General features: G+C 35.9%; 3 protein-coding genes and 1 long non-coding RNA gene across 6 annotated transcripts; 1 reads left to right on the top strand and 3 right to left on the bottom strand.

The window, feature by feature from the left end:
- Positions 1-17,120: 17,120 nt before the first annotated feature.
- On the bottom strand, positions 17,121-17,924 carry LOC123526626 (uncharacterized). The gene has a single exon (XM_045305871.2). The coding sequence runs from the start codon at positions 17,922-17,924 to the stop codon at positions 17,121-17,123; it is 804 nt and encodes a 267-aa protein (XP_045161806.2).
- A 20,805-nt stretch (positions 17,925-38,729) lies between these two features.
- Positions 38,730-85,424, bottom strand: LOC123526430 (cytochrome P450 4F2-like). Of its 3 annotated transcripts, XR_008366978.1 has the most exons (14): positions 85,353-85,424; positions 71,926-72,093; positions 62,496-62,643; positions 61,427-61,608; positions 60,728-60,852; positions 60,043-60,105; positions 58,682-58,812; positions 57,268-57,444; positions 53,845-53,974; positions 52,613-52,743; positions 51,961-52,111; positions 42,714-42,792; positions 41,847-41,912; positions 39,636-39,698 (listed from the first exon to the last, which is right to left on the bottom strand). XR_008366978.1 is itself a non-coding variant. In XM_045305565.2 (13 exons), the coding sequence occupies exons 2-13, from the start codon at positions 72,091-72,093 to the stop codon at positions 39,587-39,589; spliced, it is 1,584 nt and encodes a 527-aa protein (XP_045161500.2). In that variant the 5' UTR covers positions 85,353-85,424; the 3' UTR covers positions 38,730-39,586. The 3 variants fall into 3 exon arrangements, 2 of the variants coding, with proteins under 2 accessions (XP_045161500.2, XP_053378943.1); XM_045305565.2 differs by lacking the exon at positions 42,714-42,792 and having other exon boundaries at positions 38,730-39,698; XM_053522968.1 differs by lacking the exon at positions 42,714-42,792 and having other exon boundaries at positions 38,730-39,698; positions 57,268-57,412; positions 58,686-58,812.
- Positions 85,425-89,847: 4,423 nt separating this feature from the next.
- Positions 89,848-98,685, top strand: LOC123528049 (uncharacterized). Its single transcript, XM_045307792.2, has 5 exons — positions 89,848-90,883; positions 94,575-94,735; positions 95,232-95,455; positions 96,033-96,282; positions 97,439-98,685. Exons 1-5 carry the CDS (start codon positions 90,609-90,611, stop codon positions 98,125-98,127), a joined length of 1,599 nt encoding a protein of 532 aa, XP_045163727.2. The 5' UTR covers positions 89,848-90,608; the 3' UTR covers positions 98,128-98,685.
- An 18,663-nt stretch (positions 98,686-117,348) lies between these two features.
- LOC123527347 (uncharacterized) lies at positions 117,349-119,989 on the bottom strand. Its single transcript, XR_006681710.2, has 3 exons — positions 119,905-119,989; positions 118,202-118,449; positions 117,349-117,732 (listed from the first exon to the last, which is right to left on the bottom strand). It is a non-coding gene; the product is annotated as an uncharacterized LOC123527347 (long non-coding RNA).
- Between the last annotated feature and the right edge of the window lie 24,190 nt (positions 119,990-144,179).

Raw genomic sequence — 144,179 nt, 5'->3', positions numbered from 1 at the left:
TGTATCAAATATCATAGGTACCCAGGCTTGATCTTGAATTATCTGCCCTTGAAAGTAGATTTTTTCAGTATTTTCCGACTTTCAAGGGCAGATAATTCATGACCAATGCTGGAATCCTATGGTTTGTTTTATTTCATATTTCTGTTTTTGATTTGATTCTCTGTCAGTAAAAACGTTTAAAGAAGAAATTCCTTCTATAAGAAAATTTTTGCCCCATGTCAATATATAGACTGTTGCAAATGTCCTTGACTATAAACATGACAAAATAATACCGCAAAGTCCTAGTCTTTCCCATTGATCGAGTTTCTTTAAACTTTGTATACTGCCTGCAAATGGAGTCTGAAACAGAAATAAAATTTATAATACACAGTTCTCTTGCCTTGATCTTGAATTATCTGTCCTTGAAAATTGGATTTTAGTATTTTCTGATTTTCAAGGGCAGATAATTTAAGATCAAACCTCTGTACCTATGATTTTTAATTCATATTTCCGGTTTAAACTTGATTCTCAGTCAGTACACAAAGTTTAAAGAAATTCTGCCCGTAGGAAAATGTTTGCCTATATACATATAGGCAACTGTCCCAGTTACCATTAAACGAATTAATTTGCATCAGTAAAATATATTCTTAGTATACTCTTGACATTTCAAATTGCTTGAAAGTATATAGCTAAAAATACTTAAAATTGAATCTTGTACAGTCATACTGCAAATATTTCAGTTCTAAATTCATTGTTATTATAATGGAAGTTGTGATGTGTCGATATAAGCGTTTATCATTACCCTGTATTTATATTTCAATGTTGCGTAGTAAAGAGATAAAATGAATAAATATATTGCTAGCGTTTAGCTATTACATGTATTTCGATAGATTTTTGAAGTAATCCGATTGATGATAAATTTTCACACTGCGGTTATATTTTTCAGGTGTACTATGAAATAGATGACAAAATACCCATTCTGGAAGAAGACATAAAAAGAGGGGCGGAGTTTCAACAAGCCATACACAAGTTCCTTCATAACAACGAACATAAAGAATTGCGCCAAATGCTAAAATTTGCTATTATTCTTGATAACGAAGATTATCAAAATGACGAGTCAGAAGTTACAGGGAACATGTTATCATCTGAAATGCCATCATTTTACTTTGAACATGTCAAGTTATTTGTCAGTAGGGAGGCATCAAATCTGAGAAGTGTGTTCATCGAAAACGCAGCTCATTGACTCTATTGGTCATCGCGGTTGATTTAGTGGATTAGGAGGGGTTGGGGGTCCTACATACGAAGGAAGCTCGAGTTTACATTTGAAAATCTTCTATCATATCTTATAGAGCACATGAGAAGAAATGGTAGAGATATTTCAGATGTTGACTATTAGTACATTATAGTGAGCAAACTGGATCATAAAAACATTAAACTTCAACAACAATAATGTATGGATAAATTGCAGGTGTTGAATCGAGCTTGATTTTTAAAAGCGCTTGGACTTACTTGATTTTTTTTTCAAGAGGAAAATAAGCACTTATCATTTACCCGAAGGTGAAACCTATCTGTCAACCAAGGAGATAAGATACGGACGGCTATTATTTCTTATCGAATTATTTTAGTTAATTTATTTTAATTGTCACTCTCTGGTCTGAAAACATACACGCATGCGTATTACTCATACTTATTTCTAATTTTCATGCCATACCACCGCTCATTGTCAGAAACCTGCACTTACATATTCAAACTGTTGATGTCTTTCTTTATATATGAGCCGTGCCATGAGAAAACCAACATAGTGGGTTTGCGACCAGCATGGATCCAGACCAGCCTGCGCATCCGCGCAGTCTGGTCAGGATCCATGCTGTTCGCTTTTAAAGCCTACTACAATTAGAGAAACCATTAGCGAACAGCATGGATCCTGACCAGACTGCGCGGATGCGCAGGCTGGTCTGGATCCATGCTGGTCGCAAACCCACTATGTTGGTTTTCTCATGGCACGGCTCATATGTGCATTGTTTATTTTCTGTTTTATATCAAAAAGAAGTATTGACAGTTTTAATGTTATTTACATGCGATAGTCAAATCTTGCCTATTTGTGTGCAAATTTTTACATATTTGTCAACGTTGCTTTATATTGCTGCTGATAATGTTGCTGTTAATCAATAAATTGAAACGAAAGCAGTTATCTGTATACATCCGTATATATCTTGTATTAACAGATATCAAGCTACCAAGTACTTGAACAGATAAGTTTCAAGCATCTGAGGGTCAATGTACTTGTATTAAAATCAAATGATCAAGATTGTATAATGATCATGATGGTACGGAACAAGTAATGTTTTTCATCATGTTTGATACATGGAGGGACTCGGAATTACCAAACTGAGGGACTTCATTTGATTTGTTATTTCTGGGTCATATGATTGTTCATGCAAACATCGGTTTTTCTCCAAACATTACTTCTGGCACAATATTGCATCTACGTAGAGCAACCGATCTTCCTCATAACTCACCTGTTACGTAAGATAAATGGTCCAGTTCTGGAAATATTCGTTTTCAAAATCAAGCATATACCCAGTTAAGAACATACAAAGTAGAACTTAAAAGTCACGGATTTAATATGGTGTTTCTGTGATATAGGCACAGTATCAACGAAAAAACGAAGATAATTTTTCGGTATAACTGTTTATGTGACTCAGGTGTAGCCTGGATTTGCAGAGATGTATAGTAACTGTTGAAAAGTTTTCAAGCATTGTTACAATAATGTTATCTGTATATATATTATGCATGACATGATACCAATTTGGCAATCATTCAACATTTTCGTGATCATTGGATTTCAGTTTTACACAAATCATTTGATAAATCATGCAGCTAACAGAAATCCAATCTTTGTGAAATATGGATAGACAAAGAGAAACATATATAGCTAGTTTTCATATTGTACAGTAAGTACGTCATTTGAATCAGCATTTCAAAAACTATTATGTTACATTAAATAAAATCTTTGAATTCAATCATACACTTATTTTATTGAAATCTTAAAAAAAAAAAACTCTCAATGTAAACATACGTATATTTTTGTTTTCCTACTACTTACAATTTAGCTCAGAGTTAAAAGGTACTGTTTTTGTTCAATAGTAGTAATGTTGGCACAGTTTCGCAGCTTGCCTGGTACCCTGGGGCTGTCACGTGACCTTTGAAATTACAATGGGCGGGTTTCGTACGACTGCACATGAACAATGGATTGGGTATCGTATGACTGCACAGGATCAATGGAGTGGGTATCGCATGACTGCACAGGAACAATGGGGTGGGTATCGTATGACTGCACAGGAACAATAGGGTGGGTATCGTTTGACGGCACATGAACAATTGGGTGGGTATCGTATGACTGCGCAAGAATAATGGGATGGGTATCGTTGAATGCACATGAACAATAGGGTGGTTATCGTATGTCTGCACAAGAACAATGGGGTGGGTATTGCATGACTGCACAGAAACAATGAGGTGGGTATCGTATGACTGCACATGAACAATGGTGTGGATATTGTATGACTGCATAGGAACAATGGGGTGGGTATAATATGACTGCACAGGAACAATGCAGTGGGTATCGTATGACTGCATAGGAACAATGAGGTGGATATCGTATGACTGCATAGGAACAATGGGGTGGGTATCGTATGACTGCATAGGAACAATGGGGTGGGTATCGTATGACTGCACAGGGACAATAGGGTGGGTATCGTTTGACGGTAGATGAACAATGGGATGGGTATCGTATGACTGCGCATGAATAATGGGGTGGGTATCGTATGATTGCACATGAAAAATGGGATGGGTATCGTATGACTGTACATGAACAATGGGTTGGGTATCATATGACTGCATAGGAACAATAGGGTGGGTATCGTTTGACGGCACATGAACAATGGGGTGGGTATCGTATGACTGCACAGAAACAATGAGGTGGGTATCGTATGACTGCACATGAACAATGGTGTGGGTATTGTATGACTGCATAGGAACAATGGGGTGGGTATCGTATGACTGCACAAGAACAATGGAGTGTGTATCGTATGACTGCATAGGAACAATGAGGTGGGTATCGTATGACTGCATAGGAACAATGGGGTGGGTATCCTATGACTACATAGGAACAATGGGGTTGGTATAATATTACTACACATGAACAATGGGGTGGGTATAATATGACTGCTCAGGAACATTAGGGTGGGTCTCATATGACTGCACAGAAACAATATGGTAGATATCGTATGACTGCACATGAACAATGGGGTGGGTATCATATGTCTGCACAGGAAAAGTAGGGTAGGTATCGTATGGCTGCACAGGAACAATGGAAGGTAGGTAAAGGTCGGCCGCACTCTAGCGGAGAAAAATGGAAGAGAGATAAGTCAGCCGACTAGGCCTGGACACGTTTACTGAGATCCAACCAGGCGGAAAATGTTCCATGACGTCACGACCGCACCCAACATTCCAGACTCTAGTCGATTATTATTCTCTTATTGTCTATCGGTTTATCTTTACAAAAATACCCATATACATTCTATTGTATTGCAGCCTTTCATTCAACGGTTTTTTATTATCTTTCACATATATTATTTCACCCAGAGCCAATTGGCATTTTTCGTTTGTTCTATAGGAATACGTTAGCCAGGTATGTACCTGTAGCTCGCACATTCGCAAATAAATTCAAATTGTTGTGTTTTAACTCAGGATTACAATGATTTAACCATGTTTGAAATTTTATTTTGCTATCAACAATACCCTATCGCGTGTAGCAGGTATCCATTTCAACACTTAAATTTTAATATAGCCACGCGCCTAGTGTCCTATTATAACTAATCCTTTATTATTATAACAATAACAGTATCGAAGGAATTTATAACAATGCATCATATCAATACTATTGTGCTATTTTTTAACCTGTCAAATGTGCACACATTACACGCTCTCTGCATTCGATCCCAACTTCGGTGCTATGCGCATGTTTTACGGAAAGAAATTTTGGTTAAGTGTCCAAATTTCTTTATTAGTATTGAAAAGGGAAACATGTACTCATCGTTTGTATCTGTGGCCCAGTGGTTACAGCATATGACTCAAATGCTTGAAATCGCTGGTTCGAGCCTTTTAAGGAGAACATTTTTATTTTTCATTCTTAATTGTTTATATGATTTATATGACTCCCGATGACAGCAGTACCGACACCGCGAGCGAAACTGAATGATGAATTTAGCTAGTTGTAATTTATATGTATGAAATTTATAATGTAGTGAAATGAACTGTGAATAAAAATAACATTAACATATATTTAAAATGAAAAATTGAAAAAAAAAAAAAAAAAAAAAAAAAAAAACGAGATAAAAACGTATTAAAAAGATACTTGTGAAAATACAATGAAGGGAACATTGCATAAAAATGTACATGTACAAAGTGTTTCTTGAAATTTGTGAGAAAAAAACTGAGACTCTGAACGGTTTCGATTTTAAGATCTCCAGGTTTCAAGCACTGAGCTATCGTGACTTGCGTACATGCGTATGCACGCTTTACATATAAACCATTTTAATTCCTGGATACTTTCCGTATACTATACGGAATGTACCGAAAATCAACCGAAGATTAAAATATTCTGTGCACCGCCCATGTAATCAATATGCATTTGACAGTTCAATAAAATATTTTAATACCGGTAAAGAACGGAAGGTGAAATCACTCATCACTTTTCCCATGGAGGGAAATGAGATGATGAGAAGGTAAATGAGTAGGAAAATTTAGTAAATGAGGAGGTAAATGAGTAAATGAGTAGGTAAAATGAGTGAATTAGGAAGTAAAATCAGTAGGGAGGGACAACGAGGCGATGAGGAGGTAAAATGAGGAAATGAGGAGAAATAGTGAGGCTGTTAGGAAGGAAAGACGAGGAGGGAAAACTCATTAGTTTAACACACGCTTTATTTATCCTTTATCTATACACAGATTTAGCCACAAATGTCTAGTACGTTATGATCGATGTACATGTCTTTTAGTTCTTCCTGTCGATGAAAGCTACACCCGGATCAGTTTTTATTCGTTCTAGTTGATGTATGGCCCAATTCTCTACTATTTGAACTTGGCTCAATGCCGCTTTCCCTCCCGCCTGATTGTTTGAAATCAATTTCGGGATTTTAGGAGGCTCGTACATTCTAAGCACCTTTTCAAATAAGAACTTGTGCTTTCTTGTGGCGTAGTTATTCGCTTTTATAATCCTCCATCAATTCCAAATCGGATGCCATCGCTTTTATCATCTTATACTCCAGCTGATTCATCCACAGCACAAAGTTAGTGAAACATTTCGCTAGAGATTTTCTGTACTCGTCCTTCATGTCACGAAATACCCGTGTCTTTGCCTCCTCCTCTGTCAATCTTTCGGTTTTTATGGCTTTATGAACATTTTGTTCGTATATAGGCTGTAAGCGGTTGAAGGTGAGATCTATAAACGTACCCCAAGGGTTCTCGTCATCATCATCATCATCCGAAGTGTCCTTTTCTTCTTCCTCCTCCCCAGTCTCCTCGTACTCGCTGTCTGATTATTCCAGCTTCTGTCTTTTGCTGGTAGGATTTTCGTCCGAGCTCATATCTTTCGAAGTTTCAGCATCATGCATCATCTTTTCGTGTCGTATCCTATTGTACAGTCTACCGAACGTTGACAAGTTGCTATGAAGTATTCACACGAAGAAATGTATGGTGCTTAACTTATGAGCGTATACTTTCGCGCGACGACGAATGAGTTATTAGACGTGTATGGTCGCTTATAACCTCCATTTGACGCCTGTGACATACTCCTCGCGGCGGCGGCGGCTGCGGCGGTAATAAATGTTCGATAATTTTCACCCAATATTAACGGCCTTCTCCTGCTAGGAACACCTATTTTTCCGTAGATAGCTTCCTTTTCAAATTTGACCTCTTTCGTCTCTTTTGCTGCATGTGTCGCAATTCAAGATCGGCTAACGTTCTTCTTGGCTTGTTTTGTCGTTCAAGCATATTTTTGGCTATAGCCGTGATCTGTTCCGCAGGCATAAGCTTCCTGATATACAATTCGGTTGCCTGTTTACCGCGCGACTGAGCCGTCTTCTGTGTCTTCTTTTTCTGTAATTTTAATAGATCCCTTTTACTTAGTAGGTCTGAACACAAACGCGTTCAAATAAGAACTGATACAATCGAGTAGAGCTATATTTCTTCTATAATTATTTTTGCACAGCTACCGACGAATATCTCCTTTGTGCCTCCTCATATACATTTTCTAATCTCACATTTATAAGAAAAACAGAAAATTAAATATCCTAAAACACTGTTCACCTCTCTTTTATCATAATTGAAAAAAAAAAATGATTCAATATATATTTAGTACAATTACTGTGTATTTCTCCTTTCAAATTCAAGTACTCTGTGAAGATTAACATCAAAGGTCAAGTAATGAAGAGACATTTCTCCATTGTGATGCAATCGGTTTTGGGTGTTAAACAAAGGTTGGAAGAAACACGGCAATAAACTCAAAACAAAATAAACAAAAAAAGTTTGGTATCTGATCTTCAATCTAAAAATTTATAGAAACTTGAAAAGGAGATAATCCTTTAAACTTGAATATAATATTTTTCTATAATCACCTTAAAAGTTTACCGGTAGTAATGATACGCTGCATTGTTACAAATTCTTTTTTTTATATATATATTTATATATATAATTTTTTTACAATAACAAGCAAATTCGATGAATTGCTATCCCCCGCCGAAAAGGTTTGTTGTGAGGAATGGCACAAAAATATATCCGGCAAAAAGTTAAGGATGTTACTAAGAAGCAAATAATTTCATTAGTCAAAATCATTTTAACAGAAAATGAATGCTTTTTTTTGGCGGGGGGTGGGGTGGAGTGGGGTGTTGGGGCAGCGGGAGTGACCTGGTGAGGGTACAAAACTTCACATGTTGATTATCAGTATCGATGAAAAATTAAAAATTAAAAAAATTGGGGAGAGGTGGGGTATGCACTATCGGGTGGTGGGCATGACTGGGTGGAGGTGTGAGGTGGGGGAACGGTACAACTTTGCATGTTGATAAATATTCATTAAGGGTTTGAAAAAAAATTATAAAAAGGATTTTTTTGGGGAGGGAGTGGGTGTGACCAAAGCAAGGTTGTGACCAGGTGTTGGTGCTCATCTTCACATGTTTATAATAAATGTTCATGGAAAAGAATGAAAGAAGTTTAATGAAATTCTACCGATTGGTTGGTTTGTAATGTACAAATCTGAGGGTTTTTAAACAATTATCTGACAATAACTCTAACGGAAATTGAATCTAAAACAAAACTAGACCGGCATCATCGCAGTATGTTGGTTCATATTTATTTCAAGTTTCATGAAATTCTACCAGCTAGTTACTTAGAAATGGCTGCGGACGGACATTTTTGGGCATTTTTCAGTAAATCAGAGGCAATAACTCTAAGGGAAATTGACCAATAAAAAAAAAAATTTACGGGCATCATCGCAGTATGTTGGTTCATGTTTATTTCAAGTTTCGTGAAATTCTACCAGCTAGTTACTGAGAAATGGCTGCGGACGGACGAACGGACGCATGGACACACGGACGCATTGACGAAAGGAATATGTGTTCAGTGTCTGATTTCTAATGAATTTCATGAACGAATATCAAGAAAGTATTCCTGTTCGGACTTGCAGGCCGCACCTATAAACGCTACTGTGAAATAGTATATTAATTAAGTAATAGTGACATGAGAGGTAAATAAAAGATTAAACAGTGGATTAATAATAGGGAGACTGTCTACTATTGCCACATACGCGAGTGTGGCCGACCTTGACCTACCTTCCATATTGCCCCATACGAGGGTGTGACCGACCTTGACCTACCTTCCATTGTTCCTGTGTAGGCATAGGATACCCACCCTATTGTTCCTGTGCAGTCATAGGATACCCATCCTATTGTTCCTGTGCAGTCATATGAAGCCCATCCTATTGTTCCTGTGCAGTCATATGATACCATATGATACCCACCCTATTGTTCCTGTGCAGTCATATGATACCCACTCACCCTTTTGTTCCTTTGCAGTCATATGATACACACCCTATTGTTCCTGTGCATATATACAATACCTACCAAAAAGGGGCAGATGAGAAAGGTTTAGTATCATATCAAAAATGAATTTAGTTACATCCATGTACTAAAGCGAATAATGAACTTTATGACTATGAAACTAACCGTCAATTATTGCATCCTTATAAAAATAATTAATATTCTAACTTTTCATTTTCAGTACTTTAGGAAGTTCCGCCATACTGGCCTAGTCAGTTCCTCTTTCGAATTCAGTCTTCGCTTAGTTTGCTTTTTTGAGCTCTTTAGTAGACGAATAGCCATATACGGAAGTTCTGCAAATTTCTATTGTAGCAGGTAGGTAGATGTAGAAGTTCTCTCTTTGTAGGTAGCTTGATACTAATTCATTGCCTTCTTCACTTTATAATAAGAATTGATATTCAACTTTTCATTTTCAGCAGTGTAGGAAGAACCGTCATATAGGCCAAGTCGGTTCCAAAGAGTCATCCTTTTTAGATGCAATCTCTGCTTATTTTGCTTTTCTGAGCTCTTTGGTAGCCGAACAGCCACCATTTTTATCCTATCGATTAACATCAACTTTGATGCAGGCTGACAAAACTAGTGCAGCTATCGGTAAAGTAAGTAGTGTTAATTTAACTACAAACAAAAGTCTCTTTGAAAAAGATACACGGTCGCATTAGTCAATGCACACTTTAAGCTACGAAACGTGCGTGCACTCTGAACTTTTGCATACGATCGGGTATTTATAAAGCAAAACAAAATGTAGTTTTTAAAGTAATATTTTCATGTATTTTAAGTAGACATATTTTACAGATCACATATTTTACATCATAATAATATTAATAATCATAATCCAGGAATTTTTGACAAAATAAATAGGACTAAAAAGGAGGGATTGAAAGGGGATCGGGTGACTATTCTTTGACATCGTCAAGGGATACGAATAGACAGAATGGAGACGAGTTGACTAGGGGACGATTTGACTGTGAATCGTTTACGGGATATCATTCCGTATCAGAGTGGCAGAGTCGAACACTGCCGCAGGGGATATAGATTAACGACGTTTTACAAGCTATTTCCACAGGAGCCTTGCAACGGTTTTACTGTTTAACAATACAGTTCAGAGCACCTGCATACCCCTTAAGAAAATATTATATATTCCATTCGGAAACTTTTTTTCATCCACAAATCATATTGTACAGTTTTAATCAGCTGTTAAATGGCCTTAACCCCAGATATATACAGAAAGAGGAAATCAATACCGGCCTGTGGCCGGAAAAAGTCAAACTCGAGACTTCAAAGGATCTTTCTCTAAATAGTTGAACTGCTAAATGAATATCATATATATTTTTCCAACGGCAGCTCACCATTGTTGAAATTAGACCGCCATTGTCGCTTACTCTCTAAAGAGGTGTGTCTGTCTACTACTGTGAACTAGGCCCGAGTTTTATTTTTTAATACATCAAAAAAAAATTTCAGGAAGCCGCCATATTGTTTATATACAAGAAGCGAGGCGACGTCATTTAGCATTACGGTCTATGTAGTAAAATACAGCAAGAAGATACAAGCCCGCATTAGTCAATGCACACTTTTAGCTACGAAACTTGCATGCACTCTGCACTTTTACATACGATCGGGTATTTACAGAGCAAAACGAAATGTAGATTTTTAAAGTAAGATTTTCATGTTTATTTTTATGTAGAACATATTTTACAGAACACATGTTTTACATCATAATTATATTTATCATAGAGCCGGAGAGGAAAGCACAAGACAGAGAAGAGTGGAAAGCTTTAGTCCTTGTCCTATATGCCTCCGGGCACAACAAGGACTAGGCAGGTAGGTATATTAATCATAATCTAGGAAACTTTGACAAAAGAAATAAGACTAAAAAGAAGGGGCAGAAAATTGGGGGACGAAATGACCATTTTTGAAATCGTTATGAGATACGAAATGACCAAACTTTGGACGAGTTGTCTAGTGGGCGAGTCGACTAGGGGACGAGTTGACTGTAAATCGTTTACGGGTGATCACTCCGTATCAGCAGGTTTATAGTCGAACTCAGCCGCAGTTGCACTACCGAGGGGATTCAGGTTTATGACGTATTAATACTAAGCTATTTCAACAGGACATTTGCAATGGATTATTTTATCTAACAATGCAGCTCAGAGCACCTGTACACCCCTCAAGAAAGTATTATCTACTCGATTCAAAAACCTGTGTAATGTTTTATCCACCAATCAAAATGTACAGTTTTTTGTTATATGACTTTCACCCCAGCTATAGTTCGACCGCATGTTTTGAGCTGTGACGGAATGATACACTTTTTCAATTGGGTTATATTGATATTCCGTCCATACCTGCAACTTCTATAAAGTAAGCTGATTTGTATGGTTTGTTTACCACGAACTTGATTATATCGCTGGCGCAATTGGTAGAGCTAATGATTACAAACCTTGAGGTGCGAGTTCTAGCCAAGATTACGACCGTATTTTTTTTCTCTAGTATAATATTTTATTTTATTTTAGTAAAGAATCTTTGAAGAAACCATTTTATATAATTTAATGATAAAGTTTGGCTTATTTGTTTTTCATAGTTTCTATATATTTTTATATATTTTGCAACTTTTATTGCAATTTCATTCATGACACATAATTTCAACTTCACTGGCTGTGTCTGTTAACGACCCTTCAGCTGTGTCAGTCTCAGGATGAGATGATGTATTAGAATCTGGTATGATCACCGGTGCTGGGAGATCGTCTGTAGCAATATCTAACTCCCAGTATTTCTAGTCAACTGGCAGTATATGGTCAATACACCTACACTGATCTGAAGATGAAACTGTTTGCAAACCCTCCGTAATAAGGTCTTTATTAAAACAAAAAATTGAAAAAAAGTAAACTTACCAAGGCTCGAACCTCGAAAAGCAAGTCAAAGCCGACGCTATATCCTTTGGGTCATGCATTCGTTTACATTCATCTCGATGACTTATACCGCTTTAGTATGTACATGTATTACATATATGTTCGTACCCTTTTTTGGCGAATCAACTGTTCTGCATAAACTAGTCACGGCTCAAAAAACGTGGTCGATCTATATTTTACAGGAAGTAAACAAATATCAACTTGAAAAATTTGTTTTTTAGAAAAATAAAAAAGCTGGAAAGCCGATACGTCCAAGACATAAATAAATCTTTGCATGGCACATGAGCATCGCCTATGGAAATTAAAAAAAGCTAATGACGTTAAAATAGATATTTTATAAATACGTCAGTCTTTTAAATATAATACTATATAATACTATTGACCAATATTATTATTAAGTTATGATACTATTGAAAGTATTGTACTCACTTCGTCTGCATCACCCTTCTCAGTACATAATTAATATTAAACTTGTTCTGTCTTACAGCTTAAACCGCTATCAAACTAACTGAATATACCAGAATATACAGGCGTGACTAATAGATAACATGTGTAGAGAGAGACGGACCCTACGTTACCTTAGTTACAAACATGTGTTATAAAAATTTAATGTTCCCAATGAATCATTTAATCATTATACTTTCGCTTTCCTGAATATTTCAAACTGTATGAATATTATAATTATTAAAAACAAATACACCAATTTGAAAATAACTAGACAACAGCCCACACTGTAAATGGAGAGAACACTGGACGCGTTCTGTATGATCTGTATTCAGTTTTGGAACACCGATGTTTAGTACAAGTGTTCTGTGTACGATTGGAACGCTTGATTTGAACGCCAGCATTCAATACTAGTTCGTCTTCCAAGAAAAGTCTAGACAAATTTTACTGTTTTGAGATTTACTGAACTAGGGGTAAGTTATTTTACCGATATATTGTTAATTGAAGTTTCAGTGAATGCATAAAAATGAAACAACTATATAAAAACAATGACAGGAAAGGAGAAGGTTCACTTTTGCACAAAAATGGCCTAAAAATCAAAAGTCTCTAAATTTAGTAAAGAACATGTTTTCTTTCATCAAATAGTATTGTATTATCAAACTGCACAAACTTTTTTACAATATATTCATTATAGAAGAAAATATCGGACATAACTGAAAATAATATTAACATTATGGGTATGGGAAACCTTCAGTTTTTAATCGAATTTTAAACATATCTGAAATTTTCGTTATGAGCACAGCTGTCGACCACAATCAAAAAATCCCCATAAATTCTGTGAAATAAGCTGGACCAATGCTTAAAATATTTTTGTGGTCCTTGAGTGTGCTCACGACTAAAAGCTTTCCCATAAGACCTAAATATGGTAAAAAATGCCCGTTTTCCCAAAATTCTGCGATTTCAGCAGATTCAATGACATGTTGTGAACAAAATAATAAATTTATTTATAAAAACTTAATTCCTTAAAGTAGATAAACATTCTGGTAGTTAACAATATATAGCCTTTTTTCCAAATTATAGCCAATTTGAAAATTTTCAAAATTGCATAGGCCATATAAGGCTAAAAGTGAACTTTGTCCTTTGATACGAATAGGGGCATTCATTGCATGTTCTAACCGAGAACGCCGGTGTTATGTCTAAAAATAGAATTTTTCAAGAAAGCGTCTATCAGTACCGTGAATACGTCAGCAACAAGCGTCTCAATGTTGGCGGAAACAGGAAACTGGAAGGAAAATCCGGAATAATTTGTTATAAAGTAATTTTTCTGCTATTTGCATACCTTCTTAGCTTGAATACTTTGTTCATAATTTATATTTAAGTTCCACCCGCTAGATCTAGTATAGTGTTTACTAGATAGATATGCCACGTAAATTCAAATAGGCAGCACTTATGTTGGTGTTGTTGTTTTTGTTGTAGTTTTCGTTTTATTGCAAATGATGAACTAAAGAAACATGAATTAATTGAACTTTTATTTTAGGTCACATCTTGAGTAGGTGCAATTGGCTGCTAATTCAAACAGTGAAACTGTCTGATAGCTCTAAATAAAGCATATTACGAGCAGGTAAACAGAAGCTGAAACAAAGTTTGATCGAATAAGAAGGGCATATGTCATTTCCAGACTCCTAAAGTGATCACTGAGGTTTGTTTGTTAAAGTTAGATGATATTTCTGTTCTGTTAAACAAACTAGTACGCCTGAATCATTGAACAATACTGTCATTAAGTGCTAGTATGATTTTCTGAACCTTTAGCTGGGACTTGAACCTGCTAGTGCCTGGCCTTTGGATGTTTGAGTTGAATTACTGCTTTTCATGAATAAGGTGTATGATATTTTACATCAGCAACGAGCTATTGGCCAGGAAAATGTATAACTACTTTTAGACATATCAAACAGGAAATAGTATTAAATCATAAGCTTTTTATACCTAATTTTAACATAAAGCATCATTGCGCATTTAACAGGTTTATACAACATTCAAATATCCATCTCTGTACCTATTTTAAAACAGCAAATAGTTGTATTAATGCTCCAGTGTTGAGAAATTTAAATGCTGTTTATGTAATGAAATCCATTTTTCTTTTGCCATGTTGTTAAAGGACAGGACTTTGAGGTCATGTTGGAGGTAAAAGAAAAACACTCCTCAAAAATCAGTGATATTTACCAGAACTGACAAAGCAGAGACAGCCTAAATAGTAGGAAATTGTACTGCCACTAGGTGCAATAGGGAGAGTCCAGTGTTATTTGCAGTTCAGTTATTTGCAACATTCTGTGTTTTCGATTTATATTTGAAGAACAGTATACAAATGAATGTTAAGAAAATCTTTTTTTTTCTGTGAGAAGTATAGAACAGTATTTAAATAAATGAGTTACATGGTTAAGGTATCGGGAGGATAATAAAATTGGCAGTCATTTCTTTCTTCTGAAATATCATTCTGGTTTGTATTTTGCTGAAATCAAATACATCAGCTCAAGATACATTTGTAATGAATAGTTTTCAGTAATGCTTATATCAATGAATGGCACCACTGGTCTCTTCTGAGCAGATTGATCGACATATTTCAAATAATATTAGGCACTACTGGGCTTTTCAAAATCGTATTTTTGGTACTGAGCAGGCACATATTTTACAAAATGGACTTACTGGTATTGAGAAAGTTGATTGACATTCTCAAAATGCTACTATTAATTGTAAGCAGACAGGTTGATATTTTCTAAATGCACTTGAAACTGAGCAAGCTTTTAACATTTTCCAAATGAAATTATATATATATATATATTATTGCATATTACAGTAATTCATAAATAAGCGTGTACTTTCTTATGTTCTGAGCTGTACGCAAGAATAAAATAGTAGTATATATATATTTTTTTATATTATTGTGTAAGTCTGTCAAGGTTATGTCTAGTCGAAATGTTGGTTTTATGCCACTGATGAAATAATTTTGTAACTAGTGATTCCAACCTTACCTGATTTATTTGCTTTGGTAAAGTCATAGTCATGTGCCAGTGTCCTTTTGTTCAAAAAATATTCTAAACTTTTCTTAAGTACCATTTTATCTTTGAAACTTGGATTATGACCATCGTCTATTTGCAGGAGAACAAAATTTTGTCAGTTTTTTTTTTCATTATGGTAATTTTTATACAGTTTCTAAAATTTCTAATAAAGGGAACAATTGTACAGGAAATTATGTTCAAAGCATGGTAGCTTGTTTGTCATGTATTATATTGATCCAAAGTGTTTGCTCCTTTTCACCAATTTGACGACAGGATGCTTTTTATAATACGCAGATTAAATAAATCATTATGGAGCAAAGCAGTAAAAACAGTAAGATAAATTTTATGTTGAACTCAAGCAGTTCGGCCATGCGCTTCCATAAAAACAATTACGATAGACGAACAGACTGTGTAACAATGAATATACCCAATGAATTTATTGATGATAAGATATTTTGCAGCAGATTAATATCTTCATACGTTTTAATGACAGTTTTTTTCAGGTATGTTTGAAATACAGCTAAAGAACACTATACATGTACATAAAACGCTCATGCTAGTAAAATAGTCAGATTAAATAATTGCACATGATGATGGTAGTTTATCTTCAGAATGTTTTTGAAATAAAGTTGTTTTTTTTCAGCAGTAAGTGTTATTATGTATAACAAATATCCCTTAGAAAAACATGTCTCTTATCCAGTGTTCAAACTGAATGCAGTATGTTCAACTAATGCTCAGATTCTTAACGTCCATATCTTTGAACATGTTCTAGGCGTTCAATATCTGTTGCATCGGAATTGAACACGTCCGGAGTTAAACAAAAGAACACCTGGGTGTTCACAGACTGTTCACTTACGGAACTGTAAGTGTTACCAATTGAACACTTAACATTAAAAAATAGAACATGTCTGGTGTTAAAAAAGAACACCTAGCTGTTCATAAGTTGTTCCACAACAGAACAGCTAGCTGTTCATCGGGCGTTATTTTTTTGAGCAGCTAGTGTTAAAAGTTTGAACACTAGTATTAGGATTTTGAACGCAAAGACGCGTTCAATATCTGTTGCAAGTTGGCGTTCAAATTAAGCGTGTTCAGTTCCTTAACACTTACATTTACAGTGCAATTCTTAAAACAATTTGGAATATTTTCGGAAGTGCAAAAAATATCATTTACAAGCCATTTTAGTCCATTTTGTTTGAATTTTGGAACGCTAGTGAATACATTGTATTTTGAAAATACAGTAAAAACTGCTATAACCGAACATTCTATTATGAAGTAAGGACATTATCGAACTAATGTTATTGCAGCTTAGAAGAACGAAAACTTGCATTTTCTCATAGACAAAGACGTTTTTTATGACGGCTTTAAAACGTCTATTAATAAAAAGACGTCTTTATTTTGTAGGTAAAAACTACATAAGAAGACGTCTTTTCTGGTCACAGACGTCGTGGCCATAAAACAACCAAATGAAGACGTCTTTTAGATGTCTTCTGTTTGCTAGATAACTGTTACCAACCAAGATGAAACAATTTCAAAAGAAGATGTCAAGACACTTGTCCTATATTCCCCTGCTTCACCTAAACATTGTCCACTTTTTAGTCATCTGACGTCATGGATGACCATGCACACTTTGACGGGTTTTCTATACACTGTACAAGATCCTCCGCGGTACGTTGGACAGATCTATACGCACCGTGAACGAACCCATAATGGACAGGATCTAGATGCTCCCCGGCAAAGAATAACCGCCCATCCGGTGCCTGGAGGTACTTCATGTTTTCATCAGTGAACCCGGTAGGCCAGTAGCTAAACGCTCCTCGTGTCAGTCGATCCGTGTTCCACCGGGAAACTTTGAACCCGGACAATTTTGGAATGGTAACGTTCGGGTATAGCGATTGCAAGATGTTCAGAACTTCTTGTATGACCATGTCATCGGTGGACCTATCAGCCCATGTTGCGTCATCTCCAAACAGAGAAAGATGTAAAATGTTTGATCCCGAGTAAAGCGTATTCTGGTTTCGCCAGCAGCTGAAATGTCCCCGAATTTTAGATGCGCGAAGAATGTACATTGTTTCGTCCCAGAAAGAGCGTGGAAATTGGAGGTATATATGAGTGAATCGGCAGAAACCAAACATATCTATAACTAATTGTTTTTTCGGTGGCAAAGGCGGGGAGAATTTTACTTCTCGTTGTTGTAAAACTCCTAAACTGAATGTAGCGACATCAAAATCAGCTTCAAGCATTCTTCCGTCATCAGTAAATACTCTGACCGAATCGTCTCCATGTTCAATCAATACTACCGTGTTATTAAACATAAGACGAGGATCTTTTTCAGGCATGAAACCTTCAAGTAAACCTTTTACTAAATCCGTAAAACCAGTCTCATGTTTTACTGCCATCATATCATTATTTCCAAAATGCTCAAGATCGCTCAAGATAAGATGTCGTGCACACGAAATAAGGTGTTGATCACTAAAGATAAGATGTGGTGCGCACGAAAGAAGATGTTGATCGCTCAAGATATTATGTTGATCGCTCAAGATAAGATGTTGATCGCTCAAGATAATATGCTGATCGCTCGAGATAAGATGTTGATCGCTCAAGTTAAGATGTCGTGCGCACGAGATAAGATGTTGATCGCTCAACATTACTTAATCCTAAAAAAATAATTGCATGTCTTAAACATACCACTGTAGAATAACTACATGCAGACAACAAAAAATCAGCAATTCATTTTGATTAACAAATCATTCAAGTATTGCACGAGAACGAAATTTCAACAAAACCAAAGCCATGTGTACATTTAACTATCTCGATTAATCGTCTTTAGTATGTCTGCGTTCAATGGTGCTTTTAATAATTTTCTTTTGTACAATATATTTTTTGAAGTTTTTTACTTGTAATAGCAAAAGGTTTGTTGCATTAATGTTATGTTTTCTTCAAATGAACGTGAATGTTCAATAATTCGATTAACAATAATAATAATAATAATTGTATTATCTTATAATCCAAATCTGGAACAAGTATTTTATTTCATGGACAGACTTTCCTTTTACCAGGTTTGCAATAGGTAGATTTTCATGAAATATGTCGCAAGGGTTTGAATTTTAAAGCCCGAATGTTTGTTGTCGTGTGATATTACAATGTGATGAAACAAGAAGTATAACCACATCGGTTGAATATTCTGGCAACTTTTCTGTTATATACATGCAGGTGTTGTTACATAATTATGTATTTTTCATTTTTGGTGAGCATCAAATAATCGGCGTGAAGTTGACAGTACAGCATTAGCAGCAGTCGGAGCAGTTAACTGTTGCTACTGCCAGCAGTTACAGCAGTTTATTGCGTGCCGCATTTAACTACCAGCAATTACAGCAATTCATCGTGTGTACTAACACCAGTTTACTGCTACCACTGCCATCAATTACAACAGTTAGTAATTAAAACTGTATTACTATTTAGAAAATGAGAATGACATAAGCTATTTATTTTGTTAGTGTCCTACATATAATACTGCCAGCAGTTAAATTGTATTACTAAAATCAGTTTTACAAGTTTCATACAGATGTGTAATAGGCCGTCAAACCTACCCTTCTCGTATATACATTTGTCCGTATCGTTTATAGATCACTGATTTATCTTCAAATTAACTTGTAAACCATGTCTCATGCGCGTTCAGTTGTTCCTGTAACATTTAATGTTATTGGATCGCGCACGTGCAACGTCCAATGATGTTCATTTTTTTACAGAATTACTCAATGTTTATTTCTTTTACAGACATTGCAGACTTGTTATGTTCTGTTGCTAAGTGTTACGTCCAATGATTTTACATCTGTGCTTCTTTCATGACAATGGGTCGGGAAAAGTGACGAGTAGGGATTTGAACACTCCCCGGCCCGTTACAGATGTTATTGCCAGCAGGTAAATGATGTTTCTACGACAAGCGTCGTCATTTCTATGTGTATGTCACTGCCAGCAGTTACATATTGTCACTTACTGCAGTTTCAGCTGTTTTCTATGGGATATTTACAGCTGGTGAAATGCGAATTTTTAAGTTTTTTTATATTTCCTATAAACGTTATATGATATTGAGTTCAAAGATAGTTCTACGATTACTTTCACCAGCTTCCTGTATATGTTACTACAGGTAGTTAAATGATGTTTCTAAGGGCATGATATCATTTCCGCACCTGTAGCGTCTGAGGGCCCTTTCACGCTTCCGTAGAATCAACATTTAGCATACGAAATTAATTTTAGAATTATTTCTGAAAAGTCTGCAGCTCTCATATATGGAAAGATCTTACATCAGAAACATACACTGACAATTTCAAACACCATCAAAAACGTCCTTTTTTTACGAACACCTGTGGGTTTTCTGTCTATTTTGAGGTCAAATATTTGTTTGTAGATGAAAAGCCGACATATCATGCTAAAGCAGAGGTATTTTCAATTGTCAGAAATGTGTGAAAATTTACTCCTTATTTAACAAAAAAGTCAACGCGCATACATTTTGAAGGGGTGACCCCTGCGCGTGACCCCTGAGTATCGACCACCGTAAATCCGACCTTGATTTTGTATTTGCATGAAAATGTGCCCGGTGTCCTAAGGATATGCAACCTCCAACAATTAAACGATATTACTAAGAGAAAGTTCGTCAATTATTTTACTATTTTACTGTCAGCAGTTATTATGGTTTATAGGAACGTTTACCAGTCTCATATATACGTAAATGCCAGCATTTAAATATTACTAAGAACAGTTTACCAGTATAGGTAGTTTATGTGAGCAGTTAACCAGGTGTTTATGTCTGTCATTGTTATAAGTTAACTTGTATTATACGAGCGGTTTAAAATTCTCAGAAATTATGTAATACCAGCAATTAAATGGTTTTCAAGGCTCAGTTACATTTGTGCCAGCAGTTAAGTTGTCTATGAGAGCAGTTAACAAGACTTTTGTTTCTTCCAGCAGCGAACTGACCACTGACCAATGAAAGCAGTTTTAGAGTTGTCTATGTGTTATTATCAGCAGCTAAATGGATTATAAGAGCAGTACTAGTATACCAATTTTCTACGTGTAACCACCAGCGGTTAAATGTTTTTGTTGTTGTTTTGTTTGTTGTTGTTGCTGATTTCTTTTTTGAAAGCGATTTACCAGGCTCCTGTTACTGCTAGCAGTAAAATGGTTTATGATAACAATTTACAAGGCTTCTTTTACAGCCAACGAGACCAATAAACCACTTTCGCATATATTCCTAGTGTATTTACTGCTGAAAGAAAACCACTCCATCCGCATTCAGCGGTCCTAGAGGGTCCTTCTATTAACAGCTGTAAGCATTTAAGGCTACACTCTGCCTCACATCAAAACCCGTGTTCCTCCCAAACAGAAGTTTTCTCGGAATGGTGGCCACCCGTGGCGGGTGGGGGACAATCTCCTCTACAACGCCACCAAAAATCAAGGTATGGGGCGGAGCAGGGGACACAGTTTTGTCTGATTTTCCTGACCTCTATTTAGTTTTAGTCCCAATTAACCATCTCTTGGGAGCTAGGAAATTCGATTCTAGCACACAGCAACTTCTTGACAATTGTTGTTATTATTTTTACTTCAGTTATCATTTAAAATATAATTGCCTATAAAATACATGTACTCATTTTATTCAGAAAACGGCCACAATTCGAAACAATCCCTTGCCATTTAGAAAAGCACAGGATTTCCTACTTTCATTTCCTGAAGATACAATCAGGGGAGGTACTATCTACCCATCTTTGCATAGGACTGGACTCCCCTCATGGGTATAATAGCCGAGTTGCACGTCACAAAAAAAAAGATAAAAGTTGGTTTAAAAGCAGTGAAAGGAAGGCTTCAAAAAGAAGATAAAAGTGTGAAAGTGTTAAGTAAGACGAAATATACACAAGTTTAAAGGGGTTAGAAACATCTGCATTGCGAGTTCAGGGGCGGTAAGAGATGACCGAGGGGTCAAGACATCATTTGAACCACTAAAGATCAGGCTGAAGTACAGTTTGAGAAGGAAGGTAGTTCCACAACAAGACAGTATAAGGGAAAAAGGAGTATTTGAAATAATTTGCTTCTGTATGGACTTGACGGAAGTAGAGTTCATGCAACTAAACCATACATGATCTTATAAAACATGGTCAGTCGGGCTAGATCGCGTCTGTCCTGTAAAGTCTGTCTGCCAACCCAACTCGTTCGGCATGCTGGTGACACTGTCATAGGTAGAATAATCATTTTTAACCCATCTTTTTTGAACTTTTTCTAATTTATCAAATCAGACAGTACAGGCATACTCTAATTGCGGTCTTACCATGGTCTTATAGGCTGTTTCTTTAATATGTTGGTTTGTAGTCTGGATGTTTCTACGTAAAAATCCTAATGTTTTGTTTGCATTGGATGTTATTTGCTCTATGTATTGATTCCATGAACGGTCTTCAGATATATTGACTCCAAGATATTTTGCACTGGGTACTGATTCTAATATTTGGCCATGTAGGGTGTAATTGAATTGAATTTTGTATTTAGTACTTTTAAATATATGAATGACGACACACTTGCTTGGATCGAACTCCATCTCCCAAGCATCCTCCCACAACATAAGTTTATCTAGATCCTGCTGGAGAATGGAACAGTCTTGCTTGTTTTTGATCACAAGGTAAACGGCAGAGTCATCAGCAAAGAGATGGACCTGTGAAGAGAAAGATTCATTAAGATCATTAATATAAAGAAGAAAAAGAAGAGGACCAAGTACTGAACCTTTGGGGGACCTCTGATGTAACCGGGATATGATATGATGATTCTCCACCCATGACGACTTGCTTAGTGAGAAAAGAATGGATCCATTTGATGGTGGCGGTGTTAACACCATTTTCTTGAAGTTTAAAGAGGAGTTTTAGGTGAGAACTTATCGAATGCTTTATAATTCAGGAAGCGTCGTTGTTGTCCAAGATGAGTTTCTGGCTAGATATCCACAAGCTGCAGAAGCCGAGTCTCACAAGAGCGGCGTTCTCGAAAACCGTGCTGCAAGTCGTATAAGATGTTCTTTATTAAAATGAACTGAAAGGTTAAGTGATACGATGTGCTCTAAAAGGTTACAAGAGATACATGTTAGAGAAATGGGGCGATACTTAAGAGGGTCCTCTTTGTTTCCTTTCTTGAAGATTGGAACAACGTTGGCTGATGTCCAAATATCTGGGTGTTTACCGGAGTGTAAGGATTTCTGAAATATAAGCTGCAAAATAGGAAAAAATTGATGTTTTAGAGTTTTGAGAACGAGAGGCTTGATGTTGTCCGGGCTTGTGCTTTGTCAGGATAGAGGTTCTGCACCGCGTTAAAACTGATAGAAATCTCTGGCATATCTGGACATTTCCTGAAAAATGAAGAGATAGATGAGGACATGTTGCAGGCAGCTGAAAGACAAGACTTAGAGAGTGTTAAAGGGGACATGGGAGTAAAAACAGATTGGAATTGTTGATTCAACATGTTAACCTTGTCTTTGTCATCGGATTTGTCGAAAACAGATGCGATACCAGTAGCGTCTTGTTTGGCATTCTTGATGAGGCTGAAAAATTTCTTAGAATTGAATTTTTTAGTATTGATGTTGTATGATATATAAGGTAATTATTATATGAGATATGATTTGACATCTAATCTTGTGCTTCAAATTGAGGAAGGCTGTTCTGATCTTGCTACTCTTATCGCTCCTGGATTTAAGATATAATTTATCGCGTCGTCTCATCAAACTTTTGATGGACTGCGCAATTCAGGGTAGTATTCTCTTGCCGCTGATTCTCCTGTATGGAATAAATTTGGATATGCCCTCCTTAATAGCATCTGAAAATGATAGCCAAAGTTCATTTACATTTTTTGAGTGGTGATTTTGAAGGATGCTATCTTTAACTTGACCCATTTATTCTTCAAAACCGACCCAGTCAGCCTTTCTGTACAGAGGAACTTCTTTTGGAGGTTGTCTTAGTTGTTTGGGTTTCATACCTGCAATAAAAGAGATATAATTTCATGATCAGCAATGGCTGGAAGAGTACAAACTTGGTTAATGAGGGTATAATTTGAAGTCGGGGAAAGGTCTAAGGTGTTTTCTACTCCAGTGGGTTCAGAAACCATCTGAGTAAGGTTGAAATCTATCTGAAATAAGATCTAAGAAATATTCGTATAGGTTTACAAAGCTACATACAGGTTTGATTGATGGGTTGTGGTCTTGGTCTCAAGAAAACTTTGGATAATTCATGTCGCCTAGGATCTAGATGTTACTCTTTAATTTCCTGGTTAGCTCTAAGGACTTCCTAAATTCATCGGCGCTTTTGGTTCATTTTCTTTTGGTCGATAATATGCTGCAATATAAAGAGGCTTACATTGAAAAATATTAATCTTTACCAATAGAATTTCGCAGTTTGTCTTAAGCTGCTTCTATTCCGTTGCAAGTATGTTATTACGGACTAGAATGAAATCACGTCCACCTTTGATTGTTCTGTCCTGACAAAATGGAGTGTAACCTATGTGATCTGGAAAAAATTTCAGAACTTTTATGACCATTTGTGAGCCATGATTCTGTGCCAACAAGTATATGTGGTTTATGGTGGTCAAGGAGTGCATGGAGTTCTGCCATTTTGTTTACAACGGACTGGAAATTAACTAACAGAGTTTTCAATTTTGGAAATTTGCCAAAAGTATGACGATTGGTTGGCGTCCTGGTCCGTTGTTCAGTTTTAGTCCGAGACTGGGTGTTTGTCTGGTCATCTAAGAATGAGAAGCTGTTGTGTAAAGACAAGGATGATATGGAATGAACAGAATGTGATGAATAATTGAGCGAATCACAGACAGTACAGACCCATGAGAATGATACGTCATATTAAATAAGGTCATCGTATTTGGATGGACTGATGTCACTTTGGCAACGTAGGTGAAAGTCAACCACTGCTTGCATTTGTTGCAGTCAATAGCATCTTGAGTGTCGAGGACCTAACTCCCACAGGCGCCGCAGGGGTGGGACGGGCAAGGATTTTTCTCGACATCGGGGGATAGTGACATCAGTAGTATGCAAAGGTATGTTAAGGCCATTTTACGACTGGGTCTCTCAGGAGGGCTAAAGAGTCGCCTCATGCTTTTATATATGCCTCATATAGCGGATATTTTCAGCAAATTTGTTTTTAAATCGTCATATTTCACTCAGTTTTTAATAAAACTTTACGATTTTTGGGATTTAAGTGTTTTGTCTTAGTATCTTTCTATTTATAGTATTAAAAGCAGGTTTACTCTCAAGTTTATTCATGCGCAACGACTCTCTTTATTTTGATAAAAATGCTCTTAGTAGTTACATTCTTTAATGGATCTAATAATAAGGTCTTCTTTTTCAATACCTTTAATATTTCTACAGCAGTAACTCTGGGGCATTTTTAAACCTGTACGTTTTTTATAGCTGTTTCTTATTTGCATAATTCGAACTGTTTACAGTCGTTTTACAGCTGTAATTTGAAATATACAGATGTAAAATCAGTATTGTTATATGAAATCTACAGGTGCAAATTTGAAATGATCTTAACTATAATTCTGAACAAAAATACAGGTCTTTTACAGCAGTAAAATTTCATACAGGATTTACATCCCCAGCATCCAGTTTAGACCGATGCTGCTGGAAATAGTACCAGTTTAAGTAAATCACCCAGCATTGAACACTAGTCATACATAGATGTACAATTAATGCAAATAATCGTATTAAACAATAGAATAGCTTGCTTAATCTGTTTTATCTTGTAAGTTGCCTTCATCACAACAAAACAGTCTATGTATTAAAGTATGAAATGATCCATACTGATATCAATAGTAACGATCAAGGTGTGTTTGAATATATAAAAATGGTGAATTTTTTTTATTTCCATTATCATAGGGAAGATCTCACGGTTCGTCTAGATTACTGTAAAATCAGAAATTTTCGCGAGGGATTAATTTTCGCTATATTCGCGAATAGAATATTCTCGCGAAAATTTATCCTCGCTGAAATATTACCTTATATATGCATAAATTTTCACGAACGTTCCTTGCAAAATAAACATGGCGGACCCAACTCTGCAGTCCGGATTACACGGACTTTATCGTAATGCACAAGGTAATGAATAAAACACTAATGAATGGGTTACAAAATGATCACGAACTTTATTTTGCTCCGATAATCATCCAACAGAGCATCATAATGAATACTATTACTTAGCGTTAATTCCACAGTTGTTGAATGCCTTAGCGAACTGATCTGCTGTTTTGCTCATTTTTTCAAAAGCCATTTGGATCCATTTAGCATGAAGAGGCTTCACCGACTTTTAGAACTTTTCAGATTGTTTCAACCAACGTAACATCCGATTTATTTTAGCAAAAAATCTGCACAAGCAAACACACAGATACACTAAATTATGGAATAAAGGAATAACAAACTAAAGTAAATGGTTAAATATTTTATTCTCATTTTCTGAGCACATCTCAGTCACCTACGATAAACGCACATAATGGCCATTGTACTACACAATAGACGACAGTTACAAACTATCAAAAAAGTAGTCGTGCGAATAATTGCACCCACCTTGGTAATTGTAAACATGGATTCAATATCGGTAACATAACAACTGTTTTTGAACGTAACAGCTGAATTTGAACAGTCGAAGTAGGATATCAAGCGAAATCACCCACAGGAAATATGTATGCCGCGAAAATTATACCGAACGTGCTCCCCTCGCTAAAATTTTACCTCGCGAACTAGTTTTGTAATCGCTTTTCGCGAAATATGTGCCTCGCGAAAATTTCTGATTTTACAGTATATGAAATCCCCTTTATCAAAGAATCGTGTTCCGTAATCCTAGACAATGTCTTAGAGTAATAAGGTCAGTAATACGGTCAAAAATTTGTTTCCGTTGTGTAATTCGAAAGGATAAAATAGATCCTAATTGTTTCCATTTTTGCGCAAATTCGCGTAGAACGAGTGCTTAGGCACACTTTTTTTTCAACCAGTTCTGCATAAAATAAGACGGATTTCATGTTTATACACCTCATATGGCAAGGTTTGCAGATTGAAACCGAAACCGAAAATAGGGATTTATTGTTTGGTCAAGAGCAAATATGGGTCATATTCAGGGAACATGTAGCAGAACACAGCCGACTGGTATTTCACTAGGAATTATTCAATCCCCTATTTTCTTTTCATTTTTGTTGTTAATTTATGACAGAACTTTCATGAAAAATATGTGCAGGAAAAAGTGATGTTTTTAAAGATACGTAAAGACGACCTGAAGTTGTCGTTTGTATATGAAACAAAGAAGGATTTGAATTACTGACTTAAATTTTATCAAATAAGACATTATTAAGGGGAGACAATAAGTGATGGAAAATAATGAAGAAAAAACCTCCCACCTCTGTGTAATCGTAGATACTTCGCACCTTTGGATGAAATCACTTTGTAACAAAAACATAAGATACTAATCCACAATGATAACGTGATTCCCGCGCAAACTCCAAGACGCGTCCATCTCATGATGATTTATAAAATAGTGATCCATACATGACAAGTAAATATCAGTATATTATGTTATAGATACAGTGTAATGCAACAGGTTTGAAAGGTTCGGAATATTGTATATTCTATAAATCATTGTTTAATATGTTACGGAGAAAGATGATAAACTGTAATACTTGAATCTAAATAGAAAATATTGAAAGCTTGCTGATTTATCAAACCTGTCACAAAACATATAGCCCAAGGGTTAAACAGGTATACTTAGTTGTTTATACCATTTACTTCCGGGGGAGGGGGGAGGGGCCTCCGTGGCCGAGTGGTTAAGGTCGCTGACTTCAAATCACTTGCCCCTCATCGATGTGGGTTCGAGCCTCACTCGGGGCGTTGAATTCTTCATGTGAGGAAGCCATCCAGCTGGATTACGGAAGGTCGGTGGTTCTACCCAGGTGCCCGCTCGTGATGAAATAATGCACGGAGGGGCACCTGGGGTCTTCCTCCACCATTAAAGCTGGAAAGTCGCCAAATGACCTACCATGTGTCGGTGCGACGTTAAATCCAACAACAACAACATTTACTTCCGGGATCAAAGTTAAATATGCTTAAGGAAAAGGCACGACGAATTGCGTAATTTTACATAGCGGCTAGACTGCTTAATTAAATATATATGCTGAAATATAATTATCTGGAGTTAGAGAGAGAGAAATTGGGTAGAAATGCTAGACTGATAAGGTCACCATCACTTGATAATATCTACCTAAAAATGTTATGTTTAAATATTAAAGACTGTTGCTGTGTTAAATAAAACTGGTTAAAAGGTTATGTTTGTTGTATTAAATGGCCACGCTACGTTACAACGCGCTTTTATGGCGCCGCAGACCAGGATGTCGGATTCTACAATGGGTTGTCGCGAGATCAATGTGCAAGTACTACTACTATACAATGACACGCCGAGAATGATGTGATGCCGCTAACAGTAAGACCTTTATTTTCAAACATAGTTCTTACAAAATACAAGCTTTTTCGGTTTTAAAAACAAGAAATTAAACTTATTCATCATTTGGAGTTTGAGATGAAATTAAACAAAAATGTACTTGACAAATTTTTTATATTCAGTTAAATATAAATTGTATATAGATTCATCGGAGTACAGTTATATTGATTTGAGTGTTTAAAATTAATTAAGCTGAATTGAAATATCTGCTTCGTAGCCTCAAGGCAGGCTTGTCAACCGAGTCTAGAGAAGAAGATGTGCTGTAATATAATATAAAAATCCCTTCAGGTGTGGAGTTGATTACTCCGAGTAATATGTTTTAGTACATATTAATTTGTAATATAAATACAAAAAGGCTCAAGGATTAGGTATGAATGTTAAAATCGCCACTATACTATGTTCAGTACGTAGACTGTTTTTATTGAAAATAACAGTTTGCGGTCATTCATGGGTATAAATATTCAGCTGTTCGAGAAGTAAAAGAGATGTTGTACTCAATCATTGTTATGCATGTAGAAGCATAACTGATTATTGTCATTAATTTGTGTAAATATTGATTTCAGTGTGTTTTGTTTGCTTGCAAATTTGTTTATTTCTATGTAAGGTGTCATACGGTATAGTATTTGACGTTTTGCTAGCGTTTCTTTTGTGTGAAATACTGATTCTGTCCGTTTGTTAACCCGCCCGCTTAGCTCAGTAGGTAAGAGCGTTGGTCTACGGACCGCTGGGTCGCGAGTTCGATCCTCGGGCGGGGCCTATGTTCTCCGTGACTATTTGATAAACGACATTGTGTCTGAAATCATTAGTCCTCCACCTCTGATAATTCATGTGGGGAAGTTGGCAGTTACTTGCGGAGAACAGGTTTGTACTGGTACAGAATCCAGGAACACTGGTTAGGTTAACTGCCCGCCGTTACATGACTGAAATACTGTTGAAAAACGGCGTTAAAACCCAAAACAAACAAACAAAACAGTCCGTTTGTTAGACTATAGACTTTACAGAAATTTATACAAGCTTGTACTTAATATTAAGAACTATGAAGATTAAAAAGGCGTGATAGCTTATGCTCACATGTTCATATGTATATTCCGGTATATTAACGTCAAACTATGGTCGAATCAATGGTTATGTGCAGTAGATGTCAATTCCACCAGCCAACTGGGAACACCAATGGAAAATTTCTCATTGCATTTATTTAACTTTGTTTCTTTTATCACTTATTTTTTAAACAAGTTGTTATATTTTATCAATTGATTTATTTTTCATCCTAGACTAGTACATTGCTTATGATTAAGAAATCACATATTCATGCATCTTAATATAATATTCAAGAATGTTTATTTTAATAGTAAGGAAACTAAAAATATGTTATCGTGCAGAAAAATGTGTTAACATACAAACTAATGAACTTTCATATATCTGAGTTTCATGCAATGTTAAACAGAATTTTAATTGTGCTTTCTAATTTCAGAATTTGATGTATTTGTACCTACATTTTTTGTATTGATTCAGAATATCCGTGAAAACACAGACATTGAATGGAATCCCTACGCAAACTGGAGCATTCTAAATATGGAGAATGAAAATGACTTTTATTACGTACAAATCTGTGACTGCGAATAGGACTATATCGAATAATGAATGCTACGTTCACCTATGAAATGATGTTTACTATGTAACCTTTATATTGAATTCTGTGTTCAAGTGATTACTTATTTGTATGTTTAAGCTATGTTAATCTATCATATCACTTAATTTCTGAAACCTAAACAAGTAGGGATTCCTGTTTATTTGATTTCACTGATGTATGCAAGGGAACGAACAATTAAAGGAACATCTCCTGTCTCCTTGATTGGCGTGTCCTGTTATATTGACACATTATTCAATTCCCCAATATGTAACTTAATAGTCCATATTAGTTGGATCTTTTAGACTTCTATAATTTTACTGTTTATTTTGATCATTAAGACATTTCAACCTTTTTTAATTGTTTTTCTTTCGTGAAGAAAGGAAGGAATTTGTAGTGTAATGCTCAGGTGCTTTGTATTTTATTTCGGGTATTTCTTCAGAAGTTTAAGATTTTAAAAATTATAGAAGATGAAAACTGTACATTTCATAAATTGACAAGTTAGACAAGATTTGACAATCTTCAGTAGCTTAAGGCTTGTTTAACTTGTAGGTATCCTTAAGTGATCGGGAAATTAGATAATGTGCCTGCTGTGTTTTCCTGTATAATCCTTTATAAACTCAATACACTCTGTGATCAGGAGAGAGGCTGCCCAAGTGGCGGGCTAAGGAGCTTGTTCCCGCTCTCATGAGCTGAAACTTAATAAGCTTTGTTAAGAGCTAGTTTGAAATATATTTATAATTAAGAAATGTTGTTAAATAGATCAGTAAACAGAACTGTTTTAAAAGACTTATTGAACATTGATTATATTCATGAAATTAGACTGAACATTTATAAGTTACTGTGCATTGCTCTTCGTAGAAAATAAATGTTAGAACTGTTGTAATGTGTTGTGCTCAAGACAACCTTCAGGTGCACTACGCTACAACAGTACGAGTTTTTCTTCACAAGTGTCCTCTTACAGACGTAAGAAGCCGTTTCGCTAGGACGAACACCAATATTGTCCGAGGCCTTTCGCTAGGACGAACACCAATATTGTCCGAGGCGAAGCCGAGAAAAAAATTGGTGTTCGTCCTAGCGAAACGGCTTCTTACGTCTGTAAGAGGACACTTTTGAAGAAAAACGAGTAACTGTATCTGACTTATACGACGATAATTGTACAGAATATATTAATGAATGAATAAATAAATGAATAGAATTGTTTTTTCGAAAGATAAACATTAAATTATTATCGTGTGCCTTTCTTAATATACTGTATCAACTAGTGGTATGACCCGAAATTTTCGTGCATTCAAATTTCAAACGGGTGGCTGTACATGTGTTTGTACATCGGTATACATCACTACATGATATACAAGTTATAAAACTGACAGACGCTTTTTTGAAGAGGAAACGAACGAACAGGACGAAATCCTAGACCGCTTAGTACTATCTTTGACTGTTTACATTGAGGCATCGAAGCTCCGTTGCTGGATTTGCCATTTTGTAATGTAAGTACGATATATTTTATCTGTTTATAAATATTACGTTTCAACAGTTTAATAGAGGTTTGTTGTGATTTTAATCTTGGGTCTTTAATATATGTTAGCAATACCCTCGCCTTAATGTTTTAAAAACAGCCTGTTAAACGGAAAAAGGCCACAAGAGGTAAAGTGAGCTATGTAGGCTCACCAAAAGAATGGTTACTCTGCTCAACTGAGGACATAATGCTCTTTAAGGATCGATGAATGCCTGCTCGTGTTTATATTGATTACCTTGCTAAATCACTGTGTATCTAACTTGAACACAATACTCAAACAAATATCACCAGGCAGAGTGTTATTTATAAACAAATAACAAATTGTTTACTCTTCTCCTGAGAAATTAAAAATATTTAAGGCCTAATACAAATAATATTTGATTAGGTCTAGAAAACAGTCGTTTGTTATGGCTAATCTTTTCGTAATCTGTGTTCCTTCAATAAGTTCGGTTATGTTCTTATAAATTTACGTTACACATGTTTACATGATCCTGGCTACTCCCATTGCGGTGTGTCCTTGGGCAAGGCACTTTATCACGATTGCCTCAGTCGACCCAGCTGTAAATGGGTACCAGCAAATTGTTGGGCGTAAGGTATAATTGGTTTTAACCGTTCTTAAAATAGGGTCGCGCAAAAGCTCTACAGAGCTTATGTTAATTGTTTCACAAAGCGACGGTAAATAAAATTTACCTTTACCTTTACCTTTACATGTATTAGTAATTCTAATATGTTTGTCTCTGTTAAAACAAGTTTATGCTAGAATGACATCGGCCCGCCCGCTTAGCTCAGTAGGTAACAGCGTTGGTCCACGGATCGCGGGGTCGTGAGTTCGATCCTCGGGCGGGGCGTATGTTCTTCGTGGCTATTTGATAAACGACATTGTGTCTGAAATCATTAGTCCTGTGGGGAAGTTGGCAGTTACTTGCGGAGAACATGTCTTTACTGGTACAGAATCCAGGAACACTGGTTAGGTTAACTGCCCGCCGTTACATGACTGAAATACTGTTGAAAAAAACGGCGTTAAACCCAAAACAAACAAACAAACAAACGTTAACGTGCGGTGACGTCAAAGTTTTTGTTGCGACCAAAACAGAGCGCTACTTCATCTTATCTATTGTTTTAGATAAAGAACATATTAGAATCGAAATAATATATAGCAAACCGTGTTTTAACACTAATTATACACTCGGGCGGACATAAGTCGTACAAATAAGTTCTGCGCATGATTGACAGGACAGCAACAGTACGACGGTGAAGACCGAAGATGCGATGGCAGAACGCGACAGTACGATGGACTGTCACCATCATACTGTCGCGCTCCACCATCGGACTGTCGTGTTATCGTCATCGTACTATCGCGCTTCGTCATCGTACAATCGTACCTTCGCCTTCATAGGGAGCAGTAGCTGGCCTTAACGGAACACCGTAGTTTTCACATGGCGCGGCTCACTTAATTTGTCAGGTAGTTGCTGTGCGGTCTAAAGCTACTATTGCCATTCTGTTTATAAGTTGAAATTAATAATTCTTTCTTATGTTGTTTAAAAAGCTTTATTTGCATTGCAATTCTAAATTATTGATACCTTTAACAGAAGATAGTCAAAATTAATTCACCTTGAAAAGGGACATTCTTACATCAGGCACATTTTATGACTTTGTTCACGATTTTCACATGCAGGTAGTTAACTGAGAGTGCGTTAATACCGACACTTTTACAATAGCTCTGCTGGGGGTATAGTCGTATAAATATTTTTGTCTCCAGTTCCCGGTAGTTATTTTACTAGGTTTTCTGCTTGCAATTCACGATTTTCTCGTGTTTTCTGTGCACTATTTAAGTGATTGTTAATTGATATTTTTTCACTTGATGTTGAATATTTGACAGCATAACAATTATTTTACAATCGGGCTACAGTTTCACAAAAGAATATATTTTTAAAAACAATTCCACTATATACATATAGGGAAAAGTGACCATGCCCTCTGGCGGCCATGTTTTTTACGAACCAAAATTATTTGAACAGTCTTCGTAGAGGGTCACAAAAGGAATATCATGGCCAAGTTTCATCAAAATCCATTCATTTGTTTTGGAGGAAATGTCGTTTAAACACGTTGACGACGGACGAACCCATGACAGGCGACGGACACGGAGCTATCACAACAGCTCACCATGCGCACTTTGTGCTCAGGTGAGCTAAAAATCGGGTCGGCAGTTTCATACAAGTATTTTTTCCACTATATACATGTAAATATAGGGAAAAGTGACCATGGCCCCTTGTGTTTTGACGAATCGGAATAATTTGAACAATCTCGGTAGAGGATTACCAAGGACCATGACTGTGTAAAATTATTTCAAAATCGGATTGGCGGTTTAGAATAGGGTTGTTTAGAAGATGATTCTACTTTTAAAACTGGCGGCCACCATGTGAAACCAAGCTAAATGGTTTGAACAATTTTGGAATAAGACTATCCTCGGAACATCCAGGCCAAGTTTCATCAACTTCCACCAAGCAGACGAGATGTCATTAGAAGAAAAGTGTGGACGGACAGACGACAGATGCACATTGAGTGTTCACAGCAGCTCAACCTAAGCACTTCAAGTTAAAATAATTATATTAATGTTGACTTTAGACTTCCAAGTGTAACGCTGACCTTTAAGCTAATGTCCTGGGAGTTGCGCATGACGCATTGTCATTATCTATGCCAAGTAATTATATTAAAATCTTTTATGGACAGGACAGGAAAAAAACCTACCGACCTCTGACCTCCCAAGTTTGACTCGACTATTGAGCTAGTGGACACAACATGTTGTCTAATAAAAGGGAACATTTTGGTAAGTAATACTGTCGTCCCTCTATGGCAGAGATTTTGACTAGCCACGTAACAGAACCTACAATGCCAAGCTTGTTAAGCAATTTCAGAAAGGTCAAAATTTAATTATTTAAAAAGCACAATGATAGATTAATCACATAATTTTCTTTAATAATCACATAATCATGATACAAAACCCGTAATTTGCAATATCTAAAATAACTACAAGTGAGTTTCAATAATAATTATTGTGTACACATGCATTCATTGCAAAAGTGTTTGTCCGTCTTATAAAGTATTTCATTGAGAACATTTCTAAAAGTATAATCAAGGAAAAAATGGTTTAAAACAAGATATCTTTGTCTACCAAGCTAAAAAAAACCCTTAATAACCTTTCAAGTTTTCTAAAAGCAGTGATCACTCAAAATACTATCTCTGCTGCACAATGACAGAGAATGGAATTAAATTTTGTCTAATAAAAAATTGTTTCATAAAATTGGTAAGAATAAATCATAAATTAGGTTGGTTTAAGATGCCCAGTAATACAATCGCAACAAGGGCGAAACACCACAATTATGGAAAAAAAACTTTGAAAATATCAGATGCATCTTTTCTTTTTTAAATTCACTGATAGCTCCAAATCACAGAAACCATACTCTGTTTAAAGTTTTCATTGCACATTTTCTGTTTTAATCAAAAGGTACAACACTAAATACTACTGATAGCAAGATTTATCAGCTTCAGACCTTTTCAATTATAATAAGTGGAATCAATTCTAAACATTCTCCATACCGACATTATAGGAAGAATCAAGTTTTCCGGTATTAGCCACCGATAAACACCCATTCCCGGCTTTACGGTGAGGGGTATCGGCCAGTACGCTATAAAGCGGTAGTGTTTAAGATTATCCTTTTCAATGTTTAAACAAAGAAAATGAATAAACAAGAGCTGTCACTAATGGTGACAAATGCCCCCGCAGCACCTTGACCTTTGACCTGGTGACCTAAAAGTCAATAAGGGTCGTGTACTCAATAAGTACTATCAGCATGTGAAGTTTGAAGGTCCTGGGTGCAGTGGTTCGCGAGTAAGGTGCCTTCATGCAAAACAATAACGTTGTGACTAACGAACTAACTAACTAACGAACGAACGGACGGACAGTTGAAAACTAATATGCCTCCCTTCGGGGGCATAAAAAGTATTGCAAATTATCAAAATACATTGCTGTAATTAATATGTAGCAAAAATAACCTCAAAGTTTACTTTGTTTTTCAAAAGTTATCTTTTATTCTACACTGCCGTTTCCGTGGCTTGATATCGATGGTTTGAAATTATTTGCATCTTCAGGGTTAACAAATTATTTTTGCTAAGATTTTGTTAATCTCGCCAGCCCCACTGACCCTATTTATGTAAATACCGGAGGACGGGGTTTATCCTATAATGTCGATATGGTCAATACTAGCATTCAACCCATCTGGCCAATTCAGTCTATCTATGGCCTAACTATATAGTCAATATAAAATCACTTACATGTAAATCATTAATACTGCAAAATCATTTATATTCATGAAGAACTAATTTTTGTTGATTTTATAGCTGAATCGATCTTTGAAATTCAATCCTAACAAATAGCTAACTAGAATCACACCCTATAACGTGATAGCGCGACACCACCAGATAACATGACACCAGATCGGATAACGCGACACTCTGCGGAGTTTGTTGTCGATTAGAAGTAAATATTTTCAATTTTTTCTTTACACAATGTGAATCAATGAAAAGCAGACTCTTACCAGATTTCGAGGATAGAAAGAGGCATCTAAAGGAATGTTTTCTGAATTGAAAAGACCACCAAATAATCATACAGATGGCTAATCCACGGCCAGATTTTCATTGTTTTGGATATTGAACCGAGGATTTTTTCTCATTTCTGAAGCAACAAGCTTGGCATTACTCTCAATAGAAAGCCAAACATTCTCTCTCTTTGTCTGCCAAATATCCCGGCGAAATCTCCATTACTTTCGAAAATACGAGGTGTTAAAGTCGGATGGGTAGACCAAAAATGTTCTGTCTGACACCACATAATTCCCAGGGAAGGTTCTTACTGACACCAACTTTTGAAGATTAGATGTTCTGTCTGACACCAGCATTTGATCATACTTTTTTTTTTGCCTTTATTTCGCTCGGTTTGCAGTATTTTATCGAATTTACGCATGTTTTCGGGTTATAACGGGTCGTTAAATTCATTTTTCTAATAAGGGTTTAGGTTATAGTGTAGAAATTCACCGTATTCGGTCGAAAATGTGCCTTCGTGGTGTTGTTGAAAGTAGTATACATAAAAAATACTTACTTTTTTTTATTTTTGGCACTTTTATGTGTAAAATGGGGGCTTATTTCATTCGCAGAATGTATTTTCAGTAAAATAAGACGCGTTTCAGGTTAAATATCGCGTGTATATGGCAATTAATGAGAGAAAACGAAAGATGGGTCGTTTACTGCGCGACACCGTCAACAACGCGATTCGAGAAATTGTCAGTGGTTTCAATTTATACTGGTATAAAACCTTTTAATTTCAACCATTTTCAGGATTCAGTTCAATTTCTTGATATCAGATACAGTATGAAGGGTGATTTTGCACTAAATGATCTATTTTAAGTTTGAATACATCAAAGCTTTCATCACAGTAATAACACCTACAGGTACTTCCGTCTGTTGTCCATTATTCTTCCATTAACCTGAAATATTAATTGCTATTAATGTGTGGAATATATAGATATATACAGAAATTATACGAAAACGGTTGAATTAGCCGCTATAACTACCTACCGCTATATAATTAGCACCCGCAACTTTACAATACTTCCGACAGGCCTGCAGATGATTTGTAATATTGAAAATTGGCAATAACTTAACATTTTAACTAAGATGTCTATATGAATATTGCCAGCTTCAATTCAATAAGTTGTTTTAATGTATCAAGGGCATGTATGCAATACGATAGTACATTCATTTTCGATTTTTTGAAAGCGTACCAAAGAGTAAGTTCTGGAGGACAGAATGTCTTTAAATTTTCTGTACACGACCTTTTAATAATGGGTCTCCTTTACTGTAAATAGCAACCTATCTGCCAGCCGTCTTTTCAATTCAAATGTCTGGATTCCACCTACAGCACAATGAATCAAAATGACGCCTGAGACCCCCTCAAAATATATGTTCTACTTCTATATGAGCCGCGCCATGAAAAAACAAACAATATAAGTGGCGTTGCGCAGCATGGATCCAGACCAGCCATGCGCATCGCGCCAGTCTTGTCAGGGTCCATGTTGTTCGCTTTCAAAGCCTATTGCAATTAGAGAAACTGTTAGCGAACAGCATGGATCCTGACAAGACTGCGCGGATGCGCGGCTGGTTGGATCCATGCTGGTCGCAAAGCCACTATGTTGGTTTTCTCATAGTGCTCATATATCATATATTTCTAGATACTCAATAACATTGACAGAATATGAATAGGTCAACAATATATGAATAGGTCTTTCAGAGCTTGTTGAATATTGACTCTGACAATCCTATCAAAATATGACTCCTCCTACCCCACTCGAGGTGCACAACCGTTAAATCATTCGGGATTTTACTGTCTCTACACGTTTATTGTCATGACACCTAAAATCGTGCTGAATGTCGTCTTGAACTGTAAAGGTTTTTATACAGGGTTCTAGTGTAAATTCGCCATAGTTTAGATCCATGTACTATACTTTCTAGAACTTCAACCATAGAAACCCATTATATATAGTAAACTACAAATAATCAGCCGTCAAACTATGAAAAGAAAAGGTGGTGAAGACAGATTTGTGGTGGAACGCCGCCAGATTGAAGCCACTGACCCTTTCTCGAATCGCGTTGTTGACGGCGTCGCGCAGTAAACGACCCATCTTTCGTTTTCTCTCATCATTTGCCATATACACGCGGTATTTAACCTGAAACGCGTCTTATTTCACTGAAAATACATTCTGCGAATGAAATAAGCCCCCATTTTACACGCAAAAGTGCCAAAATAAAAAAAGTAAGTATTTTTATGTATACTACTTTCAACAAACCCACGAAGGCACATTTTTCGACCGAATTACGGTGAATTTCTACACTATAACCTAAACCCTTATTAGAAAATGAATTTAACGACCCGTTATACCCGAAAACATGCGTAAATTCGATAAAAATACTGCAAACCGAGCGAAATAAAGGCAGAAAAAAGTATGATCAAATGCTGGTGTCAGACAGAACATCTAATCTTCAAAAGTTGGTGTCAGTAAGAACCTTCCCTGGGAATTATGTGGTGTCAGACAGAACATTTTTGGTCTACCCATCCGACTTTAACACCTCGTATTTTCGAAAGTAATGGAGATTTCGCCGGGATATTTGGCAGACAAAGAGAGAGAATGTTTGGCTTTCTATTGAGGGTAATGCCAAGCTTGTTGCTTCAGAAAATGAGAAAAAATCCTCGGTTCAATATCCAAAACAATGAAAATCTGGCCGTGGATTAGCCATCTGTATGATTATTTGGTGTCTTTTTCAATTCAGAAAACATTCCTTTAAATGCCTCTTTCTATCCTCGAAATCTGGTAAGAGTCTGCTTTTCATTGATTCACATTGTGTAAAGAAAAAATTGAAAATACTTACTTCTAATCGACAACAAACTCCGCAGAGTGTCGCGTTATCCGATCTGGTGTCATGTTATCTGGTGGTGTCGCGCTATCACGTTATAGGGTGTGAGAATGTGTCTGTAGGACACAGGGTGTGCCCCACTGGTACTTTTGTCACAGATAAGGGGGGAAATTCAAATGTTTGCAGTCTTAAATGGGTATAGCCTAAACAAACATTTTATGAAAATGATTCATTACTAATAAAAACACAATTTTCGCTATTTCAAGGGCCATAACTCTGTAATAATCACTAAGATTCTCAAGAAGAATGCCAAGTGTGCAAGGTAACATTATGATAAAGACTCTAGCAAGGTTTCATTAATTTACATTAAATAGTTTTTCAGCTAGGCACATAATTAGGTGAAAATGTGCATTTTTTTACTATTTCAAGGGCCATAACTTTAAAAATTGGGAAAGGTGCCAGCCAAAAAATAAGAGGTGTGCAAGTTTATAACATGATATAAAGACTCATGCAAGTTTTCATCATTTTATATCATATACTTTTGAGCTAGGTGCATAACAGGTGAAAATGAGCATTTTTGACTATTTCAGGGGCAATAACTCTGAAAATAGGGGCGGAAGCAGACAAAAAATAGAAGGTACCTAAGTTCATGTCATGGTAAAGACTCATGCAAGGTTTAATCAATTCAAAAAAAGTTCAAAAGTTGTAATCAAATTATAAAATTTCACTGTAATACTGTAAAAGCAAAACTTTTCACCATGTCAAAATTTTGTGAAATTGAAAAATTGAGTATTTTGCAAGGTTTAATATTAGATTAATTTTTGTGCGATATAGGGCCTCAAGAATATAGCAAAAATTAAACCTTGTTAAAAATTTCTGCTTTTACAGTAGAATAAAATCCTATAGAATAAAAATCATGTGTATGAATATAAGAATATGGAACTACGTTTTAGGTCTTCTTTGTGTAATTTTCAATAAGATCCCATTTTCTGAACGAGTAACCACACTTAGTTCTTTTCTGTAGATATGGCCTGGTACTGTTTCTATCTTAAACCTAGAATAAAGAAATCATATATAATTACAAAACCTGAAAATAAAGCTTATTTTTTAGGAAAGCAGCAAGTGGTTTTTACAATACATATGATCTATTCCCGCATGTAGTGATGTAAAAGGAAACTAAAAATATTGATACAGTAATGAAACTAGTGTTTTTTTACCTTTTACCACCAGATGGTCTGCTTTAACAAGTGGAATCAAGCACGACTATTAAAAGGGTAGGTCCTCTTAGCAGTCGAGACATCTCATATAGGTACGAGACAGCTTACAGTGTATTTCAGCATTAAAAGAAGTCCTTACTTTTAATTCCTGAGAAATTCATAATATTAAGATGAGCACACAAAGCCTTTTCAGAACCATGTTTTACTGAATGTTCATGTACGTGTTATAAGTCTGAAAGTTTAATACTAAAACAGTTTTAACTCGATGATGCTTTTGTAAAACAGCACATGTCTCCCCAATGCACAGTCGTAAAGGCAAGAAGTCAATAGGGGACAGGAGCTAGTCAATTGATGGTTGACTGCAATACAGATCATCTACTTAGCATGTCCAATCATCCAACTAAGTTTCGGCATTCTAGGCCTAGTGGTTATCAAGTTATTGTTCAGGCTCCTTTGACCTTTTATCTTTGATCAAGTGACCCCCAAAGTCAATAGGGTCTCTATATGTCCACTCATCCTATCATGTTTCAACATTCTTGGCCAAGTTCTCAAGTTATTGATTGGAAAGAGTTTCCTATGATCTGTCCCCTTTGACACTGACCTATGATGGAGTGACCCCAAAAACAATAGCAGCCATGCATCTACTAGGTAAGTCCTATTACCCTATGAAGTTTGAAAGTTCTAGGTAAAATGGGTCTCTAGTAACTCACCACAAATGGATTTCCATTTTCTGTCCACTGTAATCTTTACTTGGGATGGACTGACCCCAAAGTCAATACAGGTTATCTACTCTGTATGTCCCCGTCATTTATATGACTGAAGAATTGTTGAAAAAGACGTTAAACCCGAACACACACACTCTGTATGTTCAATCATCGTATGATGTTTCAACTTTATTGGTCAATTGGTTCTCAATTTACTGTCTAGAAATGATGTTACATGACCAGGCTCCTGTAACCTTGACCTTTAATAGTGACCCCAAAATCAATAGGAGTCATCTACTCTGCAAGTTCAATCATCCTAATACATGTAGATGAAGTTTCAACATTCTGGGTCAAGTGGTTCTGGTTATTGACTAGAAATAGTTTTCCATGTTCAGGAACCTGTGACCTTGACCTTTAATAGAGTGACCCCAAAAACAATTGGGGTCATTTACTCTGCATTATCCAATGATACTATAAAGTTTATTCTGGGTCAAGTGGTTCTCAAGTTATTGATCAGAAATGATTTTCAATGTTCAGGTCCCTGTAACCTTGACCTTTATCACAGTGACCCTAAAATCGAATGGGGTCATCTACTCTACATGATCAATCATCCTATGGAGTTTCAACATTCTGAGTCAAGTGGTTCTCAAGTTATTGATCGGAAATTGTTTTCAATGCTCAGGCCCCTGTGACATTTGATGGAGTGAAACCAACCTTTAACTCCTGCAGCCCTTCCATCCTATGAAGTTTGAAGGTTCTAGGTCAAACAGTTCTCCAGTTATTGATCAGAAATAAAGTGTGACATATGGACGGACATAGCAAAACCAATATGTCTCCCTCAGTGGGGAGAGGGGAGACATAATTATGCAACTAAGATTATTTGCAATACAGCTGAACTTGTACAAGCAGCCACCTGTAATTAAGCAGCAACATGCCTTAAGCAGTCAGTCGGGATAACTTCTTAAATTGACCAACTAGTTTCTAGTAGCCACATGCTTCGTTTGATTTGAGATTAATGCCATTTTTCATGTGTATTTCAGTTCAGTAATGGCAGGTAGTTAACCCATTCTCTGCCAACTTCCGCACATGAATCAGAGGTGAAAGACAAAATGATTTCAGACACAATGTTTTTTATCAAATCGTCATAAAGAACATATGCATTACCCAGGTATTGAACTCACAACCCTGCAATCCGTAGAGATGCGCTCTCCCGATTGGGCTAAGCAGGTGGGCCTCAAGCTGCTTTATACAGGTAGAACTTTGTTTCAATATTATACTCACCTATGAATTATTCTTGCTATCATAATCTTCATTTCCATCATGGCAAAATTCTGACCAATACAATTCCTACAAAGTCAAATGTCTTTATCAGTTTTCCAATTATTCTTAAAAATCATTTTGATGGGGTAATTTTCTACTGTAAATTTCCTCTATTTTAGATATTAACAAGGGTTTTAATTCAATTTTGAGTTTATCTGTTGAGAGATTATAATAATAATTATAAAACTTTCAGAATACCACAGTTATTGTACCCGAGTTATCATTCAGAAACAAATTGGTCTACAACATGTACATACCAATCAACAGACCGACCGACCAACCTACAGACATCAGCAAAACGATATACCCCTCCTTCTTCGAAGGGGGGCATAATAAAACTATTATAGTGTATCAACAGACTAATATGAAATCAACTGCATTTAAGTGTTTCTCCTGACCAAACTAGAGACTACCATGTAGCAGATGTTAAATCAGCAACTAGACAGCACCTGTGTCAATGATATATTTATATGCAAGAAAGTACTTCTGAAAACAAGAGGGCCATGATGGCTCTGTATCGCTCACCCGAGTACTATTGCTCAAAATGACATGATCAAGTTTTGCCATAGAGCACATAGGCATACACATTAAATATCATCAGGATAAACATTTTCTTGTAACAGTCCCTTTTGACATAACCATGGCCAATTTCCATACCAAGTTTGAGGGTCCTAGGCTCAAATGCTGCATTTTTGTACCAATATGACTATTCCTTACCCTGGAAGACTAAAATAACATTTAAAACCAATCTCATTTAATGCTGTTGATATGTATTTGTTTATATAATAGGGAGGTAATTTGTCATAAATTCAGTCAAAAGTTATATACCCTGATTGTCCGAGTCCATCTGATGGCATAAATGACATTTCAAATCAGTATCTTCATTGGTTACTGTGATACACCTTTTCTGAATTGAAACAAAGGGAGGTAATCTGACATAAAATCAGTCAATAGCTATCTACCCTGATTGATCACTATCTGCCCTGATTGCCTCAGTCCAACTTAAGATAATAATGAAGTTTCAAGTGAGTTCTATAAATATTTACCGAGATAAATCCATTTTTATTAAAATTAGGGGAGGTAATCATTCACTGGTATATTATTATTATTATTATTATTATACCACATTTATATAGCACTCTTTTCATGCACTTGTACACGTTCAAAAGTGCTTTACAGAATAAATTGCAAAAATACAAACAAATACGTATACAAAGATAATGCATTCCACATTAACAAAAATCATGAATGAAAACAAGTATAATTTAAAAAAAAAAACAAGATAAAAAAAATAAATGTATCGGTCAGTTAACAAAATATTGTACAAAAAAGTGGGTTTTGAGCAGGCTTTTGAAAGCAGCTAGCGTGTCAGCTTCCCTGATTTTGACAGGAAGAGAGTTCCAAAGCTTTGGAGCAGTGCACGAAAAGCTGCGATTGCCATACATCATGGTATTAGATTTTGGCATAACCAGTGACAGCGTGTCTTGCGATCTTAGGGTCCTGACGGTTTATACACTTCTAGCATATCCCTAATATAGGCAGGGGACTGATTGTGTAACGCCTTAAAGGTGTGGGTCAGAACCTTGTACTGCACCCTGTATTTCACTGGCAACCAGTGAAGCTCCTTCAGAACCGGTGTTATATGATTGCGACGGGCGCTCTTAGTGATTACGCGAGCTGCAGTGTTCTGGACATGTTGCAACTTGTTAAGTGTGCTGTTTGGTATACCACTTAACAAGGCATTACAGTAGTCTAACCGTGAAGTAACCAGGCTGTTTATAAGGGTTTTTGTGGCATCACTGGTAAGATACCGTCTGATGTGACCTATTCTGCGAAGTTGTGCATATCCAGCCCGGCACACCGAGTTGACTTGTTGTTCCATATCCATACCGCTGTCAAATACTGCTCCAAGATTCCTAACACATTTCGTGGATTTTATCACAGAATCACCGACCTTCACAGAAACGTCATCAATGTACTTGGAGTTACGCTTTGATGTCAATAGCATTACCTCAGTTTTGTCAGCATGAGCTCAGCATGTTGGAATTCATCCACGAGACAATTTCAGTCAGACAGCTCTCAATGCGGCGCAAAGCTTCACTTCTGGCCACAGCCTCTATCGGCTTAAAAGATAGGTATAATTGAGAGTCATCAGCGTAGAAATGATGAAGAAGTCCATGACGTCTGCATATGGCACCCACGGGTTTAGTGTACATGATATAGTTCTTTGGACCAAGCACTGATCCCTGGGGCACACTGTATTTCATCAACGTAGGCGTCGACAACTCACCATCAACGCATACAGTTTGATAGCGGTCACTAAGATATGATGACATCCATGCAAGTGCTTTGTGTGTGACTCCAAAATGATGTTCGAGCCGGTGTAACAGTGTTTGGTGATCAATCGTGTCGAAAGCCGCAGAAAGATCGAGTAGCACGAGGACTGTTACAGAATTTTGATCGAGAGATGTGAGGATGTCATTCTGTACCTTTATCAAAGCCGACTCAGTTGAATGAAACTTTCTGTAAGCAGACTGCAGTCCCTCATGTAGCTCATTTTCACTCAAGTGCCGCTCAAGACGCGCATCTACTACCTTTTCTAAGATTTTTGAAATGAAAGGGAGGTTAGATACAGGCCTGTAGTTTTGAGAATGTTTGGTTCAAGACCTGGTTTCTTAAGCAGGGGTCTTATCCTAGCACTTTTAAAACTCTTTTGGTACATAACCTAATTCCATTGATGTATTTATGATGTTTGTTATCAGCGGCAAGAGCTCATCGAGACATTTCTCAGAAGCCATGTTGGTAAAGGGTCAAGTTCGCAGGATTTGTTTGGAGATTTTTGTATAATTTGTTCTACCTCTTCTATCGTTGTAGGAGCCAAATCAATAAGACAGTTTGCTACTTCTTGGTGTTCTGGACAATGCAAGTCTACTGAATCACGATCAGTTTGGCTATGCGAAATAATATCATTCCTAATGTTCTCAATTTTCTCGATGAAAAAGTCACTGAACTTCTGCGCAAGTTCCTTTGGTGATGTGTTAGAGGGACGGGAAGCATCTTGGCTGTCTCCTAGTAGATTTTTGGTTATCTTGGCCAAACTTTTGTGGTCAGTGCCACACGACTTCACCTTATCAGAGAAGTAGTCGGTTCGGGCCTGAATTAGGAGTTTATTCATGGTAGCACATTGGTCCCTATAAAGTTGATGGTCGATTGTTAGTTTGGATTTACGCCACTTCCGCTCAAGCTTGCGTTTTAAGTGTTTAGCCTCATGAAGTTCGTCTGTAAACCACGGACAGCTAGGTCGAAGAACGATAGTTTTTGTGCGTAAAGGAGCGTGTTTATCTATCAGTAAGGATAATCCTTTTGAATATGCATTTACTAGCTGATCCACGTCTGCGCCTTCTGGAAGCGTATTTAGTGCAAGGGACGCTGAGATGTCTTGTTTGAAAGAACTTACGTCAATAGAGCGTAGTTTCCGAAAAGAAACTTGCTTCCGTATCGGAGCTGGTTTTGCGGCACTGGCGTTGAAGTGAATTGCATGGTGATCCTGTGACATATTACCAGTATTGTCACAAAGACCTGGATCGATGACCTCGACACATGATATTATTTTGCTGTCGTTCCTGGTTATTACAAAATCTAATGTATGACCGCGGGCATGGGTTGGTCCGTTCACATGTTGATGCATACCACATGACTGAAGTACACTTTTAAATCTGACAGCATCTCGGTCTGATGGAATATCAAGATGGAAATTCATGTCTCCCACAATGATGATGTCTTTATCAACTGTAGCATACCTGCCTAGGAAAGTAGGCCATTCTTCCTCTAGAAACACACTAGTCTTTAAACCGTTTTGTTTTGTTGGTGGTGGTCTATATATCACTGCCACTCGTGCAGAAAATCCATTGATGCTCAAATTACAATCCAATGTATTCAAATTGTTTAAAATCTTTGTCACGACTAGATGCAACAACACGAAGAGTAAATGCAGACTTATGTATGAGAGCCACACCCCCTCCACGGCTGCCGCTGCACCGTGCCACACTTTTAATTGAATATCCATTCGGTACAAGTTCGCCAATACACGTTTTATCCATGGTAGTTCCGAGCCAAGTCTCAGTGAGTGCTACCAAATCAAAATCATTTGAAACTATGTGATCACACAGAGAAACTGTCTTATTTTTGACAGATCTTGGATTGAAACTGCATACACGAATTTTCTTCTCACTTCTTCCTGTTGTAATGGATTCACATCTAATTTTGGTAACATTTTTGGTATTTTGCTGCTGAATTTCAAGGTTTTGGCTATCCATACATTTGAACTGTTTATACAGATTTCATTTCGTGGTCGAACTATAATTATGATTTCTTCAGGCAGTACTTGTAAATTATACAAATGGACCCTTTATTGACATCCCATATTGATTTAACTTTATGTTTACCTCCTCTTGAACCTCTGTATTTTAAAATACCTAACTGTTTTATTGTTGTTAAAGAGGAATATCTGGCCGAAATTTCCCCCGGGCATACTTTCCAATATCAAGTAGTTCACGTCTATTGTATTGGTGTTTGACATGAAAAGCTACAAGTGATAATTGGCCAATCATTGTGTGTGAAGAGAAATCAGTTGAAAATTTCAACGTTATTCTGAAAAAAAAATGCACAAATAAATTGAAAAATACCAACAAAATGCAAGTATTTCACAATATTTCACAAAACTATTTACATCAATCTTCCCACAATCAACCAATACAAACTCAAGACAACTTCCACATATATATGTTTAGTAATTCTCGAGAAATAATCAAATAAATGTCAGCGAAATGAAATGCAGCCTACACTTGGCGCAATATATAATGCATGTAAAAGATACAGCGTACAAGCCTATACAACAATACATTAGTAAGTTTTCATATCAATAAATGTTCAATTAAGAGTTATCTAATATGACTATTTCTATACCATGGAAGACACAACGTTTCAAATCAATCTCATTAGAAGCTGCTAAGGTGTATTCATTTAGATAAAAAATAAAAGGAGGTAATTTGTCATAAATACAGTCAATATGTATTTCACTGATTGTTCAAGTACATCTGTAGAAATAAATGAAAGTTCAGATCAGTATCTTCACTAGTTATGGAGATATACCCATAAAATTTTAACTTGAAATAAAGGGAGGTAATTTGAAATAAGTCAGTCCATAGTTATCTACCCTGATTGTCTTAGTCCAACTAAGACAATAATGAAATTTCAAATAAGTCCTATAAGTACTTACTGATATAAATTCATTTTGATTACAATCAGGGGAGGTAATAAGATATAAAATAACTCTGGAACCTACGATTGGATCTGACAGATACATCATGGAATCCAAGACTTATTGTAGTTAAAGATATTTTGTAACTTTGTATCAAATCAAACCATAAATGAATTCTTAAAATGGCTGCAAAAGCCAAAATAGCAAATTTTGGACATTTAAGGGCCCATAACTCTGGAAACCATGAAGGAATCCGGCCAGTTCAAGACAGGGACCAAGATCTTGTTGTGATACAAGTTGTGTGCAAGTTTGGTTAAAATCAAATCATAAATGAAGCTGCTATTGTGCAGAGAAGGTCAAAATAGCTAATTTTTGCCCTTTTAGGAGCAATAACTCTGGAACCCATAATGGATTCTTGCAAGTTCAAGAAAGACTCTGAGAGCTTATGGTGACACAAGTTTTGTTCAAGTTTGATTAAATTCAAATCATAAATGAAACGGCTATTGTGCAGAGAAGGTCAAAATAGATAATTCTGGCCCTTTCAGGGGCCATCACTCTGGAACCCATAATGGGACCTGGCCATTTCAAGAAAGGAACTGAGATCTTATGGAGATACAAGTTGTATGCAAGTTTGGTTAAAATAAAATCATAAATGAAACCTCTATTGTGCAGACAACAAATTGTTGATGCACTGACGGACTGACGATGGATGAAGGGTGATCACAAAAGCTCACCTTGTCACTATGTGACATGTAAGCTAAAAAAGAGTTTGACCCCATACTGCTTCATTTGAATGGAACTGGTATCTGATATGAAATATCTGGGTAAAATTGTTTGGTCAAATCCAACCAAGAACAATAAAGATACAGACACACACAAAATCAATGTGGGCACTCAATAAAAGATAATAATTCAAACAGTAAGGTAGAAAGATTATCATGATCAATGTACACTGCATTTCCTCTAAATGTCCTCTGTCATTTCGTGCAATTTACAAACATTCCCTACAGAAGGTTTCAAGAATATTCAAGAAGGGGGATTACTCAAAGTAAAAAGGCAGAGTCGTGGCTCTTGCACCTAACACAGTATCATGTTTGCTAAGATTTCATAACCCATCCGGAAATGACAAAATTACAGACTGGGCAGTAAAATAAAGGGTGATAAAAAGAAAGAAGGGTTCTTACAAACAACATACTGTCATGTCATGCTGATCATTGGTGCAAAGTTTCGTTTGAAATTCATCCAAGAGTGACAAGTTTCAGACCAGACAGAAAATCCAGCTGGACATTCAATAAAGGAAGATAATTCAAACAGCAAGACTAATTCATTCACAGTAGTTTTATGGGTAATACTGATCAATGAATGACATCACTGACTGAATATAAAACTTGTAGCATATTCAGAAACTGGAGAGGATTAATAAAGTAAGACTTGTAGATGTTTGGTTCTTACATATGACATACTGTCATGTCAATCTGTAATTTGTGCAATGTAGATTTCAAAATTCATCCATGAATGATAAAGATAAGATCGGACACAAATTTGAGATAACAAACTAACCAAGGGACACTGCTATTCCTGTATGCTGCCCCAGCAATCCTGCCTTTTGTGGGGGAAGCATAAACAAGACAGTCATAATGATCCTGGCTTGCTCACCTGAGTTATATTAGCTACATGTTTCAAATGGCAAACTAATGCTAAAATAGGGTTAGCAGATCACATTCATGGTCACTGAAAGTCAGTTTTAAGATTGGTGTGCAAAACTGAACATGTCATCCGAATTTCAAGCCAGTATCTTAAAAAATAAGAGTGTAGATCAGTAGGTCAAGGTCACAGTAAGGTGACCACTTATCAATTGAGGTCATCTAATCATTGTAATTAAACATTCTAGGAAATATGATCTGATAATTTTTTTTAGCATTTTTAGCTATGTCACTCATACAAGGGCTGTTCAAAATATATTTAGACTTTTTTCTCTAGCTTTTACATTCTTCAGTACAGCAAAACAAGAAATATACTATCATAATTCGCAATTTTTCTACTAACTGTACTGCAAATTTGACATATTTATGACTATACAATCAGGAGTTATGCCTTCTAACAGTCCCTTACATGAACCCGGCGCATGGTGATCATATTTCAATGACGTTAACAACGTCTTGCCTTCATCGAAATGCTTTCTTTAAGTTTGCATTTAATTTTTTATTTTTAAATTAATTTTATAAATTAAAATGAACAATACCTATGTCATAATATGTTGTTTGGCTAGAATACTAGAGAAGTATGAAGCATCTCAGACAGGGTGCTCCACGTGAGTACTTGGTCTTTATCCAAGACGTCACACATAGAATCACAGATTTTTGTTTTGTTTTGCTGAAGTTAGGCAATTCTGAACCATTTGCAAATCGTTTTTACCACTTGAAGATCGAGACACAGATGACCGAACATTGTTTAGGCGCCTGCTTCATTTGTTTATAAATTTCAGTTTCTATACGTCAAAATTTTTACGTAACTAATCAATTGTCCGATTTGCTATGCGAGTCAATTACAACATTACATGCATTATTAACAGTAATACTCACTTAATTTAGGCATAGGAAAAAGAGATCAATATAACTGCACCTTTACTAATCCTACCAGGTGTTCTGTATTACAAAGTGCTTCTATTGTGACATTTCGATACAAGCAAAACTGCACTATAAAATACTTACTGGTATTTCATTTTATTACCGGCTTGTTAAAAGTTATTTTTTACCAAAAGTTAGTTGACAAAATCATAGAAACCAGTGGTTCAGGGTTAAATCAAATACATATTAATAAATCCTAAACGATTTTGTTGTGCAAAAATGTATATTATTGTGTTTTAAACCGTTTTCGTTTTCTACTCTATTGTGTAATTGCAAGGGAAGTAAACTAATAAATATCTCTGCTTTAATTAAAGTACTAGCCCAAGGCAAGAGCTGGCATTCTTTGCGGATCACAACTTTGAATTAAATATTAATATTTCTGTTATTGATATTAGCAAAACTATCATACATTGCATATTTGTGAAATCATTTTTGTTAATTTCAAGGACTTGGAAATCAATTTCTAGACTTTATTTAATGTATTTCTGTCAATGAAAATGTTAGGGTCTATCTCTACTTAATTCAAACGTTATTTACTTCCGCCTCCCACGCCGAATTCAATGACACCATACTCACGATGCATGTGTCCCTGACGTGTTGCTGCACAATTTTGGGCAAACAAGTATACTATCGTTGTGCGAACATAAGCGATCAAATTCAAATCTTGACAGATGAAAAAGCTAATGCAACGGTTATGTGTAGTTATGGTAAATAAAACATTCTACGCGCTTTGTCTTTCTGATAGCAGATATGTTATAAAAAATGTATGAACAAATTACAGAAAGATTGCAAAATACAATGATATATTTCACATTGCTCTTTGCAAAATATGCAGCTTTTGACAGCCAAAGTCTGTCATTTCTGAACCACCCTCATATATATCAAGTGACCCCAAAGGTGGGGTCTCTTTTCACACAAGGGGCATTCTTGAACAATTGTCTTTGAGATCCACTAGGCAACTATCAAATAAATCAAAGGCCTAAGCCTTGAGCTTTCAGACAAGAAGATATTTTTTTAAGTTTATATTAAACTTGGGCCCTATAGGGCAGGGCCTCTTTTCACCCCAGCAGCATAATTTGTAAAATTTTGGTAAAGGAATACTAGGCAAGGCAACATACCAAATATCAAAAGCCTATGCCTTGCAGTTTCAGGCAAGAAGATTTTAAAAGCTTTATCCTGTATAAGTCTATGTAAAACTCCAGACCCCCAATGGCAGGGCCTATTTTCACAGCAGGGTAATAATTTTGATAATTTTAGCAGAAGACCACAATGCAATGTTACAGCCAAATATCCAAGGCCTAGGTCTTGTGGTTTTAGAAAAAAAAGATTTTCAAAGTTCTTTCCAATATTATTATAATTATTATACCAGATTTATATAGCGCCCGTTTCATGATCAATTTCACGTTCAAATGCACTTTACATAGTTCAAATGCAGCCACACAAGGGCGCATAATTCATTCTCTACTAGTACAGACACAGAGCGATCTGACCAGAGGGACAGAGTGAGACAAAGCTCCCACGACAGAGATCAGAAATCAGATACAGGCTTGTCCGGCTAACTTAGCCTAGCTCGTTTCGAATAGACAGCCTGGTTTTTTAAAGACCAAGTGTACAGCACTGATACACGCAAGTATTGCCTGGGTTCCTGACCAGTTCACCTCTAGTTGGGTGGGAAACACTGAAAAGTGTTTCTGAAAATTCCCGAGTAGCTGCCGGGGATCGAACCCCCGACCTCAGGACTGGAAGGCCAGTGTGCAAACCACTGAGCTATCCGTCCACACTATATGTCTTTGTAAAACTTCGTACACCCGGGGCTGGGCCTCTTTTCACCCGAGGAGCACAATTTCAGCATAGAGGACCATTAGCTGATGTTATAAGCCAAATATAAATGACTTACGCCTTGTAGTTTTGGACAAGAACTTTTTCCTTTTGGTTGCAATGGCAACCAGAGTTCTGCATGGAACTCAATTCTTTGAACAATTCTGAAAGAGGGCCACCCAAGGGTCACTCCTGTGGAATTCTGCCCATTGGTTTTCAAGATGAAGATTTTTTAGAAAATGTTGACAAACACATGACACTAGACACATGACGATTGATGGACATTCAGCAGTCACAAAAGCTCACTATGAGCTTTTGACTCAGGTGAGCTAAAATTAGTCAGGCTACATGCAGATATATCAATACTTACCTAGGACCTCCTGAGAAAGGCACAAATGCAAATGGATCCATTTTTTCTACATTTTCATGAAGAAATCTCTCAGGTCTATACTCATTAAAATCACTGCCCCATACTGCTGGGTTGTGGTGAAGCGCATACAAATGTACTATAATATTTGTACCTGAAATTTTGTGATAATCCTGAAATTTTGTGAAAAATTTATTACATAACGTGTCTGCATTTAATCTTAACATCATTCTTGATTTTCATTGAACAAATGTGAGGTCCAACCTGTGTAAAGGAGGCAGACAAAGTAGCCCTTACCTGGATGGACAGATTGATTCTGTCATTTCTGCTAGTTCAGATCAAAACTCAGCTTGCACATCTGTGTAGTCTGATCATGGCCTGCACTGTTCGCCATTCATTAAGTATCTTTCGGTATCACCCCTTTTAACAGTTAATGGTACTTTCCAAAATAAAAGATGGACAAGTTCATTACAGTAATTCAGCAGGGTAAGGGTTAACAACAGAGAAGATTGGTAACTATTTAACAACTCTACCTCAAAGACATTATTAAAATGTGTACATAAGATTGGAATAATGGATTTTTAAAACCCTAAGTCACATTACCTGTATCATGAAAAGAGTTATTATATTCATAATAGGCATATGCCTATCATACCTGAAGGTATTGTGTATCCTTCCACTTGTAATTCCTCTGTTGTATGTCTCTGTACAACATGTACCGGGCTAGAATATCTTAATCCCTCTTTTATACACATGTTCAGGTACTCAAACTTTGCCAAATCCTTCCTGAAATTAAAAGAACTTCTTTACTCTCCCCCATCATTATCATCTATCATTTTCTCAATTTTCCTTAAAATAGCCTTTAAATGATTAAGATGTTATCATCTTGTTTTTCTAATCATTATATGTATGTTTGACACAGAAATGTACCCGGGTAGAACATTATCCACCTTCGGGAACTTAAGTGGATTGGTTCTTTTACTAACAAATTGACACCACTCAAAACATAAGTACTGAACAGGGTCAGGCAATATAGATATACAGTACTATAAAATCAAATGATACTTTCTTTGACTGTGTACATCAGATACATAATTTTACATGCTGCATGGCCAAGAGTGAAAATTCAAGATCTTGTGTTCACAAGTGAATGATATTTTCAACTGATTTTACACGTAAAGCAATCTAATTTGCTTTCACTGAATATCTTTTCAATAGTAAGGTAAATATTACCTGTTTTAAAAGTCCTTCATCAGTTAACAAGAGCTGTCCATAAGACAGCCAAGCTCGACTATTCGAAATATTGTCCCAGAAGCAGGAAATTATTACCCAAAATGTTAAAATATCAACAGTTTTAAGTTCAAAAGGGGACATAATTTGACCAAAATACAGATCAAAGTTATGAGACTTGATGCTATCAACTAGTTTCATAACCCTGAAGGCACAGGTGAAGTTTCAATTCAATATCTGCATTAGTTTTGGAAATAGTAACTTGCATGTAAAACTTTAACCAGGATTTTCTAAGTCCAAAAGGGGGCATAATTTGCTCAAAATACATGTCAGAGTTATGGAACTTGGCCCAGTGAGGTTGGCAACTGACCTCGAAAAAGAAAAAGTAAGTTTCAAAGCTGTATGCCTTTAAATGATAGCTGTATGTTCATGCAAAACTTTAACCAAGGTGTGACACCGATGTCGACGCCAGGGAGAGTAGAATAGCTACACTATTCTTCATACAAGATATCTTCAACTGTTATAATTTTTATTACCCAATATATTTCCACTCTAATATTTCAATAATTCAAAGAAGGATGTTAATATTCAAACACAGCAAGCTCCTTGGGTTTTGATGACACTGGGGCCATAAAGACATGTAATTAGGTCATTTACCATGTTATGTCATCCGATTCTCTGCCTGTAAGTATATCATCAACTTCTTGTCGAACCTTCTCTTGTATTTCTTGGTTCTGTGCCAAACATAGCAATGTATAAGATATTCCAGAGGTAGTAGTATCATGTGCTGAAATAACAAGAAACCTGCTGACTGAACACACCTTCCAACATTAAGAAATTACATTAACCTTTAGCCTGCTGACGGCGAATATTTCAGCCTTTGCGACCAGTGCAGACCAAGATCAGCCTGCACATCCGTGCAGTCTGATCATGGTCTGCACTGTTCGCTATTCAGTTAGTAAATTTTCAGTGAACACCCCTTCGAATAATAAATGGTATTGCCCAAACTGAATGATGGAACAGTCCATTTTAGAAATTTAGCAGGCTAAGGGTTAAAACTTCTTTCATTCAAGCTGGGATAATTCAAACACCACCCTTCACTAGAACTCATTGCTAAGTTCTGACAAAATCTTTGCTGGCAATAGAATATTCACAACTGTTGTTGTTGTTATTCACTGACTTTGTCACTATGTATTATGTCCAGTCATCTGTTTGTAATTCAGCATATCATGCTATTGATTTACTGAACGATTCATGCTATATTATGTGAACATGTAAAAGAAGTTTCTCTGGAAATAAAATATAAATTACAAAAAAAAAAAAGTTCCGACAAACTCCTCATGTGTTTTTATTGTTTGATGGCTTGAACTACCGATGACTCGAACAAAATCTGTCGGTCCCAACAACTCCTAGATAACAAAGTTTAACTGTATGTATGTAAAATAACAAATTCAAATAATTTTCGATATTTAAATCACCAATTGTTCCTTTAAGTAACTACATACTGTCATAAAGTCACTGTCAAATAATTTATGATAACAGTCAATACTGATTTTAATGGACAGATCTTGACTATAGCAAGTCAGAAAACTTTTAAATGAACCGTTTGTGCGTTTGTAAAACTCCCAACCTATTTAGTTTTTGTAAAGTCGAAATGTGCATTTTGGATGATGCGAATTATAGCACAAGCTACATGTGCACACTGACAGTGGTCACACTCAGAGTTCTGCTGATGCTGAAAATATTAGGGCCATTCTGAAACTTTTTGGGCCATTCAAATATCACATTTAAAAACTTTGCTTTTCTTATGCTTTATACACAAAGTTTATGTCATTAATTCTTCTTTCTTACAATTTAACCATAAGTTCTTATGAAAGCTCCATTTGACAGATGTTTTACTATACTTTTTCTACCATTGTTTTCAGATTAATAAAATTACTTTACTGGGTTGGGTAGGATCACTATGTGATTCTGAGGCTGTTGTTTAATGTTCAGCGCAATCTATAGATGGGCAGGAGGACTGAAAAATTTGTGCAAAATTGCTTTTCCTTTAGGTGCGGTCACAGTTGTTGTTGTCTTGAAGTTTCCTCTGTTGTTTGTCGGAGCATGAATGAAAATCTCTCGGTGAATATTGAAGGCGGGTAGTAATCCTTTCCATAAAATTGAAGATGAGCCCAGAATCGATAAATCGAAGACCACTAGAGAATAATAAATCCAATCCAAGAATAAGAACACTTTTATCCTGGAATCACCTTTTGACTGCTTTTAGCCTTATTTCATTAGATCTTAACACATTCATAAATTCTGACTAATTTCAAGTTAAAAAAGTTCAATATAACTCACGAATGAATTAAGTATATTACACTGATATTAATATTATACAATATACGGTAGACAAATATGATTCACACTAGAGCTATCACTAAAGGTGATGAATGTACCCCCGCATGCACTGACACAGTACACTGCAATCTGACACACACAAGATTGCATAATTATGTGGACTGTATGTATATAGACTGTATGTATACAGTATAGTATATAGTATAGTAACAAAAAACAAAGTCCCATAACTATGCAGAATATTTATCTAAAAGAATGTAACATGCACCATGCACAACTAGGGTTGGTACTGATCACTTGTGTGAAGTTTCATTAAATTGTGTGTAAGGGTTTGGTAGATTAGGCATGCACAAGACTGCATATGCAGACTGTAGGTACATAGTATGTTAACAAGAAACAAAGTCCCATAACTCTGCAATTTTTGTCGCTGAAAGAACCTAACATGCCCCATGCACAACTACTGTTGTTACTGATCACTTGTGTGAAGTTTCATTAAATTGTGTCAAGGGGATGAGGAGAGATGGTGCACACAAGATTGTGTCTATGTATATAGTATAGTAACAAAAAAACAAAGTCCCATAACTCTGCAAATTTTTTTTCTGAAAGAACCTAACATGCCCCATGCACAACTACTCTTGTTACTGATCACTTGTGTGAAGTTTCATTAAATTGTGTCGAGGGGATGAGGAGAGATGGTGCGCACAAGATTGTGTCTATGTATATAGTATAGTAACCAAAAAACAAAGTCCCATAACTCTGCAAATTTTTTTTCTAAAAGAACCTAACATCCCCCATGCACAACTGCTGTTGGTACTGGTCACTTGTGTGAAGTTTCATTAAATTGTGTCAAGGGGATGAGGAGAGATTGTGCGCACAAGATTGTGTCTATGTACATAGTAACAAGAAAACAAAGTCCCATAACTCTGCAATTTTTTTTTCTAAAAGAACCTAACATGCCCCATGCACAACTACTGTTGGTACTGATCACTTGTGTGAAGTTTCATTAAATTCTGTCAAGGGGATAAGGAGAGATGGTGCGCACAAGATTGCGTCTACGGACAGACGACCAGACGGACAGACAGACAGACAGACAGACAACCTGAAACCAGTATACCCCCCCTTACAACTTTGTTGTCGGGGGGTACAAATATTCATACATGTATGTGCTTATGTATATTTCACTGATATTAAAGTTTTATAATATACATAAAATATACATTTTGATACAATGATGGTGCAATTGTCATGACAAATTATTTTTTCAAATTTGTCGCAGTAATCTCCCCTGGAGGTATGTCTATCTATGCAAGACCGGCACACTTACGATTGTAATTGGGTTTGATTTTTAGATTTTGTGGCGTGCCAAAGGCCCATCGACGCAAATTCTGGTGAGCCATTCGTATTTTTATTGCGCCAATGGTGCAAAAAAGCAGTCTCCGCAGAACACTGCACGCTTCAAGAATCAGAAAGAGACTACCGTAGTGGATAAAATTTAACAAGTAATAATATGTGAATATCAATGTATTTTAGTACAAGTTAAAACATTTGTGTTTATAAATCCTTAAGTGTATGGAAGATCTGAATTATATCATTATATATTTTCATGAAGATATTAAATAAATTAGGCTGTTTTTGAAGTACATGAGGTAACTCTTTATACACTCCTAATGCAATTCGTACCAGAATGAAAACAAATTATTTTTACCTGTTTTAAATTTCTTCGATATAACAGCTTACCTTCAAACATGAATGTATCCACTTCACAGCGGATATCATAATCACAGAGTCCCACACCATCCTCATCTTTAGCTGTTATCAAAATATCCAGGAAGTCTAAATATCTTTTCCTGTTACCGTCATTGCTTGGCAATCCTTCGATTTCCTGAAATAATTTTAATACACAACATGCTGGACCTAAATATGATGAAAGCTGGTGATGAAAATCCTCCATACACTAGTACAGCTTGTAAAACTGAAATTCAAACTGCAGTAATTTGGGAAATCTTGGCTGTATTTCTCTATCAAACAACTTAATAATATTTATGAAGTCTTAAAATTGTACAAAAATGCACTTTACTTTGAAGTGATATATAGGCGATAGTCACATGATATAAATGTGAAGTAAAAGAAAGTAATCTGTATTCCATATAACACTGGAAAATATCAACTTAATTAATACTGATTTAATTATGACAGCTGGTACATGGTTATGTTTCTACCAGCTTAAATTTACCTTAATCTCCACACAATCCTGTTTAAAGTTAAAGCTTTAGTTATGGTAGGCTTTTCTTAAGCTTTTCACATTGAAGCAACTCTAAGCAATGCACACCTAAAAGTACTATATCTTGTTTTGTTTGTTCGGTTTAGAGTCACACTGACACGTGTTAGGACAGATGGCAAACTTTCCAGTTTTGATGGTAAAAGAAGGTGCCTCTGTGGGCATTATGTTAGGCAGGCACTTGAGTAGAAGTTCAGACTTTCCATAAGCCAGCTGGGGACCATTTCATCACATGATGAAATTACACCTCAAGTAAGGTTTCTAACCCATATCAGGAAGAGGACAGATTCCAAGTTAGAAGCCTTCATCACACAGCTATGGAGTCCCCTACATAACTATAAGCACTTCACCTTTAGCCTGCTAAATTTCTAAAATGGATTGGTCCATCATTCAATTTTGGCAGTACCATTTATTGTTCAAAGGGATGTTCAATGAAAATTTACTGACTGAATAGCGAACAGTGCAGACCATGATCAGCCTGCAAGGATGTGCAGGCAGATCTTGGTCTGCACTGGTCGCAAAGGCAGAGTCACTTGCTGCCAGAAGTCTAGGTTAACCTGCTTAAAAATTCATTTATTTTGTTGAGTTTAACGTCACACCGACACCATTTTAGGTCATATGGCGACTTTCCAGCTTTAATGGTGGAAGAAGACCCCAGGTGCCCCACCGTGCATTATTTCATCACAAGCGGGCACCTGAGTAGAACCACCAACCTTCCGTAAGCAAGCTGGATAGCTTCCTCACATGAAGAATTCAACGCCCCGAGTGAGGCTCGAACCCATATCGATGAGGGGCAAGTAATTTGAAGTCAGCGACCTTAACCACTCGACCATGGAGGCCCCAACCTCCTTAAAAAACATGACTACAATGTACCTACTAAAACCTTTTTCCTTTTCTGTATAATATCTTCAGCAACTTTGTGAACATAATCACATAACTTGGAAAACTCTCTGCCATCTTTTGTGAAATTGAAATACACCCAATCTAATATATGGAACAAATTTCTGAAAAATAAAATGTTACACAACTGATTATTTTGGAATGTTTCAAGTCAGAAAAACCTACAAATTTAGTCCATGGCAAAGTGTTTAAGAAACATACTTAAAATGTCTGGCAGAACCTTTGAGCCAAGTAAATCACCCATTTCTGTCTTTTACACATTCTTTTATATCAAAAATCCGTCAAGTAGTAAGGTACCAACCATTTATACCCTATTCAGGTGTGTTGGCTTTTGATTTGTTAGGAAAGACTGCGTTTGGAAAAAGGGCCTCAGCAATTCTATCCTTACGAAATATTTTCTCAGGAAAACACGTGAATTTAAACAAAGTAACACAGGATGCCTTCATACTTTTATGATTACTCATAATGATTGGTAAATCATTTTTAATATATCGGTATGACACTGATTCTTTGACTCTGTCACATTTCACAGTAAGAGCTGTTGGGGGACAGCAATGCCTGACTATTCAACAGCCTTATCAACTGAACAGATATATCTGTTTGTTTGTTTGGGTTTAACGCTCTTTTTCAACAGTATTTCAGTCATGTTACGGCGGGCAGTTAACCTAACCAGTGTTCCTGGATTCTGTACCAGTACAAACCTGTTCTCCGCAAGTAAATGTCAACTTCCCTACATGAATCAGAGGTGGCGGACTAATGATTTCAGACACAATGTTGTTTATCAAATAGTTACAGAGAACATACGCTCCACCTGAGGATCGAACTCACGACCCTGCAATCTGTAGACCAACGCTCTAACTACTGAGCTAAGCGGGCTGGCTGAACAGATATAACCTGAACAAAAGATAATTATGTAAAATGCAAACCAGAGTTATGGATCCTATACTGTAACAATGCATGTCAGATCATCACAGTGAACAAGAGTGTAAAGTTTAAAAATTTTACCAAAAGTTGCTGAGTAAAAAAAATGGGCAGATTTTTGTAAAAATGCTATACAGAGTTATGGAACATAAGCACTGCATGTCTGATCATCACAGTGAACAAGTCTGAATCCATTCCCATTAGTGGTTACTGAGATACCAGCTTACATACAAAAACTTAACCAAATTTGGATGCCGAAACCATCAAATGATTGAGTCCAATAGCTCTACCTATTCCTCAAGTAGTTGTGCTAAAAAATAGTTTTGTGTATAAAAACTGTTGATGGCGTAGCGCCAATTCATGTTTTCGAAATTTCCAAAGTCCGGGGACGAGTCAATCATTTGGTTACTTACAATGTCCTTTTTGTCCACAATTCTGTAAGCCTATGAACAGCATTCACATAGGGGTGCTTATCACTGAAAAATAATTGAAGTAAGTTAGTTAGAAAGACACAATTATGTGATATCATTACTACTATTACTATTGTGGTCAAAATTTCATGAAATCTGTGGCTGAACAATCCAGAAATAAAATCCCAACAAATAAAGGAGATGCATATTCATAAGAACTTTCTTTAACAGTAGAATTCAATAAATTTACACCCCTATGAAATAACGATTTTGGTGAAAAACATACACATTTATTGCTAAGAAAACAACTGATATCACAGTATTTTCAAGGCCAATTGACGCACTCTTCCGAAGCAAACTGTAAAAGTTTTACAAAATGATTTTCACAAGACACACAACTGTAATACAAAGAGTAATATTCATTTTTCTACAGTCACACTGACAAACTTCTTTCTTATTACTAAAATGTTGGCCTGTATTTTAACATAATATTATATTTTTTGTTAAGCTGAAAGTGACCAATACAGCACAATTCAATAAAATCTATTTTGCATACATTCCCTAAAGAAGAAAAGTTTTGGCCAAAACCCTAGAAATTTCATTCCAGGCAACAAAAATAATGACTGTAAATTTAGAACCAGATTTGTTTCCTCTGATTACCTTTATTCTGATAAGTGTTAAGACTTACCCCTGTGTCTGAGCATCTGTAATATATGAAAATGCACATCTTCCAATAATATCCAATGAACACAGCCCAATATGTTCAAATGCTTCGAAGTTCTCTCCCCTGTCACAGAATCCCTGTAGCTTGCTCTGCATGATTATAAAAAGAAATTTGATAAATTAATGAATTTCAACTGCATTATGAAGAAATGTAAAATGTATAAATTTTTTCAAAGATTTTGAGCAATACTTTAGTCTTAAAGAAAAAACATTTCCAAAAAGAATATATGTATTCACACTTTTGTTTAAATAACTGCACCATTGTTTGCACTTGTGAAAAAATTGTTAACACAGTGTTAACTACATATCCGCCATTGAAAATGGTTGATCAAGCAGAAAACATGATTTCCAGACAATTCATATGACCTCAAAATTTGAAAAAAATTATTCACTAAACAGCTTCTTTATAAGGTCCTATTTTGGTATTATTCACTATTCTACGATATCCTTAATCCTACCAGTATTTAAATCAGCACCCCATACTTCTTAATGATTTCTTCCATCTTCTGTCAAATATGTCAAAATCTTAAAATAATAATCGGAAACTTAAGATTAGAAGCCAGCTGTGGTAAGTAATTGTTTATTCTTCGTAATGAAAACAGCTATACAAAACATAGCACACTTCATTCAAAATCATGTAGGAAAACATAGCTACTTAACTCACCAACAAAATATCAACACACTTGTTGTTTATGTCTGTATAAGGCTGAAGAATATCAAAGTGGAAGGCTGGAGTGAGCAGTCTACGGTTTCTTGCCCATCTTTCTCCATTTGCAATGAGAAGACCCTCACCTAGCCAGCGCAATCCTGGCACGTACAAAGTCCCAGAAGCCCTTGACTTTGGAGCTTCAATGTAATAAATAAAATCTCCTTTAACCCTTGTCATGCTAGACACAACTGGTTCTGCCTTTGCGGCCAGTGTAGATCATGATCAGCCTGCACATTCGTGCAGTCTAATCATGATCTGCACTGTTCGCCATTCAGTCAGTATCTTTTTGGTAAGCACTGTCAAAATTGAAAGATAGACAAGTTCATTATAGAAATTGAGCATGTTAACAGTTAAAATAGTGAACACTTAATGACAGTTGGTAATTTTTGTGTGAGTATATAATATTGTTAGGCAACTCGGCTTTCTTCAGACCTGAAATGTAGCTAACATGCATATGGCTTTCGGTAAAAAAAATAGAGAATGTAGAAACTGCATATCAAAAATACCTAATGTGTCTACTGTCATTACAGGTACACTATCCTAAACACTAAATTTGTACAATCAAGTATCACTGAGATATATTAAGACACTAAATTATTCTTTGACGACAATTATATAACACAGTCTTCAACTTAGAAAGATGTCATTTTATGAAGCATTTTGATTGTAGTTTAATACCATTCTCGGACCATTTGAGAAGAAAAACATCACTCTTTGCTCAAAGTAAAATACATCATGTAGATTTGATGAGAAATCTAATTATGAGCTGCACCATGAGAAAACCAACATAACATCCGCGCAGTCTGGTCAGGATCCATGCTGTTCGCTAATGGTTTCTCTAATTGCAAATAGGCTTTGAAAGCAAACAGCATAGATCCTGACCAGACTGCGCGGAAACACAGGCTGGTCTGGATCCATGCTGGTGGCAAACACATTATGTTGGTTTTCTCATAGTGCAACTCACATGGATTTGAAGAAATCTTTGCCAATGTTTTTGTATATAGTTCGATGATAAGTCTATTACCTGATGATTTCAAAACCACTTTCACTGTGTCTGGATGTTGGAAAATAAGGACACAGTAAATTCTACCAACCCAGAATCTGAAGAACTTTGGAAACAGCTTCACCATTTCTACATTAAAGTTGTAACCTTCTTCTGTCAACCCAGGGAACTGAAATATGTAAGTAGACAGTCATTTCTACATTAAAGTTGTAACCTTCTTCTGTCAACCCAGGGAACTGAAATATGTAAGTAGACAGTCATTTCTACATTAAAGTTGTAACCGTCTCCTGTCTACCCAGGGAACTGAAATATGTAAGTAGACAGTCATTTCTACATTAAAGTTGTAACTGTCTCCTGTCTACCCAGGGAACTGAAATATGTAAGTAGACAGTCATTTCTACATTAAAGTTGTAACCGTCTCCTGTCTACCCAGGGAACTGAAATATGTAAGTAGACAGTCATTTCTACATTAAAGTTGTAACCGTCTCCTGTCAACCCAGGGAACTGAAATATGTAAGTAGACAGTCATTTCTACATTAAAGTTGTAACCGTCTCCTGTCTACCCAGGGAACTCAAAAATGTAAGTAGACAGTCATTTCTACATTAAAGTTGTAACCGTCTTCTGTCTACCCAGGGAACTGAAATATGTAAGTAGACAGTCATTTCTATATTAAAGCTGTAACCGTCTTCTGTCTACCCAGGGAACTGAAATATGTAAGTAGACAGTCATTTCTATATTAAAGCTGTAACCGTCTTCTGTCTACCCAGGGAACTGAAATATGTAAGTAGACAGTCATTTCTACATTAAAGCTGTAACCGTCTTCTGTCCACCAAGGGAACTGAAATATGTAAGTAGACAGTCATTTCTACATTAAAGCTGTAACCGTCTTCTGTCCACCCAGGGAACTGAAATATGTAAGTAGACAGTCATTTCTACATTAAAGCTGTAACCGTCTCCTGTCCACCCAGGGAACTGAAATATGTAAGTAGACAGTCATTTCTACATTAAAGCTGTAACCGTCTCCTGTCCACCCAGGTAACTGAAATATGTAAGTAGACAGTCATTTCTACATTAAAGCTGTAACCGTCTCCTGTCCACCCAGGGAACTGAAATATGTAAGTAGACAGTCATTTCTACATTAAAGTTGTAACCGTCTCCTGTCCACCCAGGGAACTGAAATATGTAAGTAGACAGTCATTTCTACATTAAAGTTGTAACCGTCTCCTGTCCACCCAGGGAACTGAAATATGTAAGTAGACAGTCATTTCTACATTAAAGTTGTAACCGTCTCCTGTCTACCCAGGGAACTGAAATATGTAAGTAGACAGTCATTTCTACATTAAAGTTGTAACCGTCTCCTGTCTACCCAGGGAACTGAATATTGTAAGTAGACAGTCATTTCTACATTAAAGTTGTAACCGTCTCCTGTCTACCCAGGGAACTGAAATATGTAAGTAGACAGTCATTTCTACATTAAAGCTGTAACCGTCTCCTGTCTACCCAGGGAACTGAAATATGTAAGTAGACAGTCATTTCTACATTAAAGTTGTAACCGTCTCCTGTCTACCCAGGGAACTGAAATATGTAAGTAGACAGTCATTTCTACATTAAAGCTGTAACCTTCTCCTGTCTACCCAGGGAACTAAAATATGTAGGCAGACAGTCATTTCTACATTAAAGTTGTAACCATCTCCTGTCAACCCAGGGAACTATGTAACCTTCTTCTGTCAACCCAGGGAACTGCAATATGTAAGTAGACAGTCATTTCTACATTAAAGTTGTAAACTTCTTCTGTCAACCCAGGGAACTGAAATATGTAAGTAGACAGTCATTTCTACATTAAAGTTGTAACCTTCTTCTGTCTACCCAGGGAACTGAAATATGGAAGTAGACAGTCATTTCTACATTAAAGTTGTAACCGTCTCCTGTCTACCCAGGGAACTAAAGTATGTAAGTAGACAGTCATTTCTACATTAAAGTTGTAACCTTCTCCTGTCTACCCAGGGAACTAAAATATGTAAGTAGACAGTCATTTCTACATTAAAGTTGTAACATTCTTCTGTCTACCCAGGGAACTAAAATATGTAAGTAGACAGTCATTTCTACATTAAAGTTGTAACCTTCTCCTGTCAACCCAGGGAACTAAAATATGTAAGTAGACAGTCATTTCTACATTAAAGTTGTAACCGTCTCCTGTCAACCCAGGGAACTATGTAACCTTCTTCTGTCAACCCAGGGAACTGAAATATGTAAGCAGACAGTCATTTCTACATTAAAGCTGTAACCTTCTTCTGTCAACCCAGGGAACTGAAATATGTAAGTAGACAGTCATTTCTACATTAAAGTTGTAACCTTCTTCTGTCTACCCAGGGAACTAAAATATGTAAGTAGACAGTCATTTCTACATTAAAGTTGTAACCTTCTCCTGTCAACCCAGGGAACTAAAATATGTAAGTAGACAGTCATTTCTACATTAAAGTTGTAACCGTCTCCTGTCAACCCAGGGAACTATGTAACCTTCTTCTGTCAACCCAGGGAACTGAAATATGTAAGTAGACAGTCATTTCTACATTAAAGCTGTAACCTTCTTCTGTCAACCCAGGGAACTGAAATATGTAAGTAGACAGTCATTTCTACATTGAAGCTGTAACCGTCTTCTGTCAACCCAGGGAACTGAAATATGTAAGTAGACAGTCATTTCTACATTAAAGCTGTAACCTTCTTCTGTCAACCCAAGGAACTGAAATATGTAAGTAGACAGTCATTTCTACATTAAAGCTGTAACCTTCTTCTGTCAACCCAGGGAACTGAAATATGTAAGTAGTCAGTCATTTCTACATTAAAGCTGTAACCGTCTCCTGTCTACCCAGGGAACTGAAATATGTAAGTAGACAGTCATTTCTACATTAAAGCTGTAACCGTCTCCTGTCTTCCCAGGGAACTGAAATATGTAAGTAGACAGTCATTTCTACATTAAAGTTGTAACCTTCTCCTGTCAACCCAAGGAACTGAAATATGTAAGTAGACAGTCATTTCTACATTAAAGTTGTAACCGTCTCCTGTCTACCCAGGGAACTGAAATATGTAAGTAGACAGTCATTTCTACATTAAAGTTGTAACCTTCTCCTGTCTACCCAGGGAACTAAAATATGTAAGTAGTCATTTCTACATTAAAGTTGTAACCTTCTCCTGTCTACCCAGGGAACTAAAATCTGTAGGTAGACAGTCATTTCTACATTAAAGTTGTAACCGTCTCCTGTCAACCCAGGGAACTATGTAACCTTCTTCTGTCAACCCAGGGAACTGAAATATGTAAGTAGACAGTCATTTCTACATTAAAGTTGTAACCTTCTTTTGTCAACCCAGGGAACTGAAATATGTAAGTAGACAGTCATTTCTACATTAAAGTTGTAACCTTCTTCTGTCTACCCAGGGAACTGAAATATGTAAGTAGACAGTCATTTCTACATTAAAGTTGTAACCGTCTCCTGTCTACCCAGGGAACTAAAGTATGTAAGTAGACAGTCATTTCTACATTAAAGTTGTAACCTTCTTCTGTCTACCCAGGGAACTGAAATATGTAAGTAGACAGTCATTTCTACATTAAAGTTGTAACCTTCTCCTGTCTAACCAGGGAACTAAAATATGTAAGTAGTCATTTCTACATTAAAGTTGTAACCTTCTCCTGTCTACCCAGGGAACTAAAATATGTAGGTAGACAGTCATTTCTACATTAAAGTTGTAACCGTCTCCTATCAACCCAGGGAACTATGTAACCTTCTTCTGTCAACCCAGGGAACTGCAATATGTAAGTAGACAGTCATTTCTACATTAAAGTTGTAACCTCTTTTGTCAACCCAGGGAACTGAAATATGTAAGTAGACAGTCATTCTACATTAAAGTTGTAACCTTCTTCTGTCTACCCAGGGAACTGAAATATGTAAGTAGACAGTCATTTCACTTAAAGTTGTAACCGTCTCCTGTCTACCCAGGGAACTAAAGTATGTAAGTAGACAGTCATTTCTACATTAAAGTTGTAACCTTCTTCTGTCTACCCAGGGAACTGAAATATGTAAGTAGACAGTCATTTCTACATTAAAGTTGTAACCTTCTCCTGTCTAACCAGGGAACTAAAATATGTAAGTAGTCATTTCTACATTAAAGTTGTAACCTTCTCCTGTCTACCCAGGGAACTAAAATATGTAGGTAGACAGTCATTTCTACATTAAAGTTGTAACCGTCTCCTGTCAACCCAGGGAACTATGTAACCTTCTTCTGTCAACCCAGGGAACTGAAATATGTAAGTAGACAGTCATTTCTACATTAAAGTTGTAACCTTCTTTTGTCAACCCAGGGAACTGAAATATGTAAGTAGACAGTCATTTCTACATTAAAGTTGTAACCTTCTTCTGTCTACCCAGGGAACTGAAATATGTAAGTAGACAGTCATTTCTACATTAAAGTTGTAACCGTCTCCTGTCTACCCAGGGAACTAAAGTATGTAAGTAGACAGTCATTTCTACATTAAAGTTGTAACCTTCTCCTGTCTACCCAGGGAACTAAAATATGTAAGTAGACAGTCATTTCTACATTAAAGCTGTAACCTTCTTCTGTCTACCCAGGGAACTAAAATATGTAAGTAGACAGTCATTTCTACATTAAAGTTGTAACCTTCTCCTGTCAACCCAGGGAACTCAAATATGTAAGTAGACAGTCATTTCTACATTAAAGTTGTAACCGTCTCCTGTCAACCCAGGGAACTATGTAACCTTCTTCTGTCAACCCAGGGAACTGAAATATGTAAGCAGACAGTCATTTCTACATTAAAGTTGTAACCTTCTTCTGTCTACCCAGGGAACTGAAATATGTAAGTAGACAGTCATTTCTACATTAAAGTTGTAACCTTCTTCTCTCTACCCAGGGAACTGAAATATGTATGTAGACAGTCATTTCTACATTAAAGTTGTAACCGTCTCCTGTCTACCCAGTGAACTCAAATATGTAAGTAGACAGTCATTTCTACATTAAAGTTGTAACCGTCTCCTGCCTACCCAGGGAACTGAAAAATGTAAGTAGACAGTCATTTCTACATTAAAGCTGTAACCTTCTTCTGTCAACCCAGGGAACTGAAATATGTAAGTAGACAGTCATTTCTACATTAAAGTTGTAACCTTCTTCTGTCAACCCAGGGAACTGAAATATGTAAGTAGACAGTCATTTCTACATTAAAGCTGTAACCGTCTCCTGTCTACCCAGGGAACTGAAATATGTAAGTAGACAGTCATTTCTACATTAAAGCTGTAACCTTCTTCTGTCAACCCAGGGAACTGAAATATGTAAGTAGACAGTCATTTCTACATTGAAGTTGTAACCGTCTCCTGTCAACCCAGGGAACTAAAATATGTAAGTAGACAGTCATTTCTACATTAAAGTTGTAACCTTCTCCTGTCTACCCAGGGAACTGAAATATGTAAGTAGACAGTCATTTCTACATTAAAGCTGTAACCTTCTTCTGTCAACCCAGGGAACTGAAATATGTAAGTAGACAGTCATTTCTACATTAAAGTTGTAACCGTCTCCTGTCAACCCAGGGAACTGAAATATGTAAGTAGACAGTCATTTCTACATTAAAGTTGTAACCGTCTCCTGTCAACCCAGGGAACTGAAATATGTAAGTAGACAGTCATTTCTACATTAAAGTTGTAACCTTCTTCTGTCTACCCAGGGAACTGAAATATATATATATATACATGTATGTAGACAGTCATTTCCACAGAATCTCAAAACTCATAAGCCATATACTATGCAATCATAAAATGAAAATTTGTGGAGACTATTATCCATGGATTTCAATGTTGTGTCATTCAATGACATTACAATCCCCTGAATGTGTATAGTTCTTATTCTTTTTAATCCATAAATGGTATGGGACTTATGCTATCACCTAGGTATATTACAAAAAGACACATGTGAACTTTCAAATCAATATCTCCATTAGTTTTGGATATAGTATCTTACTGGTCCAAATCCGTGACTCTTGTTACCTCCCCTGATGGTCTGTCCACTGATCTAATGACAAAATGGTTCCTAGCCTACTCATCTAATGATCATTAATAATACCTGTACAAAGTTCCAAAGCTACAACTACAAGAAGCTGCATTCAATAAACGCTTGATGCCCCCAGTGGCATCCTTGTCGGTACAAAGCAACCTAAGTCCAAAACGAGGTCAAGTTCAAGGTCAAACTGAGGTCAGGTGATGTCTGAAGATGAGGAATGGTCAGAGGTTACATCTGCATTAGTATCAAGTCATTCTAGTAAGGGGTGACTGATGCTAGACGAAACGGTCCCATTTGGTTAACCAAGAAATGGCCCATATAAAGCAACCTAAGTCCAAAACGAGGTCAAGGTCAAGGTCAAACTGAGGTCAGGTGATGTCTGAAGATAAGGAATGGTCAGAGGTTACATCTGCATTAGTATCAAGTCATTCTAGTGAGGGGTACTGATGCTAGACGAAACGGTCCCATTTGGTTAACCAAGAGATGGCCCATATAAAGCAACCTAAGTCCAAAATGAGGTCAAGGTTAAGGTCAAACTGAGGTCAGGTGATGTCTGAAGATGAGGAATGGTCAGAGGTTACATCTGCATTAGTATCAAGTCATTCTAGTAAGGGGTACTGATGCTAGATGAAACGGTCCCATTTGGTTAACCAAGAGATGGCCCATATAAAGCAACCTAAGTCCAAAATGAGGTCAAGGTTAAGGTCAAACTGAGGTCAGGTGATGTCTGAAGATGAGGAATGGTCAGAGGTTACATCTGCATTAGTATCAAGTCATTCTAGTAAGGGGTACTGATGCTAGATGAAACGGTCCCATTTGGTTAACCAAGAGATGGCCCATATAAAGCAACCTAAGTCCAAAATGAGGTCAAGGTTAAGGTCAAACTGAGGTCAGGTGATGTCTGAAGATGAGGAATGGTCACAGGTTATATCTGCATTAGTATCAAGTCATTCTAGTAAGGGGTACTGATGCTAGACGAAACGGTCCCATTTGGTTAACCAAGAGATGGCCCATATAAAGCAACCCAAGTCCAAACTGAGGTCAAGGTTAAGGTCAAACTGAGGTCAGGTGATGTCTGAAGATAAGGAATGGTCACAGGTTATATCTGCATTAGTATCAAGTCATTCTCATAAGGGGTATTGATGCTAGACGAAACGGTCCCATTTGGTTAACCAAGAGATGGCCCATATAAAGCAACCTAAGACCAAAATGAGGTCAAGGTCAAACTGAGGTCAAATGTCTGAAGATGTGGAATGGTCACAGGTTACATCTGCATTAGTATCAAGTCATTCTAGTAAGGGGTATTGATGCTAGACGAAACGGTCCCATTTGGTTAATCTCGTACGGATGGAAGAACGAACGAACGGACGGACGAACGGACAGGACAATCACTATATGCCTCCCGCATCAGTAGATGGCAAACAATGGCAAACAATTTCAAGTCATTGCAATACACAGTCAGTTTTTATCAAAACATCAAACAAGCTTAAAAATGCTATGATAGCATTATGTGAATCACAAGTTTCAAATAATGCACCAACAGAAAGAAATAAAACAAGAGCTGTCACAGGAGACAGTGCGCTCGACTATCTCGATGCTGGATAGTGAAACTGGGCACATCTGAGGAAACTTGAGCTGTCACTGGAGTGTTTAATGAATCCAATTGTGGATGAAGATATTGCACAATAGCCTGTGTCTATGTCAAAAAGTATCAACTTAAAGTAATAAGAGAGGTAAAAATAAAATGTATCAAAACACTATATAAGTTTATTATATGTTCTAAAAATAACCTGAATTTCATTGGCCGAAACCGCTCATCATCTTTCAAAATATACTTCATGTTTACTGGTTAGTGGGTTTTCCCCATTAAACATTACTTTCTAAAAATAGAATGGAAGTTGAACTGGCAAGTAGCTCTAGTTACAATATGAACTGAGGGAAATCCAGCTACAGGTGTTATTCCAGCCAATGATAACTGGCTACAACCAACTACAATATAACTTAAGAAACTGTATACACACTGAATGATTCCAGGAAATTTAAATGTCTTCATTTAATTAATCGTTATTAAGTTTTCACACAGTTATTGTTACTTTCAAACATTAAATATGTTGCAGCAAATACTTGTTACTTATTCATAAACCTGAACCCATATAATAAAACAGTTATTGACTCTTGAGCCATTGGATATGATGTGATGATATTCACCGTAAGAGAGCAATATTGACCTCGGCTATCGCCATGGTCAATATTGCCATCTTCCGGTGAATATCACATCATATCCAATGGCTCAAGAGTCAATAATTGTATAATATCCTAAGCAAAAAGGGGCATAATTCATTAAATATTGGAGTCAGTTATGCACCTTGTGTCATATGATGTGGGTGATGACGTTGAACAACTAATTTAAGTTTGAATCAAGTTCATTCAGTAATAACAGAGACAGAGTGAAAGTGCATAAAAACTTTAACCTAAAATTCTAAAAGGGGGACTAATTAATGAAAAACTAGTGCCAGAGTTATGCACCTTGCATCATATGGTGTGGGTGATGATGTTGAACAACTATTTTTTTAAGTTTGAATCAAATCCATTCAGTAATAACAGAGACAGAGTGAAAGTGCATCAAAACTTTAACCTAAAATTCTAAGTAAAAAGGGGAAATAATTCATGAAAAATTGGTCCCAGAGTTATGCACCTTGTGTCATATGATAAGGGTAATGATGTTGAACAATTGTTTAAGTCTGAATCAGATCCATTCAGTAATAACAGAGATAGAGTGAAAGTGCATAAAACTTAAACCTGAAATTCTAAGTAAAAAGGGGAATAATTCATGAAAAATTGTGCCAGAGTTATGCATCTTGTGTCATATGATGTGGGTGATGATGCTGAACAACAATTTTAAATTTGAATCAAATCCATTCAGTAATAACAGAGGTAGAATGAAAGTGCACCAAAACTTTAACCTGAAAATCTAAGTAAAAAGGGGGAATAATTCATGAAAAATGGTGCCAGAGTTATGCACCTTGTGTCATATGATGTGGGTGATGATGTTGAACAACTATGTTAAGTTTTAATCAAATCCATTCAGTAATAACAGAGATAGAGTGAAAGTGCATCAAAACTTTAACCTGAAAATTTAAGTGGAAAGGGGGGATAATTCATGAAATATTGGTGCCAGAGTTATGGCCCTTATGTCAGATGATGTGGATGATGATGAGGAATAAGTATTTCAAGTTTGAATCAAATCCATCGAGTAATTACAGAGATAAGTTGAAAAAAAGAGAAAGTGTAAAAAAACTTTAACCAAGGTGGGGACGTGGAAAGACGCCGACGCCAGGGCGAGTAGGATATCTCTCCTTATACTTCATATAGTCGAGCTAAAAACAATCTTACCTCTTTCAGATTTCCAAAGAACCAGTGACTGATAGGTTTTCCTGGGAATGCATTAAACCCTGCCTCCCATCTCCTGTATCTCCGATATACAAGGAAAGCTACCAGCACAAGCACTCCGCTTACTACTGTTCTCAAGACAGCAGGTGTGAGCAGCGTGTAAATCATCATCTTCAAAGACAAAATAAACAAGAGGGTCATGATGACCCTGGATCGCTCACCAGAGTAATTTGTTTCAAATGTCAAACTGATGATTTTTAGAAATTTTTTGGAAAATTTTCCGATGTACAATCAAGTAACCACTGGGGCGGGGCCAATTTTACCCCGGGGGTCATGATTTGAACAAAGTTTGTAGAAGTCGACTAGGCAATGTTACATATCGAATATCTAAGATCTAGGCCTTCTGGTTTATTTTAAGCAAATTTATGAAGATTTCCCTATGTACAATAAAGTAACCCCTGGGGCTGGGTCAATTTGACCCTGAGGGGGTCAATATTTGAACAAATTTTGTAGAGGTCCACTAAGCAATGCTACATGTTGAATATCTAAGCTCTAGGCCTTCTGGTTTATTTTTAGAAAATATTGAAGATTTTTCTATGTACAATCAAGTAACACCATGGGGCGGGGCCAATTTGACCCCGGGGTCACGATTTGAAGAAATTTTGTAGAGGTCTACTAGGCAATACTACATGTCAAATATCTAAGACCTAGGCCTTCTGGTTTATTTTTAGAAATTTTTTGAAGATTTTCCTATGTACAATCAAGTGACCCCTGGGGCGGGGTCAATTTTGACCCTGGGGTCATGATTTGAACAAATGTTGTAGAGGTCCACTATGCAATGCTACATGTGAAATATCTAAGCTCTAGGCCTTCTGGTTTATTTTAAGGAAATTTTTGAAGATTTTCATATGTAAAATCAAGCGACCCCTAGGGCGGGGTCAATTTTGACCCCGGGGGTCATGATTTGAACAACTTTAGTAGAGGTCCACTAGGCAATGCTACATGTCAAATATCTAAGCTCTAGAGCTTCTGCTTTTTGAGAAGAAGATTTTTTAAGGTTTTCCTATGTAAAATCAAGTGACCCCTGGGACGGGGTCAATTTTGACCCCGGGGGTCTGATTTGAATTAATTTTGTAGAGGTCCACTAGGCAATGCTACACGTGAAATATCTAAGACCTAGGCCTTCTGCTTTATTTTTAGAAATTTTTTGAAGATTTTCCTATGTAAAATCAAGTGACCCCTGGGGCGGGGTCAATTTTGACCCTGGGGTCATGATTTGAACAACTTTAGTAGAGGTCCAATAGGCAATGCTACATGTCAAATATCTAAGGTCTAGGGCTTCTGGTTTTCAAGAAGAAGATTTTTTAAGATTTTTCTATGTAAAATCAAGTGACCCCTGGGGCAGGGTCAATTTTGACCCCGGGGTCATGATTTGAACAAACTTGGTAGAGGTCCACTAGGCAATGCTTCACACCAAATATCTAAGCTCTAGGGCTTCTGGTTTCTGAGAAGAAGATTTTTAAAGTTTTTCCTTTCGGTTGCCATGGCAACCAGAGTTCTGCATGGAATTATATTCTTTGAACAATTTTTAGAGATGACCATCCAAGGAACATCCCTGTGAAGTTTCATCAAAATTTGCCTGTTGGTTTAGGAGGAGATGTTGTTTAAAGGAAAGTGTGGACGGACGGACGGACGGACGACGGACGGACGGACGGACGGACAACGGACGGACGGACGGACGGACGCCGGACGGTGAGCGATCACAATAGCTCACCCTGAGCACTTTGTGCTCTGGTGAGCTAAAAAGTGGCATTTTTTTATTAGACCAATGGAATAATTCTGCATGAAGAAAATTTTGTTGAGGGAAAGACATTGGAAAACTGCTAACAAAGTGACCACAGCAATATTTTGTACTAACTATATAATTAACTATGTACTGCTGTGAGTAATCAGATTATGTGGGATACAGGTACTTAAATGTACATCACCACATGTACAGTACACACAAAAAAAAACTAGAAAATGCTTTTGTAATAAAGCGCATGTCTCCCCCAATGCAAAGTCCTATAGGCAAGAAGTCAATAGGGGTCAGGAGCAAAAGTCAAAGAGACACTGATGGTTGGCTGCCATAGGGATCATCTACTTGGCATGTCCAGTCATCCCGCTAAATTTTAACACTCTTGCCCTAGTGGTTCTCAAGTCACTGTTCAGGCTCCTGTGACCTTGACCTTGGTCAAGTGACCTCAAAATAAATAGGGGTCATCTACTCTGCATGTCCAATCATCCTATTAAGTTTCAACATTGTAGGTCAGGTGGTTCTCAAGTTATTTCCAAAAAATGATTTTACATGAACAGGCCACTGTGACCTTGAACTTTAATAGACTGACCCCAAAATCAAAAGGGATCATCTACTCTGCATGTTCAATCATTCTATGAAGTTTCAACATTCTGGGTCAAGTGGTTCTCAAGTTATTGATCGGAACTGGTTATCAATGTTCAGGCCCCTGTGACCTTGACCTTTAACGGAGTGACCCCAAAAACAATAAGGGTCATTTACTCTGCATGAACAATCATCCTATGAAGTTTCAACATTCTGGGTCGAGAGGTTCTCAAGTTATTGATTGGAAATGGTTTTCCATGTTCAGGCCCCTGTGGCCTTGACCATTAACAGAGTGACCCTAAAATCGTTAGGGTTCATCTACTTTTTTTTTTTTTTTTTTTTTTTTTTGCCTCAGGGCATTGAGCAGAGATGTTTGCTTAGTTCAGTGCTCTGATATTTTTGGTTATAAAGTCTATTTAGTAGTGATAATGATTAATAAATTCTGTTGAAACAAGGGACTATTAGTATGATCTGTGTTCTGTGAAAAGGATTTTGTAAAATTAGGAGTAAATTAAAAGTTACATGGAAAAAACTGGTTTGTAAAGCTCAAACAAGGGATATTACATGCCAAAAAGACTTAACTTTTCACAACTTTGAGATAACCCCCAATAGAAAGTGGATATAAATACAGTTAGTGTTCGACAATTACCTATACAAACTGATTGTGTGTAATCATGAACAAAACTACAGATCAGACAAAGGGCAAGAAAGAGGCTCAAGCTGGCAACAAAGGCAGCTCAGTTAACCCACCACCTAACAAAAGGCCCAACTCTGAAATGTGTAACACTAGTGCTGAAGAGTTATCCATAATGCAGCATACATTAGATGATCTGTCCATAGAAATGAAAGAAGTTAGGGGGTGTCTCAACACCCTCATGAAAAAAGATGACATTGAGTCTTTTGTAAGAAATGCTGTCAAAGATATTTTAGATGACTTTAATAAAAATATGGAATTCACAGTGAATGCCAAGGTTGAAGAACAAACCAAAGGCATTATGAAAAAGCTAGACATGGTAGAAAAGGAAAATGAGAGACTTAAAAAAGAGTTAGCTCTACAAAAAACATCAGTGGAGAAATTGAAACAATCTATTGAAACCTGCAATAATCGCTCAAAGCTTGCAGACCAAAAGGCCAACTACAACGAGCAATACAGCAGAAAAAATAACATTAAGTTTATGGACATTCCTGTACTCCCCTCAGAGAATGAACAATCATTGACAACTAAAATTTGTGAACTTGTTAAAGAGAAGGATATAACTCTGGAACCTTCAAAAATACTGGCAATCCACAGGATACCAGGCAGACCAGGACACACACAACCAGTGCTAGTTAAACTTCAGAACAACTCTGAAAAAAACAAAATTATGAAAAAACGTTCCCAGTTTAAGGCAACCGGTACCCGTTTGGTCGATGATGTGACTAAAGCCAATGGTCAGCTGATATCCCGGCTACTCAAACATGATGCCATAGACTCAGCATGGTTCTTCAATGGATCAGTGTATGGAAGAACCAAGACAGGCCAGAGATTAAAGTTTGACATCCATGATGTGATCTCAGAGGTCATATCTGCATAGACTATAAGACTTTCTGTGCAAATTTAAAAGTACAAAGTTATAGTTTCATTACATACAGTTTGCATAAAAAATTTCTTGTTAAGTACATTTTCTTGCATCAAAGGATTATGAACAATGACTATTATGTGTGCCTCCTTAGAAAAACATCAATATTGACATGGAATAATTCTCTGAAATTTGTGTTCTCTAGTGTCTTTTACATGAAATACGTACAGATCTATTCTAAGTAACTTAAACAATGGATTTAAAATAACAATTTCACTGTCTGTTCACAGGGGTGTTATATTTGTATAGGAAGACTTGTTTCAAATATACCTCATTTATCAACTGTTTGTGCATCATAAGAAATCTCTTACTAAGATTATGGTTTGGATTTGCAAAATATGATATATCATGAACCACAAGTCAATTTTTTCCGAACACTTTTTAAGTGAATTTGATAAAACGATAAGACTTAACCAAAAATCATCTGTTCATTTTAGCTGCAAGTAGGAAATATGCACATATTTCAATATTTGCACTTGTTTTATTTTTTGCTGATAAATTGTATCTGTGTGGTCCCTTTATACAATACTTTAGCTTTATATAATAATGACTGACATCAAAATTCTATCAGTCAATTGTCAAGGTCTTGGCTCATCAGAAAAGCGAATAGATGTTTTTAATTTTCTAAAAGCTAAAAATTGTCAGATATATTGTTTACAGGACATACATTGTACAAAAGCAACTGAAAATTTTATTCGTACACAATGGGGCAACAATGAATGCATTTTTAGCTCCTTATCCTCAAACTCCAGAGGTGTGGGTATTTTGTTTAACAATAATGTAGATTTTAAAATACACAACCATATATCTGACCCAGATGGTAACTACATAATTGCAGACTTAACTGTTGATAATAACAGATTAACTCTTGTCACACTATATGGCCCAAATAATGACTCACCTTCATTTTTTGAAATACTGATTGAACAAACACATCAATTTAATAATAGTAATATAATTTTATGCGGAGACTTCAACTGTGTACAGAATGTAAACTTAGACTATTATAATTACAAACATATCAATAATAAAAAAGCACATGAAAAAATAGCAAATTTAAAAATAGAACATAATTTGATTGACCCATTTAGAGAATTAAATCCCGATTTAAAAAGGTATACATGGCGAAAATCAAATCCACTTAAAATGAGTCGTTTAGACTATTTCCTGATAACAGAAAATTTGCTTTCTACTGTAAATATGTGTTCTATAGAATCAAGTTATAGGTCAGATCATTCCATGGTTATATTAAATTTAAGATTTAATAAATTTATTAAACACAAACCCCTGTGGAAACATAATAACAGTCTTTTACTTGATGCGGAATATTTAAAAGTAATAAATAAAAAGATTTCAGAAATAAAGGCCCAGTATGCAGTACCAATTTATAATCCTGATAATCTGAACAATATTCCTGATCAGGACATACAATTTACAATTAATGATCAATTATTTCTAGAAGTATTACTTATGGAATTGAGAGGCCAATCAATATCCTATTCATGTTATAAAAAGAAGCAAACTGACGTTAGAGAAAATGAATTAATATCCAAAATAGAAAAACAAGAACATAATTTAACAGAATCAGATGATAGCATACAATCACTTGAATTATTAAAAGAAGAATTACACAACATTCGTAAACATAAACTTAATGGTCACTTAATTAGATCTAGAGCACAAATAATCGAAGATGGAGAGAAACCTTCCCATTTCTTCTGCAATCTTGAAACTCATAACTATACTTCTAAATTAATACCAAAACTAAGGAAGTCAAATGGGGACATCATTACAGATCAGTTTGAAATCTTAGATGAAGCTAAAGAGTTTTATGAAAACTTGTATTCTAGTAGAGATGATGAACTAGAAAATGTTGATTTAGATATTGAACTGTCTGAAATTAATGTCCCCAAACTTGAAAATGAAGAATCAAAAATGCTGGAAGGTCCTTTAACTATTGAGGAATGTTCAGTTTTTCTAAAACATATGTCAAACAACCGAAGTCCTGGAAGCTCTGGGTTTGGAGCAGAATTTTTTAAAGTTTTTTGGAAGCACATTGGTCACTTTGTAGTTAGAAGTATCAACTATGGTTATGCTAAAGGTGAACTCTCTATTACCCAAAGAGAAGGAATTATTACCTGCATCCCAAAAGATAACAAAGATAAAACAATGCTTACTAATTACAGACCCATCTCACTACTTAATTGTGTGTATAAAATTGCTTCTGGAGCCATTTCCAACAGAATTAAATCAACTTTGGATAAATTAATAAGCAGAGACCAATCTGGTTTTATCTCTGGCCGATATTTAGGCGAAAATACATGCCTTCTCTATGATATAATGCAACACACTGATCAATACAACTTACCTGGTTTAATTCTCCTAGTTGATTTTGCTAAGGCATTTGACTCATTATCATGGAAGTTTATTTTAAATGTTTTAGACTTCTTTAAGTTTGGTAGCTCAATTAAAACATGGATTAAGGTTTTATACAAAAATGCTATGTTAGCGGTTAACCAAGGAGGCAATCTTTCAAGTTTTTTTAATATAGGACGTGGTTGCCGTCAGGGCGATCCACTTTCACCATATATATTCATTTTATGTGCAGAAATTTTAGCAATTAAAATTCGTAATAATAAAGATATTAAAGGCATAGTTATAGACAACACTGAATTTAAACTTTCACAATATGCTGATGATACATCCCTTTTATTAGATGGGTCAGCTAAGTCATTAAATGCATCTCTTTCAGAATTGGCTAGATATGCCCAATACTCTGGCCTAAAGGTCAACTTTGATAAAACTCAAGTAATTTGGATAGGTAGAAAAAAATACAGCACTGATACAATCAAAACAAAGTGGAAATTAGTGTGGGGTAAATCTAATTTTAAGCTGTTAGGAATAAACTTTCATGTGGACTTGGATAAAATGATTGACACTAACTTTAAAGATAAGATAAGAATTATAGAAAACAAAATAAAGATATGGAAAAGAAGATACTTATATCCACTAGGAAAGATCACTGTAATTAAATCTTTACTGATCCCAATATTAACTCACCTATTTATCTCTCTACCCAACCCAAACAGTGCAATTATAGCACAATTGAATAGATTATTTTTTAATTTTATTTGGGATGGTCCAGCAAAAATAAAAAATACAGTTATTATAAAACAATATTCAGAAGGAGGACTCAATATGATAAATTTAAGTGCTTTCCTGGACAGCCTGAAGTTAACATGGCTTAGAAGATTACTTAAAGAAAATAGCAAATGGAAACTCCTTGTGGATAATATGTTTAATTTTAATAAATTACTTATTTTTGGCCAAAGTTATTGTGAAGCAACTATAGACACACTTTCCAATAATTTCTGGAGGGACGGACTCCGGTCGTACTCAAAATTATTACAAGCATATGTGCCTAAAGGGGACTTTGACTTTCTATCAAGTCCTTTATTATATAACAAAAATATTAAAATTGGTGGAATCCCAATTAATTCCCAATCTTGGTATAAAAATGGTTTATTTTATGTAAATGACATTATAAATCAAAATGGTGTCATATACACTCTAAAAGAATTAGAAGAAAAACTTAACATAAAGTTAAACTTTTTACAATACATCGGATTTAAAGCATCATTAACTTCATATAAATCAAAAATTCCGAAGATAACTGGAGTTACAAAACTAACATATCCTATAAGACCACCCATAATAAATTTATTTTTTAAAAGCACAAAAGGATGTAGTGATTTTTACAATATTCTTAATAAAAATAATGATGTACCAACATCTAAAGGTAAATGGGACAACACTTACAATATAGAAAACGAAACTTGGAAAGAGATTTATCAATCCCCCTTCAATCTCCCAGTCAGCTCATTATTACAATGGTTTCAGTATAGAATAAACCACAGAATTTTATCCACTAAATCATATTTATATAAGATCAAAATTATTGATAGTCCATCATGTACATCATGCAACCTAACAGTAGATGAGACAATTACTCATATGCTTTGGAGTTGCCCAGAAACTAAAAAATTCCTTGAACAAATAAAATCAATGCTCCACTCTAAAAATATCCAGTTGAACCTTTCGGAAGAATTATATGTATTAAATATTGATAAACGATATAATATTGGAACTTTAATCCTAATTCTAGAAACAAAATATTATATCTTCTCTTCAAAAAGATTAGGCATACCTCTGTCTATTAAAGCATTTAAATATAGGATAAGATGGTCATTTACTGCATATGAACATATTGCCAAAAACACTAACAGACTAGACACCTTTGAGAAATATTTGAAGCCAATCTTGCAGGCATGTGGGTATAGGCTGGATAACTTGCCTCAAACATAACCAGACCATGACAATTATCATAAGACATTAAGTTTTTTTTACTATTATTCATCAGTGTAAACAGGTGACCACACAGACACACACTGCCTCTTCTCTTTTTTTTTTGGCTTCTATTCTTCATTACTTTCAGCCACCAAACTCTATTACTAAAATTAATGGAATTTTAATTCTCTCCATGCATATGATATGGAATTATCTTTCAAACTTTCATATCTGTGAAACATACCAATGATTAGAATATATGATCAATGATTAAAATGTACATATTATTTGCATAATTTGCATAATTTGCATATATAACAGTATTATGTATATATAATTGTAAGGTGCAGTAGGGGATGATTCCCCGACCCCTGCTTCACCTATTTACGGGGAGAATAAATGGGTCACCTTTAGGTGGCTGAAAAAAAAAAAAAAAAAGTTATTGATTGGAAATGGTTTTCCATGTTCAGGCCCCTGTGGCCTTGACCATTAACAGAGTGACCCTAAAATCGTTAGGGTTCATCTACTCTGCATGACCAATCATCCTACGAAGTTTCATCATTCTGGGTCAAGTGGTTCTCAAGTTACTGACCGGAAATGGTTTTCAATGTTCGGACCCCTGTGACCTTGACCTTTCACAGAGTGACCCCAAAATCGCTAGGGGTCATCTACTCTTTATGACCAATCATCCTATTAAGTTTCAACATTCTGGGTCAAGTGGTTCTCAAGTTACTGACCGGAAATGGTTTTCAATGTTCAGGCCCCTGTGACCTTGACCTTTAATGGAGTGACCCCAAACTCGATAGGGGTCATCTACTTTGCATGTACAATCATCCTATGAAGTTTCAACACTCTGGGTCAAGTGGTTCTCTAGTTATTGATCAGAAATGGTTTTCAATGTTCAGGCCCCTGTGACCTTGACCTTTGACGGAGTGATCCCATAATCAATAAGGGTCATCTACTCTTTATGACCAATCATCCTATCAAGTTTCAACATTCTGGGTCAGGTGGTTCTCTAGTTACTGATTGGAAATGGTTTTCAATGTTCAGGCCCCTGTGACCTTGACCTTTGACGGAGTGAGCCCAAAATCAATAGGGGTCATCTACTCTTCATGGCCAATCATCCTATGAAGATTCAACATTCTGGGTCAAGTGGTTCTCTAGTTATTGATCGGAAATGGTTTTCAATGTTCAGGCCCCTGTGACCTTGACCTTTGACGGAGTGAGCCCAAAATCAATAGGGGTCATCTACTCTTCATGACCAATCATCCTATGAAGTTTCAACATTCTGGGTCAAGTGGTTCTCTAGTTATTGATCAGAAATGGTTTTCAATGTTCAGGCCCCTGTGACCTTGACCTTTGATGGAGTGACCCCAAAAACAATAGGGGTCGTCTACTCCAGCAGCCCTACAACCTTATGAAGTTTGAAGGTTCTAGGTCAAATGGTTCTCCAGTTATTGCTCGGAAATGAAGTGTGACGTACGGACGGACGGACGGACGGAAGGACGGACGGACAGACGGACGGACGGACGGACAGGGCAAAAACAATATGTCTCCTGGGGGAGACATAATAACTGTTGAATTATTTTCTTTCTGGTGTTCTACAGATCCAGTAAAATACAGTATGTTTCTTAAGTTTATTCTGTTATACAGACAAGAGGCCCAAATTAGCCTAAGTTGCTCACCTGACCAGGATCGTGACTGACATTTAAACCTTGATTCTGACCAAGTATGGTGAACATCCATTATACAGTTCATGAAAATGTCTTTCTAGTTTTTCAGTGGCAGCTTGTAAAAGCAGTCATGCAGAACCATTTGAACAAAAGTTAAGTGACAGAAATCCTTACAAGGATCCTACACTGCAATGTTGGCAAAAAGCCGGTTAATAGGCGTATTGACCAGGCCGACAGTCAATACTAGTTAAAACTGATCAATACTGGTCGATTCAGTACTATGGTCACTCTTGGGTGGTCAATACTGGTTTATTCAACACTTTTACATTCACAGATTCGCACAGGCTGTAATAGTATATAAAAATAATAAAGCAATTTGAATACTATTATAAATTTTATTCATTAAAAAGTATAAAGTTCAATACTGGTCAATTCAATTTTGGTCCTTGGCAATGTGTCCTGGTCAGGCTCTATTTTGGAAATACTTAAGACTGGTCAATACTACATTTTGTAGTTTATTCAATGCTTTTATCTTCTTACAGTAGCCTTTATTTCAAATTAATTAAAGATTCTATTACTATAAATTACACTCACTGAAATGGACAATACTGGTCAATTCAAATTTTGGTCCTCCTTATCATCCCTGATCAGTACATGTTTATTATTATGTAGTGGTCAATACTGGCCAATTAAATACTTTGATCGCTTTACTTATTTTTTAAAGATAAAGTTACCAGGTTCAAACATTTAGAATAATACATTATTAGGGATTACTGATCATGACAGTTTCAATTTACCACTTGCTTAATGCCAGCTAATTAGTGACTAGATAAACAGGTCAGCAACATATCTATTGTATACTGTAGGACATGGTGTCAATAAAGCAATATGACAATTGCTATCAAAGCACAAACCACTTCAATGTAAGGTTCCATGTCTTCATAGCAAGTTTTCATTAAATTACTGATACCAGTAAAAACAATTTGATTTATCACTTGTGAATCAAACGCTTACTGCTACAGTTTATGAAATACTTTCTACAAAGTAAGTTCAATTAAATTAGCAGTTTTTCCACTTATTGTGACATTTTTGTAGTAAAATAATATAGCTTTGTAATCTAATCTAACAGAAAATGTTCATTGACCAGTATCAACCAGTATTGACCAATCAACTACTTCTGACCAGTTGGGAGTATTGATTAGGTTGCTTTAACTAAATAATAATTAATGCCTGCATTCACCTTAATAAAGCCCCAAAATGATTCAAAACAGTCATTATTTAATTTTCCACAAACTCTGCAAAATATCTTAACAGTCAATATTGACCAATCTGCAACCAGTATTGACAGGTACATGACCACTTCAGGGATATATATCGAGTATTGACAGGGGAAGTTTTAACCACCCAACATTGTCCTACAGATCAAATTGGGTGAAGATCCTTCAAGTGTTTTATAAGATGAAATGAGCCGCACCATGAGAAAACCAACATAGTGCACTTTAAGTAACAGCATGGATCCTGACCAGACTGCATGGATGCGCAGACTGGTCTGGATCCATGCTGGCCGCAAACGCAAACTATGTTGGTTTTCTCATGGTGCGGCTCAAATCTTTTAATATTTTTTTATAGTTTTAGCTCTGGTACCATGCGCATTCATTTAAGATTTAAATGACGATTGTTATCTCTAAACAACTGTTTCATCGGTATTTAAATCAACCTTTGTATCTTGTAAAATTCTCTGTGATGTGGCCAACGTAAACAAATATATTGACCATATCGACATTCAGTTTTCCGGTATTCCCGTAAATAGGGTCATGGGGGCTGGCGGGATTAACCGATATAAAGACCGTGTATAATATTAGCGATTATTTTTGCCAGAAGATAATGATTTAGGAAAGTTCTTAATTTCTCACAATGAAAATGCTTTTCTACGACCTCGGCAATATTTTTTTTTACAAAAATAATCTGTTTACCTTGAAAAATGCAAATAATTTCACACCTTCGGTATCGAGCCACGGAAGCGGCAGTGTAGAATAAAATATAAAATTTCAAAAATAAAGTAAATTTTGAGGATATTTTTGCTACATCTTAATTACAACAATGTTGAATGATAATCTGCGATACTTTTTTATTCATTTTCTTTGTTTAAAACTTGAAAAAAGGATAATCTAAACACTAGCGCCATGTAGCGTAATGGCCGATTACCCCCCTCACCATAAAACTGGGAACGGGCGTTTATTGGTAGTTAATACCGGAAAACGGGATTTTATCCATAATGTCGATACGAGAATCGATGTAACTCACTGTCAGAGTTAATTAGGGTCGTTGTGATGCCACGAAGATGCATTTCAATGTACGCACAGTCAAATTATGCAAGTTTTTACATGATCTGGACATTTAATATAATATCATATATTTACTACATAAAGTTGTTGTAATGCCCCATGGTTTACAAAAAAATACTTTGAATTTTCGTTGCAATTAGTTAATCGATATATACCGTGATTGTAATTTATAAGGTTTGGATTTTACGACAGGGAGATCCCCCATGGTAAAGTCGAGTCAAAATTTTTGTTTCTTACCAATGAAACATATCATATCTGCAAACTGTTTACCTTTTAAATGTTTGAAATTCCGATTACAGTCGTTATGCTCAAAAAACTAGACTAACATTTGTTAAACTGATTTTCTGTCAGACGAATTAAAAAGATCCCAGCGAAGTTTGTCTGAGCAGTTACTCGCGCAGCCTTAAAAGATATCAATTTAGCGCACAAAAAAAATACTTGTTGAAGTCAACGCCGCATGTGAGTGTATATTAGCATTAAAAATTTTTTGGCAGGGCAGGGTTAGTGCACCATGTTTTATCAAATATAATATTTAATATTTTTCTTCAATTTAGTATAAATCCCTAATAAGTTGAAAATACAGATCGCCCATAGCGCAGCACAAACCACGGCCCTTGCCACAAAATGTTAAGCTCAAAATAGTTGTCTCTGTTCGGCCACGGGCAGTTGAGTCAGGGGATATTTTTTTAAACCTCAATAAATGGCTGTGCGTTGTTAGTAAATTGAACATCAGTGGATCATTACATATTTTGGACAGAATATGTGTCGAAATATGCTACATGATGAAGGGCCCTTGTTTTGCTGTTGAGGCCCATTGAGAGTATTTTACGCAGTATTTTTAACATATAAATGGTGAAAAAGCCGTTGTTTATGTGCGGAATTTTTTTCATTTGATTTAATGTGATTCATATTTTTATAGGGGTTGGAGGAGCGATTGGAGGGGCCAGTGTTTAGACCTATAGTCTGTTCTTAGTGCATTTAGTCAGTCATCGAGAATAGGCTAAAATGATAATTCGCCTAAAACAGTTTGTCAGTATGTGGCTACATAGTGACAAATCTTTCTGACCTAATACTACGGTGTGACAACTCAGTTAACCTGCATTTTTTTTAGTTTAGTTTTAACTGAATCCGAGATCCGAAGTTGTTCCTTTGAGTAACTTCCCTTGGCGCGTTTTTCTACTGTTCCGTACCGTTTCATACCGTCATCCCGGGCCGTAGCTTCTATTTCTACTTCTAAATACACCAAAATAAACTTTGTAATAGATTTGAAATAGAGAAGTTGTAAAATAGAGTTTAACCAGAGTACAGTCTAGTTTACATCTTAACATTGGCGCCTTATTCTGTCTTTGTTTGCGTTCAATAAAATGAAACCCCGCCTAGTTCACTTATATAAAAAAGCAGACTGGTCAAAAGTTCAGCAGTTCATAACGTCTAAATCCAATTCCCTGTTTAAAGGTTATAACAAACGGTATGTTGAAGACCTATGGTCAGAATTCAAAGAGGTTCTATCTGAAGGTATGAACCTATTCATTCCAACAAAGAGATTAGGCTCAAGACCTCAACTACCATGAATTACCCTAAGCATTAAACGTCAGATTAGAAAACGAAATAAGATGTTCCAAATGGTCAAAAATAACATCAATCCAAAGGTCAAACAACATTACATAAGTTTTAAAAATCTTGTTAGAAAAAATATCAAACAAGCTCATGACAGTTACATAGATTATGTCATTGAATGTCAAGATGATTCGGATAACCCCCAAACAGGTCAAAACTTCTCTCGTAAGAATATTTCTCCCTTGCCAAAAATGCCAAGCAAGACTCCCAAGGCATTTCCCCTCTTCTAGAAAAAGGTCAACTTCATACGGATGATAAAAAGAAGGCCAATAACCTCAATCGTCCATTCCAATCTGTATTCACCCCAGTGTCATTGGGCCAACTCTGTAAAATGAAAGTGCAGTCTCTACTCTCTATAGCAACTGATTACCAGCCAAAATATCCCCTAATGCCAAAGGTCACTATAGGCATAAATGGTGTTCAGAAACTCCTCTCGTCCCTCAAAATAGACAAAGCACGTGGTCCCGATGGTCTAAAGCCGATCCTTCTTAAAAATCTTAGTGAACAAATCTCACCACTAGTCACTAAGCTCTTTCAAAGATCCCTTGACATGGGCACTATCCCAGCTGACTGGTCCAAGGCCAATGTCACTCCCCTGTTTAAGAATGGCGACAAAAGCAATCCTGCAAGTTACCGGCCTATTTCCCTAACTTGTATTCTTTGTAAGTTACTGGAACACATCGATAGCCTCTAATATTGCCAAGCATTTCTAGGTTAACAATATCCTCTATGACCTACAGCATGGGTTCAGAGAGAAAAGGTCATGCGAAACTCAGTTACTCGAACTTGTAGAAGATCTGTCTCGAAACTTAATCCTTCTGGACTTCTCTAAAGCATTTGACAAGGTTAACCATCTGAAACTTTTATACAAACTTCATCAACATGGTGTTCAGGGCACCAAGTTGCAATGGGTCAAGTCTTTCTTGATTGGCAGGCACCAATCCGTCCTTGTGAATGGTGAAACATCAGAGGAAGTTCCAGTAACGTCCGGAGTCCCACAGGGCTCCGTCCTAGACCCCCTTCTATTCTTACTCTACATTAATGACCTGCCTGAAAATATGATTTCACAGGTTCGCTTATTCGCCGATGACACTGCTGTCTATTTAACTGTAAAAAGTCCTGCCCAACAAAACATCCTCCAGCAAGACTTAAATAGGTTACAGTTATGGGAAAGTAAGTGGGACATGGAGTTTAACCCCTCAAAATGCACATTTATGAATATAACAAGGTCAAAAAAACCTTTCAAATCAAAGTATACACTCCATGGCCAAGTCTTGGAAACAGTTCCTGATGCAAAGTATTTTGGGGTCACTATATCCTCAGATCTTAATTGGAATAAACACATCAATTTAGTCACGTCCAAAGCTACCCGAACACTTAACTTCATTAAGCAAAATATCACAAGCAAAAACATAAAAGTTCGAGAAGTAGCTTATAAAGCCCTAGTCAGGCCACAGCTGGAATATGCTAGCTGCGTTTGGAACCCTTCCCTGAAATGAAAAGTTTGCGGCAAATGCCGCAACACTGCGGTAAATTTGCCGCAAACATTTTAGTTTACCAGAACAGAGTAATAAATATTTGCAGGAGTTCGTCGGTAGCGGTGACCCTTCGGCAAACGTTTCGGTGACTTTGCTGCAAACTCACCACAGACTTTACTGAATTGAGACTTTGCCATAACATCGCCAGAAACTTTATCACATGATTTTGTTCACCAAAACGTCACAAGAATCTTTTATCTATATTTTCTTCTCCAAAACATTCGCCGTATGATCTTTTAATTATCTTACCAGATGTGAAAGTTCTCCAGAGGACTGCCAGAACAGTATCACATGACTTCTTCTTTGTTTTTATTGGCTGCATAGAGTTTGGCTCCATTTTCAAACTGCCAAACAGTAGTTGAACATTGATGTTTAACATGAATTATTTATGTATCTTTACTAAACAAAGACTTCCACAAAAAGATGGATAAATCACCGAAGTATACTGCGTTTAATTCAAATTATTCTGCGGATAAATGTTGCGATGTTATGTTAGTTTTCACATTATTACGCATGCAAAACCAGAATGATTTTTATACGGTTAGCCATTGTTTATTTCAGACATGTGTCACCTAAATACCATTAGATACAATAGATTGCAATAAATAATTTAGTGAATCTGCAGATTTATTAAAACATTGGGGCACAGAGGAAATTTTTGCAAATCAGTTATCAGCTTTCACAACGGTTCCTTTAAAATATTTAAAGAGTTTCAAACCCATGTAAGCATAAAATATATTTACTAACGACATACTTTATCATAATGATCTTGTGCATTTGTAGTTTTTCTTTATAATTATTTAGAAAAGATAAATCATTATTAGCAGATGATATTTTGCTAATTTAATAGACCTTTCTTACTTTTCTTGAAAATATATCCTTTGTTCTTCAAAAACAACAGATCTATTACTTTAGCGCCAAAAGTTTGCAGCAAAATTGCGGCAAACAAATTTGCATAATTGTTTGCTGCAAAGTCGCCGCAAACTAATTTGCATAAATAGTTTGCCAAAAGCTCGCTAGAACATTGCCAGAAGTTCGCCAGAAAGGTTTTGGCGAATTTGCGGCAAACATTTACCATGCAAATTAGGTTTGCCGCAAATGTGCTGCAAACTTCATTTGCATATTCATTTGCATTAATTGTTTGCGGCAAATTTTCCGCAAACTAATTTGCATGGTAAAAATTTGCCAAAAGAAAGTTTGCGGCAAATTCACCAAAACGTTTGCGGCAAATTTGCCGCAACGTTCTCCGGAAGCCTGATATTTTGGTAAGGGTTATACCCAACAAAACATTCACCAGATCGAAATGATTCAGCGGAGGGCAGCGCGATGGGTTAATCATGACTACTCCCCTTATAGCAGTGTCACAGACATGCTAAGTCAGCTGAGATGGTGTACCCTTGAAAATAGGAGATCTGATTCACGCCTCCTTATAATATGTTCTACAAAATAGTGAATGGTTTGGTTGCTGTACCACTCCCTCCCTATGTCAGCACCCCATCCCGTCTAACAAGACATATGCATTCCCACTCCTATACTCAGATCCTCACTCCCTGTAATTACTATAAGTACTCTTTCTTTCCAGCCACCATAGTGCTTTGGAATTCCCTTACATCCTTGGCACGCAACCGCGACCTTTTGCACCGAAGGTGGACGCTCTACCATTAGACAAAATTACTTCACTGAAAGTGGAATCGTGTGCCATGATAGCTCTGTGGCAGAGCGTTCGCCTCCGGATCGAGAGCTCGGAATTTTTGAGCCCCACAGGAGAGAGACCGACAGAGATACAAAGAGACATAGACAGAGAGGTCACAGTTAGGCAGAGTAGCTGGTCCAGCGAAGAGACTTTATTCCTGAATAGATCTTCAGATGACGATAAAGCATTGCAGCTGGTCCGATGCAGAGAATTTATTCTTGGGGGAGTGTCTTCATATTACAATTAAGCACAGCTGCCGGTCCGATGCAAAGAATTTATTCCTTGGCGGGAAACTTTTAATCAAGTGTCTTTTCTTCACAACCGTGATTTTCGGACTTTATCATAGATTTTCATATAAAATACCTATCGTAATATCGTCCCACCGACGCGGGCCGAAATAACGTCTAACTATAACGTCTGAAATAATTCCGGAGGGACAGTTGGGGTATTCATCCATCATGAAAAGCTGGAGCTGGAAAATTCACCATTTGATCTAAATCTTGTCGGTGTGATTCCAAGCCCAACAAAAATATTGGTTTTTGTAACCTGAAGCCAGTAATAGTGGCATTATACGCATCTTACTGCACTGGTGAATGTTTTATAAAAGCAATTTTTGGTTGCTGTGCATTTAAATGTGTTAAATTAACGATAATGCCGCATAAGTATTGAAGCTGATGGTTTAGAAATAAAGAAACTGGACTAATAAAATAATAGTTCTTTTCTTCAATGCTCTACGCAGTGATCTCCCTTACCATTGGTAGCGATTTCTGAAGTTGAAGGGAAGCAACTCCTGCGTGCAGTTTGACGTTTCTTAAAAGGACTGCCCCAGTCAAAATAAGAAAAGTCGTATTTGGAAAGTTATTATTTCGTACTGGTAACAGGAAGAGTTTGGTATATTGGGTTAAAAGGTATAATTTCCTCTGCCCTTCTTACACACAAACACATCTATTACAGCTGGATTTTTACTTTAAGCGCGGTATCTTCTATTTGCCTTAGCTAAACCTTGTTAGTAAAAACATATTCTAAAATGAAATTTATGGTTGTGAAAAAAATACGGTAAGAACGTAACAACATCTTGGTCAATATCTAAAAGAAATTAAGGCAGTAACGTATACCTGAAGAAAAATTCCGATAATCTGGCAGATCCAAATTAATAATCATTGTGGCTCCTTTATTATTAATGCATTCTGCAGCCAGAATCCAAAAATCAACGATAATCAATAAAACACTGTATCTCTGCAAAGTACTAACAGTATAATTAGAAACAAGCGCTGCTGTTTATATACAATGATTTCTGAAAATGTTAGTACATTCTGTGCAATGACAGAATAATAGCATATAAAAAAATCTTTTTTACTGTTTTTAAGCTACGACAATATATTATAGTATACAGCGAGAATATCATACTGAGTGCTAATTTTAGGTGAGGAAAATGTTCTCAGTAGGATGCTAAATCGTGCCAACTTAATTGAAGATGAAGGGAATGTCTGTGTTTGAAAATGAAAATATTTCAACAGAAATGGTCAGGAAAATTTGTGAGGATCTACAAAAAGAAAGGCTAGAGATGCTTTCGTTCAGGAACTGCAGTTTTACCGATAAGGACTTTAAGAAGGTAACAAAGGCGGTAGGGGCGTGTACAAGTCTCACGTTGCGACACTTTGCACTAAATATCGGCATAATACGTGACAGTTTTAGAGTCCAAAGTCTCGCACAGACTATTGAAAGGAATGCATCTCTTGTTGGCTTGCAGTGAGTATATGTAGTTTTTCTTTCATTCATGGAAGTGTTGTAATGTATATGAATTATCAACAGAATCAACACGTAATGCTTCGGTCCGGATTCCCTTGTTTTGTTTAACCTTTGTATATAAGTTAATATTTAGGTAATGTATACAAATCAGTATTATTCAATAAGATATATATGGGATAATAATCAATCTTGGCAACACAAAAGTGTAACACGTTAATAGCCGTGACAGTACAGGTAAGTATATGCATTGCAGTATTTATTTTTTTGTGGTTGTTGACTCGATAGCCGTCAGAGTCTCAAAACAAATTCTTGTTTAGTATTTTATGCTATGGATTTTCATCTTTAACATAGCAATATCTGAATCCATATCTTCTCATAAGATGTAGATAAAGTGGAGAAATATGGAAATCTTTTTTTCATGTAAATATAAACTATTTTATAGAATACATAATAGATACTTGTGCTGTATAAAAAAGTTATAATTGTATCTTATCCTTGGCTAAAAAAAGTTGTACTCTGGACTCTGATTCCAGGCATCTTCTAACACAACTGGCCAGAAACCACTTAACTTTATGATATTTTTGTAAAATAACATTAAAAGAATAAAATGACTATAGGTGCACCTCAAAAGTTTTCAATGAAAAAGTGAGTCGCCGAAGTATTGAACTCGAGCCGCCTGTGTGACAAGCCGCCACGCAACAACCATGCCATTCTATAGGTATAGGAAATAGAGATCTAAATAATTGCATCTTTATACTAATCCAACCTGTATAAAAAACCCTGTTCTATTGTGACAATTTTACTATAAAATACTTACTGGTATTTAATGTTAAAAGTGATTTTTTTACCATATGTAAGCTGACAAAAACATAAGAAGCAGTTTTAAGGGGTAAATTCAACGCATATGAATGTATTCTATATGGGTTTTTTTTTTTCTCTTTGTCCAAATTTGTAATAGAAGGGAAGTAAACTACTAGCAATATAGACATCTCTGTCTAAGGTAAGAGTTGTCATTCTTGGCAGATAACAACTTTAAATTAATGTTAAGACTCGTATTATTGGTATAAACAAAACTATCATAAATCTCGTATTTGTAAAATTTTTGCATATTTGAAGGACTTAACAACTGATTCCCTGACTTTATTATAATAATTGAGCCGCGCAATGAGTAAACCAACATTGTGGGTTTGCGACCAGCATGGATCCAGACCAGACTGCGCATCCGCGCAGTCTGGTCAGGATCCATGCTGTTCGCCTTTAAAGTATATTGTAATTAGAGAAACTGTTAGCGAACAGCATGGATCCTGACCAGACTGCGCGGATGCGCAGGCTGGTCTGGATCCATGCTGGTCGCAAAGCCACTATGTTGGTTTTCTCATGACACGGCTCATTTAATGTGTTTCTATCTTTGAAAATTTTAGAGTCTACCTCTAAATCATTCTAGTAAAATCATGCTGATTTCCCTTATCGGCAGACGAGTCTATCAATTGAACTCTCAACTATATAGATCATTTATTGACCTTATGAAATAGAATCACAGCGAAGTGAAAGCAGTAGCTCAGTTCATAAGAAGGTAAACTTGTAAAATAATCCTCATATTTGCCGACTAAAATATCTACTGAATGGATTCAATATACTCATAATACTGTGTAACCACTGCAAACTCTGGAAACTCTCTAGTTGCTTGTTGGAAGTTTAGACTTTCAAGTCACATTGATCTCCAGCTATCGACGGTTGTGTTCGTCCAGGAATTATTTTGGTTTAAACAGTATTTTGTTGATATAATGATGATTGTTACAGTAAATTGTTAAATGTACAAACATATAGGATTGAGTAGAAAGCTATAAGCTCTCCCTGGTGAGTAATTATTTTGTATACGGACGGTCAACTAAGTAGAACCACAAATTTTAAAATGAAAATTATTTTATACCCCCAAATGACATTTCGGACCCACAGCGCTGAGGGGCAAGTGATTCGTAGCCAGTGACCTTAACCACTCGACCACGGGGACCCACTGTTTCGCAATGTAAGATAATAAACACTGTCAAACCTTGAGTACATGTGTAAGGACCAAAGGAAAGGTTCCGTCTTATTGAGTCTCCGTTTCAGAAAAGTATTTTGGAATGGAAAGTACTTATTTCAAACCAAGACAAATGTTATTTTAAGAGGTTTTCACTTTTCAGGCAGGGTTCGCTTTTCAGGTCTGTCGACTTAATTTTTGATGACGCAAAAGAATCCTTACCTCTTACATTTTAGCTCGACTGCCGCTGCACATTATCGACACTTTACTTTAAATGTACTGCGAATTTTCTACTGAAGCAAATCTACAGTAATAATAACACATTAGATTTAGTGCGCATGTCTAACTGAAAGGCGATAACACGATATTAATGTCGTACCGTCGTACTGTCAACCTCGACACCCTAACAACACAATACTATTGCGCGATATTAATGTCATACTGTCGACCGCGACAGCACGATAACGTGATGCGACAGCACAACAACACGATGCAATAGCACGATAACACGATGTGACAGCAGTACAATACTATGCGACAACGCAATATACGTGTCGCGCCAATCTGACTAAAGTACATCTCCTATTACGCTACGCATAGGATCTGAAAACGACCTATTCATTGCCTCGTTCTGACGGCCCTTTCACTAGCCAATCAGAGCCTAGCTTACAACATCTTGCAAATCTACTTCTAGCATTGACTTTTGATATTTACAATTCTTATGTCGTAATGTATAAGATAGCCGGTTAGCTCAGTCGGTAGGCCACTTGCTTTGTAAGCGAGGGGTCCCGGGTTCGAGTTCTGGAATAACTGCATATTTTTCTTACTCTTTGACAATCGAACAAGTCGCCTGATTGGATAACATAAAAATAGCAATAATGGAAATCCAAAATATACAGAAGTCGAATGTGAATGGGTCGTTCTCAGATCTTCGTTTAGAAGATCAAGTACTTTAGTCAGATTGCGTGTCGCGCCGTCGCATCGTATTGTCGTGCTGTCGCATAATGCTACATTAATATCACCCCTAGCTATGCAGGTGTCGGCAAATCGACAATACGCTAGTCCTATCGGAACACCGTAAAACTAAAGAGAATAACTAGATATTGAGAGGTAGAAAACGAGTGGGGGAAATTTATCAAAGAAAAATGCGCCAAACTGCAGTTACGGGGTTTTGGGTCGGCACTGTCAAATCAATAAAATGCGCTTGACAATGCGTCAAATAAGAATGCGAGTTTGCAATCACTGCAAGCCGGAAGACTCAACGCCTACATGTGGTTACATTTCCACAGGGTGCTTTTTATACGCCCGTTTGAAAATTTCTTGGATTATTTTTTTTTAAAGAATAACTTCCCTTAGTTGTTACTATAAATAACTTACATTGTAACTTTTTTATAATTGACCGTAGGGAAAAAGCAAGACCACTTTTCTATGGTACAACATAGATGTTACTTTAAAATTTTAGGTGTATTTTAAGGTATCTCTACCTGGTAAGGAGTTTTTTTGTGGATTAAGGAAAACAAAAGAGTAACAATAATCAATAATTTAAAAAAAAAAAGCATTGTAAACAACCACAAAATAAAAATTCCATTTGCAAATACAGGTGCTAGTGTAAAGAAATTTGCTGTGACGGACGTATATTGTGACATTCTGGCACTCTTGTTTATATTTCAGTTTACATGGCAATAATATACCCGATGCCGACTTCAAAACGTTGTATCATCATCTTAAAAGGCACCCGCGAATCATGACACTTGACCTTGGAGACTGTAACCTTGGTGACGAAGGAATAGAATTGATTTGCAGTCTCATTAAAGAAAGCAAAGACATTCACGGTTCGTACGTGTACACTTCATCACAATATGCCCTGCCATGCTAATAAGATAATATATGTGATTCGACAATTGTTTCGATATGGACGTCTTTAGTATGTCTCAATGTTATCGCTAAACGTTTTGGGATAATTCCAACGTTTTTACTTTGCTTACGTTCTAAATTTATTGTTTTACTGCACATTTTAAAACCTTCTCAAAGGGCGCTGCATGTATTATTTATACTGTAAAACAAAAGTTTGTATTTTGCTTTTAAATTAGATCTATATTAAACTGTTTGTAGAATTTAGAAGGGGACACATTTGTTCCATGCAGTAACGTATGTTATAATATATATGTCACGGTACGGACTTGGAAGATGTGATAGGGAGCAGGTTAGCTCGGTCGGTAGAGTACACACCCTATAAGCGAGGGTTACGGGTTCGAGCCCAGGACAAATTGCACATTTTGTTCTCACCCTGTTGCATATAATAATGAAATTAGTAATATTTTTTAACAGGTCTGCATCATCTTGTCCTTAGTCATAATCCAGGGATATCATCGGACGGATGGACAAAGTTGGGCATGGCTCTTGCCTCCGGTTCATGTCTAAGATCTCTGGAAATTGACTACAACGATATAGGTGATTCGGTAGCGACTTGCATCGCAATAGCGCTGCCAGGAGCAACGCACCTGGAAATGCTTGATTTGGAATGCACTGGTATCACCGATAAAACTGGTCAAGTAAGTAGCATCTGTCTTGATGCCTTGCGGTTTATGAAAGGTTTTTGTTTTTGTTTTTTATAAGATGATTTCGTTCAAATTACATATCAGTGTCAACATGACTGTTTTCCTTGATTTCTTGCCAGAGTTTCTGTTCTCTTGGGTAAATGTTCAAACTATAAAAACTTGTACATAGTTGCAGCAAAAATGTAATGAAAACGATTTTTCTCAACGACGAACCGCTCTTGTCGTGCCTTGGCAAAATTTATAAACTCTCTCAGTTTTAATCTAGAATTTAGCTTCAATATGTACAGTATTGAGAATGTGAAGAGCTTTTTCGTAATGATATTGTTGTTTGAATCAAATGCAGCGATTTAAAACAACTGATTTAAAGGAGTTGACGAAAACGGCAAAGGACTTTTTTTCAGATTATCGGTATCTTACAAACAGAGTGGGCAAACTATGACTTCATTTTATGTATCAATCCTTCCTAATTTAATGAAATACTTCCAATATAAAAGCGAACGATTCATGTTATTTTCACATATAACTTCAGCATTGTGAGAAAGTTTGTAAAACCTGCAGTATCTTTACTTAGGTTTTCCTTCACTTGATGAAGTCTTACAATTTGAAACTGAGAGATATTAACCTTGAGAGGACACAAGTACTCGAATCAACGAAAGAAGCCATAAAGTCACACATTTTATATACGGACAAGAAAACTAAGCACACATCTGACGATGAATGCTCCCTAACGATGTCTGAACCTCCACTAAGTGACGCAAGGGACCCTGGCCTTTGTTTAGAAGATTTTGGTCACCATTCTAAGAGTTTTATTGACCCATCAGGTATTTATTTATTTCACATGCATTCTACTTCTACGTTAATATGTATTTATATCACCGTAATTTAAAAAAGGTTTTACTTACTTTATCATTTTTTCAACTTTAATCCAGATTGAAGTTTAAATGTTGTTAAGGACAAACATTTTTATACACCCGAAAGGACGTATTATGTTATACCCCCGGCGTCCGTCTGCCCGTACGTCCGTCCGTCCGTTAGCAATTTCGTGTCCGCTCTGTAACTCTTGAACCCCTTGAAGGATTTTGAAGAGACTTGACACAACTGTTCACCACATCGAGACAGCGTGCAGAGCATGTTCTGGATGGCTCGCTTCACGGTTAAGGTCACACTTAGGGGTCAAAGGTCATTATGACTATGTTTCGACTATGACTATATGAGCCGTGCCATGAGAAAATCAACATAGTGGGTTTGCGACCAGCATGGATCCAGACCAGCCTGCGCATCCGCGCAGTCTGGTCAGGCTCCATGCTGTTCGCTTTTGAAGCCTATTGGAATTGGAGAAACTGTTAGCGAATAGCATGGAGCCTGATCAGACTGCGCGGATGCGCAGGCTGGTCTGGATCCATGCTGGTCGCAAACCCACTTTGTTGGTTTTCTCATGGCACGGCTCATATTATGACTACTGTCTGCTCAGTAACTCTTGAACTGCTTGAAAGATTTTAAAAAGAAACTTGGCACAAATGTTCACCACATCGAGACGACGTGCAGAGCGAATGTTCTGGATGGCTCGCTTCAATGTCAATGTCACACTTACGGGTCAAAGGTCATACATTCGGGCGTATGTTGCTCCGCATTACGGTGCTCTTGTTTAGCCATCGCATACAAATCTAAGAAAATACATGTATATATATTTCTAGCGCCAAAGAATAAGCAAGGCGATATTCAAATATACTGTACAATTAGTACTTGTAGATACTTCTTGAATATATAATATATATATACCACGGCAAATCATTAAAGATACTTTTATTGTACAGCTTTTGTTATCTGTTTGCTGTTCACGATTGTTAGTTCTCTACCTGGTTTAAAAAAATTAACCAAATAAGATCTGTCTCTTAATATCAGTTGTTGACGATAGGAAATAATGTATTCTAATGTGAAGGATAGGTTGAAATATGTATCTCATTTCTTTAAATATAGGTAATATAACTCGCACAGAAAGTTTTGACACCGGAGGTCTTCCTATTGTCGAAGTGAGTCCAGTCAATCAACAGGACACATACAAGACAAACGAAAAGGAAATAGAAGAAATTACCGCTAATGGAGGAACGCAAAGTATGACTAACTTCGAAAATGATAAAAATACCATCAATGCGGCGGGATTTGAAATTAAAAAAGCATTCTCTATGAACGACTTAACATATTTCAATAGCGATCGTCAAACTAAAGGTGAAGGTGAAGAAAACAAAATGAACGATTTTGAAGAATATGAAGCGTATATTCCGGAAAGAGAAAGTTTTAAACACAAAGACAGTGCATCAACACTGGTCGAGAGTATTGAACAAATAGATGATATCGAAAATGATGTCGACCTACAGTCAGACAGCACATACTCTGTTAAAGGTTTTCAAGAAACGGACGATACATCAAAATCTGGCAATCCTTCGCACTTGTTCTACTCCCGTCCAATGTCTGCACCTATGTCAGGGAACGACAGACCAGATGTTGAAAGCGGATTGCTACAGGCAAAGTTAAATGACACAGCCCTGAACGCAGCGCCAAAGGATTTAGCCTCTATTATACGAGAGAAAAAGGTAAAATCCAACAGCAGCGAGGAAATTACAAGCAGATCACGCACAAACGATCTCGAAATTCAGGAACTTAATTAACATAAGCGGTGAAAATTCATTAAAACAAGCTTTATTCACTTCAAAATTGTTACATTAGCCCAATTTCACTCCTATTGAATGGCAGAAATCTAAAACTTAAAACACGAAGACTAAATGAGATAGTTCTATTTTTTGGCTAATTGGTTGTTTTAAATACCAAACATCAATACTTAGTTGTAAGATTTACGCGTTGGGAGTAGTTCGTAAAAGTTCACAGTTCCTTCGAAAGGGACAATTGATAGATGGTTATATTGTTGTACTGTGTTTGTAAGTCTTCAAGTTGATGTTTGACATGTAATGATAAATCTGGTAGTGTTTTGTTTTTCTCACTACCTAAAAGAGAACCCTAATCGTTGAGGTTCCTTATTAATTAGTGATTCATGGTTGCTCGATGTCTTTTACAAATACCAGTGTTGCAACTTATAAAATATGAAAGTCCTTGTGTGTCATATCTTTTATGGTATCATATTGATATACTGATATTATTAATACTTGTAATTATAAGTCATACAGATTGTAGACGGGACATACCCTAGGAAATAGCAAACGGCCTACAACATGTACAACAACTTTTTTTAAAAAATACTGATATAATATATGAGACAATAGAAATTAGAGATATTACAAATGACATTTTCACATTTTGTTTTTATTACTTAAAACATTTTCAACATATAGATTAACTGTTTGTTAAGCAGAGTTCAAACAGTGGCGTATTGCTCCAAATGTCCATTTCCCTACAAAAGAAATATATACAATTTTAGCACAGTAATGCGGATTACAAAAAAAAAAACAACAAAAAAACTTTGGTGTATTCGGCTTGAGAGGTTACTGCCGCGCCTAAGACACGTGCCATTCGATATTTAGTCTGTTACACTGATCTGTCTAGCAATACAGGTAAATACAGTTAATATGTAATATAAAAGCGTGGAAGAGTCTGTTCGATATTTTACCATGCAGATAGAATGGTATTCCTTTGATCACAATGTTTTACAAATAAATGCATTTATAAACAGGGGTTATAGTACAGCTCTATTAGTTCAAGGTAATGTACCCATAATGACTTTCGGTAATTTCCGTCTACTAAGAAAATTCGGAACTCTTCGGATGTGAATGTAGCTCAACATGCATACTGGTTTCCGTACAAACCGGAGAATACCGAAGTCAAATACGGAGAATACTTGATCTGTCGACTGTCATTACGGGTCCACTACCTTAAATAGGTAGTACTATGACACATTTATGATTAAAATACGTGAAATATAGGTATTCGTTGTTAAAGTGAATTTCAATACATATTCAAAACGTATTTGTTAAAGGCAATACAGTCAGATTTTGTTATCTTGCCGCGGTCATATTACTAGTAAAAGTGAAACCAGCATGTGCACGTAACAAAGAATATATTCAAAGTTTGATTCAGTTCCTTTTTGGTATTTAGACTCTGCATAACAGCAGTTTTTTGTTTGTTTTGTTTTTATAGGATTTCTCTAGCATGAAAAGTTTGAAGTCTAATGCAAAGTCTACCTGATAAATTCTTTGTTGTCCAGTAGCAATTCTGTTTGTTTCTTCCTATCCGTTTCTGTTGACAAGTCTAACGTTTCTGTAACGGATTTTTGTCACGAGACGTACTTTGAAATTAAATTTAGATGCCGGCGGTGGTTGCGGAGGTGGAGCATGTACCTGTGTCCCCGGCATGAGTAGAATGTTAACGTCTTCGTCATCTAGATAAAAGTTAGAGGTAACAACAATTAATCGTTCAGAATATTAACCTGTATTCAATATCATTATAATTGAGTCGTGCCATGAGAAAACCAACATAGTGGCTTTGCGACCAGCATGGATCCAGACCAGCCTGCGCATCCGCGCAGTCTGGTCAGGATCAATGCTGTTCGCTTTCAAAGCCTAATGGAATAAGAGAAACTAATAGCGAAAAGCATGGATCCTACCCAGACTGCGCGGATGCGCAGGCTGGTCTGGATCCAAGCTGGTCGCAAACCCACTATGTTGGTTTTCTCATGGCGCGGCTCATATATTTAAGCATGAACAGTTCCTGGACCATGTTCTTCCAAAATAGACGATTCGTTTTCGTTGAGATTTAAAGTCTGATTCTAAATGCATGTTTTCGTTCTGCTTTGTCGTTTTAATATTAGCACAGAATGTACTTAAACTTTGGATGATTATATATCTTATAGCTAAAGACAACTCTGCAAAACCATAAGTATTTATTCTATAAACAAAGTTATGATAATTTGAAAATCTGCCCTTTCTAGAATTTAAGTTTCAGTCTTAAACGGATAAGAGTTGTTGTTTTTGAATACAGTTTACACAAGCACAATGCGTATCTAATATATATTGACATTAAACGCAACGTGTTATTTTTTTGAAATGGTGATTAGAACTTGTTCTGAAAACATCACATTTTTGTACTATAACTGAATTGCATTTAAAAACAATTCTTGTTAAATAATACAAATTAAAAATGCAGCATTTATAAAATAGCGGTTACCTGCTGAGACTAAATCAGACAATATCACCGTGGCAAATAAAGCCAAAAACACCAAAAATAACGGCTTCGACATTTTATTAATTAACCTCCAGACGGCGATTTTTAAGTAACGTTCACTTTTCAACGACCTTTTAATGATGGCATGAAAATCTGTTGACACCAGTTAAATAGGCATAAAATGTAGTTCTAATTGTGAAATATTAATCACCTGTAATGGCTATTTTGTCAGAATGTAACATATGCAAATGATATGTGTATATACGTGTACATGTAACGGACTGTGCATTGTGCTTGTCCGATATAACGACGAGGCCGCTCTCAAAACTTATACAATACCGGTAGTTCAACAAACGTCAGTACTTAAAAAGCCAATAATTGCAAAAGAAATCAAACTATTTTCGAGCTCACAACAATTTGTGTAAATAATTTGTTAAATAACTCATGCAGGTTTATTTGATTTAAGAAGGAGTAATGGTACCTTTATTCTTGGTAAAATTGATTCTTCCGTTTTATAATGAATATTTGGCTACTTTTATGTGCGTGCACTGAAAATGTCATGCGGGATGTAAGAAAAATATTGTTGACGACTGATTTTGTTGGGGGACAGGCGGGTGTGTTAACTATCACGGCTATGGTTCTGCCTTGATTACCAAGCATGCTACATACTTAACCAACATTTTTATAAAATACATTGTATTTCTATTACAAAGGCTGTTCATTAGTGAGTTGCTTTAATACAATAACCAAATCACAGAAAAAATATATGTACAGTCACTGTCAATAAATATCTTTTTCGCGGCTGTGTGTAACATTGAAACAGGGACAAGAATTGCTTAAGTTTATTAACAAATATCCCACCCTGCTATTAACTATTAACTGCTATAAATTTATAACATTATTATTACTCCCTCTCTCTCTCTCTCCCTCTCTCTCTCTCTCTCTCTGTTATCGAGAGTAAGACAATTATTATCGTAATTATGTTCTGAAGTTTTAAAAAACCAAGGTTATTGAAGAAAACAAATTGGCGCCAACGTTCAGGGGCAAGTTGTTAAAAATTTTAACAGGCGATTAAGCTACGGCTGGTTAACTTTTAGAGTTATATTTGAACATTTTAGAAAACTTAGAGAAACAAATGTATGAATTAATGAATATAAACACTGAAATGCCTTTACAGTAAAACTATAACATGGTATTAGTGTTTCCCACCAAGACTAGTTACTTGAATCAAAATTTTACAGGCGGTTAGTTTAACAGCCCGTTCAAGTTTCGAACAAGTGCGCCCAGAACTACCTTTATTGCAATGAAGTTTGTGTTAAACAAAATTTTACTGCATTTAGCATACAGCGGTTACACGAATGTGGCTTTCCTGTTTTCAGACCCGTCTACAATCCATAGAAGGCCAAAAAGATCTTCGATTTCAACTCCTATAAACATATTGACTGTCTTAATAGTTATAACAATATCACAAAAGAAATTATGTTTGTACGACACGTTTGCACCATACTGTATCCCGTCGTAAGTATGTTGGTCGTCTAGACCAATAATTCATTAACCTTTAGCATGCTCGCGGCGAGTGATTCTGCCTTTGCGACCAGTGCAGACCAAGATCAGCCTGCACATCCGTGATCTGCACTGTTCGCTGTTCAGTCAGTAAATTTCCAGTGAACACAATAATAAAAGGTACTGCCTAAATTGAGAGATGGACCAGTCCATTGTAGAAATTTAGCAGGGTAAGGGTTAAACAATCGGGTTTGTCTAGCGTTTGAGAGCCATACGTAAAGCGGTTTACAGCTAAAATTTCTAAGCTAGTTGTAGTCTCTCAAGCTCACTGTGACATTGGCATTTGGTCTCCTAATTAATAGATTGAAGACAATAACGTTATTAAGTTCTCAAGCTATTGATCAGATATAATTTATTCAGAAGCTTAGAATGCAATCAAGCGAAACAGTATCAGGCTTGGTTTAATCTTTCCATGAGGCAAAACCACTTATCCCACTTACATCGGTTTAAGCGTGATTTAGCGTTAAATGAACTCAATGATCCCAAATGATAAAAAAAATATATATATAATAACACTGGGTTTAAATATTTGGCTTGGAGACATTTTGCTGCCGCCACATGACATTTAAAGACTAATTCTGTGAATAATAGACAATATGGGCAATTTATTGACAGCAGACAAGACAATCACCCTATCGGTCCTATAAAAGTTGAAGATCTTATGCCAAAGCAATTCCAGTTTATTGGCCGGAGATTCTATAAGTCTCTACTACTTACTATGACATTGATTTTTGATCGACTGATCCTTTAACCTCTGCTATAAGCATTCTCTAGTGTTTGATCGCGAACTAGTTGTAGTCTCAATGTCACTGTGACTTTAACCTTTGACCTACAGATACTCAAAAATAGGATAGGAAAAGTGTCTAACGACGAACGAACGGACGGACGGATCGACCTAACGACCAACTGGTTGACCTAGGTACGGAACGACCGGCCAATATAAGCAAAACTATACTCTTTCTTATTCGAAAGGGGTAGGGACGCAAAACAATACACATTTGAAGAACAATATTTTACCTTTTTACTTAAACTGAAGAAGTTATCTTCACTATTACAGGAGTTAAAATGCTTGTATGTCAGGCCCAAAAGAGACATGAATACACGACGTAATGCCATCGTGCCTGATATGTTTATTCTATGTGATTCATCTGATACAATAACTATCAAGATGTTAAGCTACTTTCAAAATAATATGAATTAAGGCACCACCTAGAATGAGTTAAGGCATACAGACACTAAATAGGAAAAGGGTGCGAAAAAAATGGTAGTCGCATAATGGCAGATTCAAATAGTCCTCGGGGCCTCCGTGGCCAAGTGGTTAAGGTCGCTGACTTCAAACCACTGGCCCCTCATCGATGTGGGTTCGAGCCTCACTCGGGGTGTTGAATTCGTCATGTGAGGAAGTCATCCAGCTGGCTTACGGAAGGTCGGTGGTTCTACCCAAGTGAATGAAAAAAATGCACGGAGGGGCACCTGGGGTATTCCTCCACCATCAAAGCTGAAAAGCCGCCATATGACTTTTATTTGTGTCGGTGCGACGTTAAACCCAACAAGCTGATTTTGCAGCTTTTGTGTTTGACTGAAAATATTTTTCTTGCACCAAACGTGACCCCATCTTTTCTTTTGATTTTTATTCAGCACTGACAATTTCCCTCAAGAAAATGTAAGTTACAGACATTTAAAATGGGCCCTGATGTGTGCTGCGGCCATTGGAAATATGTCAGTTGTATATAGAATAAAGAAGAACAGCATTTTAGTATGTTGTAACTATTTACTACTCAACTCGCGAGAACCTATTCACTTGAAACAGAAAGTTTACATTTGGTGTCATCATATCTGTTACAGTGAATATCATACTTTGCAAAAATAACGGGAGGCCGGTGTCACGGTTACGTCATTCGCCGCGTTCTCGTACTTGCTTTAGGTTGTAACACCCTAAATAGTTGTTGTTCTTTATTCTATATAAAATTGACCTATTTCCAATGACCGCAGCACACATCAGGACCCATTTTAAATTCCTGTAACTTACATTTTCTTAAAGAATATTGTCAGTGCTAACTAAAAATCAAAAGAAAATTGGGGGTCATGTTTGACGCAAGAAAAATAATTTCAGTCAAACACACAAACTGCAATATCAGCTAAAAAATGAGACCCCAAATTATACTGGTGGTGTATGATCTAAGCTTCCATGAAAAATTTTGTCATGTTGTTATTTCATTATGAAAATGTTACCTACATGTCAAGCATAGATCTGTCATGTGATTTTAGCAAAAAAAAATGCAAAGAAAATAAGGAAAATAGCTCTACAGAGCAAAAAAACTGAGGAATATTTGTATCCGCCATTATGCGACTACCAATTTTTTTCTTGCCATTCTTCTATTTAGTGTCTGTATGCCTTTAGGATTTTTTTTTTCACTCCGCGCAGAAACTTGACGGCCTTTACACTTCCTTACTATTTAAAATTATTTTTCAGTTGCATATACATTTTCAAATCGAAAAAGAAATAAAAGAAACATGTTGGCACGGTGTACGAATTTCTGTGACTGATTTGGGGCTGCTCTGTTACTCATGCAGACAAACAGTCTGCGGACTGTACATAAAACCTGGAACAACTAATAGTTTTCAAGTTCAAGTTTATTCATTTAGTCATGGCATATTACATGCATGAGACTATATCAGTATAACATAACAAATAAAACATTAGTGTGGAATACATATGGTTGGTTTGCTATATAGTATATAATTGGAATAAGTATTTTTGCAATAGTTGCAAATACTTATATTTACTTTAACGACTAGAAAGGTTGCAAGATGTAACATTTGACAGTAAGTAGCAATGTAGAATATACATATGGATACTACTTACACTAATCTGAATGACTAGAGAAAAGGACTATATATAGTTGTACAAGCAACTGACAGGGATTTAGTCATGCCAAAATATGTTTTACACGGAGAATGAGTTGTATGAAATAAGGCTTAATAAAGAGTAATATCTGGCTAGCTAAAACATGACAAAATGGATTTACAAAACAGAGCAAGTTTAATAAGTGAAGGTTTGTCATTGCTATTCATAAGTTTCTCAAATTTTTAGGTATTTGGATTATTCAAATAGTGCTGTTCAAGATATTTAGTTCTGACTTTTCCAATGCGAAATATTTTAGTAAAAATAAATCTAACAAACCATGGTTTGGGCCGCACTGCAAACGCGCAAGGAATAAATATAACAGGGCGAGAAAAGATTATCAGTTAAATAGGTCGATGTTAAATAAACACAGACTAAATGCGACCAGCCGAGCGTATAAACAAACAATCAATACCTACCTGAGTAAGCATAATCATAGTCATGAGAAAAAGTTACGCGACATGAGCTCACATAGACCGCGAGATTACTGGCGTCTTCTTAACAGTATTAATAAAAAGAAAACAGAAACAATGCCTAACATCGAGTCTTTTTATGACTATTATAAAACGGTAAATGAAACCCGGCACGAAAATTTTAATGAACCTTATGATGACTCGTTTGTTCCAAACATACATAATTTAGATTCGCTAAATAGACCAATTACAGCGGACGAAATCAGAAAAATGATTTCAAAATGTAAGAGAAATAAAGCGACGTCGCCCTTTGACAAAATATCGAACGAATACTTAAAAAGTACGACCGAATTGATGCTTCCCATTTACTGTTTGTTATTTAACAAAATCCTTGACACAGGTATCTTACCCGATATATGGCTAATCGGTTCTATTCAACCTATATTCAAAAACAAAGGTAGCCCACTATCACCCAGTAACTATAGGCCCATAACTATTTTAAGCTGTTTAGGTAAACTTTTTACTTCGATACTAGATGACAGAATTAAACTATTTTTGAATGATAACACTTTGTTACATGAAAATCAGGCTGGTTTTAGAGCTGATTACTCTACGATAGACCATATATTTACACTAAATTTTTTAATAGAAAAGTTAAGGGGACGCATATTGCTACATTCACAGTTCATACAGAAATGCGGAAGGGGTGCATATTCAAGAAATCGATGGTGGGAAAATAAAAAACATATTCCTAAACTGATATAATACTGATGGACACCTGTAATATTCAGTATTTTGTGGATAAGGATGTGGTACTATGAATGTAACAGGAAAACAGTGGTCTTTGTGAAAGTACATTCAACACAAAATATTAAGCTTTTGTATAAGGAAAAAACAGTGTTCCAAATAATGTTGAAGGGATGAGATTTTCTTTCTAACACACCAGGTTTGCTTAAACATGTAAAAATTTAACGCCACGTCATTTCAGCTCGGGATGGACGCCATATTTCTCATTGATAAAAATGTAAACAAAAAAAATCAGAGTGGGATTAGCATTGCAAGGGCATAACATGACATTCTACACAATGAATACCTTAGAACAGATATCTAAGATGCTACACAGGTCAGGCGGGTTAAATGCATAATGGCGATCACTTGAAATTCATCTTGAAAAGGTGGTTAATTTTAGTTTATTTACATGGTTTTTAATTTTCCCACGACTTCTCGGCGATTCACTGCATATGTATTACTGCGCCGGACGAAAGGTAACTCTAATAAACAACGGGAGACAACTTAGGTGTCAGCACGTGTACGATTTTAAAAAAAAACATGTCGACGATTATAATTTCTTATCAAATAATGAATCTTATTCAGATATTCGTCTTTAATATTAGAAAATTATTAATTTCTGTGGACATTTGTCAAAAAATATTACTTACATTGGACTACTTTGCGCATCAAACTGGTTTCCGCTTCAGTTGTGAGGCACTTCCGTTATACTTTTTGACAACAATAACAAAACACAAAATGAATCAATAAAGTCACTTATAAACCGACTGCTACTTAAATCAGTGTAAGTAAAGTTGTTGTTACAACATTATACATGTTCGTTACGTTATGAGATAAAGTTAATCTTGAACAGCATAATCCATTAATTACGTTTAGATGATATTGCATTTACAACTTCTTTGACCCCATTTTTTTACGTGAATGACAGCATTTTCGTGCAACTCGTGCAAACAGAGTTATGAAAAGTATGGTGGAGAATTCAAGGACAAATTATAAATGACATTAAAGTGAGGATAACTGTATATTCGTCCAGTTTTGATCATTGATATGCCTGCTGTGTATTAGTAACTTTTGTGAACAAGATTAGAATGTTACTTTTGCACATATACACATTGATTCGACCTCTCAACCAAATTTCATACCTTATTTTAGGGATTTTTAAGACAATACATTTTCAAAAGTTTGTTGAATGTGTTTTGATATTTAAGTGCATTGTAGTTCATGAATACCAAGTTAAAAATTAATAATGGCAACATTGCTAGGCCCTTATTGTAAGCCACTAGACTTCTGTAACGATAAATGTTTAATGTATTAAGGGAAATATACTCTTTTACTTTTGGAATGTGGCATTCCTTGACCACCGTATCTTTTCTTATGCACTACTTTGTAAACAAACTAAATAATGTGTTTTAGCTTACATATGCGAAATGAAAAGCAAGACAGTGACCATATTTCACATTCTTTCTTTAAATTAGAATCTGTAGGACACTGATAAATGTTTGGACAAGGTGAAGCACTATTATTTTCGCACCAAAAAGTCTTAATTGTTGACTTTGAATGTACACAATAAGTCTTATGTAATTCAACAATAACTTTCTTCTTTCAGTTTTCTCATTTTTATTTTAGTGAGCAATCATTTGTGTACTTATAATAGTTGAAACAGTATCCATTTCATGTACCAAAACCTTGTACTTTTTTGCAGGTAAATTTAATCATACCCCACCCACTTTTTTCTAATTTCAAAGTATGCGTCCCCTTAAAATCAAGTAAGAAAAAGTTATTTTGTTGTTTTATTGATTTTTCTTCCGCCTTTGATCTAGTTTGGAGATCAGGTTTATGGAGTAAAATTTTTAAAAGTGGGATACGTGGTAAAATATTCAATGTTATAACCAACATGTACCAAAATATTAAGTCTTGTGTCTCGGCAAATGGACAGAACTCTGATCTATTCGAAAGTCATTGCGGGGTTCGACAGGGCGAGAATTTGTCTCCAGTTATGTTTTCATTGTATTTAAATGATTTAGAAGACTTTTTATCCACGAAAAATGCAGGAATAAATTTAAATGCTGAAATTGACAACGCAGTCGTATTTCTACAACTACTGGTTTTACTTTACGCAGATGATATTATTGTTATTAGCGATAACGAAAAAGATTTCCAAAACAGCCTAAATGATTTTGCTTCGTATTGCCGCGCTTGGAAGCTCAATATAAATTTTACAAAGTCCAAAATTATTGTTTTCGGAACTAATAAGCCACAGAATTATAATTTTCTGTTAGGTGAACAAGTGGTTGATGTCGTAAAAACATATAAATATCTAGGAGTGCTGTTCGCATCATCGGGTAGTTTCTTACAATGCCAAAAGAATATTGTTTCACAAGCAAATAAGGCAATGTTTGCACTTTTTTCAAGAATAAATAATCTAGATCTTCCCGTGGATCTTCAGTTAAAGCTGTTTGATCACACCATCTTACCAATACTAACTTACGGATGCGAAGTGTGGGGCTATAGTAATCTAGACATGATAGAAAATGTCCATTGTACTTTTTCACGTAAAATAGGAAAATGTAGGAGCAGTACCCCTAGGTATATGCTGTATGCAGAATTTGGGCGATACCCAATTGAAATTATCATTAAAGCTAGAATGATAAAGTTTTGGAATAAAATAATCTTATCCAAGCATTCTAAAATTGTTTATATTTGTTATCAGAACATGATACAGTCTGTACACGCTTTTAAATGGTCATCTTGTATTAAGAGCATTCTAGACAATACTGGCTATTCCTGTTACTGGCTTAATCAGGCGACATTAAATTGTAAAGGTATCGATATTTTGGTTAAAAGGGTTCTAACAGACCAATTTAACCAGCAGTGGTCAACTTCCCTAACTGGATCATCAAAAGGTACAGGCTATAGCCTATTTAAAGATAACCTTCAGATGGAAAGCTATTTGTTGTCGTTGCCTTGCTCGCTCCGACTAAGTCTCCTGCATTTCAGAACAGGAAACCATCGACTTCCGGTTGAAACCGGGCGCTGGCGACAATCTCACGTTGCACATGAGGAGAGAAAGTGCCCACGGTGCCCACTTAACGATATTGGGATGAAATGCATTACCTCTTAATTTGTCCTTTCTTTACAGCTCTTAGGAATAAATATATTCCTCATAGATTTTCCCATAGACCAAATATCCTGAAATACAAAGAACTGATGACGTGCAAAAATGAAACAATTATTCATAATTTATGCTTATTTGTTAAACATGTATTGCGAGAATTTAAGTAATTTCCTATCTGTATACACACCTTTCTTAAACAGTGTTTACTATGTACCAAATGATTTAATAAGATTTAACAAACCAGTGTAAGTCCATGCATTACGAATTCTTGTTCGTTTGTATTTCAGTCAAGAAAGAAAATAAAGTACCTTCGTGTAAGTCCACGCATTCCGAAATCTTAATCCATTTTGATATCAGCATAAGGAAAATGTACTTTAGGACTTATTTTGTTATTACAATTTAAGATAAACTCTCGATTGTAGCCTCCATTCATAAACTGTACACGTGGATTCCGTGATCTTCGCGCGCCCTGCGAACTCGTCCAATCAAAACAGAGTATATGCAAACCTAGCTACTTCTATATTACACAACAAAAATAACGTGCCATATAATTTGAAAGCAATGTTTGTTTTTTTGTTGTTTTATTTTTCAACTTCTATTTTTGCTTTTGTCTCTTATTTCTACTTGTTATTTAAATCTGACATTATGTTATTGATATTTTTCATCGTATAGTATCAATTTTTTCTATTTAAAGTGTCTTCTTGATTTGATCACTTCCCCTTCAGAAATTACCACTCCCGTATGAACTTTATCAGTTATGTGTATTTATTTGTTCACATGTATTTACACCATGTAAACTGTGACTCTGAATAAAAGTATTGACTTGACTTGACTTACAAATAACTGACATTCCATAACGTAATGGTATTCGTCACCGAGACAGTTGTTCGGACAAAAACCACACAGGCGCTGTTCTCTTTCAATACCCAAGAACCTGCCTTTTTCAATAGGTAATCTATGGTTTGTAGTGCGAAACTTACAAAGTGACAAGGCTAAATTTGTAGGTAATATATCAAGATACTCTTCAAAGTAATGTTTCTGCTTAAAAATACAGTACACCAAGCATTTTGAAGAGTCATTAACAGTGCTATTCCAGGACTGCAAACACTGATCATATAGCCTTGTTTTTACTAGAGCCTTGAAATGAAATACATTTTCAACTTTTTGATTTATGAAATACTCAGACAATTCTAGTTCGTTCAAACAATTTCTAACATATACATGCCATGGAAACTAGAAGTACCTGCATTATGTAAAGTTAACATTGTTCTATACAGGAATCCACAAATCTTGTCATTCTTTGCATTCAATATCTTACTCCAGTAACATAATAATCTTGCTTTAATAAGCAAAGTTATGGGTTTAATATCCAGTTCACCATATAACATAACATTTGGTGTAGAAGATTTAAGTCTAAACAAAAATTTACAATACTTTAATTGAAACTGTTCAATTATCTTAATATTTTCAAAACCCCATACTTCCGACGCATATAGTAATATTGGCGTTACTGTTGCATCAAACAAATGCAGTTGTAAAGAGAACGGCAAGTTCAGTTTACGGACTTTGGCAGTCAGAGCAAACGTATTAGACCTTCCTGATAAAACGGAACCGGAAGACATCGAAACAAACTGCCTCGGTATATGCAGACAACAAAGACGAATAACTATATACGGATGTTACCGTCTCGGGGATTTTCATCCCCTATAATTGAAGACTGCTTGAAACAGAATCTGAAAAAAAACCCATAACCTTGTACTTCTTGTTTCGCCAAGGATTATTTGAAATATAGACCAATGCATTCTCTTCTCATTGTGCTTGGGTGTTTTAGACGACACAAATTAATGTTGTGTTAACACTATGAAATATGCTCCATAAAAATTCATGATATGATACACTTAATATCAAATTGAAATGGCAGGCCTGAATTGGTTACTATCACGACTTAACCAAAATTGTACGAGGGTGTAGCAAATATAGTTAATTTAGGAATGCTACTAAACATGTAAAGAACGCCATTGCCGTTTAAGGAGTTGTTTATTATATACCTTAACACAATAACGACATATATCTACATTAACGAATATTTAATCGCGACAACTCAGGGTGAAATGACAATAAAAATGACGTTATTCATCTATGGCGGCCAATAACTGGCATTAAGGCCTAACTAAACTAAAGGAACCAGCCTTGGTACCATCTGGTCTAGTCGCATAATGGCGGACAGTTAATTTGGGACTATTTTTTTCATCTGAGATGGCAATCCAGGTATTTGTTGGTGCTATTTTTGTTTTAAATTTCATTGTGGATATACTGCTGACATTCTAGTAGAAAAATCAAGAGGGAAGGCTGTATTTTGTGAAGTAAAATCCAATGACAGCAAGCGTAGTAATATGGGTTCATGACCGGGTCATTTTTGATGTAGTTTTACAGTAAACAAATGTGACAGGAGAAATCTTTCTTAGAAGATACATGACCCCTACTTTTCTTTACATTTTTTGATGGTTTAAAGACTACTCTTTACAATATGGTAAGGAATTGCAATTTAAAATGGGCCTGGCTATATGTGACAACTCTGTAAACATTGTCTGTTTTATATAGAATATATAGGGAGTATTGTTTACGCTATTGTGACCTATAAGAAAATCAGGATGACGTCACATGTCAAAAAATATCGTCTGCACTTTGCAAAAATGGATTTACATTTCATGCAAACTGCTATTAGAGCTAAATTAACACAAAATTCAGTACCATTTGGTACAAAACACTGTTTGAAATGGATTGGACCCACTTCGGGCCAAAATTGGCCTCAGTACGGCCGCATTAGAATCACTCTCCCAAGTTGGGAAAGAAGTAGGAGAGAATATGCCCACAGACTGGCATATATGGTTCACCACAGCCTACTAGAACTACCTATAGGGCTTCATGTGTCCCATCTTTGTCATATATCTTTATGTGTAAACCCTGAACATTTAAGTTTAGAGCCTCAGATGATAAACAATGAGAGACAGGGCTGTGGTGATGTATGTACATCTCACCAACTTGGGGGAGTGAACTATCCTGATTGTATTCTTTGGTAAAATTTGCTACTTTATTTACTTGTTTATTTATTTATCAATTTATTATAATGATAAATATAGTTATAGTAATAGAATATTGTATTTTATTGCCAATATTGAGATAACAACAACAACAACAACAAACATTAACACATCTAAGGTCACTTTGACCCAGCCAGTTTACTCTACAGAAAGGTTTTATGCATATGTATGATCATTAAGGGCTGCTGAGGAGTAATCTGGCTTAGGATCAGAGAGCCCTTTAGTGTAATGAAGTTCAGAATGTACTCTGTAATTGCGCATTCGACGGGCAAACCTTGCAGCTTTTGCCCTCGAAATGTATCCCGAGGACCGAAAGAGCTTTTCTCTACGTTCTACCTTTAGCAAATGTTTCACAACCGCAGAACCACGGGCAGGACTTGTACCCAAGGCCCTTGCCTTGAGAGATAACGCCCCAGCTTGCCCGTGATTAAGTCTCAAGATTTGACTGTGAATACGGCCGTGACAGTTTCGGGGAAATGTAACAGATTTTGGCATACTTGCTTGATATGCTCTATTTACCGCTTCACATTTTTGAGTAGAGGACAATAATTTGGTTTTATCTATACTCTCTGGACCCAGAAATAGTTTTATACATTGTAACAAGGCTTTTTCATCAGAAAGTGTCATTTTGATTTTAACATTTGCTGGGAGGTAGTTTTTAACTTGACGGTAATTACCGGTACAAACAAGGCTGTACTGTTTACAAGGCTCACCGCAGTAGCCCTTGAAGCACAGAACAATTGTTTGAATAATTTTTGGCATTTTACATTTTATTACACTGAGTTCACCATTATAGACATGATGAGCTCTCTTGAGCTCAGATATACATCTAGATTTTACTGATAATGCAAATCTTTTCTTTATATTTGATTTTTGTTTACTGGGGACAGAGAACATAGTGTTACTGAATGGAGCCTTGTACAACTCTCGCTTAAGAGAGTTTGCAAGATGTCTTACATCTTAAAAGTGTGTTACTTTGCTACCTTTTCCTTTATCTACACCAGAATGACTCTTGCTGTCACCATCACCAGTGTAACTTGCAATATTAAGATCTTTTTGTATTTCCTTTGCTACATTTTCACTCCATTTTGCTTCATTACCAATTGATTCGGTCACTTCTAAGTTTGCTGTACAGTGACCCGGATGGTTAGGACATTTTACATCAATACCTTTATTTTGTAATTTTGAAGCATTACTACAAATTTTAACACCAACATAAGCACCAATGATTTTTTTATTTTTTGTATTATTTTCACACATAGTTGTGGCAACAATAGTGCCAGCTTGGAATGGTGTGCTTTCAGAGTTGAATAGTGGATTGTTGTAACAAGAATCACCCTCAACATTTACTTTTGAACTGTCAGTGTAACCACATTTTTCATTTTCAGACTTTAAGTTTTGTCTTATTTCTTGCATATTATCAACATTTAGCATTTCTACCCTTTTTCCTACTTTGTTAGCAGCCTTTTGCATTGCTGGTACACTTGGGGAATAATATTTGCATGTGCAAGAATTCTAGATGCACCAGTATTACTAATTGGGGTAGTCATCAGGCCGGCCTGGAACCCAAGGTTTATTTTTGCAGCCTTTCTACCCTGTTTACAACCCTCATTCTCTACCTCTTCATACATTTTGTAGTAATCACTGACATAGCTACATTTAGTACATTTTAAACGTTCACTCCAAGCCAAACCCCACCGACGTGAAGCCTCGGCATCAAAGATTAAGTCACCTGTACAGGCATTTTTACCAACACAGTGCATTTTTATTTCAGAATTAAACATTTGTTGTACCAGTGCTGGACAGTACACTTTATTTGTAAACAAATCTGGGTGAAGTTTGTTATTCATTGGACTAGTATACTCATCAATTAGCCTTTCACGTTTGAACAGTGGCCGCAAGGGTGTTGCATTAGTGTAGCAGCCTTCTGAGTCTTTGAAAGAAAGTGTACCAGAATTTTCAACAATTCTACCCTCATATGACTCCTTATCTAGTCTGGTGTACTTGTTTTCAACAGAGTTTGGTAAGTAATTATATGCTTTACCTTTGTTTACACTTTGTTCACCTAGTTTAAATCCAACCTTTTTACACAACATTTTACGAGAGCGCTTTTTAACCATTTTTATGTTTTACGGTAATTCACGGGTAATTACGGTAATTTTTTTTTTTAAGTGTTTAATGCATGCAGTTTGAAATTAGAACCAGAAGTGATAGCCTTCAAAGATATTGAAAGGGCTCAGTTATAGCACTTTCACTTGGCTCTCCAGCAGGCTGACATTTCACACCTTTTTTTTAGTACCAGACAGGGTGCCCAGTGTATTGTCATTTTTTCATGAGAAGGTGCATTTGGACAGAAAGCTGTCTGTTTTTCAGTTCCAAATTTAATTACTGCAGGCTAAAATTGCTTTGGAAGTCCTGTTTTACTGAATAGTTTTGCAAAAATGCATTTCAAACCAGAAATTATGGGAAAAAAACTGCCCAAATTTGAAAAAAAGGGCCATTTTCATATCAGATATACAATTTTAGAAAAAAAGTATCCTATATAGAGCAATATTTAAGTGAAAGGAAGACATCCGCATACAGTCATACATATTTGATAACAAATTTTGACGGAATTTCAGAAATAGGCCTGTTATAGTGAAAGAATGAAATTTGTCTTTAAATCAGCGTTAACCGAGCAATTATGTTAAATTCAGTGACCGTATAGAAAACTGAATTTTGAGAATATTTCTATGAATTTTTACAAAAAAAAAATGGTAGTCTTGTTTGAAATACATTGTTTTTGATAATCAAAGTGTTCAAAGTCTGAAAGGGAAGCATTGAGTTTCCTTATAGGCCTAACTTAAACTAAAGGAACCAGCCTTGGTACCATCTGGTCTAGTCGCATAATGGCGGACAGTTAATTTGGGACTATTTTTTTCATCTGAGATGGCAATCCAGGTATTTGTTGGTGCTATTTTTGTTTTAAATTTCATTGTGGATATACTGCTGACATTCTAGTAGAAAAATCAAGAGGGAAGGCTGTATTTTGTGAAGTAGAATCCAATGACAGCAAGCGTAGTAATATGGGTTCATGACCGGGTCATTTTTGATGTAGTTTTACAGTAAACAAATGTGACAGGAGAAATCTTTCTTAGAAGATACATGACCCCTACTTTTCTTTACATTTTTTGATGGTTTAAAGACTACTCTTTACAATGAGGTAAGGAATTGCAATTTAAAATGGGCCTGGCTATATGTGACAACTCTGTAAACATTGTCTGTTTTATATAGAATATATAGGGAGTATTGTTTACGCTATTGTGACCTTAATGGCCGCTTCTAGTTATAATGTCCGCTTCCGGTTACATGGTCTGGGTAACAGAATTTTGTCCTATGCAGTTTTGTTACTATATATAGATTATAATAAAGTATTATAATGTGAAGGCAATAGGTATAAACTAAAATCGTTTCGGTTTGAATTAATGTTGGTGATGTATATCATCATTCATCTGAACTAAATGGAAACAATTGAATGATGTGTATATACCAAGTTTCAGTACAATAGGAGGAGCTAGTGATATGATATTATGCGATAAAATGCCATAAAGGGGCGTTGCTCAAAAATATAATCGGACATGAAACACTCGACAATATCTTACTTATGCTTATGTTTACCGAGTTTCATTTGAAGTAGATGGAATTTGTGGGAGGAGTATTTACAACGTGTTTACGTAAATTAAATACAAAATTACTCTAGAATGCAATTAGACATGATCTTTCCAACAATATGCGCTTGCTCACCTCATTTATAGATAAATGTGAACAAAGTTTCGTATGTATTTGCTAAGGGCTTAGTTCACAACGTACAGACGATATACGTGTAATTGTAACATTTTGTTGCATGGGGAATGAAATGTCCGACAATGTCCACTTCCACTTCATGTGTACTATGTATATCAAGCAGTTTAATAATGGTTTGCTGGAAACTGTAGGAAAGGCTGAGTACATGAGGATCATGCATATTTAATAGTGCAAGTCTCAAACATGGACCTAACTCATCAACTAATCTGTTGTCACTGTGGTAGCCGCGTACATGAAAGTGTGACTGACAGACTGACTACTAGACGGACAGTTATAAAATATTTCGCCTGGGTGTCCGACATCAGGAGATAAAGAAAACTATTTGTAGAATCTATTAGAATTTGCTTTGTCTAAGATAATGAATTACTTGATCTGTGTAAGTTTTAACAGAGTTTTTGCGAACTTTTGCGTTTTTGCAAGATCTAATTATTGATATTGTCCTGTATTTGCAGAGAATTCAAGAAAAAAAACTTCCGTTGTTTATATTTGTATGTGAATTATCTGATGAAGACGTTGATGCGATTAATAACTACACACAACCTATAAAAGAGTTGTTTTTGAAACACCTACCGCAGAGAAATCAAGGAAAATCCTGGTTAATCAGTAGGTTCTAGTTTCTGCAAAATCTCCAGAAAACAACGACTTTCACGTGTTTAAAATTCATTATGCCAGAGCTTTATGTCACTTATACATGAGTTTACATGGAATGGCCTTTATAATTATATTGTTATGGCACAGGATATGTCATTACCATATGTCTCCTCATAGTATTACATAGTTCAATATTAACACTGACATAATGTGCACGCTCATTACTGTCATTTGAATTTTCGGCTCACTTCGATATATACACAAAAAGTGTTACAGTAGTTGTCAAAGTAACATGTTTTGGTGTATATCAATTTCTGTTTAAATTCTAAATAAGATATGTAATGGCAATAAATACAATTGTACTTTTTGTGTTTGCAAATGACAACAACAAACGGGAGGTTGTTAAACATATTTATTTTTAAGTCCATCCAGATTGCTTAGATTGCTCGTATTATGAAGTCTTCAAATTCATTATTTTGAACTCCGCAAGGATGATTAAAACAATTACATAAATCATATAAATAACTTTGCACGAAAGTCAATTTTAATATGCTTTTAAAATTGATTTTGATACAAATACGTTTTTAAAAAGTCCAACTCACACGAATAGTTGCATTTATTTTAGGGAAACGGATATATCTGTATTATAATCGGCTTTTGAAACACTTTATTTCAACTAACACTCTGAGGAATACATCTAGTTTATATTAACATTTAATGTAATTTCATGTCCTTAAGAGGAAGTCTACTTTGTGATGAAGTCTGTTCTTGCCTCTGGTGGTCTGAAACGCAAAGAAGGACAACTTTATAAATTACATTTTGTATTAAAGATTCACGCGACATTGAACGCTAGTAAGTAGATCTTTGGAACTAAATTACAATGAAAAATTTGCAAGGATGCTGAATATATTGTGTAGAAGTCATATCTTAATGGCAAACCGAAGTAATAATGACACATGTCTCGTCACAAACTGAAATTACGTATTTGTTAATGAGCACAAGGACAGGTGAATGCAAAACACAAATATACAAATGTTAAATATTATAAAATAAACGTCAGATCGCTTAATCTAATTCGCAATTCAAATGTAAGCTGTAAAAAGTTGACTTTCCTCTAAAGTATTTTATATGATAGTAAAGGATAGCAAAGAAAACGAGAACTCTTACAACTGGTTGTTTTTTAAGTTGTTTAGAGTGCCCAATTCATTCTCTAACAAGTTCTTATTCTTTAACAAATTAAATCGTACTCACATTATTTGAAAAATGTTTTCCCTATTTACCGCTGAGGCTTTTGTAATGAAAATGGCTGCTACTACTTTTGGTGCTGCTAGAAGATGTTCTGTTGATCTTGATCATGAACTTATGATGACTGCCATCACTGTTGCTGTGACTGCCGCTGGCGCTGCTGCTGGAGCTGTCAGACTTACTGTGGCTTTTGCTCTTGCTACCGCCGTGAAAGTGACTCATGAAGTCGGGTATAACACCCCACGCTTCATCATCTGAAACACGTATATACACATTCGTCATTTCCTTTAGTTTCCTTTAGTCATACGGCAAACAACATATAATGATGGAGGAAGACTCTAGGTGTTCCTCCGTGCATTACTTTAGGCACAAGTTGGCACCGGTGTAGAAGTTGTGACCTTCCGAAAGCCAACTGAATGACTTTTTCATATGAAGAATTCTAGTTCCTAAGCGAGGTTTTATACCCACATCGGCTAGGGACAAGTGATTCCTAGCCAGCGACCTTACCTACTCGTCCACGTAAGCTCCAGCATGCTACTAACATCCAAAGTATCTTTGAAAAAGTTGACTAAACAAAATGTTCCTAACCATTGTGTGTTCCTGTCAATAGCCAGACTTGATAGATTTAAGAGACACAAGGTAAACCATACTGTTGTCTGTACAAGTACAGCTACCATGACAAATAAAGTTCACAAGCTAAGTTTTTTCTGATATATATATATATTATATATTTTCTTTTTTTTTGTCATTTTTTATATTTGAGGGTATTGTTGTATATATTTCTTGAAATTGCATACCGCTTATGATTAAATATTCTGTTAAAACTAACGTACATCTAATGACTTTAGTTTGATTTGTTTTCATCAAACTTTCCTACAGTTTTGTTTAATACAGTATAAAGTATATCAATAGGAGAGATCGTGTTTGTATACAAATCCGTTGTATATTCTATTTTTAGAACTGATAAGACAAAAATCGGTGGGCAGACGCCGAGCGACCATGTTTTTTTTTTGGTTAAAAGTGATGTTTTTCTAACAACTTAAACTTTCTTAAAACACAAACGATATCAATATTTTTTGTTTTGATCAGTGGAAAGAATATAAAACAAGCAATTTATTGATAACTTTTATATATTATTCTGATATAAAATGGATTAATTATGAACGCTTAACTTACAGTGTATTTTCTAAAAGTTTGGAGCATCGATAACGCCGCTATTAAAATCAAATGTCATTTAAAATGGTTATTCATTTTCAAAAAATATTTGAATAAGAAAATATGAAAATAGTAAGCATTACGTCGACAATTTCAAAACTTGTTCGTTCTTTACAGACATACACTTATATTTATCAGACACAAGATAAATGCAATCTTTTGTATGTATATTCTTAGATACAGGATACATATGAATATTATAGATTCTTATTACCTTTAATTTATACGTTGTCTCACACTAAAGTATAAGTTTTTTCCCCAAATAATTATCATTTTAAAGCAATTGTAAATAGTGAAGGTATATTGTAAAATGTTTAAAAATTTGAAATTTTTATTCATTGAACAATTTTTCTGCAAATATTTAATATTAATGTTTTGGTAAAACATATTTTAAAAAATACGTTAACAGGTTACGTCTTGTTCTTTTCATATTATTATATCAAAAACATTTAACTAAAACAAAAGAAGTTTATTTTTCGAAAGTATTTACAAACCTGCTGACGCCAAAACACATACAGCTAGGAAAACCGTTAATAAAGCAAAATATTTAGAAGACATTTTGCATGTACCACTCTTTTGAAAGAGAAATAAGCAACAGGTTTCACCAGACATTGCTTTTAAAAGGTTTTGAAAAAAATGCCGCCGGTAAATATATGATATGAATTAGTTCCCATAACTTACAGTGGCATGTGGTTTCGCCGCAAGGACTGTTTTGTTGACCGGTTCATATATATTGCATACATATGGTATATATGAAGCGATGTGTTCTCGTGAACGTTGCTACAATAATGACAATTTTTATAACCATGTTCTTTCTCTAAATAGCTTCTTTTAAAGTTTTATGATTATCAAAATGACATTAGTAAATATCCTTACAATATTACCTGAAATTAAAAATACTAAATTATATGAATTTGAGATGATGCGTATTTTATTGTCCACGTTTTATATGATATGCAGTCGTTTAAATTATTAAAATGCATTATCATTTATTTTCATTAAATAAGAGCTATTGTTTAGAAATAATTAAAAAAAAAACTTTATTAACCACCGTAAAGCCTTTTATTTTCATATCATGTGCGCTTTATACATAGTGATTTTACTATTTTAGTTAAGTTGGTCTGCAGTTCGCAGTTCGCAGTTCGCGTTTCGAATTGCGAACTGCAAACTGGTCTGCAGTTCGCAGTTCGCAGTTCGCGATTCGAATTGCGAACTGCAAACTGGTCTGCAGTTCGCGATTCGAATTGCGAACTGTAAACTGGTCTGCACTTTACGATTCAAATGTCAACGTGCAGTCTGATCAACAATGTCCTGCACATTGCAGACAAGAATGCATTTTACAGTTGGTCTGCAGTTCGCGTTTCGAATTGCGAACTGCAAACTGGTCTGCAGTTTGCGATTCGTGTTGCGAACTGCAAACTAGTCTGCAGTTTACGATTCAAATTTCAAAGTGTGCAGTCTGATCAGCACTGCCCGGCAAATTGTAGACAAGAATGCATTTCACATTTGATCTGAAGTTAGCAGTTCGCGTTTCGAATTGCGAACTGCAAACTGGCCTGCAGTTCGCGATTCGAATTGCAAACTGTAAACTGGTCTGCGCTTTACGATTCAAATGTCAACGTGCAGTCTGATCAACACTGTCCTGCGCATTGCAGACAAGAATGCATTTCACAGTTGGTCTGCAGTTCGCGTTTCGAATTGCGAACTGCAAACTGGTCTGCAGTTCGCGATTCAAATTCGAACTGCAAACTGGTCTGCAGTTCGCGATTCGAATTGCAAACTGTAAACTGGTCTGCGCTTTACGATTCAAATGTCAACGTGCAGTCTGATCAACACTGTCCTGCACATTGCAGACAAGAATGCATTTAACAGTTGGTCTGCAGTTCGCGTTTCGAATTGCGAACTGCAAACTGGTCTGCAATTCGCGATTCGAATTCGAACTGCAAACTGGTCTGCAGTTTGAGATTCATATTGCGAACTGTAATGAATGATGTCATAAGAAATTCATCTACAGTAAACTGGTCATCGAAAGTAAGAGATATATTACAGAATGCAGGTTTTCACGACGTATGGTTATTTCCAGAGTCAGTGAATATAAATATTTTTATACCATTGTTTAGAGCTAGACTTCGTGATATATATATTACACAATGGCGGTCAGATATGGATTTATGTTCATCTTTATATACTTACAAGGAACTTAAACCAACTTATGAAATATCAAAATATATATGTGTGTTAGAAAATAAAAATCAGAGAAATGTTTTAGCCAAAATAAGACTTAGTTCACATAAATTAATGATTGAAACTGGAAGACATCAAGGTATCGAACGAAATCAAAGAAAATGCACACTTTGTAATTCTGGTGATCTAGAAGACGAATTTCATTTCATATTGGTATGTCCTTTATACAGTGATCTGCGTAATACATATATATCCAGGTACTTTACGGTTAATCCAAGTGTTTATAAATTCATACAATTGTTAAATTCCGAACGAAAAACAGTACTCCGTAGGTTAGCAACTTTTTGTTTAAAAGCTTTTCAGAAACGCGATAACGCATAGGTTAACATCATTATGTTTACATTTTTTTAGATATAATAATAAAGAAAAAATGTACTTTTTACACTGGTTATCTTTGTAGCGACACTCTCTAGGTATTTGGATTATTATGCTGTGTTGAATGTTAAAAATCCTACATACCCTTGACTCAAACTACTTTATCCATTTGTTAATATCTCATTGCATATATTGCTATATTATATGTTTGTTATGACGATGAGTCTTGTACTTAAGTCAAATAAATTTTCTGTTCAAATTTCAAAGTGCAGTCTGATCAGCAGGTCCAGCGCATTGCGGACAAGAATGCATTTCATAATTAGTCTGCAGTTTGCATTTCGCATTTCCAACTGCGAACTGCAAACTGGTCCGCAGTTTGCGTTCCGAATTGCAAACTGCAATCTTGTCTGCTGATTACAATGAAAATTTCAAAGTGCAGTCTGATCAGCACTTTCTTGCGCATTGCAGACAAGAATGCATTTCACAGTTGGTCTATAGTTCGCAGGTTGTGTTTCCAATTGCGAACTGCAAACTGGTCTGCAGTTCGCAGTTCGCGTTTCGAATTGCGAACTGCAAACTGGTCTGCAGTTCGCAGTTCGCGATTCGAATTGCGAACTGCAAACTGGTCTGCAGTTTGCGATTTGAATTCGAACTGCAAACTGGTCTGCAGTTCGGGATTCGTATTGCAAACTGTAAACTGGGCTACAATTTACGATTCAAATTTCAAAGTGCAGTCTGATCAGCTAACTAATACAGATGGATAACTCTAGTTACCCTAAACGGTGTTATTTTATGCTAAAATCTTTAGATAACGTAGGTAGAATCACCTGGGCTACTCAGGTCAAACACTTGTTATTTTTGTATGGTTTGGGTTATGTTTGGGTTTCACATGATGTTGGAAATATTGACTACTTCGTTAGTATTTTTCGTCAAAGACTCATAGATTGTCATAAACAAAACTGGAAAGAGTCTATCGAAGAATCAAGTAGATGTCACCATTATAAACATTTTAAAACTTTATTAAATACAGAACGTTACCTTACAATAAATTTGCCATTTAAATACAGACTAGCAGTGTCAAAATTTCGTTGTTCAAGCCGTAAGCTGCATGTTGAAACTGGTAGGCACAACAATACATCTTTTGAATCTGCCAATTTTGTTACAGAAGTAACACTAGTATTGTTGAATGTGAATATCATGCTTTTTTTTCAATGTGAGAAATTTAGTGAGATCCGTAATCAGTATCTTCTTAATTGGTATTCATCTGACAGAAGTATACAAAGCTTTTATAACATACTTAGCTCTGATAATGAAAAGGTGTTATATCTAACAGCATTGAATCTTGAGAAACTCTTAAATAATGTTTGACCTGTTAAATATGATATTCAGCAGCCTATGTTTACTAGTCGACTGTGTGCTGAACCTATGAATATGTATTTTAACTTATCCGATTGTATATGTATACATTTTGTGGGATCACAACTGTTTATATATTTACTTACTATATATTATGTAGTGTATTTTGGGCCGGAGGCCTTTGTTACATTTCATAAACTTTTGACTTGACTTGACTTGACTGTCCAGCGCATTGTGGACAAGAATGCATTTCATAATTAGTCTGCAGTTCGCATTTCGCGTTTCAAACTGCGAACTGCAAACTGGTCCGCAGTTCGCGTTCCGAATTGCAAACTGCAATCTTGTCGGCTGATTACAATAAAAATTTCAAAGTGCAGTCCGATCAGCACTTTCTTGCGCATTTCACAGTTGGTCTATAGTTCGCAGTTTGTGTTTCGAATTGCGAACTGCAAACTGGTCTGCAGTTCGCAGTTCGCGATTCGAATTCGAACTGCAAACTGGTCTGCAGTTCGGGATTCGTATTGCAAACTGTAAACTGGGCTACAATTTACGATTCAAATTTCAAAGTGCAGTCTGATCAGCACTGTCCAGCGCATTGCGGACAAGAATGCTTTTCATAATTAGTCTGTAGTTCGCATTTCGCGTTTCCAACTGCGAACTGCAAACTGGTCCGCAGTTCGCGTTCCAAATTGCAGACTGCAATCTTGTCTGCTGATTACAATAAAAATTTCAAAGTGCAGTCTGATCAGCACTTTCTTGCGCATTGCAGACAAGAATGCATTTCACAGTCGGTCTATAGTTCTCAGTTTGTGTTTCAAATTGCGAACTGCGAACTGGTCTGCAGTTCGCGTTTCGAACTGCGAACTGCAAACTGGTCTGCAGTTCGCAGTTCGCAGTTCGTGATTCGAATTTCGAACTGCAAACTGGTCTGCGGTTCAAGATTCAAAATAAAAATATATTTGAACGTTACTCTCATACTTTTAAGTAATAGGCCAGTATTTGCTAAATATAAAATTTTGAGCCGTGCCATGAGAAAATCAACATAGTGGGTTTGCGACCAGCATGGATCCAGACCAGCTTGCGCATCCGCTCAGTCTGGTCAGGATCCATGCTGTTCGCTAATGGTTTCTCTAATTGCAGTAGGCTTTAAAAGTGAACAGCATGGATCCTGACCAGACTGCGCGGATGCGCAAGCTGGTCTGGATCCATGCTGGTCGCACACCCACTATGTTGATTTTCTCATGGCACGGCTCATTAATGTTAATGGTCTGCACTTCCTCCCTCTTCAGTAGAACTGCAAAGTGCCGGCAAGTCTGCGGCTCCTAGTTTTCGATTCGAACTACGAACTGCAAACTGGTCTGCAGTTCTCAGTTCGCAATTCGTAGTTCATAATTCGAATTGCGAACTGCAAACTGGTCTGCAGTTCGCATTTCACGATTCGAATTGCGAACTGCAAACTGGTCTGCAGTTCAAGATTCAAAATGAAAATTAATTTGAAGGTTACTCTTATACTTTAAAGTAATAGGCAAGTGTTTGCTAAACATAAATGTGAAAAGTCTGCACTTCCTCCCTCTCCATTAGAACTGCAGACAAGAATGCATTTCACAGTTGGTCTACAGTTCGCAGTTTGCGTTTCGAATTGTGAACTGCAAACTGGTCCGCAGTTCGCCTTTCGAATTGCGAACTGCAAACTGGCCTGCAGTTAGCAGTTCGCGATTCGAATTGCGAACTGCAAACTGGTCCGCTGTTCGCAGTTCGCCTTTCGAATTGCGAACTGCAAACTGGCCTGCAGTTCGCAGTTCGCAGTTCGCAGTTCGCGATTCGAATTGCGAACTGCAAAATGGTCTGCAGTTCGCGATTCAAATTCGAACTGAAAACTGGTCTGCAGTTCGAGATTCGTACTGAGAACTGTACACTGTGCTGCAGTTTACGATTCAAATTTCAAAGTGCAGTCTGATCAGCACTATCCAGCAAAATGTAGACAAGAATGCATTTCACAGTTGGTCTGCAGTTTGCAGTTCTCAGTTCACGTTTTCAAATGCGATCCGCAAACTGGAAAAGTAAAGAAGAAATGAAAAATCTTGAAATGGAGCTTCTCTATCTTGCAGGATTTTTTCCAATGAATTTATTAACATTTTTATGGAGGAGCCGCCCATATCAATTACCGGTGACGAATATAGATAAGCTTAAATATAAACAATGAAAACATGTAGAAGTTATAGCATGTTTGTCACGGGATGTAACATTTCATGTTCTTTAAACTTAATAGTGACGTGCGCCGCGCATAGCGGGGAAACTAATACTTTTCCCTGGCGGTATCGTCTGCTGTTTAATTGAATTGGATATCCTCGGCAATGAACGTGTTATTACGAATATTAACGGAGATGTCCGAGGCACTTCATCCTTGCCCGTACAGTCTTTGTGAATTCTTGTCATGTAGGTTACATTCTACCAATTCAATTCCTTATTTATTTCATATTAATAACAAAACATTCAGACCTCATTTTCAGCACTTTAGAGCATTTCAATGATATGAAAACCATATATGGTCATTTAGTATAACATGTCTTCTTATCAAAAATAGAAAAATATTGACATGTTTTATGTTGTATATAAGAAAAATAATCTGTTCTGAGAAACATCACCCTCTAAAAATGCCCCCATGAAAACAGCCGTTTAGCAATTACGCGTAGGTAGACATTTTTCGCAAAGAATAAAACTTATTCCAGGAAATTTACAATGAAAATGGTCTAGATCTATTCTCAATACAATAAGCAATAAACATAAGCCAAAAATTTAACTGTCACCTCCTCATGTCACTCATTATACCAGACTTCATCCATAGCATGGAACTACATTTTAGACTACTTCACATGTAACACTGAGTAGTCACTTCCGGTTTGGTGTAACCCGTCCTGTATGACCAATCTTCTTGGTTTGTTTTATGAGTATAAAGGAGAGCTAGAATGAGAGAAAGAAATTCACTGGTGTTCTCTTAGTACCTTTTATTGCCAAATTCCTTCTACGCTCAGAGTAGTTAATGTATTCTTACGAGCAATACAGTAAAATTCATAGAAAACTGAATTAAAATCATTTAGAATTCTTATGATTACTTCAATTAATTCACCAGTCGGTGTGGCAAGGAATATTTTGAAATATCTTTAATATTGTAGTTTGTATTTCTTTACAGAGCGCGTTAATTTTTTTTTTTTTTTTTTTGTGAAAACTTTGTATTATTTTATCTTTATTTTATCAGTTGATATATATTGTGACATGTTTCAATGTAAAGACATTTACACCCACTATAAGGATCGTCTACAGCCAAGTATGGCCTAATGTAACTCTTGAATGGCTTAAAGCCCAACTCGTTTACTGTCATGATGTTATAACATTTTTTCTTATGGAATGTTTTTAACTCAAATACATTTCTATTGTATTTAGGACTTATTAAAAGGTCATAAAACACATGAACTGACATATAAAAAATAAAATAAAAAAATCTTGTGCAGCTTTTGCAGTAGTGCGTTGTTCCTGTAAAAATAATTCAGCTTTACATTGTGTGATTTCTATTACAGTACATGTGTGTATATCATTTCAATTTTAAACAAAAATTATATTGCCCTTTGTAAATAAAATCAACGAAAGATTAATTGTAAGATTAATCAAAGAACTGTTTCATTTGACGGAATTTGCCCGGATATTGAAGTAATTAGCCGGAATGTTCAAGTCACTGTCAGCCCACTCAAGAATGCTCATCTCACGTCTGACTATAGCTCACCTGACTTTGGATTATTTCTGACATATAAAATATTCAGATTGTAACCTACAGGTCAATGCAAGCTTGACATATCTGCGTCGAAGCCTGTATTGATTGTCCAGTCAGAGAGAGAGGCTAATTTTGCGATGAGCTGCACCTGAGACGGACTAATTTTGCCATGAACTTTACCTATTTCTAACTTTCTGAAACAGAACAATTTGATAAATAGTAACGAATATTAACGAAAGTAGTCCACGCACAAGCAAAGTACGCAGTCGTATTTTGACAGTGTTTAAAGCGAAATATACTGGACTTATTGTACAAAATATTCATACATAGTGTCATATAAAGAAGAAAGTCCGTATAATCTCGTCCCTGGCAAAACCAGCATATTACATACATCTGCTAATAAAATACCAACATTTAACACCATTCTTGCCGCCGCCTTCGGATATGTCCAAAGGTAGCACTGGAATGGCTCATCGACAGACCCGTTTTATTGTCTTGGTATTATAATGAAATATGACATAAGAAATCTGCAAACGGTCAGTACTAGAGCCTGGGCTTTGATCTTGGCTTAGAAACATTACTTTATAAATCTTGTTTGGTTTAATGTAAGTGGGGCTTTGATATGTGCAGGTGTCTAATACTTTTAGAGATTTTATCTATTTGTGCCATTGATAAGTAATTTGAATTAAATTGTCCATAACTAATTGGAACGACGACATTTTTGTCGCAGTCGCAATTATGCACTCGGCACTAAGACCTGCATGACAAGTCAACATACCTTAAATGGGCGTAAGAAGAGAGTTGTGTTGTTTGTCTGTGCAAAATGTAACCAATCAAAGTGTTTAAATGATCCAATGGGGCTAAAGTGATTGAATATATGTCTCGCAATTTTCTTAAAAAATATATGGACATTAAACAATAAATGTCAAATAATTTTGTTGTCTCCTTTATTTGTTTTAATGTCATTTTTTACCAGTTCCAAATGATCGCTAATCAAAGTTCAATGCATTATTCACAATTTTAATTGTAAACTGCATATACATTATGACAGAGAGAATGTTTAAAGTCCAGTGATTAATCCTTTTTTGTATTGTATTAAAAACCGCTAACTTCAGGCCGTCTTTACGTATCTTTAGAGAACATCAATTTTTCCTACAACTACTTTTCAGAAAAGCTCTGTTACAAATGATAATAACAAGAAAATGGGGGTTGGATATTCCTATTAAAATGCCTGCCAGTTGTGGTCTGCTACCCTTAAAATAGGGCATATTTGCTCTAGTCCGCACAATAAACATTTACTTCCAGTTTCGATCTGCAAAACTTGCCATGTAGGGTGTATGAAAATGTAAACTGTCTCATTCCATGTAGAATGTATTCCAGTAGTGCAAAAGTGTGATTTATTAAAGCACTCGTTCTACACGGATGTGCCCAAATAAAATGGGTAAATTAGGTACCATTTATTATGGACTGATTTCGAATATACCACGAACATTTTTTTTACCAATTTACTGACCCTATTCCGAAAGGACAAAACATATAATGTATATGACTCTGATTAGAGTAATTTGAAATTATTATTATTATACCATGTTTGTATATAGTCCTTTTCATGATAAGCCCGTTTAAAGGCGTTTTACATAGCACAAACGCAGCCACTCTGGTCGCGAAAGTAATTTGACACCGAACGATCTCACCAGATGAAGAGCGAGATCCCTCAGAGCAGATGGAGAGAAATCGTGTATTCAGATACAGACTCTTTGTGGAAAGACAGACTGGTGCTTTGATATACCTTGTGCATAGCAATGACACTTTAGAAGCCTTCTTTTAGGAGAAGAACCGGTACAGGTCGCTTAGTCAATCCAGCTTACAGTTTACAATTTCGATTCGGATAAAGTGACTGCAGCTGAGGGACCATAACCTCTTTTAAGCAAAAACTTACTGAGTACGAAATTCTAGGCCTAAGAGTAATGTTCCAATATACTTTCATTTTAAATATTGAACTGCAGACCAGTTTGCAGTTCGCAATTCGAATCGTGAACAGCGAACTGCAGACCAGTTTGCAGTTCGCAATTCGAATTATGAACTACGAATTGCGAACTGCGAACTGAGAACTGCAGACCAGTTTGCAGTTCGCAATTCGAATTATGAACTACGAATTGCGAACTGCGAACTGAGAACTGCAGACGAGTTTGCAGTTCGTAGTTTGAGTCGAAAACTAGGAGCCGCAGACTTGCCGGCACTTTGCAGTTCTAATGAAGAGGGAGGAAGTGCAGACCACTAACATTAATGAGCCGTGCCATGAGAAAACCAACATAGTGGGTGTGCGACCAGCATGGATCCGGACCAGCCTGCGCATCCGCGCAGTCTGGTCAGGATCCATGCTGTTCGCTTTTAAAGCCTACTGCAATTAGAGAAACCATTAGCGGACAGCATGGATCCTGACCTGATTGCGCGGATGCGCAAGCTGGTCTTGATCCATGCTGGTCGCAAACCCACTATGTTGATTTTTTCATGGCACGGCTCAAAATTTTATATTTAGCAAACACTGACCTATTACTTTAAAATATAAGAGTATCCTTCAAATTCACTTTCATTTTGAATCTTGGACTGCAGACCAGTTTCAGTTCGAATTCGAATCGCGAACTGCAGACCAGTTTGCAGTTCGCAATTCGAATCGCGAACTGCGAACTGCGAACTGCAGACCAGTTTGCAGTTCGCAATTGGAAACACAAACGGCGAACTATAGACCAACTGTGAAATGCATTCTTGTCTGCAATGCGCAAGAAAGTGCTGATCAGACTGCACTTTGAAATTTTTATTGTAATCAGCAGACAAGATTGCAGTTTGCAATTTGAAACGCGAACTGTGGACCAGTTTGCAGTTCGCAGTTGGAAATGCGAAATGCGAACTACAGACTAAGTATTAAATGCATTCTGGTCCGCAATGCGCTGGACAGTGCTGATCAGACTGCACGTTGAAATTTGAATCGTTAACTGCAGACTAGTTTGCAGTTCGCAACACGAATCGCGAACTGCAGACCAGTTTGCAGTTCGCAATTCGAATCGCGGACTGCAGACCAACTGTGAAGTGCATTCTTGTCCGCAATGCGCAGGACAGTGTTGATCAGACTGCACGTTGAAATTTGAATCGTTAACTGCAGACTAGTTTGCAGTTCGCAACACGAATCGCGAACTGCAGACCAGTTTGCAGTTCGCAATTCGAAACGCGAACTGCAGACCAACCGTGAAATGCATTCTTGTCTGCAATGCGCAGGACAGTGTAGATCAGACTGCACGTTGACATTTGAATCGTAAAGTGCAGACCAGTTTACAGTTCGCAATTCGAATCGCGAACTGCAGACCAGTTTGCAGTTCGCAATTCGAATCGCGAACTGCGAACTGCGAACTGCAGACCAGTTTGCAGTTCGCAATTCGAAACGCGAACTGCGAACTGCGAACTGCAGACCAACTTAACTGATATGATTTTACTTCGTTTTTCTAATGCATAGTTAGTTAGTTTTTCATAGCCGTTCTTCATAAGAAACTCGATGGAATTACAATTAACTCAGGTGATTACAATTTTAAGACGTAATATATATAGTAGTTTTTTGTGGAAATAACTTATTTTAATATTTTCGACTGTACACTCTGTGCTTCATTATAAAGCAGAGTATCAATGAAACACTCAAGATCGTTAAACCTGATGATTTTGCCACAGGATTTATGGCTAGGGCTATATACAGTAAGACAGATTCATATATCCACAAAGGAAATGAAGTGAACTCTTAATTCTATATTGCGTTAAGCTTCTTTTAAATAGACCGTCATCTATATGCAAGTAGAAATGGAAGCAATTTTTATGACAATATTCGCTCTTGATCTGTGTTGAAGAATGATTAAATTCTGTAAGAGATTACAAATCTAAAGTTGCTATGGAATGTAATTCATTGAACATATATTTGTTTTTTAATATGTAAACGAATGATTGAAAAATACAAGAAGAAGCGACAAAGTCTGCCTAAACCATCAAAGACGTACATAGCTTTCATGATAACATAGGGGATATTTACTTTCAATAATGTAAGGTAGATTGAAACACCAGGTGTACTATATTACAATTGTTGCTCAAGAGCGATTTACCCGTGAAACAAACCAATCTTGTACTTTAAGAAGCTTATCAATGGTTTAATTAGATAATACTTATCCTACTCAATGTCACGCACACTATGCAATGTTAGGCTCAGTGTAACGATATCACAGTGTTTATGCCGGAAATTGCTATATAGTTCTACAAGATTTATAGACTACTATTACATTGAAAATGTGTTTGTGATGTATTTTGATGTTTCTTTTGGTACTTACGTAGATCTATGTCAAAATCATATTTTCGATCAAAATGTCAAGTTATTTATAATTAAAGTGACCCAGAATGTGATTTCATGAAAGTCTGAAAGAGCGGGTTTGTCAGGCTATAACCTGTTGTAACAATTGTATATCAGTTATTCACATAAAAGCATATTAATTAAGATTGCTAACCTCCCCTTTTTCTATTTTATTCTATAACTGTATCATAATTTTCTTGTATGACCCGTTTGATATAGCAGATCTATTTAAATTAATGCCAAAATAAAAGGAAAGCCTAATGTTTGTTTGTCGGCAAAGGTGATTTTCAGAAATAGAAAATAAATGGCGATCCTTTTTGACAATACCTTGCAAATTAAATCATCAGCGAGCCTTGCTTTCTTTCAAAGAGTATAATTCATTTCGTACAGAATTATTAAAAAAAAAAACAGGACACATTAATAAGCAAGAAAAACGACAATCTATAGAAATGATACAAATAATCCTAAAGGGAATAGAACAAAAACAAAACATTTAAACTACGAAATACAAAAGTAACCGTTTGTTCGCCATTCGATTATCAATTCAAAGGAAAACATAAATGGAATTTATGAATTAATTAAATAGTAATTAGTAGAAATTGCGTTGTTTTGTGTACATATATAGCATGGTTTCTCTTGTTATAACATTTGCAGAATCCTGAGAAATTGGTTGGTATCCAGTTCCTTTAAAGCATACAGATGCCATAACATGCAAAATCGCGTTTTAACGTTGTTCTAGTACAAAAGGTGTGCACAACTAAATTAAATGTATGTCTCCTAGCTTTCATTTCCTATCAAATATGTTTTATGTGTGCATTATAGGGCCGTAAAACTTTGGCGTTTTGCATTAGAATTTATATAAGTATATATGTTGTGATAACAGCACGTTCTCCTCTTGATAACACACCTTTAATCGTCTGTCAAAACACCCCTTATAAACGATAATAAAACAATTTCATTGCTAGAATGTCTGCTATGCAGGATACTTTGATAAAATTCATTCAAGTACTATTTATCAAATGAAAATCTGTTAGAATTAGAATTATGGAAAATACAATCTGATAATTTGTTGATAAGGAAAAATGTTACTTACATCTAATAAACAAGAAATATCTTTAAAAATGATGGTCGGCGAATTGTAATAAGGAGAGAAGTTTATGAATTTTTCATCTAACATTCATCTTTCATCTAACATTTTTCAAATTGCAAAACTAAACACCGCACTTTAACAATTTAAATGGTTCTCTTTTAAGTTTTCGCAAAGGTTTCGTAGGGTTGCAATTTTGTTTCGTTTATCCTTAGACGTATAATTACAGCAGTAGTTTGATGAAGATTCATGAAGCGGTTCATGAGAAGAGGTCATTAAACGTGTTTATATTTTTAGCTAAATTGGTCCCTATCCCCATTTGTAACAAAATAGCAGGAGACCATACGATATTGTTACACATCGAGTTTGATAAAAATCCATTACATTTTAGAGGTTAATGCGAAGAAAGGCATATCTACTTTTAGCTATAGTGGTCCCTAATAGGGCCCAAGTTCCTATATAAATAAATTTGGAAGAGGACCTTATATTGATGCTCCAGACCAAGTATGACAAAGATCCACCAAGCTGTTCATGAGACGCTGTATAAAGGCATTTCTAGTTTTAGCTCTAGCAGCCCCTAAAAGGGGTTAAATGTCCCAGCCGACAAAGTTTATTCATATATAATAAATCAGTTAAATAATTTATAACAAATATGTCAAAGCAAACAAGTACTCATTTTAATATGCAATCTGAATAAGTCACAAAAGCAAGAAACCTTTTCATATACAGACGACAATTGTAGCAAGGAAAATCTTTTAAAAAGCACTTCTCTACATAAAAGACTCTTATCACACCCTTATTCATGCGATACGCAGACCGTATTCAGCTCTTTCTTAAAAAATAATTTGATATATGTTGGTATTTGAACAGGTTTTTATCATATTTATTAAACTTACTTATCATTTTGAGATATATCAATATTCTTGCTAAATATACTGAGCCAAAGTTAGCTTTAAAACTGTGAACAGCGTCGTTTAGGATAAACGCTTTGTCTACATTTCACTCAGCGTAGCACAATCAACAGAGTGAAAGAAATTGACACTCTCGTCCAATCAGGCAGAGTGTTACATAAAACTTCCATTTTGATAAATTATCTATAATGCGTTATCAAGTAGTTTGATTTGCAAACTGAAGTCACGTGGCATAGGTAACGAAAACCAATTTAGACGGCGTCGCCGAAAAAGACTGAATCAATTAGGCCAGGTAGTATCTATCAGCATGTTTTATGCATAAACAGTACTGCAAGTTATGTTAAAGACAGCACATACCTAATATATGTGCAGCTAAGCACAATTTTACTGTGTTTGGGGTGGTCTGTGCTTCCGGGAAATCGACCCTTACCTTTTATTGTTTTAAGGTTAACTTTAACTAAACATTGGAATTGTTTTCAACAAATGTCTGTTTTACATGACAATTAATTGAATTTAGCTCTACAGTCACATTTATTTTATATATTTCGTCAACTTAAATTCATTTCAATTGGATATCTTTAATTCAATTCATAGTAATATTTGTTTGATGTAAAACTTTAGGCAGTTACTGAAATATTAAGTTTTTATGCACAAAATAATTTCATCAGTTTTGATTTATATGCTCTATCTTTAAACAAATCAACCGACATCATTGTCCCGGATGTTAAAGATAATCTAGTAAATAAAGTTTCTCCCCCTTACCGATAAACAGAACATACCAAAGAAAATACGGAATAATTAAGCGTCTTCTATACTGTTGTTCAGAATACTGTAACCTTGAAACAGTGTTCAAATTTTGAAGAAAAAAAAACACATTGTAGATGGATGATAAGGTTAAGTTTGTTGAATTAAACGTCTGAATTGTCATGTACATGGCAATTACCTAATATCGAGGGTTCAACGCCATAAGGGCGTATCTACATATACTAACTATATGTAGATACGCCCTTATGGCGTTGAACCCTCGATATGTTGTATTGTTTCCGTATTTAACTTTGGACAACTTTTATTCATGCTGTCTTATTAAGACTGCACTCTGGTTAATATGCTCCTAAAAGAGTAATCGGTTATACGTGCATATGGTAAATTATGAAAGAATCGACATATTCTAGGTATTTTACATAGATAATAAAAAACTTAATGTAACAAAAAAAAATTGCCTTATTATTATCACCTGACAAGTGGAAAAGGATAGAATAACATTCACTGTGGTTACTTTACACTGACCAGTTTAGGGCGAACTACTGGATTTCATTATTTTACACAGACTCGTGGGTACTTGTTGTCACGCAATACATTAACTTCAACGTTTGAGTAACTAACTTTTGTTTTGTCCATTATAAAAAGGTTGATATGATTTGAGAAGCAGCTAAATTTTATGTAATTTTAATATGTACTTGTTGATTATTCGAATAAAATATTGTTATGTTTAGAATAGTTATGTTATGAAATATCCTTAAAGACGATACTGACATACGAAATAATATCACATGTTATGGGACACCCTCTATGAACTAAATATTTTCGGAAAATCAATGAGAAAATTAATTTAAAATGATTTTGTTGTAATATTTGACATGGGAGAAACAATTACAAGATATACTATATTTTCTTTACTATTTGTAGATATGTAGATATATTCATACCAGTTTATCTATTCGCCCGTATCAAAAAATAGATATTGGTCTATGTAACGGAAACGTTGTCTAAATTGATTAGTTAAGGTTTTTTTTGTGTTCTTTAGGTTTAAAAATATACGGTGAAATCAACATGGTAGCTTTTTTAGCTTTTGAATGTGAAGGAAGACCCCATTTAAAACCCCAAGCTATAATTAAGGCATTTGCGTAGAAGAACCGATCTTCCGTAAGACAGCTGGATGGCTTCCTTACAACCCACATATATGTTAAGTGATTCAAAGTATTTTACCTTAACCTCTCGGCCATAAATGATTAATATTATATATATATACTTATTAATAATATAAACAGCTTGAGCTTGATGTATTTATGTTGATACATAAACAATTTACTGAAGGCATTACTGAAACTCTGGCATTGCTTCCAGTCACTCATTTGTCACTAATAGGGGCATGCCTTTGATCAAGTTCGCGCGACACATTGTTGTGTCATATATTTGATGCATTACCCACTCTAACATCTATACATACGGATATCACCAGTTCAGCTCAAAGCTGTACTTCTAAATCATATCTATCGTTATAGCAAATGTGTATTTATCCACTCACGCATGTCAATAAAACGAAAAAGAAAGACAAATATATTAATGTCAAAACCTAATAAAAATGTATTGTATCTTATTTTATATGATTCCAAGGTAATCCCATAGACTATAATCTTTATAATAAAATATATTATATATTTTTTTTTATATTTTCACTTAATCTAATTAGTGTCTACTGACGGTATAAAATATGTCGGACACATTTCAAAAGTACAAACAGCTGTTGTGTACGCAGAAAATCGCCGACATAGTCCTTAATGACAACGTCGGTCTGGTCGAGAAACTATACAAAAAGTTTTACATGAGAGACTTTCTGAGAACGTCGGATTTTACCTTTCAATATTGAAAATATTCAGTAATAAATTATAAAAAAATGTTTACATAGAATATGCTCTAAACTGATGCCCATTTTCACAAATTAGGACGTTCACTCTTCTGATCTGACTTTCAAAGACTTCCGTTTATGTAGATATTTGAGATGCATGGTTTATAAAATGTACATCTGTGACAGAACAGGTATTTTAATAACTATTATAAAACGGAAATTGCCAGAGAAATATTCGCGTCTGTGAAAGGCAATTTGTTGGTAAATGAGCAAAATAAAAACTAGACGTCATTCTGAGAATATTTGGTGAAACCATGCCTTTCGAAATTTATCAAATTAGGAATATCTTTTATACCGGTTATATACCGGTATTCAGTGAAACACGAATGTATGCATGATAACTCCATCTAATTACATGTAATATATACACATATACAAAATGGTATCACACATTTTGTACATGAATAAAGCAGTATCAAAGAACGAAGAACAAATTTCCTTATTTCTTTTAACGATGAATATTACTTATTTTACATAATTATGGCGGCATTTCTTCTTTTCAACTTGTGCCCTATGAATTACTTTTTATACAAAACGTTAATAGTATTGTCTGTGTTTGTTTTTAGACTCATTATATCTATAGTCACTACCGGTATACCATATGTGCGACTCCTCAGGAAGACTGTTGGTATGCAAAAATGGAGGAATAGTGTAAGATTCAGACGACACTCCAGTTTCAGAAGCTTCGCAGGTTCTTAAGCGCGGCAAGGTGTAACAAACCCATACACAAGACTCTTATTTAGATTTTAGTAAATTCAGGTCGAGTACAAACTGACGACCCCTGGTTTTGTAGTCTGACAGCGCTGCCAAAGGAACATTACGACTCTCCTATATTGTCTATGTATGCAATCATCAATATACGAAAGGTAAATTTCATATTATTTTAACGTCAGACTAGCGGGAAAGGGGAAGTGGTTTCCAGTTACCTTTACATAATCCTTGACAAGTCTACAGCAATCGCTTTGCACTGACCTATCCTTACTTACATTTATCACTAGCCTATAGTCTGATCCGCGCCATGAGAAAACTAACATAATGGCTTTGCGACCAGCATGGATCCAGACCAGCCTGCGCATCCGCGCAGTCTGGTCAGGATCCATGCTGTTCGCTTTTAAAGCCTACTGCAATTAGAGAAACCGTTAGCGAACAGCATGGATCCTGCCCAGACTGCAAGGATGCGCAGGCTGGTCTGGATCCATGCTGGTCGCAAAGCCACTATGTTGGTTTTCCCATGGCACGGCTTATATGATTTATGATATAACTTCAGAAGCTTTTCAGTTCTTATATATACCTTTTGCATCCCAAAGCACAGAGTCAAGCTAGTTCAAGTGAAATAAATTAATAAATAAGAAAACAAAAAGAATATCTAGCTGGAAGAGAGACTATTTGCATGCATTTTTAATGGATATATTGCTCCTGTTCTTTTCACAATGCTCTGTAGTGTTTTGCCATTGTCTGTTCCAAGCGGTGCCCGAATGTGCCCTTTTATTTGTTTTGTCCTTGCAGTCTGTCTGGTTACCCTTTCTATGCAGATAAGTGTAAATTTCAATCAGTAACACATCCATACATACACTTCTAAAGGATTTCATTTTTTTGGGGAGACTGCGTTTTAAGAACGTAGTTATTCCAATAGGACATTTGTCATTGTTTTGAAAACATTCACCGAAATAAAAGTTATGTGACATTGGTAGGTTATTTTAAAAAAAGAACGACATAGGTGGGCACGGTTTATAGTGTGATTCAGAACTTATTAAATTGAAATATGATACTGCTATATTTGGCAACGTTGCAAGTAAAATGATATTTAAAATAATGGTATTTCACGGCACGTGTGCTAGCAAATCAATGTTATAGATACTCTGCATATTCGCCAGCTTAAATGCATATGTTACGGAGAATGGGGCGTTAAACTGAACTGCAATATTTCTCATTGCGTTGATTTTGACATATGTGTTGTAAAACTGATATATAACGTACAAATATCTTGACAGTGATAACATTTGTCCACAACGTAGGGTTAGTCCATATTGCAATCCCACCCGCTTAGCTCAACAGGGAAACGCAGATTTTGAGCTCGATCCCAGGGCGAGTGGTATGTTTTCTTTGGAACGATTTAATAAAACGACATTTGTCTGAAATCACTCTTCCCCCACCTCTGATTCACACATGTGGGGAAGTTGGCAGTTTCTTGCGGAGAACAGGTTTTTACTGGTACAGAATCCAGAAATACGGGTTAGGTTTACTGCTTGCAGTTATATAACTGAAAGATTCTAGACAAAAATAAACGGCTCAAAACCCAGAACAAACAAACAAAATCCTTTTAGGAGATATGATAATACAATGCCTTATAATTCATAGAATTACTCGAATTTTAAAAGCGCAATTGCGTCGTATAAATGATGCTAAAAGAAATGTCTATCTAGTAATTACCTCAGACGGGAACGGGTTCCACGTTGGAACGATCCCAAGTGCAGCTTTGCTTGATGGACAGACTCTGGATGATTATTTAAACATCATTCTTAAAGTCGCAATTCATCATATAAAAGCAGGGAAAATAACGACCAATAAAATGTAGTACTTTATTACAACAAGCTCAATAATATATTATATTCTCCGAGGTACAAATCCATCTAAAATCTGATTTTTGCAATGATAAAAGTGCTATGTATAAATGCATTTGTATAGCTAGCGTGATATATCCGCTGCTAGAAGTAAAAACAGTTTGAAATGCATTTTTGCAAACTGCCAGCATTAGGCAGCATTCAGAAGGGGTGACACCAGCGCTAGTGATCTCGCGTCTGAAACACAGAAGTACCTCTCTGGATTCTCTTCTTTCTCCCTGGAGAAAGTTTGTTTCCATTTATTCATTTTCCCTTAATTGCATGTATGATATAACGATACATCATTTTTACTCTCACGAAACTAATGCCAAAATTTCATATGGTGCAAATGGTTTACATTCTTATTTCTAACTTGCGGGGTGGATAATATGGTAAAATCTGTAACGATATACACAAATTCTAAAGAATAGATAAATACTTCTAAACTTACACTCAATGTAGAAGACTCGCAATGACAATCGGCATATTACATATTCTTCATATGAGATTTCGGCATTCTCCGTTTTATTACGGATATTACGCTGTTTGCACGTTAAGCTACATTCACATCCGAAAAAGGCCGCACGAAAGTATATAAGCACATGTCATTATTCATCCATTAATTTAATTCCTCTTATTCGTAATGTAGGCGTTAAGGAAAGAACAACTTCGACAATAATTAGATAATCCATACGTTACACAACTTGTACTGAGATCTTGAATGTAGACCTCAATTGCACATTGCTCAACGTTAAATTAGATCATCAGAAAAAGAAACATTCAGACAAAATGTAAAAACCTTTATGTTAGAAGAATTTACGTGATGCACACCACATGAATATGAAACATTACCAGAACGTTAGATGCTTTGAAATACATCCAGAACAACGTTTGAAGTCTTACATATCATTCCTTTCCAAGCCAATTGCATTCGGTTGGTACAATGTCGAAGTGAAGTCATTAGCATTTAAAAACTACGGGCAGATGTACTCGGTTTCTTAATGCTGGAGCGTTTATCTTATAACCTCGAGTGCTTGTTTTGAAATATAAGTCCGTCAGGTGTTGATTTATAAATTGAATTGATTAAAGTTTCGCGATCATATTTCAAAAACAAATTACTGGTTCTACATGATATATATAGGCATTTAGTATCAGGACATTCGCGATGATATTTAAAAAATAAATTAAGCAATATCATATCATACAAATTACTGGTTCTACATGACATATATAGGCATTTAGTACCAGGACCAAAGTTTATTTTCTATATTTTCGGCGTTGAAAATGTTCTTTCTTTATAAGTTTTCCATTTACACGGAAGCCCGGACCATTGTATTTTCGTTGAATATCAGCAAACCCACTATTCCACTGTAAAGGTGTATCTCGCCTTAATCGTCTATACACATTGATTCTCCGAAACCAATCATCATAACCTCTGTGATGTCCGCCGTGGAGGCTACCACCATAAGAACCTGTAATTCACGATAAACAAAGTCGTTAAATGAATAAACGAGACGCACGGAAGCAGTGCATGGTTTAATAGAATTAACTGTGTTACACAAAACATTAGTGGATTGCTTGTGCTTTGAAAAATATTACTCCTCCGCCGATGAATCAAATAGACGAGACTGAATCATATGTCCTTAACCGTACGCGAAAAGTCAGTGTTTCTGTCCGTGCCTTAAATAAGACCTGGACGGGCATCTGAAGTTTTTTTCCAGCTAAATAGACGAATTTAAAACGCCTTCAGTTTCCCTGTTGTTTAACCGCATGTTTTGATTTTAATGTGCATGGGCTCTATTGTATTGCCAAAAACCAAAAGATTTTGATCACATAATTTAATGTACAGAATGTCCTGATTAAAGATAGATATATTAGTAATTTATTTTACCTAACCTGAGCAGTCATGTTTATTCTTTAGTTATTGAAACATTCTAAAATCAAGATCCGCTCACAAAACAGACATGAAGCTTGTTCATATCATATTTTCTTACATCTGGGGCCGTATTCATAAAGCATCTTAAGTATAAGTTTTGACTTAAATTGAAGATTTTACTTAGGTTTGTGGTGATTTCTGCTTAAGTCTAAGTAAAAACTTAAGTCCTATTCATAAAACAGCTTAAACTTAAGAAATGACTAAAGTCAGAAAACAAAATGGCGTCGCGAGTACGATTAAAGTGTTGTTTTTCAGATAAAAGCACTTTAAACATAATTGTGCATGTGGTATCTGACTGAATTTAATGCGTTTTTTTAATGTTTTCGTCCACAATAAAAGCCAAGAATTACTTATTAAATTGTTTTATGAATAAAAATTTAATATACTTAAGTAAAATAAATTTCTTACCTAAGTAATACTTAAGTAAATAATCAATTTCTTATACTTATACTTAAGATGCTTTATGAATACGGCCCCTGATCTATCAAAAGAGATATTTTCCTTAAAATAGCTGAAGTATATATTGTTTACCGACTTGAAGGATATTTATTATAGGTTTTTATGGTCACATCAGCTGTTGCTTTTAATAATATAGTATTCGGTTCGCTACTTAGTGCAATTTAATACGTAAAAATTATGCAAATGACATGCTAAAATATTGGTCAGCTTGGAGATCATGACCATAACATATGACTTGTTTGTGATTTCGAGGATGTGATCAAATTAGACCGGGACATAAAAGTTACTGAAACATATAAGCTGTCTTTAATTTGACTAGGAATATCTAAGCAGATCTCTGATATGACTTACTTACTTTTGCCATTTAGTCATCAATACATTAATCAGTACGCCCTCGCACAAATATATCACGTGTCGGTCCGTTTCTCAAATCCAAATACAAATTATCACACCACACACACACCTAAACTCCCGCTCAACCCCAAGCTGTTATATTTGACAGCTGCGGTCAACATCGACCCCTCTTATATGTGTTAGTTTTGAAATAAAATAAATAAAAAATAAAAAGTAATAAGTAGTCATGGCAGTTGTAGATGTATAAAAATACATATAATTTTCTTTGTCCTTCACTGGAATTTTATTATAATGAAGACTCATATTGACGAAATTGCAACTGGTTGAAATGTGGTTGAAATTTTTCATACCTTAAAAATAGTGTACATTGTGCTGTCATGACTTTTTGCCCTACATAGAGTGCGCATGCGCGAAATTTACTTCCGTTACTAATAAACAGGCCAAGTGCAAATTCATCTATGAGTTGAAACCTTAAGTGCAACTGTGCCTTTTTTTGTTAAAACTAGCATACAAATACTGATAATTAAAGGTGCGGAAATGACAAAATAAGGAACACTTGCATGTAGGTACATGTACAAACTATTTGCATGTATGTACAAACAAAACAGAATCAAAATCCAACTCACCTTGAAAATAGAATATCATGGGAAATACCAATAGTAACACAAGTGACAAAATATTTTTTTTCATTTTGAAAACAATTTTGTTCTATTCCGTATTCTGTGCTTTACTGCCAACGAATCGTAGTTAAAGGGCATTGTCGGCAGTTGTTACGGCACGATATATAGCGCAGTGGCCGGTCTGTTACTTTTGGGTTAGATGAAAAGTTGATTAATTGTGGACAGCATTGGAAACATCGCATTAATCAAAACAAACTAGGTCTGTAAAGGTTTTATCATGGTAAATACGTAAGTTGCTATGTAAAGAATATGCTTGTAGGCAAGAAGGTAGAATAAAAGTAAAAAAATGCAGTACATGAGTTTTGCTGATTATTTTTATGCAAGATGTATGCATGTCATAATAGAGATTTACTCCTATTATTTAACAACAAAGGCTGTCAGAGATAAGCCAGACATTATATTCATTAAACTTGTTTATCAAGGAAAGAACTTTTTTGTAACAAAATGAGCCTAAATCCGAGTAATTTACTTCAATATTTCAGAAAAAACATAGATAATCATAATGCGCATGGCTTCTTTCGCTTGTACATGAATATATTAAAAAAGTGCATTTTTTTTTGTTTCAGTTTATGTATATCGGAGAAATTTTCCCAGAGATGAAAACATGAATTTTTATTTTTTATTTTTTTTTATAAAAAAATTTTTGTGATAGATATCATTCTTTGTATCAAGTGTATACTGTAGTGAAAATTTAAGAAACTAATCAATTTGTGATGAAAGAAATTCTAATTAAAACTGTATATGAACTTATCTTGTCCATACTTTAAAAACTTGCATGGTCACATACCATACTGATCGCTGAAATAGTATCTGTTGAAGTAGATATGGCGTAAAGATAAAAAAATATCTTTCAATAGAAAATATTCTTGGAAATTTCTCTAAGTATTCAGTTTTAATACTGAAAGATTGCCTTTCATACTAGTACATTTTTGTTGCTTGAATATATGAGCCGCGTCATGAGAAAACCAATATAGTGGCTTGGCGGCCAGCATGGATCCTGACCAGACTGTGCGGATGCGCAGGCTGGTCTGGATCCATGCTGTTCGCTTTCAAAGCCTATTGCAATTATAGAAACCGTTAGCGAACAGCATGGATCCTGACCAGACTGCGCGGAGGCACAGGCTGGTCTGGATCCATGCTGGTCGCAAAGCTACTATGTTGGTTTTCTCATGGCACGGCTCATATATACATTTTAAAAATCGTTATTATGCATGAAATCTTATAAGATCTGTGTGCATAGCATGGTAAATACAGGTATCCATTTTATCTTAAAAACAAACTCATGGCAAAAGGGCAAGACATTTCCGATTTAATACCCTGTAAATGCAAACATCAAAAATCACTAAGTATCAAAAACGCAGAAATTGCTTTTTGTGGGAGAGACAAATTAACATGAAATGTTTTGCCTTTCACCATACAATTTAGCAAAACAGAAGAGATATATTTTAAGAATGAGAAGGGTCTTTTATAAAATTTACTAGGTGTAAGTATCTACGTTATTCCTAACATTAATATTTATTCGACCACCTATTTCTCAATTGAAAAGCTTTATAGATGTATATCACAATATTTCAGATTTTTGTTACATTTTCACATTTTATTAATTGCAAAAACTTAAAATTACTCGCTTTTTGCCAATAGTATTTTCTTATATATTTCCGACGTAAATGAGAAAAAAACTGAGCACTCAATGACAAAATAAAAAATCGTCCTCCAAGACGTTACAAGATGTGCATTTACGTTCCTCAGAAGGGATGCTTACTAGCTTTCTCCACCTGCCCGTTTCAACAGCCAGTCTATGGGATGATAGCCTAAGTCTCGAAAATGAAAATCTGTATTTCTGCACATTTAACATGTCTAGATATTCGCTGATTTTAAATTTAAAAATGTTTCTATAAGCATTTGCTCTACTAACGTCATTTATATCAGAGTTTCAATCCTGTACAAAAATATTCATAACCCGTTGTTTAAGATTTGCCTAAATGCGTTTAAAC

The sequence above is a fragment of the Mercenaria mercenaria genome, chromosome 14 (assembly GCF_021730395.1).
Source record: "Mercenaria mercenaria strain notata chromosome 14, MADL_Memer_1, whole genome shotgun sequence".
Taxonomy (NCBI): domain Eukaryota; kingdom Metazoa; phylum Mollusca; class Bivalvia; order Venerida; family Veneridae; genus Mercenaria; species Mercenaria mercenaria.
Note: the sequence above shows the minus strand (reverse complement) of the source record. Positions and strands in the feature narration are given on the sequence as shown.

What these genes read in the sequence shown, in the direction of transcription:
- LOC123526626 (XM_045305871.2), bottom strand. Translation starts at nt 17,924, where the DNA reads ATGGCAGTAAAACATGAGACTGGTTTTACGGATTTAGTAAAAGGTTTA.
- LOC123526430 (XM_045305565.2), bottom strand. Translation starts at nt 72,093, where the DNA reads ATGATGATTTACACGCTGCTCACACCTGCTGTCTTGAGAACAGTAGTA. An exon ending in TCTTTGGAAATCTGAAAGAG is followed by an intron (nt 62,644 to 71,925) that starts GTAAGATTGTTT and finishes TACATATTTCAG; the next exon opens with TTCCCTGGGTTGACAGAAGA. An exon ending in ACAGATGCTCAGACACAGGG is followed by an intron (nt 60,106 to 60,727) that starts GTAAGTCTTAAC and finishes ATTATTTTTCAG; the next exon opens with TGATAAGCACCCCTATGTGA.
- LOC123528049 (XM_045307792.2), top strand. Translation starts at nt 90,609, where the DNA reads ATGAAGGGAATGTCTGTGTTTGAAAATGAAAATATTTCAACAGAAATG. An exon ending in TCACCGATAAAACTGGTCAA is followed by an intron (nt 95,456 to 96,032) that starts GTAAGTAGCATC and finishes ATCTTTACTTAG; the next exon opens with GTTTTCCTTCACTTGATGAA. An exon ending in GAGTTTTATTGACCCATCAG is followed by an intron (nt 96,283 to 97,438) that starts GTATTTATTTAT and finishes CTTTAAATATAG; the next exon opens with GTAATATAACTCGCACAGAA.